The sequence below is a fragment of the Somniosus microcephalus genome, chromosome 2 (genome assembly GCF_052327205.1).
Source record: "Somniosus microcephalus isolate GS21.2 chromosome 2, FLI_Smic_1.0, whole genome shotgun sequence".
In the NCBI taxonomy this organism is placed as follows: domain Eukaryota; kingdom Metazoa; phylum Chordata; class Chondrichthyes; order Squaliformes; family Somniosidae; genus Somniosus; species Somniosus microcephalus.
In genome coordinates this window covers 278,937,130-279,081,308 of record NC_140988.1, presented here as the reverse complement: position 1 = coordinate 279,081,308, position 144,179 = coordinate 278,937,130, and the positions used below count along the sequence as shown (strand labels likewise).

The following is a 144,179-nucleotide window of genomic DNA, read 5'->3' as shown; positions in this document are numbered from 1 at the left end:
ATTTGTGACCTGATGGATACAGCAAAGGACTGCAAACTGGGAGATATTGGCAATGTCCCCAGTAGCTGCTTGAAAGGAGCCGGTGGCATAAAAGTTCAGAACCACTGTGATCTTCACTGCCACCGACAGAGACATTCTGGTCCTCAGTAGAGGCTGCAGATCTGGCTGCAGCAGGTGGCAGAGCTCAGTGACCACCTCCTTGCTGAAGCACAGCCTTCGCAAACACTTCTCCTCAGACAAATGAATGTAGGAGAATTGTTCCTGGAATACCCTGGGAGGGTAAGGTCTCCTGTGCAGAGGTCTGCTGGCCCTCCTCCGTCTGGCCATGATTGCCACTATCTCTCTGCGTCTCTGTTGCCTCCGATTCTGCAGGCGCAGGATGACGCCCCGAATCAGTGCAGCCCCCAAAGTCTCTTGGCAATCGAAGTAATGAAGGTCAAATCCAAAAGTACCTGCAAAGTGATGCTCAGTAGCCAAAACTACTTCACACATTGACTCTATGCAGAAGTCCCTCTATCTCTCCCTCAGAAACTCTCTCTCTGTCAGAATGAGTGGTGCAAAAATGTCTACCACAGAAAACGCCAGGAAGAGGCCACCTTTAAATAGCGGCCCCCCCAGCCCCTCACCGACTGGGAAACGTTCCAGTCTCCCTGTTGTTGCTTGTGCCATGCGGAAAGGAGGGGGGTGCCACTCAGTATCCAGTCCGGGGTGCCACCAAGGCGTTGCACTCTCGACTGACGTCACGATTTGCTGGCGCAGGAGATCGGGGTGCTAAACTATTGCCCCGCCGCAAAAACTCTAGTCAATTTCACGAGCGGCGCAAACATCGGCGCGCCCGGGCGCTAGTTGCTTTGAGCCCCATTAGCACCCTCGTAGGGCACTAATGGGAGGCGCAAGCCAACCAAATTTTTCCCCCTTCATTTTTATTAAAATATTTAAATTTCACACTGCAAAAAGTTAAAATTAGTTTTTCAGGCCCATAATACGCTGTTAAAACCTTAGTTACACCTAACCCCTTTGGGCCTGACTTTTAGTTGGGAATTTAACAGCGTAATTACTGCAGAAGAGCCGAAGTTTTGTGAGTTCCCCTGACCTGAATGATTACACTGATTGCCGGCTCTGTGGGGGGGGGGAGTGGGGGCCGGGGGGGGAGGGTGGTGGGCACAGCGTAGTCTGTGTCAGAGCAGTGAATGACAGGCCGCAACTTCAGCACTTCCACGGCCAAATCCTGAAGTTGAGGTCAGTTTCAAAGGCGGAATGACAGCAAATGCTGCCAGTTCGCCATCATCTGGACTGCAAATTCCAGGCCAATGTTAACTTCCACTCAGCACTTTAGATTGTGGAGTCTTTGATTGACAGAAGCTGGATTGGTTACAGTAGAGTTCAGTGCTATAAGTATACAAATTGCCTGTTCCACACACTTCCCTTGGCCAAAAGAGTAAGCTGGAGGGCTACCTGCAGGCCTCTTGCAGTACTGCTGTATAGTTGATAGCATGAAGTGTTTTAGAGTGCCTATCCTAATATTTCCAAAGCCCTGTTGAAATGATACTTGGCTTCCGCTCAGTTCCTCCATCAACAATACTGCTGTCATTGAGAAACACACATTTTTAGGTCAGGATATCTACTTGTATAAATATTTCTATAATTTGACTAGAAATCTGATTTGAAAAAAAAAGCAGATTAGCAGTTTTCTCTCTATATCATTTTTTTATTTAATTTATTATGGGCAGTGCTTATTTTATTCATTCTCAGGATGTGGGCATCACTGGCAAAGCCAACATTTATTGCCCATCCCTAGTTGCCCCAGAGAAGGCCTTCTTTAACCACTGATAGTGGTTTGATACAACTGAGTGGCTTGCTCAACCTTTCAGAGGGCAGCTAAAAGTTAATCACATTGGTGTGGGACTGGAGTCACATATAGGCCAGACTGGGGAAAGACAGCAGACTTCCTTCCCGAAAAGACATAGTAAACCGTTTGGGTTTTTATGACTATCTGACAGCTTCATGGTCAATTTTAATGATAGCTTTTTATTTCCAGATTTTTAAAACTGAAATCAAATCATCAAACTGCCATCTTGAGATGTGAACTCACATTCTCTGGATTATTAGTCTAGGTCTCTTGGATTACTAGTCTAGGTCTCTTGGATTACTAGACCACTATAGTAACATAACCACGACATTTACTGCATCCATAACCACAGAAACAACATCCATTTATATAGCGTCTTTAACATAGGAAAACATTCCAAGGCACTTTAGAAAAGCAGAATCAGACATCGAGCCAAAGAAGCAGATATTCAGAGGAGTGATTAAAAGCTTGGTCAAAGAGGTGGGTTTTAAGGAGTGTATTAAGAGGAGGAGGAGAGAGGTGGAGGGGGAGAGTGATGGAAGGAGGGAATTACAGAGTTTCTGACCCAAAGGGCTAAAGAGCAGCTTTAAATATCTGTCTGGGCCTTGGAATTATGGCTTTTGAAGTTAGAAGCTTACTGCCAATTAGATCAGTCAGGTGTCATCTTCCTCCTCAATACCTGTTTTCTTCTTAGAATCAGAGTCATAGCTTCATAGAATCATAACGGCACAGAAGGAGGCCATTCGGCCCATCGAGTCTGTGTTGGCTCTCTGTAGACCAATCCAGTCAGTCCCATTCCTACACTCTATCCCTGTAGCCCTGCAAGTTTATTTCCCTCAAGTGCCTATCCAGTCTCCCCTTGAAAACATTGAGTGTCTCCGCTTCCACCACTTCCGTCGGCAGTGAGTTCCAGGTCCTCACAACTCGCTGCATAAAAAGGATTTCCCTCACATCCCCCCTGTATCTCTTGCCCAAAATCTTAAATCTGTGTCCCCTAGTCCTTGTACCATTAACTAGTGGGAGCAGCCATTCCCCGTCTAGCCTATCCGAACCCGTCATAATCTTGTACACCTCTATCAAATCACCCCTCAACCTCCTTTGCTCGAATGAAAACAAATCCAGCTTCTCCAATCTGTCCTTGTAGCTAAGATCCCCCATTCCTGGAACCATTCTGGTAAATCTCCTCTGCACCCTCTCAAGGGCCTTCACATCCTTCCTAAAGTGTGGTGACCAGAACTGGACGCAATACTCCAGTTGTGGCCTAACCAGGGTTTTATAAAGGTTCAGCATAACTTCTCTACTTTTGTACTCAATACCTTTATTTATGAAGCCCAAGATCCCATATGCTTTCCTAACCACTCTCTCAATATGTCCTGCCACCTTCAGGGACCTATGCACATTAACTCCCAGGTCTCTCTGTCCCTGCACACTCTTTAAAACTGTGCCATTAAGTGTATATTGCCTCTCCCTGTTCCTTCTGCCAAAATGCATCACCTCACACTTCTCTGTATTAAATTCCATCTGTCACTTGTTTGCCCATTCTGCTAGCCTTTCTATGTCCTGTTGCAGTTGATTGGTATCATCCTTACTGTTTGCCATACCCCCAAGTTTGGTGTCATCGGCAAATTTAGAAACTCTACTCTGTATTCCAATATCCAAGTCATTTATATATATCAAAAAAAGCAGTGGCCCTAGCACTGACCCTTGGGGAACACCACTGTCTACCATCTTCCAGTCTGAAAAAGAGCCATTTACCACAACTCGCTGTTTTCTGTCCTCATACCCAAGTTTTCTCCCACAGGCACTTGGTCGACCTGGCCACCTCATTTTCCAGCACCAGATCCAGCAATGCCCCCTTTCTAGTTGGGCCAAGAATATACTGGTCAAGGAAATTCTCCTGAATACATTTCAGAAATTCCTCCCCCTCCTTTACCCTAGCGATTTTGTTAACCAATCGATATTTGGGTATTTAAAGTCCACCACTCTATAGCTCTTGCATATCTCTGCGATTTCCCTGCAGATTTGCTCCTCTACCTCCCTCTCACTATTTGGAGGCCTATAGAGTACCCCCAATAGCGTGATCATACCCTTTTTGCTCCTCAGCTCTAACCAAATGGATTCTGTCCTTGTCCCCTCAAGAACATCCTCCCTTTCCAACACTACAATGTCTTCCTTAATCAGCACTGCCACCCCACCTCCCTTTTTTCCTTCCCTATCTTTTCTGAGCACCTTGTACCCTTGAATGTTAAGTGCCCAGTCCTCACCGTTTTTAAGCCACATTTCCGTTATTGCCACAACATCATATTGCCACATGGCTAATTGTGCTTGTAGCTCACCAACCTTATTCACCACACTTTTTGCATTTACGTGCATGCATTCTAAACCCATTTTTGAATTTTTCGTAGTCTTTCTTAGCCTGCTCCTATCTAATATGGTACTGCTTCCGCCTCTAGTACTACCTGCTTCTCTAGTACTATCCAACACACTCACTCTTCAGTTTGGCTAAATAATTCTGCAGTATTTCCCATCCCTAATATTTCATACTTCTTACATTTGTCCACCCCAGTCCAACTCCGGCATCTCCACACCATGGCTAATATTTTACATCTTTGATGTGCATCCATCGGTTTGCAGCCCCTTGGATTTAGCATGGACATAGTTATCAGCCAGTAGAGCAGGGTTACTTAGCTCCCCACATTCTCAACAGGCATAACCAAAAGGAAACTTTCAATCAACTGCCCTGTGGGAAAAAACAATCTTCACCCTGGCATAGTGGGGAGGTCAAGAATCATCCTGGGAGGCTTATAACCTTCATCTTTTACTTTGTAAGTATTTTGTACTCTAACTCCATTCCTTTTTTGATGCTAACTCTTGATCAGGTAGTTTTCTAATATTAGGGATATTTCTAATATTTAAGGGTGCATTTTTAGCTGGGATTCATGATCAGCCATGACATTGACTGCCTTTAACCGTTTAAGATTTACATGAGGATTATATCAGCATGGAAGAAGCACAGCACATACCCATTTTCTCACCTCCCAAATCGAGTTTGTTTTTTGTATTTTTTTCTTAAGTCAACTAACCCCAATTGGTAGCACTTTTGCCTCTGAGTCAGAAAGTTGTGGGTTCCAGCATTGCCAGAGATGCTGCTCCCTGAATAAGATGTTAAATTGAGAGGACCATCGGGGTCTTGAAAGGGCACTTTCGCTGCCTGGACCAGCTTGGGAGGGACACTGTAGTATGCACCAAATTGTATTAATTAAAGCCTGCTGTTGTGTATTTTTGCTCGTGGGATCGCGTCAGTAGCTGTTGTGTGACAAGTGTAATGATATCAGCAAATAGTGATGATATTTGCCTGTTTGTTTATTTATGCCTGACCAGCAGAGGGCATGTGAGAGAGAGAGTTTAGTTTTAGTTTCATTTTAGATGGATCTCTAACATGGTGTCTCCTGTAATGCTGTTAACTGAGTTGAACAGACTTTAGATTAAAAGACATTCTCCTTCATGAATGTGTCATCATTGAACCCACATACAAATCAATACATGGTGTCAGAAGTGATTGAAAGAGATGAAGAGGAAAAATCTGAAGTTAAATCAGCTCTCCACATATTAGCAAGCCAAAAGAGAACATCGTTACTTACCTTTGAAGAATAGCTAACGAAGTGAAAAAATGGAAGGTTTACACCCACCGGCGAAGCTTCAGTTGACAGGTAATGTGGCTGAAAATTGGAGGAGGTTCAAACAACATTTGGAGTTGTATTTAGCGGCAATCGGAGCTGACAAGAAAAGTGATAAAATGAAAGCGTTGTTGAGGCTGCCGCGGAACACGAATGGAGGCCGAACCGATCTGAGGAACACATGGCTTTTATTACATTCTCTTGAGAGATGGCTGCCTCAGCTCCTCTCTCTGCTAAACCCGAAAGCAGAATGAGGGCGACGCCCGTGCTTTTGAGTACACACTGAGGGCGACGCCCGCTCCTTTGTCATGCCTTAAAGGCAGCATGCTTCTTAAAGGCAAGGTGCCCGATTTATTGTCCACGGACGGAAAAGTGGATTGCGCCCGTTTATGTGGCGATCCGCCACACAGCTCCCCCCAGAATCCGCTTAGGAGGTGTGGACGAGACGGTGCGGCGGTCTGATGGGCCGGCCGGAGCGGCTCTTGTCGGACGCTGGTGGACGTGGAACGGCCGGGCGTGGAGCAGCCGGGTTTACTGGCTTGAGGGCAGGTCGGCCGTGTGGCGGTGGACGAGCTACTGGGACCTGCTCACTGGGCTCCGAGTGTGCTGGCTTGAGTCGGTCAATCGACACTTTTTCAGTCCTGTCGCCCACTTGTAGGTCGAAAAATTTGTCCCCAGCCTGTAGCACTTTGTAGGGCCCATCGTACGGGGGTTGAAGGGGTCCGCGGTGGGCATCGTGCCGGATGAAAATGAACCGTGCCTGGTGCAGGCTTAGCGGGACGTGTGAGGTGGATTCGCCGTGCCGGGCAATGGGCACCAGGGCGAACTGTAGCGCCGGTGAGGCGAAGTCGTGGCGTTGCTGGTCGGCTGACCAGGGTGTCGTGGCAGTGGGCAGGAACTCGCTGGGTACGCGCAGCGGCTAGCCGTACACGAGCTCTGCTGCCGATGCGTGGAGGTCTTCTTTAACCGCGGAGCGCAGGCCGAGGAGGACCCACGGGAGTCGGTCGGTCCAGGCGCCGTCCTGGAGGCTGGCTCGAAGAGATGCCTTCAAGGATCTGTGGAACCGCTCACACAGTCCATTGGCTTGGGCGTGGTACGCTGTGGTGCAGTGGTCACCCCGAGATTGCGTGCAATGGCAGTCCAGAGTTCAGAGGTAAATTGCGGACCTCTGTCCGACGTCATGTCGGAGGGGACGCCAAACCGTGCGATCCAGGTGCTGACGAAGGCTCTGGCGATGTCGGCGGTGGTGGTAGAGGTCAGTGGAATTGCCTCGGGCCAGCGCGTGGTGCGGTCGACGATCGTCAGCAAGTGCGTGTGGCCTTGCGACGGCGGCAGGGGCCCGACGATGTCCACGTGGATGTGGTCGAATCTACATGAAGGGACGGTGAACTCCTCGAGGGGTGCTTTCTTGTGTTGCTGCACCTTGGCCCGTTGGCAGGCTAGGCAGGAGTTGGCCCAAGTATGCACATCCTTGCGAAGGCCACACCAGACAAAGCGGTTGGCTACCAATTTGATGGATGCGCGGGCGCCGGGGTGGGAGAGGTTGTGGAGAATCTCGAATACCCGGTGGCGCCAGGACGCTGGGACGACGGGCCGAGGTTGAGATAGGGATATGTCACACTTGACCGTGACTGCGGTCGGGCTGCAGGCGACGTCGGCCAGGCGTAGCCCTGGTAGGTTGGTAGGTGCGGAGAGCAGATCAGGGTCCGTGAGCTGGTCTGCTGCGAGTTGAGCGTAGTCGACTGCCAGGTGTGCGGCGTGGATGGCGGGGCGGGAGAGGCAGTCGGCTACCACGTTGTCTCGGCCGGAGACGTGTTGGATGTCCGTGGTGAACTCGGACACTGCCGCGAGCTGGCGCTGCTGCCTGGCGGACCAGGGGTCGGTTGTCTTTGCCATTGCGAATGTCAGGGGTTTGTGGTCGACAAACGCAGTGAAGCGGTGGCCCTACAGCCAAAACCGAAAATGACGGACCACCAGGTACAGCGCGAGTAGCTCGCGGTCGAAGGTGCTGTACTTGACCTCCGGGGGGCGTAGTTGGCGGCTGAAGAAGGCAAGTGGTTGCCAGGCGCCGTCGACCCACTGCTCGTACACGGCGCCGACCGCGTGGTCGGAGGCGTCTGTGGTGAGCGCTACTCTGGCATTGGGCCGTGGGTGCTCGAGCAGGGTGGCGTCGGCAAGCGCGGTCTTGGTGGAGTTGAAGGCAGCTGATACGTCTGCCGTCCATTCGACCGCCATCTTGCCGCTCCTGCCCCGGAGGGCTTCATACAGGGGCCTCATGAGGGACGCCGCTTTGGGGATGAAGCGGTTGTAGAAATTCACCATCCCGAGGAACTTCTGGAGTCCTTTGATGGTGGTGGGGCGGGGAAATTGCTGGACGGCCTGCACCTTGGTGGGCAGGGGAATGGCCCCAGCATGGGTGATGTGGTGGCTGAGGAAGTCGATCTTGTCCAGGCCGAACTGGCACTTGGCTGGGCTGAGGATGAGCCTGTGGTCGCTGAGGCGCCCGAACAGGATGCGAAGGTGTTCGAGGTGTTCCTGCTTGGAGGAACTGGCTACCAGGATGTCGTCCAGGTAGACGAACAGGAACTTCAGGTCCCGAAGGACCGAGTCCATGAGCCGTTGGAATGCCTGGGCCGCATTTTTGAGGCCGAAGGGCATCCGCAGGAACTCGAAAAGCCCGAAGGGGGTGATTACGGCCGTCTTGGGGACGTCCGCGGGGTGGACGGGGACTTGGTGGTAGCCGCGCACCAGGTCGACTTTGGAAAAGACTGAGCGGCCGGCCAGTCTAGCCGAGAAGTCCTGAATGTGCGGCACGGGGTACCGATCAGGGGTGGTGGCATCGTTGAGGCGGCGGTAATCCCCGCAGGGGCGCCAACCACCGCCTGGTTTGGGGGCGATGTGGAGTGGGGAGGCCCAGGGACTGTTGGAGCGGCGGATGATGCCGAGCTGTTCCATAGTGGCAAACTCGGTCCGCGCGATCTCCAGTTTGGCCGGGTCCAGCCTGCGGGCGTGGGCGTACACTGGGGGGCCTGTGGTGGGGATGAAGTGTTCCACCCCGTGTTTGGCGACCTCTGCGGAGAAGGTCGGGTTGGTGAGGGCCGGGAATTCGGCCAGGAGTGCCGAGTAGTCATCCGTGGCCCGGGCGTGGCACTGTGACGCCATGTCGGCGGGTTGACGGGGGGCCATGGCGCCCAGGATGGGGGACATGGTGTTCATGTCCACGAGGCGGTGTCGAGGGATGTCTACCAGTAGGCCGTGGGTGCACAGGAAGTCTGCACCGATGAGAGGGGAGAATACCTTGGCAGTGATGAACTCCCATCGGTAGCGGCGACCAGCGAGGTCGAGGGTGACTGTGCGGGTGCCGTACGTCCGGATGTCCGAGCCGTTAGCGGCAGCCAGAGCCTGTCCTCGTTCGCCCTTTTGGATGTCGAGGGCGGAGGCCGGGATGATGCTGTGCTGAGCTCCAGTGTCGCACAGGAACCGGCGGCCGGTTTTGTCATCCGTGACGTACAGCAGGGAGCCCGCGTGGCCCACGGCCATCGCGGGGGCTGGTACGGGGGCGGACTTGAAGGAGCAGGGAGGTGTGCACCGTTGTGCCCTGGCGCCGAACCGTGCGTGGTAGTAACAGTAGCCCGGGTTTGTGGGGCGCGAAGGCCCCGTGGGCCCCGTGGCTGGGCCTTGTGGCCACATGGTGGCCAGTGAGGGGCGCGCCCAGGCTGTGGCTGCCAGGTCCGGAGCGACGTCGCGGCTGGAGTGAGCGGACAGCAGCTTGTCGGCCTCGTCGGCCAGGGCTTCTAGGTCCGTGAGGCCGGGCGCCACGATCGCTGGGCGGATGCTGGGAGGTAGCTGGCGGATGAACAGTGATGTAAGAAAAAGGAGACTTACCATCAAGTAACTTTAAAGTAAGCTTTAAGTAACTTAGAAACACACTATATACACAAGAGAGGTCTTTACCATGCCTCTGGTAGAAGCCTCTTACAATACTGAACAGACCAGTATTTATACCAGTCCAACAGGAAGTGACATATGACAGGAAGTGAGGTATGTACACAGTTCATAGTTCACAGGAAGTGATGACATAACTTCCCGGAAGTTATCATTTTTATCACATTCTTCCCTCCTGCAGGATTAGGAGGCTGTGGTCTACCTTTTGGTCCGCAGCCACCGAACAAGGAAGAGTCGCACCCGTTTGGATTCCCGTCGTAGAGGGTCGCTGGTCTGCTTACATGCGGTTGGCCATTGGTCAGAGTCTGTGTGGCCTGGATTGCCCTGTGAAGGGTCGGGGAGATCATGGCTTCGAGTACGAGCCCCAATAGGTTCAAAGTCGGAGTGCCTCTGTTCAGAGGGAGGTGCAGAGCTGGCCTGTGGCGGATCAGTACTTTCATGCGCGTTACTGGGAGGGTCGCAACCTTGAGCACGGGGTTCTACCGGCACCAAGCTAGTTGGTGTCCGATCAGGATCCTGGAGAGGGGTACCCGATAGGTCCCAAGAGTTTCCTGGTGAAATGCCATCACCCGATGTCCCACTAGGTCCTGGTGGGCAGGGAGCCAGATCCCGTAATGATACGGTAGATTCTCGGCCGTCGGAATATCGTATGTTTGCATAGGTGGGGTTGGCATCGGTTAGTTCGACCTCGTCTACAAGAGGGTCATTTTTAGACGTCCGAACGTATCTTCGGAGTAATACAGGTCCAGGAGTAGTTAGCCATGACGGGAGTGATGTCCCATGAGATGAGCGACGCTGGAATCCAAAGAACCGCTCATGAGGTGTAGTATTTGTGGCTGTAGAAAGCAGGGACCGTATAGAGTGCAATGCATCCGGAAGCACTGTTTCCCATTGCTGGTCTGGTAGGCCCCGAGATCTTAAAGCGAGACGTACGCAATTCCAGATGATACCGTTATACCTCTCTACCTGCCCATTTCCGATGGGATGGTATGGTGTTGTTTTGCTTGTAGCAATTCCCCATTCTGAGAGGTAGTCCTTGAGTTCCCTTGACATAAAGGATGGACCCCGGTCTGAGTGAATATAAGCCGGCATGCCACAGAGAGAAAATACCTGCTCAAGGCAGCAGATTACTGTGGACGCCAGCATATTGGAGCAGGGGAAGGCAAACGGAAAACGTGAATATTCGTCGATCATGGTGAGCAAATATGTGTTCCGAGTTGAAGAGGGCACTGGGCCCTTAAAATCGATGCTAAGTCGTTGCATCGGTTGGGTTGCATGTATGAGTATACCATCTGAGGGGCGGAAGAACTGAGGTTTTAATTCCGCACAAAGCCGGCATTCTGAGCATATTTTCTTTACATCTCCAGTGGAAAAAGGGAGATTCCGTGATCGTACGAAATGTAACATGCGCGTAACGCCAGGATGACACAAACCATTGTGGACATCCATGAGAGTGGAGGATGACATAGTGGAGCAGAATGCCCGTGTGAGGGTGTCCGGGGCCACATTCTCCTTGCCAGGCCGATAGAGAATGGTATAACCAAAAGAGGCCAGTTCCATCCTCCAAAGTTGTATTTTATTATTCTTAATTTTGGTTCGTTTTCGATTATCGAGCATGAAGGCGACTGATCGTTGGTCCGTGATCAATGTAAAGTGCTGGCGAGCTAGAAAATGGTTCCACTTCCGTACTGCCTCTATGATGGCTGTGGCTTCTTTCTCAACCGGAGGATAATGTAGCTCGGCACCTTGTAAGGTCCTGGACATAAATGCTACAGGACGACCTTCCTGATTCAGAGTAGCCGAGATCGCCACCTCCGAGGCATCACATTCAACCATGAAAGGGAGATTCTCATCAATGGAGTGAAGAGCTGCTTTCTCCAACTGTTTTTTGAGAAGGTTAAAGGCTGCAACAGCCGCTGTTCCCAGTGGAAATGATCTAGCATGCAGCAAGGGTTGGATTTTGTCCGAAAAATGAGGAATCCATTTAGCGTAGTATGCAAACAGACCGAGAGCCCGACGTAAAGAAGCCGGATTCTTAGGTGACGGGAGCTCTTGGAGCGGGCGAAGTCTTTCTGGGTCTGGCTTAATGATACCATTGCCTACGCAGTAGCCAAGGATGTTGATGGTCGGTTGCGACTCAACAGATTTGGATTCATTCAGGGTCAAATTACGGCGATGGAGGGCATCCCGAAATTTTTGGAGGTTGGAGTCGTGTTCCTGTTGATCGTGACCTGCAATGGTAATGTTATCAAGATAGGGAAAAGTGTCCCTTAGGTTTTCCTGCTTAACCAGGCCATCCATTGCCCGTTGAAAGACAGCCACTCCATTAGTAACCCCGAATGGGAGGCGACGAAATTGGTACAGCCGTCCATTAGCCTCAAAGGCTGTGTACTGCTTATCTGAGACCTTCAAGGGTAACTGATGATAGGCACTTTTTAAATCGTAAGTTGAGAACACTTTGTATTCGGCCAGTTTATTAACCATATCATCAATGCGTGGCAATGGGTAGGCATCCAAGTCGGTATATTGATTGATGGTTTGCGAATAATCGATGCATAGTCGCTGTTTGTGAGGTTTTAGAGGGTTCTTGACAATGACGACTTGAGCCCGCCAGGGCGACGAACATGGTTCAATGATATCCTCTGCTAGAAGTCGAGAGATTTCAGCCGTAATAAAAGATTGGTCTTCCTGATTAAAGCGCCGCGATTTCGTTATTATCGGTTGGCATTGAGGTGGAATACTGGCAAATAATGAGGGTTCATCAAGTGAAGCTGCTGATAATGCACAAAATGGTAATTTAGACGGTATATTAGAAATAGTCAGTCCGGGTTTGGATCCACCAAACTCAATGGTGAGTTTCTTATGCTGTTTTTGGAAGTCCAGCCCTAAGAGGAGATCACTACATAAGTCCTTGAGCACCGAAAGTCGGGTGGAGGGATACATACGACCATGAAGTGTCATATCAACAACACAAAAGCCGGAGATTCTGGTATTAAGTGATGACTGGGCCATCGCAATTGCCTGGTCCGATGGGAAGACATGTAGTTTCAATTTCGCAACAATCTGTTCCTTAATGAAACTATCAGTACTTCCTGAGTCAATTAAGGCATCTAAGGTATGCCCTTTAATTGAAATTTTTGTGGCTGCATGAGACAGGTTCTGTGGGCAAGCAGCTGTAATTGGTGTCGTTGCACAGAGAGTGGCTAAAACTCTCGGTGTGCTTCTTCGGGAGAGAGCTCGAGAGGAAGCTTGATAGGTCCTAGCTGGAGCATCTTGATAGGCCCTAATTGGGGCAGTTCGGTAGGCCTTAGCTGGATTGGCCCTCGTAGAGGCCCTTGATAGGCAAACTTTAGCAAAGTGTCCTTTTTTCCCGCAATAACTGCAGATTGCATTGCGAGCAGGGCAGGTTTTCCTAGGGTGAAAAGCATCTCCACAAAAGAAGCATTCCTTCCTAGATTGCCAAGAGGCTGCTAAAGTGGGGTCATCCTCCTCTTCTTCATCAGAATTATCAGAATTAGATTCCCCCATGATAGGGTTCACCTGAGACCGCTTGAATTGTCTGGTTGCAGCTACAGCAGCAGATCGAGATCTGGGCAGCTGATAGAGGTCTGCATTTCTCTTTGCCAAATCCAGTGAACAAGCTAGGTCAAAAGCTTTTTGTCGCTCAAGTGTTTTACTTTCTAGTAGACGCTGGCGTATAAATGGAGAGGCAATCCTGCAGATGAAAGCATCACGAATCATTTCTTGGCGGTACAGCTCAGCTGAGGCTGCCTGAAAGTTACAATCTACGCTGAGCCTGCGAAGTTCTTGCAGGAATTCGTCAATTGATTCCCCTGGCCCTTGTCGGGCTGTGGCCAGTAGATGTCTAGCATAGACCTCATTTGGGGTCTTCGCATACAGTTTCTTAAGTGCCCGAATCACCTCTTCGTAATTATCCCAGTCATCAACATATTCGAACACTTTTGGGGTCACATAATTGACAAGTATCTTCAATTTAGCAGGAGCATCCGCTTTACATTCATCCAGAAAATTCTCAAAAGTACGATACCAATGCTTCCATACCCTGCCAGCTGCTGGTGTATTCGGGTCCAAGTCCAGACGAATAGGTCTAAGGATTTTCTCCATGATGGATGGTTCCCTGGATCCTTAACTTCCGAGTTAGTCTGAAGGTCTAGTATTTGTCAGTGTAAATATTTAAGTTACTTAAATTGATGTAAGAAAAAGGAGACTTACCATCAAGTAACTTTAAAGTAAGCTTTAAGTAACTTATAAACACACTATATACACAAGAGAGGTCTTTACCATGCCTCTGGTAGAAGCCTCTTACAATACTGAACAGACCAGTATTTATACCAGTCCAACAGGAAGTGACATATGACAGGAAGTGAGGTATGTACACAGTTCATAGTTCATAGTTCATAGTTCACAGGAAGTGATGACATAACTTCCCGGAAGTTATCATTTTTATCACAAACAGCGTGTGGAAGAGAGACCCGGGTGGGCTCTCGTCGGTGAGTGAGAGCATGTGGGAGAGGAGGTCTGACGGTGAGGCATCACCGAGGCCTGGAAGGTCGAGGAGGCGGCAGTTTCGCTGGTATGTCGAGGTCGTAAATTTTTTAAGGAGCGCGGCCTTAAGATGTGCATGCTTGCCCTCCTCTGGTGAGTTCTGCAGCGCTATCGAGACCTTCGTGACTGTGGAGCTACCGAGTGATGCGACGAGGTAGTCATACTTCGTCCCATCTGTGGTGATGTGTCGCAGCCGGAATCGGGACTCAGCTTGGAGGAACCAGGCTTCGGGCTGGTTTTCCCAAAACTCCGGCAGTTTCACGGAAACTGCGTTCGTGTCCGCCATTGCAGTGCTCGGAATACGTTCTGAGCGTCGGGGTCACCAATGTTGAGGCTGCCGCGGAACACGAATGGAGGCCGAACCGATCTGAGGAACACATGGCTTTTATTACATTCTCTTGAGAGATGGCTGCCTCAGCTCCTCTCTCTGCTAAACCCGAAAACAGAATGAGGGCGACGCCCGTGCTTTTGAGTACACACTGAGGGCGACGCCTGCTCCTTTGTCATGCCTTAAAGGCAGCATGCTTCTTAAAGGCAAGGTGCCCGATTTATTGTCCACGGACGGAAAAGTGGATTGCGCCCGTTTAGGTGGCGATCCGCCACACAGTCAGTGTTCTTACATGTCGTGGGTGATGAAGCGCTGGAGGTGTATAATAACTCCACATTCGCTGCTGATGGAGACAAAATGAAGCTAGATAAAATAATGGAACAGTTTGAGGCCTACTGCATACCTAAACGTAACGTGACGTTTGAGAGGCACAGATTTTTCACATGTGTACAGAAAACAGGAGAGACTATTGATCAGTATGTGACTGAACTGAGAAACCGAAGCAAAACATGTGAATTTGGGGGACTGACAGACTCGCTGATAAAAGACAGACTGGTGTGTGGTATTCCAGATAATGGTCTAAGGGAAAGACTGCTAAGAGAGCAAAATCTAGACCTGGGAAAAGCCATAGCACTGTGTAGGGCTACAGAGACTGTGAAGTTGCAGGCAAAGGAGCTGTTCAGTGACAGTAGCTGCAACGTGGATGCAGTGAGAATGAACGGACACAAACCGTTTAACAAAAAGAGCGCCAATGTGAAAAAAGAGGCGTGGCCAGCGAACAAAAATGAAAGGGGCAATCGAAAGTCATGTAGTCGATGCGGTACACAGCATCCACCAAAAAAGTGTCCAGCACATGGTAAAACATGCAATAGTTGCAACAAAAACAACCATTATGCCCGTTGCTGTAAGAACCAAGCGCAACAAAGCAAGGTCCATACAGTAGATGAAAGCGAGATAGAGGAGTTCTATGTGGATGTTGTGTCTGAAAACAAAAAAGAAAAAAGAGACTGGATGTTGACACTAAAAGTGAATGACATACACATTCCATTTAAATTGGATACTGGAGCACAAGTTAATGTGATATCAGAGACTGATTTTAAGAAAATTAGACCCAGGCCAAAGATACATGGAATAAAAGTGAAAGTGACAGGATACTCAGGTACTGATATACCAGTGAAAGGAAGATGCATTGTCAAAGTGACACACAAGGACAGAGAGCACACGCTAGCATTAATCGTGGTGCCAAAGGATGTGCAAGCCATACTAGGTTTAATAGCCTGTGAGAGACTGAACCTGGTAAAGAGAATCCTCATTCTGGAAAGCGAAGGAGAGACAGTCTATGATGAACTCATGAAAGAGTACAACAACCTATTTCAGGGTCTAGGCTGCCTTCCAGGAGAACACACGATCAGAGTAGATAAAAGTATGCCAACGGTCATACATCCATGCAGAAAAGTTCCGTTTGCTCTTCAAAAGCAACTGAAGGCAGAGTTGGACAGGATGGAAAGCCTGAACGTGATTCAGAAGATAGATGAGCCAACTGAGTGGGTGAGTTCCCTTGTCGTTCTGGACAAAAAGAATGGAAAGCTCAGAATTTGCCTGGATCCAAGAGATCTAAACAGAGCAATAAAGAGAGAGCACTTCAAGCTTCCCACACGTGAAGAAATCATGTCACAGTTTGCAAATGCAAAGTATTTCAGCAAGTTAGCTGCATCATCAGGATTTTGGCAGATGAAATTGGACGAAGCAAGTTCAAGACTGTGCACGTTCAACAGTCCATTTGGCAGATACAGATTCCTAAGGTTACCATTTGGCATTGCCTCAGCTCCTGAAGTGTATCACAAAACTATCCATATGATCTATGAGCACCTGGAGGGAGTTGATACATCAATGGATGACATCATAGTATGGGGAACCACGAGAACTGAGCATGACGAGAGACTGAAAAAAGTGCTCGCAACAAGGAAAACAAACCTGAAGCTGAATAGAGAGAAATGCCAGCTCGGGGTGACAGAACTGACATTCGTGGGAGATATCCTTAGCAGTGAGGGCATCAGACCAGATCCCAGAAAGGTGTCCGCCATTGAGAATATGCCAAAGCCACAATGCAAAAAGGACGTGCAGAGGTTTAATGGAATGATCAACTATATGGGTAAATTCATATCCAACCTCTCAGAAAAGATGGCGCCACTGAGAAGACTAACTGAAAAGAACATAGAATGGGAATGGAATCATGAGCATGAGAAGTCATGGAGCGATCTAAAGAAACTGCTCACAGAGGAAACAGTTCTGAGGTTTTATGACCCAGCGAGACCCATCAAGATATCATCAGATGCATCACAGAGTGGGCTCGGTGCCGTTCTTCTGCAAAAATATGACTACTGGCAACCTATTGCATATGCATCGCGCTCAATGACAGACGCGGAGACGCGATATGCTCAAATAGAAAAGGAGCTGCTCAGCATCACATACGCCTGTGAAAGATTTCACCAGTTTGTGGCAGGACAAGCAATCAGTGTAGAGACTGACCATAAGCCCTTGATTGCATTGTTCCAAAAGCCACTAAATAGCTGTCCACTTAGAATACAAAGAATGATGATCAGGCTGCAACGCTATACACTGAATGTTGCGTACACACCGGGTAAGCTGATGTATACAGCAGACACGTTGTCCAGAGCTGTTGACCCAAGTGAGCCCGCAAACACCAAAATGGATGAAAAAGTGAACGCCTACGTGGACATGATCACAAGTGCACTGCCCATAGCAGATGCAAAAATTGAGCTCATAAAGACTGAGACAAACAAAGATGAAACAATGAGACGACTGAGGAAAAGCATCTTGGATGGATGGCCCAACATGAAGCAAGACTGCTCACCTGACATGGCAGAGTACTGGAACTGCAAGGCGGAACCATCAGTGGTCGAAGACATCATCTACAAAGGAAGTAAAATAGTTATCCCAAAGAGTCTGAGAAAAGAGATGCTAAAAAGGATCCATGGAGGACATCTGGGAATTGAAAAGTGTAAGAAAAGAGCAAGAGAGGTGATGTACTGGCCACAAATCAACCAAGATGTGACAAATGAGGTGTCATACTGCACAATGTGCCTGAAATATCGAGCAAGCAATCCGGTAGAACCACTAAAGCCACACCCAGCACCAGACAGACCTTACCAGAAGGTAGGCGCTGACCTATTTGTATGTCAAGGGAAGGACTATCTTGTAGTCACAGACTATTACTCCCTGTATCCAGAGGTTTGTAGACTGTACACCACCACTGCAGATGCTCTGATAACATGTATGAAAGCCATATTCTCCAGACATGGCGTGGCAAGCGAGGTCTTCACAGACAACGGACCCCAGTTTTACAATGCAAGTTTCCAACAGTTTGCCAAAGAGTGGGACTTTGTCCACACAACGTCAAGTCCTCACTTTCCACAGTCCAATGAACTAGTGGAAAAATCGGTCCAGACAGTGAAAAGACTGATGTACAAGGCAAAAGACAGTGGAACAGACTTCTACCAGAGCATGCTTGTACACCGCACAACGCCGCTCGAGTGTGGTATGTCACCAGCCCAACTCCTTATGGGACATCTGCTAAGGTCAAACCTACCCATCCCGGAGAACCTCCTGAAAACAAAAGAGGGGGAGAAAGTGAGGAAGTTCAAAGAACAACAGAAAGAAAAGCAAAAGTACTACTATGACAGAGGAACACAAAACCTACCTGAACTCCACACTGGTGACCAAGTAAGGTTCAAAGACAAAACAAACATATGGACTCAGAAGGAAACTGTCCTGAGTGAAGTTCAACCAAGATCATACACCATTCAGACAGATGAGGGTGCTGTTCTGAGAAGAAATCATCGGGATCTTCTCATGGGACCATCCACAGCAAGTCAAAAGACTGATACTGTTGAACAACCTGATCACACAGCAGGTCAAAAGACTGATACTGTTGAACAACCTGATCACACAGCTGAGAAACCATCATCTGAGGCAACAACTCAGATTCAAGGACAATCAATCAGAAAATCCTCAAGGCACGTGAAGCCTCCTGAGAGACTCATTGAGCAAGTTTAAGGACTCTTGTTATAGAAGGAAGTAATGTTATCTTATTCTTTCTTCAAGTTCTAGGTATTTACATATTTCATGCGAACACACAAAACGAGGTTAAAAAACCTTGATCATGATAATGATAATGTAAGTTCATTAAGTGTTACAGTTAAAATGCAGAGTAATACAAAGAAAACATGTTGTTAGATAAAAGTAAAATACTTTTGTTTTAAGAAAGGGAGATGTAATGATATCAGCAAATAGTGATGATATTTGCCTGTTTGATTATTTATGCCTGACCAGCAGAGGGCATGTGAGAGAGAGAGTTTAGTTTTAGTTTCGTTTTAGATGGATCTCTAACATCGTGTCTCCTGTAATGCTGTTAACTGAGTTGAACAGACTTTAGATTAAAAGACATTCTCTTTCATGAATGTATCATCATTGAACCCACATACAAATCAATACAACAAGTTCCAAGAACCAGGAGGCCACCCGTGAGCAGGCAAAGAGGGGAAACCAAGGGCAGGGAAGAGGGGAAACTGAGGAACTCCCCCTGCCCCCCATTTTAGAACCCCCTTCCATTTCACAGCCCCCCCCATCATTTCTCCAATCATCTGCTGTTGCTTCAGCGGAAGGTCAGTGAAAACCACAGAGAATATCTGTTTCTCTGGGTTTCCACCAAAGAGAAGCTGGCCAATCGGGAGAACCTCTGCGGAAATTCTACATTTCGGAAATTCTAATCATGATCGAGGGCCTTGAAACACCAGAAGTTCAGCTGATAAAACTGCTGCATTCAAACTTTGTTACTGCCACAGCCTTTAGATATCAATAATAATCTGCTCACACATTGACTTGTAAATGAAAAGCAAATTAGCTTCTTGAAGACTGCATCAGTTTCAGCATATCTTTCAGCTTGACATTTCTTTTCAGCTTTGTAATAGCTTTTTCTCTTGAAAAAGAGTTTTCAGCCTTGGCATGGAGTGATCAATTACTCGGTCTGACACTTGATTAACATCTCTTCCTGTAACAACGTGACAACCTTCAAATTAAGTCAGTAAGACATTCTGGTTAGGACACAAAGGAGAGAAAACATAGGGCCCAAACTTGCTGGAATGGGGCATCTCGCGGTGTGTGGAGTTAGACTTCTTCCAGGACCCTTCAGCTCAAAATTTTGCGGCGTAACTTGCTGGAAGTGCAAGCTGATTACGGTGTGGTCAGGGCAACAGGGCACCTGGGACCTTCGTGAATGGCGGGAACAACAATCCATCTCCTTAACCAATGAGATTTAAGATTGAGAAAGAAACAGAGAAATGGCAGAGAAGGAGGATGAATTACAGTCAAATCAGGTACAGAAATAGAAATAAAGAGATGGAAATAAGAAAGAGAGAATAAAGAGAAAAAGGGAAAATTAAGAAAAAAAGATTAAATTTGACATTTTAAAAATCTCTAACAACAGGTTAGTACATGCAGGACATGTTGTTACGATGGGCAGCGTATGGTTGCCAAAGCAGGTGCTTTAGGGAGAACTGGTGGATGGGAGAAGAAAGCAGGGTGGGCAACAAAGGCACACTGAAGGTTCGCAACATGGTCGCTGACTCTTGGGAAACCCTGATCACCAGCAAACTGCAATGACAAGTTGAAGTGAGAGAAGGAGTGAAGGGCTTAAACTACAATGTCATGCCAGTATGGCGGCAAGACATGAGAAACGGACGGATCGGCAACATCAGAGGATTCAACAGGGGAATCTTCCCAGGAACATAGTTATGTGAGTCTTATGGTAGACAATGTTTGTCATATATTGGTCTGTATAGTCATCAACGCACTCATCTACCAAGAACTAAGGCTCTCTTCATTGTTGGATCTGTCATACTCGACTATGAGGGACACATTACTACTAATTTCCAATGAGCTCATTTACCTCCATAAATGAGATGTGATCACAATTTAATCCATTATCCAGAAATAAACCTCATCTCCACCACATTACACAGATGATAAAAATCCTGTGTAATTTTGTATGTGATAAATGAACACAAAGGCTCCTTTGGGTTCATTGGGAACAAGAAAATAGCACATTATAGCACTTTAATGGCAACACATGCCCCCTCATTTCACAGTACAAGCTGCTTCTGTTGGAATAAGCGTAATACTTTAAAGTGATTAATTGACACAGAGCCATCACAAAAAAATGGCTGCATTTATTTGCACTGCAAGTGAGTTGGATCAGATTTCTGATTGGACCCCTTGGAGGATAAGACACACCCAACAGTTTGGCTGGAATGTGCAATTTGATTCTGTCTGCTGTATACTCTGCAATGTGTAATTTGATCCAGTCTTGTCAGGCAGCCTACAGAAAGTGGAGCTGAAGTTAACTTTGTGAAGATCCTCTTTATCTGTAATTGTAATTATAGTTGTCCTTGGCTGGTAAAATAAAAGACTTTGGGGGAGAAATTGAGTATGGGGCACTAAATTCGCCGGGGAACCAATTTTAGAAAAAGTAGCCTCCCGGCGCCAGAAATTGAGTGGTTGTGCCCCAAGAGGGAAGTGGGGCGCTACTGGAAGCACCCCGCATCCCTCTTGGGGCGCTGCGAGTGAATATCGCCCCTTCCTCCCCTTCTTAAAGGGGTGGGGCCTTGCGCAGCATGACCCGGGGCACAGCTGGGCCCGCGGGGATCGGGAGTGCCGGCAAAAGAGCCCGGCACTCAAGAGAAGTGCCGGGCACTTGGAGTGCAGCTGGCACTCTGCGGGGGGTGGGGGGGGCGTTCAGGAGGCTGGGGACAGGAGCGCAGGCAGGTACTGGCAGGCGGCCAGCAATAAAAATGGCTGCCCCGCACCTCACCCTTAAATTGCGCCTCCCTGGCCGCAAGTAGGCCCCCCTGACCCCGTCGGACATAGCATCCGGCGGTAAGTCGGGGACGCTCCCGAAGATCGCGACCAGGGCGCGAGCGAGACGCTGCACAATCGTCGGCATAGCAGCACCGCGGGGTGCTACCGGTTAGCGCCACCACTAACCTCCGGCTGAATTTCACAGGAGGCGTGGGCGGTGCCGCGCCCAGGCGCTAGTTGCTTTACGCCCCAAGCAACCTAATGTTTCCCCCTTTGTACACTAATTAGTGGGTTAGTTACTTCTTTGGAGTTTTATGGGTTTTTTTCCTTCTGGAAAAGATAAAAATTCTTTAATTCAGACTGAAGGGAGCAAGGTCAAGGCTACAACTTTAAGAAACGCTTATTAAAGTAGGAAATGGAAAACAAGAAGTGCAGATACTCAATGGCCTCTGGATCTCAGTTGGTGCTACAATAACAGGAAGCTAGTATGGATTTGCCAGTCAATAAAGCAATGGGTGCATGTGTATGGGGTGGGTGTGTGTATCCAACCTTCTGACACATCAGCAAGTTACACTGGGGAGAGGCCGTTCATCTGCTCCGTTTGTGGAAAGGGATTCTCTAATTCATCCGGTTTGAAGAACATGTTCAATGTCCAACAGACCATTTTCCCATCTGGATCACATTCTCATTCCCATCTCCCCTTAGACCTGGATCACGTTCTTCCCCCATCCCCATTGTGCTCTTGGTGCTCTTTACCCTCCCACCGAGTTCCTGACCTTCTCCCCCCACCAATAGCTCTTGAGTTTCTCTCCCCCCCAGTTACTGACCTTCTCTCCTCCCGAGCTCCTGACCTTCACCCCCCTCCGATCCCGTCCTCTCCCCCCTCCGATCCCCATCCTTCCCCCCTCCGATCCCTGTCCTCTCCCACTCCAAACCCGTCCTCTCCCCCCTCCGATCCCGTCCTCTCCCCCCTCCGATCCCCCATCCTCTCCCCCTCCGATCCCGTCCTCTCCCCCCTCCGATCCCCCATCCTCTCCCTCTCCGATCCCTGTCCTCTCCCACTCCAATCCCGTCCTCTCCCCCCTCCGATCCCGTCCTCTCCCCCTCCAATCTCTGTCCTCTCCCCCCTCCGATCCCCATCTTCTCCCCCTCCGATCCCTGTCCTCTCCCCCTCCGATCCCGTCCTCTCCCACTCCGATCCCCATCCTCTCCCCCTCCGATCCCCATCCTCTCCTCCCTCTGATCCCGTCCTCTCCCACTCCGATCCCCATCCTCTCCCCCTCCGATCCCCATCCTCTCCTCCCTCTGATCCCGTCCTCTCCCCTCCGATCCCCATCCTCTCCCCCTCCAATCCCGTCCTCTCCCCCTCTGATCCCCATCCTCTCCCCCTCCAATCCCCATCCTCTCCTCCCTCTGATCCCGTCCTCTCCCCTCCGAGCCCCATCTTCTCCCCCTCTGATCCCGTCCTCTCCCCTCCGAGCCCCATCCTCTCCCCCTCTGATCCCATCCTCTCCCCCTCCGATCCCCCGTCCTCTCCTCCCTCTGATCCCGTCCTCTCCCCCTCCGATCCCCTCTCCTCTCCCCCTCCGATCCTGTCCTCTCCCCATCCGATCCCGTCCTCTCCTCCCTCTGATCCCATCCTCTCCCCCTCCGATCCCGTCCTCTCCCCCTCCGATCCCATCCTCTCCTCCCTCCGATCCCACCCTCTCCACCTCCGATCCCATCCTCTCCCCCTCCGATCCCATCCTCTCCCCCTCCGATCCCATCCTCTCCTCCCTCCGATCCCATCCTCTCCCCCTCCGATCCCGTCCTCTCCCCCTCCGATCCCACCCTCTCCCCCTCCAATCCCATCCTCTCCTCCCTCCGATCCCATCCTCTCCTCCCTCCGATCCCATCCTCTCCCCCTCCGATCCCGTCCTCTCCCCCTCCGATCCCGTCCTCTCCCCCTCCGATCCCGTCCTCTCCCCCTCCGATCCCCTCTCCCTCCGATCCCCTCTCCTCCTCCGATCCCATCCTCTCCCCCTCCGATCCCCTCTCCCTCCGATCCCCTCTCCTCCTCCGATCCCATCCTCTCCCCCTCCGATCCCCTCCCCCTCCGATCCCCATCCTCGCCCCCTCTGATCCCATCCTCTCCCCCTCCGATCCCATACTCTCCCCCTCCGATCCCCCGTCCTCTCCTCCCTCCGATCCCGTCCTCTCCCCCTCTGATCCCCTCTCCTCTCCCCCTCCGATCCCGTCCTCTTCCCCTCCGATCCCGTCCTCTCCCCCTCCGATCCCGTCCTCTCCCCCTCCGATCCCACCCTCTCCCCCTCCGATCCCATCCTCTCCTCCCTCCGATCCCATCCTCTCCTCCCTCCGATCCCATCCTCTCCCCCTCCGATCCCATCCTCTCCCCCTCCGATCCCATCCTCTCCCCCTCCGATCCCATCCTCTCCCCCTCCGATCCCATCCTCTCCCCCTCTGATCCCATCCTCTCCCCCTCCGATCCCACCCTCTCCCCCTCCGATCCCACCCTCTCCCCCTCCGATCCCATCCTCTCCCCCTCCGATCCCATCCTCTCCTCCCTCCGATCCCACCCTCTCCCCCTCCGATCCCATCCTCTCCCCCTCCGATCCCATCCTCTCCCCCTCCGATCCCATCCTCTCCCCCTCCGATCCCATCCTCTCCCCCTCCGATCCCCCATCCTCTCCCCCTCTGATCCCATCCTCTCCCCCTCCGATCCCATCCTCTCCCCCTCCGATCCCATCCTCTCCCCCTCCGATCCCATACTCTCCCCCTCCGATCCCATCCTCTCCCCCTCCGATCCCATCCTCTCCCCCTCCGATCCCCCATCCTCTCCCCCTCTGATCCCATCCTCTCCCCCTCCGATCCCATCCTCTCCCCCTCCGATCCCATCCTCTCCCCCTCCGATCCCATACTCTCCCCCTCCGATCCCGTCCTCTCCCCCTCCGATCCCGTCCTCTCCCCCTCCGATCCCATCCTCTCCTCCCTCCGATCCCATCCTCTCCCCCTCTGATCCCGTCCTCTCCCCCTCCAATCCCATCCTCTCCTCCTCCGATCCCCGTCCTCTCCTCCTCCGATCCCCTAACCTCTCCCCCTCCGATCCCGTCCTCTCCCCCTCCGATCCCCTCTCCCTCCGATCCCCTCTCCTCCTCCGATCCCATCCTCTCCCCCTCCGATCCCCTCTCCCTCCGATCCCCCGTCCTCTCCCCCTCCGATCCCCCGTCCTCTCCCTCCGATCCCCATCCTCTCCCCCCCGATCCCCTATCCTGTCCCCCCTCTGATCCCCTCTGCTCTCCCCCTCCGGTCCCCTGTCCTCTCCCCCCCGATCCCCCGTCCTCTCTCCCTCCGATCCCCCGTCCTCTCCCTCCGATCCCCCATCCTCTCCCCCCCGATCCCCTATCCTGTCCCCCTCCGATCCCCTGTCCTGTCCCCCTTCTGATCCCCCGTCCACTCCCCCTCCGATCCCCTCTGCTCTCCCCCCTCCGATCCCCTCTGCTCTCCCCACTCCAATCTCCTAATTATCTCCACAGGGAGGAAACATGGTTCAGGTCACAGGTCACAGCCCTGCGGCTAGGCGCATGCGCGGTTGGAATATCGGGTGCACGTGCACAGCCGCAATGTTGGGTCTGACTTCGCGGCTCTGGTGGGGGTGGAACGGTGTCTAGGCTCCATCCCCGTAGAGGTGGGCATGCGCAGGAGAATGCAGAAGACCTTGCAAATAATCATTCCACAAAAAAACAGTAAACAGGATGCAGAACCACATGATAGATTATCAACCATTGATTGGCTGGCTTTGGAAATACACACATTTACTCTGTATGAGCTGCAAAGTGAGTGTTGATAAAGCTTGTTATTTGGTATAATGATCTTGTAACGCACTGATCTGCTGTAGCTACAAGTTAATATTGCTTTGAGCTAGAGAAGGAGAAAGTCATCCTGTGTGACAGAACTAACAGCAAATCAGCGCACAGCCACGGCCTCTCACATCTGGCTCACCCAATCACCAGCAGGAGCAATCACTGCTCCATTATCATTGTTGTCTTGTCACTTCTGTCAGGCAGTTCATAACAGCTTCTTAATTTCCCAAAAGGAACCTCCTCAAGATATCCCAAATGCTTATCAGTATCAGGCTTGGCATGGCCTGCAGGTCTGTGCTTCCTGATAACTGTACATATCGTCAGCTCGATTCACGCACTTGAAACATCCTCCACTATCTCACTGATGAAACCCTGCTGCCTCAATTTGATGATGATTTTCCTGATTGAGGAGTTTCCTTCTTGGCATTAGAACTAACAAAAGATGGTAACTTGTCTGTCTGTACAGGCGGACCAGCAGTGTGAGTTTAGAATGAAGAATAGGGTGTTAGGGGGCTCCATCATTATTAGAAGACTCCACTGTGAATAGTTAGACATTGCCTGCTCTCTCAGGATCAATTAAAAAATGCCTGGTGATCTTGTCTGACTGCCTGGCTACCACAGCACGGTTTATAAAGAGCTCTGTGAGGTTGGGCAATAGTGGAATATTTCTCCTTCAGGGGACCTGAGCTCAGCTAAAACAAACAAAGAGATGACCATTGGGGAATTGAGATTATGCAAGCAGTGGTGAAATTGGGGAAAAGTTGGATAAAGCAGAGCTGCAAACTCTTGACAAAGCAATAAACTCTGACCTAGAAATTGGATAAGACCTGAAAACAGGTGCGGTCAGCACAAAGCGCTATGTGCCCACGCCCATCAAAGTGGTGCAGGCAGCATGCAAAATTCATGCTGCCTGCTCATTATAATGATTGTAGCGCAGATCTCAGCACTAAACACGCTACTGATTGGCTTAGCGCTGAACAGGGGGCCCAATATCAGGTGCAGCCTAATGGCTGGTAAAGCTTGGCTTAGGCTCTCTGCACTACTTAAAGGGGAGGGGCTTTGTTGTAGAAGCACCTCATTGTCATTGTGGAGAAAGCCATGGCCCAACAACCAAGCGAGAGAGGGCAAGGAGATATACTAATGCGGCACTGGAGACCTTGGTCCTGGGTGTTCAAAAATGCCGTCAGGTCCTCTACCCGCAGGGGGGCAAGAGGTCGTCAAGACAGAACAAGCAGAAGGCTGTGGGAGAAGATTGCTCAAGCCATCAGTGTGAAAAGTGTTGTCCCCAGGAACTGGATCCAGTGCCGCAAAAAGTTTAGTGACCTCACACGAGTGGTCAAGGTGAGTGAATACATCATCAAATGTCATATCCCACCATCTGCACCATTAGCCTCACACATTGTTCAATGCACCACACCCCCATCACTCACCTACCAACAATTTCTAGCAATCACCACTCATACCTCACAATAATAGAATCATAGAAGTTTATGGCACAAAAGGAGGCCATTTGGCCCATCATTGCTTCATCTCACCCTCACACACTTACCACTGCTGCAAAATTCATACCCATATCTCATACCTTGCACACACTGCCAGCTATTCAACCATGGCAGGCACATCATCCACACACTGTACCACATTCACTGACACACTTCCCTTTCTTCTGCAGGCAAAGGTCACTCATAACCAGCACGAGCAGCAGGAGATGGGTGGAGGGGAAGCTCCAGCGGAGCTGGAGGATGCAGTGCTGGAGATCACTGGAGGGGGTGTCACAGAGTCTGTGGTGAGCGGGGAAGTTGAAAGCATTGCTGCTGATGATGATATGCTCATGCCTAATCCTTCTTCTCACATCCCACTTCCCCCCCAATCCCACAATCTCTTCTAACTTACAAGCTGCTGATGCTTTATGCATGGATATCTGCTTCCCCACCCACCCCACCTCCACCCCCCTCACCACAACCTGATCTTTGCGCCTTTCTCCTTTTAGATACCCAAGAACTCCAACCTGGCTAGCCAGTCCCTGAAGTGATGGAAAAGAACAGTGAAGGAAAAGACACAGCATCACTGCATCTAATGCTGCACTGTGCAGACTTTAGAGGGTAGTATAGAGGCAGGATCTGCATCTGGTGAGTCACCAGGCACAAATGGGCTGGGGGAAAGGGTAGCTTGGGTGCCAAGGAGGCGAGTTCACACACGAGTTCTGCTGCACACGACTCAGATGATGACCTGCATGGGGCGGCCTTCAGAAGAAGGGTGATGGGCATGCACACAGAAATGCCAGGTGCAATGGCAAGCCTACCAGGGAGCCTCTTGTCAGTGTCAAGGAGCATGGAGGGGTCTGGCTCCAACATTGCACGGGGCTTTGCGCAGAGCTTGGAGCCCGTGATTTCCAGGATAGAAATGATGGGCAACTCCATCAGAGACATTGTGGACACAGTCATGCTGCTGCATGTGATGGGAATGTCGCATCTTCCATTGCAACACAGGCAGAACGTCTCAGTGCTGCAGTGCAAGCTCAGACTGCTGCCATCATGGCTGGGCTTACAAGTGTGGAAAAGGGCTTGCAGGGTCTTACAGCAGTCCAGCCATCTGCCCTCCAACAGGTGGCTAGGAATGCTGAGGCGCCGCCCCGTGGGAGTGGCAGTGGCTCCGTGGAGCAAGAACCTGCTGTCCTCTCTCAGGATGACAGCATTCCTACTCCCACCACTGCCATTCTGCCAGTGCCCTTGCTGCTGCCTGTCATCCAGCCAGCCCAGACTGCTGCCGCCCATGCCGAGGTGGTGCAGTCTATAGCTGGGCCTTCTCGGCCAGAGCTGCTCGAGGTTATCCTGCAAGGCCATCTGCAGTGTCCCCCACTGAAAGTCAGCAGCCTTCCACCAGCTATGCGACAGCCACTGGGGGAATACTTCATAGGAGCACTAGAGCAGGAAAAGCAACACAAAAATCAGACACTAAGGGAATGCACAAGGGTGATTAGTTGACTTTGTTATTTTGATTTGGATTTGATAAATTTACAAATTATTTTTGGAATGTTTGTTTTGTGGTGTCTCTTATTTCAGCTTTTTTAGCCAGGAGGACGCTATGATGTTCCTTGACAGAGGGATGCTAAGAGGGGGAAGTGATGAGCAATAGGGATCTGGGGTTTCATTCATTGCAGCGCTATGGGGATATCGTAAATGGAGGAAGCCGCAGGCCCCACCACCAGCTGGCAAATTGTAAGGGGTGGCATTAAGCTGCTCGATCTCCCTGTCATACTCGAGTGCGACGGGGACTGCAAGTAGAGCCTGCATGACTTTTTAAAAATGAGTTCCTGGGATGTGCGCATCACTGGCAAGGCCAGCATTTATTGCCCATCCCTAATTGCCCTTGAGAAGGTGGTGGTTAGCCGCCTTCTTGAACCATTGCAGTCCGTGTGGTGAAGGTACTCCCACAGTGCTGTTAGGTAGGGAGTTCCAGGATTTTGACCCAATGCGATGAAGGATCGGCGATATATTTCCAAGTCAGGATGGCGTGTGTCTTGGAGGGGAACTTGCCGGTGATGGTGTTCCCGTGCACCTGCTGCCCTTGTCCTTCTAGGTGATAGAGGTCGCAGGTTTGGGAGGTGCTGCTGAAAAAGCCTTGGCGAGTTGCTGCAGTGCATCGTGTAGATGGTACACACTGCAGCCATGGTACGCCAGTGGTGGAGGGAGTGAATGTTTATGGTGGTGGATGAGGTGCCAATCAAGTGGGTTACTTTGTCCTGGATGGTGTCGAGCTTCTTGAGTGTTGTTGGAGCTGCACTCATCCAGGCAAGTGGAGATTATTCCATCACCCTCCTAACTTCTGCCTTGTAGATGGTGGTAAGGCTTTGGGGAAGCAGGAGGTGAGACACTCACCTAGCCTCTGACCTGCTTTTGTAGTGACAGTATTTATGTGGCTGGTCCAGTTAAGTTTCTGGTCAATGGTAACTTCCAGGATGTTAATGGTGGGGGATTCAGTGATGGTAATGCCTGTAATTCTGGAATGGTACACTAGGTGGTGCTGTATGTATATAAGAGTGGGCTACCCACGATGCACTAGGCTACCCACAAGGCAGCAGTCAAGATGGAGGCCTCTACAGCTACTGTACCTAGTCCACATGTGCTCAATAAAGTATCTAGCAAAAGCTAGCTGTTCTTAATAATAACGACCAGTTATTAATGAACATAACATGGTACCAGGATTGGTAAGATCTGCTGAATATTGTGCAACGCGACATGGAGAATTTGAAGCCACCAGAGCATTTGAAACTCACAGGAAATGTCGACTACAATTGGCAGACTTTTAAACAACAATTCAAACTCTACATTGCTGCCATCGGGTACGGTACGAAGCCAGACGCAAGGAAAATAGCGTTGCTGCTCACGGTTGCAGGCCCACAGGTGATAGAGGTATTTAATACATTTGTATTTAATCCAGAGGAGAACAGAGAAAAATTAGACGATGTGCTAAAGAAGTTTGATACACATTGTTCTCCCAAAAGAATGAAACCTATGAGAGGTACATCTTCCGTTCTCGGACACAGCAGCAAAATGAGACTTTTGATAGCTTTTTGACTGATCTGAAACTGAAAGTACAGACATGTAATTTCTCTGAGCTGAAAGCATCCATGATTCGTGACCAGATTGTGTTTGGTATTCATGATAAAAAAGTCAGGGAACGTCTGTTGAGAGAAACCGAACTAACATTGGAAATTGCTGTGAAAATATGCCAAGCTAGCGAGCTAGCTCAAAAGCATGCCAAGACTTTCAGTGAAATCAATGATGACGCGATTGCAGTAAGTGCTGCTGTCGGTGCTGTGTCCTACAAGGGGAAGAAACATGGGCAGAACAGAAGTGAAAAGCAATCGGAGGAAGGAATTTTTAATTGTAAATGCTGTGGTTACAAACACCAGTTAAAACAATGTCCAGCATTTGGAAAAATGTGCACAAAATGTCATGGAAAGAATCACTTTGCCAAACAATGCCTTTCAAAAGTAAAAACAAAGAAAGGGCAACAAGTCCAAGTCAATGTGATTGAGGACACTGATTTAAGTGAGACATGTTTTGTAGGAATGGTGTCATGTGACAATATCAAAAAGGATACAGAAAATGTGCAGCCCTCAGGAATTAACAATGCTGAACATAAAGTTAATGCAGTAAAAGAGGACAAATGGATGATCCCACTGCAGGTAAATGGAGCATTAGTTACCTTGAAACTAGACACTGGGGCAAAAGCAAACTTAAGCAGTATGAGTGACATTAACAATATGAAAGAAAAGCCCAAAATACAGAAAAAGTCAGTACTACTGAAGGACTATAATGGACAGAAAATAGATAGCTTAGGTGTATGCAGACTTAAAGTGACAGTCAAAGACAAAGTGCATCATCTCATGTTTTCTGTTGTGGCTGAAGGACTTGATTCACTACTGGGTGACAAAGCTTGTGAGGACTTAGAACTGGTCAAGAGAGTCTACCGTATAAACTGTGCCATAAGCAGACCAGATGACTCGGTGGATTCTGTAGTGAAAAATTTCCAGGATGGGTTCAAAGGATTTGGAGTTCTACCATTCACTTACAAGATCCAGCTAAAGGAGGATGCTCAGCCAGTGGTACATGCTCCACGAAGAGTTCCAGCACCCCTGCTTGACCGGCTCAAGAATGAACTGGACAGAATGACCACACTAGGAGTCATCAGGAAAGTCGAAGAGCCAACAGACTGGGTTAACTCCATGGTATGTGTAAAGAAAAAGAACAATGATCTAAGAATATGCATGGATCCGAAGGACTTAAATGCAAACATAAAACGTGAACACTACCAGATTCCCAAGCAAGAAGAAATCACCAGTGAAATGTCAGGTGCCAGATACTTTACAAAGCTCGATGCCTCACAAGGATTTTGGCAACTAAAACTGGATGAAGAGAGCACCAAATACTGTACCTTCAACACACCATTTGGCAGGTATTGTTTCCTCAGAATGCCTTTCGGGATAATATCTGCATCTGAAATCTTTCATAGAGCGATGGAACACATAATTGAAGGTCTGGAAGGAGTTCGGGTCTATGTTGATGACATCATCATCTGGGGCTCCACACTGAAAGAACACAATGAGAGACTGACTAAAGTGCTACAGAGCATACGCCGGAATGGACTGAAGCTCAACAAAGCCAAGTGTCAGTTTGGCGTCCAGGAAGTCACTTTCCTAAGAGATAATCTATCTGGTAAAGGAATAGAGCCAGATATGGAAAAAGTAAATGCCATACTCAAAATGCCCCGACCCACTGACAAAAAAGGAGTGCTACGCATCATGGGGATGATAAACTTCATTGGAAAGTTCATTCCTAACTTGTCAGCCAAGACAGCCTGTCTGCGAGACCTGCTACGTAAAACAAATGAGTTCGCATGGACAGAAAGACATGAACAAGAGTGGATCAACCTCAAAACAGTGCTGACAACCACACCTGTACACACCTTCTTTGACCCAACAAAAAGAATCAAAGTGTCAACGGATGCATCAAAAGATGGCCTAGGTGCGGTCTTGCTACAAGCAGAGGGTGAAGATTGGAAGCCTGTTGCCTATGCCTCCAGGTCTATGACTGATACTGAGTGTCGATACGCCCAGATTGAAAAGGAATGTCTAGGCTTGGTAGTTGGACCAGAAAAGTTTCATGGCTACATATATGGACTTCCCACCTTCACAGTTGAGGCAGACCACAGCCCACTGGTTGCCATCATAAAAAAGAACCTGAATGAGATGTCTCCAAGGATTCAACGACTCATGATGAAGCTGCAAAGATATGACTTTGAACTGATCTACACACCAGGCAAATACATAGGCCTAGAAATTCAGTTGGTTGCGCCAGCCGGTAGCGCCTTAGGAGGAGTAGATGTCGGGTGCTAGGCGGCTAGCGGCCGGGCGCAGTGCGAACTGCGCCTCTCCCCAACTTCACTAGAGATTTAGCGGCGGCGCAAAGTCTTTGCGCGCGCTCAGCTGCACGCGCAGATCATGACATCATTTCCTCGTGCAACGCCCTTTGTGCACCCCCAACCAGAAATTCAGTCACGACGCCCCATTGTGCGCCCGGCGCCCCTAGCGACTGGTAGAGTGGAACGGTGCTCAGTCGATGCGGGGCGCAGGGGGCGCAAATTAAAGGGCACTCCTCCTGCACTAGAAAAGGCTGCCATTTCGCAGCACTCCTTCTTCAGAGATGGATCTTTGCAGAGAGACCAAGGTAGAGAGCTTTCTGCTTTGGCTCAACACTCGGACAGGTACTTGTGGCTTCAGGCCACAGCTTTCCACTTGTCTTTGCCTCATTGACATATCATTCTTTGCTAACATATTATGGGGGCTGCAATGGGTGCAAACGCAGGCTTTCTCCATTGCATCCAAAGGGCTCACAGACGCCGTGAGAGAGTGGCAGCCCTGGCTAGACAGAGAGGGGACAACAGGCATCGGGAAAGGAGGCCTTACCCACCCAGGGTATACCGCCAGCATTTCTCCTATCTCAACATGTCTGACGAGCAGTGTGTTCGGAGGCTGCAATTCCGAAGGGAGGTGGTCACAGAAATCTGCCACCTGCTTGGCGGTGATCTGCAGCCACAGCTGAGGAGCAGGACATCTCTGTCGGTGGCAGTGAAGGTGACGGTGGCTCTCAACTTCTATGCCACCGGCTCCTTCCAATCCGCGACTGGGGACATTTCCAACATCTCCCAGTTCGCCGTGCATTGCTGCATCCGCCAGGTGACCAATGCCCTTTTCAAAAGGAGACGTCAGTTCATCTCCTTCTCCATGGCCTTTGCCAAGCAGCAACAGCTTGCAATGGGCTTTGCAGCATTTGCGGGCTTCCCCATGGTGCAGGGCGCCGTTGACTGCACGCATGTGGCTTTGCGGGCACCTCTGGAGAATGCCGAGGATTACCGCAGCCGGAAGGGCTACCATTCGCTCAACGTCCAGCTGGTGTGTGACCACAGGCAGCTCATCCTAGCTGTCAATGCCCGCTTTCCAGGCAGCAGCCACGATGCCTTCATCCTGCGACAGACTTCTGTGGCAGACATGTTCCAGGCCCAGCCTCACCCATGAGGATGGCTTATCGGGGACAAAGGCTATCCTTTGTGTACCTGGCTGATGATCCCGCTCCGTGCGCCCAGCACCCCTGCTGAAGAGGGATACAACCAAAGCCATCATGTGACCAGGAACATCATCGAACAAACAATCGGCATCCTGAAGCAATGGTTCCGCTGTCTGGATCGTTCCCGTGGAGCCCTACAATATTCGCCGGAGCGAGTCTCCCATTTCGTGGTCGTTTGCTGCATGCTGCACAACCTGGCTATCCGCAGGACTCAGCCACTGCCACCAGAGATTGGAGGACCACCTGAGGAGGAGGAGGAGGAGGAGGACCAGCACAGGAGGGAGGCAGAAAGTGCAAGGGCCGCCCGTCGCCGGCTTATTGAACGTCGCTTCTAGGCCCCCTCTCAGGGAATGGCTTGTGCCAATGTCAGCAGATGAATGTAGCCGCTCCACAAGCCCTCAGTCGAGCAGGGCAACCAGGACTTGACAAAAAAACCATGCACACTGCAATTTAAGAACAATAATTTATTGCAAACCTCTGCCCTTCCCACATTACAACCTCATGTGGAGAAGCCCCCCCAAAAACACAAAACTACCAGTCTCGGCCTTACAAAAAGAAAGAAAGACACCAGTCTCGGCCTTACAAAAACCCAACTACACCAATCTCGGCCTTAAAAAAATCACCAGGCATTTGTGCAGAGCTTCTACTTTTTGCCCTGCGAGGGCGATGCCTTTCGCATCCTTGCCTGGCCCCTGCCCGCCCTGCAGCTCCTCCTCAATGGGAGCCCAGTGGCTGCAGCAAGGCTGGGGGAAGGCTGCTGAGGGTCAGATGGCGAGACAGCAGATGCCTTTGAGGGTCGGCCTGCACCAGCTCTGGCCTTGGAGGGGCCGGCTGCTGACTGCTCCAACTCTGCCTGGGCGGCAGCAGTCTGTCCAGCGGCTCGTGGCAGCTGCAATGGCGGAGTGGCAGTGTCGGCTGGAGGAATGGTGCCAACCTGGCAGATCGCAGGTGCTCGCTGGTCGCCTGAGACATTGGCACTCGCACGGGCCAGCACTGCAGCATGCGCAGCAAACAGCTGAAGAACAGACTGCTGGGCTGCTGCTGCGCGGCGGGTGCCCTGGCGATGCCTGGCTGATCCAGCGAGGGTGGCAGCAGTTAGTGTCCGTGTGGCCCTGGTCTGTGTCCGCATGACAACAGCCAGTGAATGGACGGCATGACTGAGCACTTGGCTCGAAGCCGCCTGTGCTGCCGCAAAGTCCTGTAGACTCCTGGCCTGTGCTGCTCCAAATTGCTGCACACTCCTTGACAAAGACTCAATGGAGTCAGGCATCCTTGCCACTGCAGCCATGAGCTCATTGTGCCTGCGCTCAGCCTGGACGGCCATTTCCTCCAGGAGCTGCACCTCCTCTGCGCTGACCGTCGCAGGACTGGAGGCCGCACTCACCTCTGGGGAGAAGTCCGCCGAGCTTCCCCACCCCTCCCGCGTTGCTGCAGGCCGCTGGGCCCCGGAGCTTCACTCTCCTCCGACCCTTCCCCCCGGCTCCCCTCCAGGGAAGACGTGTCCCCTTCCTCACCATGGGCTGGTGCGGCTGAGGGTGGCACTGATGGGCCGGCTTCCTCTTCCTCCTCCTCGGAATCGGAAGCGCTGACAGTGGCAGCTTGAGGGCCCGCCTCCTCACCTGGCGATTCACCATCTGAAAGCAGGAAGGCACAAGAGTAGCTTTAGAGTGAGGACAGGGTGGCAGCGAGGGAGCCATGAGTGCTGCCATGCACTGCATTGGTCGGACAGTGGCAAAGGATGCTGATCTGAGGCGCAAGTGTAGCGAGAGAGGTCAAAAAGGTGATGCCCTTACCATTGGTGCCCAGAACAGGGTCGGCATCTCCAGTGGCGACGGGGCCAATCAGCCGGCCTGCCATAATGCGCTCCACATGCTGGTCGAGGTCGGAGAGCTCTTTGACGTCAGGACAGCCTCCCCCGGTGTCAGTTCGTTTCCGCCGGTTGTGCGCCACCTTGGCCTGCAAGAGAAAGGACAGCCTCTAAGTACAGTGTGAAGCCCTGATCTTGTCTGCACTGCCTCCCATGGTTGAATAGCTTGTACAGTGTGAAGCCCTGATCTTGTCTGCAATGCCTCCCATGGTCGAATAGCTTGTAGAGTGTGTAGCCCTGATCTTGTCTGCACTGCCTCCCATGGTCGAATAGCTTGTACAGTGTGTAGCCCTGACCTTGTCTGCAATGCATCCCATGGTCGAATAGCTTGTACAGTGTGTAAAGTGCTGAATGTGCAAGTGATTTTCATGACAGTCCCATAGCTGCTGGATGAGGGCTGGCCATTAGGGCTTTCAGGTCCCTTTGCCCATAAAGTGAGGTGCACATGCAGGGATGAGGAGGACACTGGAAAGGGTACTCACCCTGACAACCCGAGTGAGGTCGTTGAACTTCTTCCGGCATTGCACAGGAGTCCTGGCAACCACGCTGTTGGAAGACACCCTGTTTGGGACCTCCCTCCAGGCTTTCCGGTAGGCGCTGGGCAGCGGCCTCTTGCCACCTTCTGGGAACAGAACATGGCGCCTGCGCTCCACTCCGCCAACCAGCAGCCTCAGGTCACCGTCGCTGAAGCGCTGCGCTCTCTCCCTGGTCTTCTCCATAGCCCTGGGCGTTGTGCAGGTGAAGCTGAAGTGGTCAGGCCTAGGTTGAGGGCTGCAGTGTGCAGGGCGTGGCAGGCAAACAAATCCACCCTCCCCCTTTTAGAGCTGACTGGCGCCAGAGTGTCTGCCGTCAATCAACAACTCGCCGCACCGGCGCAGCGCCCGGCCTTGGGGGTATCGCTCAGCACCGCCGGCTTAGCGCCTAAAGATTGTCGTGCATCGCCTGTTTTAGCGCAGCAGCAACCTCTTGGGGCGATGCGACTGAATATCGGCGAAGGTGGCGCGACTTTGCGCTGGGCGCAAACTTTAGCGTCCGCCCGACTTTACCGCCCCAACAGTGGCTATACTGAATTTCTAGGCCATAGTGTTAGCAGATGCACTACCCCGAGCACCCACAATGAGTCATGTGAGCTCTACTGAAGAAGACGTGGATGTTCATGTGAGTATGGTCACTGCTGCGCTGCCCGTGTCAGACACAAAATCAAAGCAAATAGCAGAAGAAACAGTAAAAGATACAGTACTCCAAACAGTAATAGAGAACATTCATCATGGTTAGCCAAAAGGTTCCTGTCCAAAATATTTTCACATAAGGTCAGAATTGAGTGTCGCAAGTGGACTATTACTAAAACAGAACAGAATAGTCATTCCACAGGCTCTACGTCAAGACATGCTCAAAAGGATTTATGAGGGACACCTCGGAATTGAAAAATGCAAAAGGAGAGCAAGAGACACTGTTTAATAACAACAGAAAATGCTGGAAATACTCAGCAGGCCAGGCAGCATCTGTGGAGAGAGAAACAGAGTTAACGTTTCAGGTCTGGGACCCTTCATCAGAACTGGAAAAAGCTGGAGATGTAACAGATATTAAGCAGGTGCAGAGACAGGGAGGGGGGGTTTAGGAGGGGAGGAAGAAATAGAAAGAACATCCTGTACTTTTGTAAGAGGCAGGAAAGATAAAATGTTGCAAATGGGAATGGCAAAAATCATTCTGCATGAAAAATGGGGGCAGGGATAATTATCTGAAATTGTTGAACTCAACATAAGAACATAAGAACATAAGAAATAGAAGCAGGAGTAGGCCAATCGGCCCCTCGAGCCTGCTCCGCCATTCAATAAGATCATGGCTGATCTGATACTAACCGCCAATCCACTATCACAGAACCATCTCCTGAATCTAACAGAATTAGACACACGAAATAGGAGCAGGATCAGGCTACACGGCCCCTGGGCCCGCTCCGCTACCCACAGGGCCATGACTGATCCGAACCTAGACTCATGTCCAAATTCCTGCCCGCTCCCCGTAACCCTTAATTCCCTTTACTTCTAGGAAACTGTCTATTTCTGTTTTAAATTTATGTAATGATGTAGCTTCTACAGCTTTTTGGGGCAGCATATTCCATGGACCTACCACCCTCTGAGTGAAGTAGTTCCTCCTCATCTCAGTTTTGAAAGAGCAGCCCCTTATTCTAAGACTATGCCCCCAGTTCTAGTTTCACCCATCATCGGGAACATCTTCCCCGCATCGACCCGATCCAACCCCTTCACAATCTTATATGTTTCAATAAGATCGCCTCTCATTCTTCTGAACTCCAATGAGTAGAGTCCCAATCTACTCAACCTCTCCTCATATGACCATCCCCTCATCCCCGGGATTAACCGAGTGAACCTTCTTTGTACTGACTCGAGAGCAAGTATGTCCTTTCTTAAGTATGGACACCAAAACTGTACGCAGTATTCCAGGTGCGGTCTCACCAATACCTTGTACAACTGAAGCAATACCTCCCTATTTTTATATTCTATCCCCCTAGCAATGAAAGCCAACATTCCATTGGCCTTCTTAATCACTTGCTGCACGTGCATACTAACCTTTTGAGTTTCGTGCACCAGGACCCCCAGATCCCTTTGTACTTCAGTACTTTCCAGTTTCTTGCCATTAAGATAATAACTTGCTCTATGATTTTTCCTGCCAAAGTGCATAACCTCACACTTTCCAGTACTTTATTCCATCTGCCAAATCTCTGCCCACTTACTTAGCCTGTCTATGTCCCCTTGCAGGTTTTTTATGTCCTCATCACTCACTACTTTCCCTCCCATCTTAGTATCATCTGCAAACTTTGATATGTTACACTCGGTCCCCTCCTGCAAATCGTTAATATAGATTGTAAAGAGTTGGGGACCCAGCACTGACCCCTGCGGAACACCACTAGTTACTGATTGCCAGTCTGAGAATGAACCATTTATCCCAACTCTCTGCCTTCTGTTAGATAGCCAATCCTCTATCCATGCCAGAATATTACCCCCAATCCCGTGATTTTTTATCTTAAGCAATAACCTTTTGTGTGGCACCTTGTCAAATGCCTTTTGGAAATCTAAATACACTACGTCCACTGGTTCCCCTTTGTCCACCCTATATGTTACTTCCTCAAAGAACTCCAGCAAATTTGTCAAACATGACTTCCCCTTCATAAAACCATGCTGACTTTGTCCTATTAAATTATGATTATCCAAATGTCCTGTTACTGTCCCCTTAATAATGGACTCCAAAATTTTACCTACCACAGATGTTAGGCTAACTGGTCTATAGTTTCCAGCCTTCTGTCTACTGCCCTTTTTAAATAAGGGTGTTACATTAGCAGTTTTCCAGTCTGCCGGGACCTTTGCCGAGTCCAGGGAGTTTTGGAAAATTATTACCAATGCATCCACAATCCCTACCGCCACTTCCCTCAAGACCCTAGGATGTAAGCCATCAGGTCCAGGTGATTTATTCGCCTTGAGTCCCATTATTTTACCGAGTACCACTTCCTTAGTGATTTTAATCATGTTTAGCTCCTCCCCCCCCTTTAGCCCCCTGTTTGTCCAGTGTTGGGATATTCTTAGTGTCCAATGTTGAGTCCGGCAGGCAGCAAAGTGCCCAATCGAAAGATGAGGTGCTGTTCCTCGAGCTTACGTTGAGCTTCATTGGAACAATGTAACAGCCCGAGGACAGAGAGATCAGAGTGGGAGTGAAGCGGTGAATTAAAGTGACAGGCGACCGGAAGCTCAGGGTCACCCGTACGGACTGAACGGAGGTGTTCCGCAAAGCGGTCGCCCAATCTGCATTTGGTCTCCCCAATGTAGAGGAGACCGCATCGTGAGCAGCGAATACAGTATATTAAATTGCAAGAAGTACAAGTAAATCGCTGTTTCACCTGGAAGGGGTGTTTGGGGCCCTGGACAGTGGGAAGAGAGGAGGTAAAAGGGTATGTGTTGCATCTCCTGCGCTTGCACGGGAAAGTGCCAGGTGAAGGAGCAGGGCTGTTGGGGGTGATTGAGGAGTGGACCAGGGTGTCGCGGAGGGAGCGGTCCCTTCGGAATGCTGAAAGGGGAGGTGAGGGGAAGATGTTTTTGGTGGTGGGATCACGTTGGAGGTGGCGGAAATGGCGGAGGATGATCCGTTGAATGTGGAGGCTGGTTGGGTGAAAGGTGAGGACAAGGGGAACCCTATCGTGGTTCTGGGAGGGCGAGGCAGGGGTGAGAGCAGAAGTGCGGAAAATAGAACGGACACGGTCAAGGGCCGTGTCAACCACGGTAGAGAGGAATCCTCGGTTGAGGAAAAAGGAAGACATGTCAGAAGCACTAGTATGGAAGGTGGCATCGTCAGAACAGACGCGGCGGAGACGGAGAAACTGGGAGAATGGAATAGAGTCCTTACAGGAAGCAGGGTGGAAGTGTAGTCCAGGTAACTGTGGGAGTCGGTGGGCTTGTAGTGGATGTTTGTTGAAAGCCGATCGCCAGAAATGGAGACAGAGAAGTCAAGGAAGGGAAGGGAAGAGTCGGAGATGGACCATGTGAAGGTGAGGGCAGGGTGGAAATTGGAAGTAAAGTGAATGAACTTATCCAGTTCAGGGCGAGAGCAGGAAATGGCACCAATACAGTCATCGATGTACCGGAAAAAGAGGTGAGGGAGGGGACCTGAGTAGGACTGGAACAAAGAATGTTCCACATGTCCCATGAACAGGCAGGCATAGCTAGGGCCCATGCGGGTTCCCATAGCAACACCTTTAATTTGGAGGAAGTGAGTGGAGTCAAAGGAGAAGTTGTTCCAGTCCTACTCAGGTCCCCTCCCTCGCCTCTTTTTCTGGTAAATCGATGACAGTATTGGTGCCGTTTCCTGCTCTCGCCCTGAACTGAATAAATTCATTCACTTTACTTCCAATTTCCACCCTGCCCTCACCTTCACATGGTCCATCTCCGACTCTTCCCTTCCCTTCCTTGACTTCTCCGTCTCCATTTCTGGCGATCGGCTTTCAACAAACATCCACTACAAGCCCACCGACTCCCACAGCTACCTGGACTACACTTCTTCCCACCCCGCTTCCTGTAAGGACTCTATTCCATTCTCCCAGTTCCTCCGTCTCCGCCGTGTCTGTTCTGACGATGCCACCTTCCATACTAGTGCTTCCGACATGTCTTCCTTTTTCCTCAACCGAGGATTCCCCTCTACCGTGGTTGACACGGCCCTTGACCGTGTCCGTTCTATTTCCCGCACTTCTGCTCTCACCCCTGCCCCTCCCTCCCAGAACCACAATAGGGTTCCCCTTGTCCTCACCTTTCACCCCACCAGCCTCCACATTCAATGGATCATCCTCCGCCATTTCCGCCACCTCCAACGTGATCCCACCACCAAACACATCTTCCCCTCACCTCCCCTTTCAGCATTCCGAAGGGACCGCTCCCTCCGCGACACCCTGGTCCACTCCTCAATCACCCCCAACAGCCCTGCTCCTTCACCTGGCACCTTCCTGTGCAAGCGCAGGAGATGCAACACATGCCCTTTTACCTCCTCCCTTCCCACTGTCCAGGGCCCCAAACACCCCTTCCAGGTGAAACAGCGATTTACTTGTACTTCTTGCAATTTAATATACTGTATTCGCTGCTCACGATGCGGTCTCCTCTACATTGGGGAGACCAAACGCAGATTGGGCGACCGCTTTGCGGAACACCTTCGTTCAGTCCGTACGGGTGACCCTGAGCTTCCGGTCGCCTGTCACTTTAATTCACCGCTTCACTCCCACTCTGATCTCTCTGTCCTCGGGCTATTGTACTGTTCCAATGAAGCTCAACGTAAGCTCGAGGAACAGCACCTCATCTTTTGATTGGGCACTTTGCAGCCTACCGGACTCAACATTGAGTTCAACAATTTCAGGTAATTATCCCTGCCCCCATTTTTCATGCAGTATGATTTTTGCCATTCCCATCTGCAACATTTTATCTTTCCTGCCTCTTACAAAAGTACAGGATGTTCTTTCTATTTCTTCCTCCCCTCCTAAACACCCCCTCCCTGTCTCTGCACCTGCTTAATATCTGTTACATCTCCAGCTTTTTCCAGTTCTGATGAAGGGCCCCAGACCTGAAACGTTAACTCTGTTTCTCTCTCCACGGATGCTGCCTGGCCTGCTGAGTATTTCCAGCATTTTCTGTTGTTATTTCAGATTTCCAGCATCGCCCGTGGCAGCCGCAACTAAGACTCTGGCAACAGAGTCTTACATGACTTTGCGCCGGCGCATTAAAGGCCCCGCGGCGGCCGGCCGCTTTCCCGCCAGCCGCCTGGCCGCAGCTCCCTCCCCGGACTTCCCCACCCCCCCCCGGAACAGAAGCAAGCCCGGCACTTGTCCGAGGTGCCGGGCTCATTTTTAAAAAGATTTTCGCGGGCCGCGGCCGGGTGCAGGCAGCTCCTCCTTAAGGGAAGGAGGAGGCCTGCACTTCCCGAACCTGCCGCACCGCAGCGGGCGCCGCAGCGCCGGAATAGCGCCGAAATTCAGTGCGTTGCGCCAGTTTTCAGGCGCAAACAGCTCTCAGCAGCGCCGGCAGCCGTTTGGGCGCAGAACTATTGAATTTTGGGCCCGACCAGCGCGACTTAGCTCCGGCACTAACTTCCGGCGCTAAAGCCCTGGCTGCGCCAAAACTCAATTTCTAGGCCACTGTTTATTGGCCTGGCATAAATAAGGACATTGAGAACATGATAGGCAAATGTGAGACATGTCAGAAACACCAAAACAAACAAACAAAGGAACCAATGATAGTAGCTGACTTACCAACAGCACCATGGCGAAAGGTTGGTATGGACCTCTTTCATTTAAATGGTAAAGAATAGCTAATAGTGATTGACCACTATTCTAACTATCCTGAGATGGCGCTGCTCTCAAGCACCACAGCAAGCAGTGTCATAATGCATGTGAAATCCATCTTCGCCAGACATGGAATTCCCAGGATTGCCATTAGCGACAATGGTCCATGCTTCAACTGTAAGGAGTGGCAACAGTTTGCAGCACATTATGACTTTCAGCACATCACATCCAGTCCTTTGAATGCTCAGTCAAATGGTAAGGCAGAGAAAGGTGTTCAAGTTCTCAAGCAGCTACTGAAGAAAGCGACAGAAAGCAAGTCTGATCCTTATCTTGCCCTGCTAAGCTACCGAGCCTCACCTCTAGACTCTGGTTCTTCACCTGCTGAACTCCTAATGGGTCACAAGTTGCATACCATGCTGCCCTGCTGTGCAAAAGAAAAGCAGAGTAAGGAACTGAGACAGAGACTTCAACTGTTCAAAGCTGAAACTGAAATCATACTATGACAAGTCATGCAAAACTCTGAAACCATTGACAAGGGATGATGTTGTCAGGATTGAGGATCCAGATGCATGGAACAGGAAAGCTACAGTTCTTGAGGAAGTAGGACCAAGGTCATACACTGTTAGAACTGAGGAAGGACAGATTCTGAGGAGGAACCGCCGTTCCCTCCTAAAAACACAAGAGACTATCGAAGAGCAAATCGATGACAATGCCGCAACTGAATCTTGTCACTCACCACCAGAACAATCTAACACAAATACACATACAGGCTCTCATGAAAACACATCAGACTTACCTGTGCTGAGAAGATCCACATGTGAAGTAAAAAAGCCTGATAGACTTAATCTTTGAGTACAAAGAAAACTACATTGAAAATGTATTGACTGTTGAAGATGTTTGTGTTGTCATTGACTGATATTGATTGATACTGATTTTGTTTAACCTCAAAGAAAGGGGGATGTAATGATCAGTAACCTGTCATTCTGGAATGGTACACTAGGTGGTGCTGTATGTATATAAGAGTGGGCTACCCACGATGCACTAGGCTACCCACAAGGCAGCAGTCAAGATGGAGGCCTCTACAGATACTGTACCTAGTCCACATGTGCTCAATAAAGTGTCTAGCAAAAGCTAGCTGTTCTTAATAAAAACGACTAGTTATTAATGAACATAACAATGCCGTTGAATGTCAAGGGGCAGTGGTTGGACTTTCACTTGTTGGAGATAGTCATTGCCTGGCACTTGTGTAGCGCGAATGTTACTTGCCACTTTTCAGCCCAAGCCTGAATGTCGTCCAGGTCTGGGAGCAAGTGGGGTGAGTAGAACCCTTGAAATCAGAAGCAAGGTCTTATCCACTTGCAGCACCAGTTCCTGTCACCTCACCAACTTTAAACAACTCTAGAAAACTCCAAACAGTTGTGCAAACTTACACAGAGCTAGTAGAAATGAAAAAGCAAGTCAGCTGCAAGATGTTGATGAGCCCTTTAAATAGCTCTGGTGCGGGTGGGGGGCGGCGGTTAGGGGTGGGGTCCTTCCTGCTGCTGAAAGCTTGTTCAGCTGGTCGTGTTTAAGAGAGGGCATTAAATGGAGCGGCGACATCCAAAATGGCAGATTGTCTGTCAAATCAGCGTTGCACACTCATTGACATCATGCTCTGCCTCATTTCCATTTCTGCAGCGAGCGCAAGCAATGGCAGCGCTGCCGACCTGGCCAAAATGGCAGCCCCTGCAGGACCTGCTGGAAGCGGCTAGAAGCGAGGCAGCTGCCATTTTTACTTCCAAACTGGTCTTAACGGCGCTAAGGGCTTCAATAGTTTGGCCTGTATATTTAGGAAAATTAGTCGATGGCTGGCGTTCATTCAGAAATTGTCGGCTAAAATTTCAGGGGCTTAATGCCACCCCTTACAATTCGCCAGTTGATGGTGGGGCCCGCGGCATCCTCCACTTTTGACATCCCCGTAGCGCTGCCAGTAAGTATTAGCGCCCTGCAAAATAAAGGCAGAGTGAAGTTGTCAGTCGGCGTGCAACGCTGAATTAACGTCACCACAGCCAACTTCGATCCTAGTGCTGAGTTCAGCGCTGGGTCATAACCACGCCAGGGAAACCCAGCGTGTAAACAGACTGACAGAGGTGCTGTCAGCTACGCTTACTGGGACACATACATCTTTCAGGTAAGTTTGCATTTAAACTTTTGGACTTGGTTTTTTGATTTTATTGAAGTAATGGCTTGCTGCAATAATTGTTAAAAGTTTTTTAAGTGTGTAGGGAGTGTTGCTGGATGCTTGCAAGGCTTCGGATGGTAAAGGAAGGTCTCTGAGAAGACAGAAAATGTTGCAAATAATCAGCAGGTCAGGCAACATCCGTGGAGAGAGAAACAGAGTCCATGTCTAAGGTCAAGATGCTGCCTGATCTGCTGAGTATTTCCAACATTTTATGCTGTCATTTCAGATTTACAGTATCTGCTCCTAGAGGGAAGGGAAAGATACAGAAGATGAAGAAGCAGAAGAGGGAAGCAGAAGGAAGGATACATCTTAGACAGCCCCTTTCTGGCTGGGATATCTGGGATGGAATCATCCGCCTGCGGTCTTAGTGACCACAATCCCAATTCCCCTTTCAACATTAGTTCCACACCTTACCTTCCCTCTGTTACTGACCATCACAGTGTCCTCTTGGCCACAATGCTGAAATAAAAGTCACCACAAAGCAAACTTTCCAATCCAACTTTATACATCTATCCATCCAATATGAAATCAAGAAATCAACTCATCACCCTTGTGCATTCTCTTAGTGATTGTCTTGTGTGTGCCTTTGCCTATCCTACTGATGTCACACAGTGCTATCCCAGTGGCTGCAGCATGGCTGGTGGAAGGCTGCTGACTTTAGGTGGGGGACACTGCAAATGGCCTTGCTGGTCGACCTTGAGGAGCTGCTGACTGGGAGTGTCAAATCAATCTTCTTCTTCTTCACTCTCCTCTCCCTCTACTTGGTCAACCATTGGCTGGGCAGGCTGCATTTCCTGGGTGTGTGAAATGAGGAAGGCACAAGGGTGGAGTTGTGGTGAGGGGAGGGTGGGAAAGCAAGAGGTGCATGCTATTATGTTCATTAATAGCTAAACATTCTTATTATGAACACAGCTAGCTTCTAGCTAGTTATTTATTCAGTACACGTTCTCTAGGTACAGTATCTGTAGAGATTCAGCATGTGTGCTCCTGTGTGCAGGCTGCTATCTTGACTACTGCCTTGTGGGTAGCCTAGTGCCTCATGGGTAATGTAGTCTTAATATACATACAGCTGGGTAGTGTAGTCTTATATACATACAGCTATATACAGCTCTACACAGCTCTACGGCTCCACCTAGTGTCCACTATAGAATGACATGTTATTGATCATTACATCCCCCTTTCTTTGAGGTTTAACAAAATCAATATCAATCAACTTTCAAGAAAAACAATAAAGATAATATCAGTAACACATTTGTTAGTGCTCTATAAACATAAACATTTTCAAAACAGTCAACGCATTTTCAAAGCTTTACATTGTACTCAAAGATTAAGTCTATCAGGCTTTTTTACTTCACGTGTGGATCTTCTCAACACGGGTAAGTCTGATGTGTCTTCATGAGATTGTTCTGGCGGTGAATGACAAGATGCAGTTGCGGCATTGTCATCAATCTGCTCTTGAATAGTCTCTTGTGTTTTTAGGAGGGAACGGCGGCTCCTCCTGAGAATCTGTCCCTCCTCAGTTCTAACAGTGTATGACCTTGGTCCTACTTCCTCAAGAACTGTAGCTTTCCTGTTCCATGCATCTGGATCCTCAATCCTGACAACATCATCCCTTGTCAATGGTTTTAGAGTTTTGGATGACTTGTCATAGTATGATTTCTGTTTCAGCTTCAACAGTTGAAGTCTCTGTCTCAGTTCCTCACTTTGCTGTTCTTTTGCACAGCAGGGTAGCATGGTGCGCAACTTGCGAGCCATTAGTAGTTCAGCAGGTGAAGAACCACAGTCTAAAGGTAAGGCTCGGTAGCTCAGCAGGGCGAGATAAGGATCAGACTTGCTTTCTGTCGCTTTCTTCAGTAGCTGCTTGAGAACTTGAACACCTTTCTCTGCCTTACCATTTGACTGAGCATACAAAGGACTGGATATGATGTGCTGAAAGTCATACTGTGCTGCAAACTGTTGCCACTCCTTACAGTTGAAGCACGGACCATTGTCGCTAACGGCAATCCTGGGAATTCCATGTCTGGCGAAGATGGATTTCACATGCATTATGACACTGCTTGCTGATGTGCTTGAGAGCAGCACCATCTCAGGATAGTTAGAATAGTAGTCAATCACTATTAGATATTCTTTACCATTTAAATGAAAGAGGTCCATACCAACCTTTTGCCACGGTGCTGTTGGTAAGTCAGCTACTATCATTGGTTCCTTTGTTTGTTTGTTTTGGTGTTTCTGACATGTCTCACATTTGCCTATCATGTTCTCAATGTCCTTATTTATGCCAGGCCAATAAACAGTGTCTCTTGCTCTCCTTTTGCATTTTTCAAGTCCGAGGTGTCCCTCATGAATCCTTTTGAGCATGTCTTGACGTAGAGCCTGTGGAATGACTATTCTGTTCTGTTTTAGTAGTAGTCCGCTTGCGACACTCAATTCTGACCTTATGTGAAAGTATTTTGGACAGGATCCTTTTGGCCAACCATGATGAATGTTCTCTATTACTGTTTGTAACACTGTATCTTTTACTGTTTCTTCTGCTATTTGCTTTGATTTTGTGTCTGACACGGGCAGCGCAGCAGTGACCATACTCACATGAACATCCACGTCTTCTTAAGTAGAGCTCACATGACTCATTGTGGGTGCTCGGGATAGTGCATCTGCTAACACTATGTATTTGCCTGGTGTGTAGATCAGTTCAAAGTCATATCTTTGCAGCTTCATCATGAGTCATTGAATCCTTGGAGACATCTCATTCAGATTTTTTTTTATGATGGCAACCAGTGGGCTGTGGTCTGTCTCAACTGTGAAGGTGGGAAGTCCATATATGTAGCCATAGAACTTTTCTAATCCAACTACCAAGCCTAGACATTCCTTTTCAATCTGGGCGTATCGACACTCAGTATCAGTCATAGACCTGGAGGCATAGGCAACAGGCTTCCAATCTTCACCCTCTGCTTGTAGCAAGACCGCACCTAGGCCATCCTTTGATGCATCCGTTGACACTTTGATTCTCTTTGTTGGGTCAAAGAAGGTGAGTACAGGTGTGGTTGTCAGCACTGTTTTGAGATTCATCCACTCTTGTTCATGTCTTTCTGTCCATGCGAACTCATTTGTTTTATGTAGCAGGTCTCGCAGACAGGTTGTCTTGGCTGACAAGTTAGTAATGAACTTTCCAATGAAGTTGATCATCCCCATGATGCGAAGCATTCCTTTTTTATCAGTGGGTCGGGGCATTTTGAGTATGGCGTTTACTTTTTCCATATCTGGCTCTATTCCTTTACCAGATAGAATATCTCCTAGGAAAGTGACTTCCTGGACGCCAAACTGACACTTGGCTTTGTTGAGCTTCAGTCCATTCCGGCGTATGCTCTGTAGCACTTTAGTCAGTCTCTCATTGTGTTCTTTCAGTGTGGAGCCCCAGATGATGATGTCATCAACATAGACCCGAACTCCTTCCAGACCTTCAATTATGTGTTCCATCGCTCTATGAAAGATTTCAGATGCAGATATTATCCCGAAAGGCATTCTGAGGAAACAATACCTGCCAAATGGTGTGTTGAAGGTACAGTATTTGGTGCTCTCTTCATCCAGTTTTAGTTGCCAAAATGCTTGTGAGACATCGAGCTTTGTAAAGTATCTGGCACCTGACATTTCACTGGTGATTTCTTCTCGCTTGGGAATCTGGTAGTGTTCATGTTTTATGTTTGCATTTAAGTCCTTCGGATCCATGCATATTCTTAGATCATTGTTCTTTTTCTTTACACATACCATGGAGTTATCCCAGTCTGTTGGCTCTTCGACTTTCCTGATGACTCCTAGTGTGGTCATTCTGTCCAGTTCATTCTTGAGCCAGCCACGCAGGGGTGCTGGAACTCTTCGTGGAGCATGTACCACTGGCTGAGCATCCTCCTTTAGCTGGATCTTGTAAGTGATTGGTAGAACTCCAAATCCTTTGAACACATCCTGGAAATTATTCACTACAGAATCCATCGAGTCATCTGGTCTGCTTATGGCACAGTTTATACGGTAGACTCTCTTGACCAGTTCTAAGTCCTCACAAGCTTTGTCACCCAGTAGTGGATCAAGTCTTTCCGCCACAACAGAAAACATGATGATGCACTTTGTCTTTGACTGTCACTTTAAGTCTGCATACACCTAAGCTATCTATTTTCTGTCCATTATAGTCCTTCAGTAGTACTGACTTTTTCTGTATTTTGGGCTTTTCTTTCATATTGTTAATGTCACTCATGCTGATTAAGTTTGCTTTTGCCCCAGTGTCTAGTTTCAAGGTAACTAATGCTCCATTTACCTGCAGTGGGATCATCCATTTGTCCTCTTTTACTGCATTAACTTTATGTTCAGCATTGTCCATTTCTGAGGGCTGCACATTTTCTGTATCCTTTTTGATATTGTCACATGACAGCATTCCTACAAAAAATGTCTCACTTAAATCAGTGTCCTCAATCACATTAACTCGTTGCCCTTTCTTTGTTTTTACTTTTGAAAAGCATTGTTTGGCAAAGTGATTCTTTCCATTACACTTTGTGCACATTTTTCCAAACGCTGAGCATTGTCTTAACTGGTGTTTGTAACCACAGCGTTTACAATTAAAAATTTCATCCTCCGATTGCTTTTCATTTCTGTTCTGCCACACAGCACTGACAGCAGCACTTACTGCAATCACATCTTCATTGATTTCACTGAAAGTCTTCGCATGCTTTTGAGCTAGCTCGCTAGCTTTGCATATTTTCACAGCAATTTCCAATGTTAGTTCGGTTTCTCTCAACAGACGTTCCCTGACTTTTTTATCATGAATACCAAACACAATCTGGTCACGAATCATGGATGCTTTCAGCTCAGAGAAATTACATGTCTGTGCTTTCAGTTTCAGATCAGTCAAAAAGCTATCAAAAGTCTCATTTTGCTGCTGTGTCCGAGAACGGAAGATGTATCTTTCATAAGTCTCATTCTTTTTGGAAGAGCAATGTGCATCAAATTTCTTTAGCACATCTTCTAATTTTTCTCTGTTCTCCTCTGGATTAAATACAAATGTATTAAATACCTCTATCGCCTGTGGGCCTGCAACCGTAAGCAGCAACGCTATCTTTCTTGCGTCTGGCTTCATACCGAATCCGATGGCTGCAATGTAGAGTTCGAATTGTTGTTTAAAAGTCTTCCAATTGTAGTCGATATTTCCTGTGAGTTTCAAAAGCTCTGGTGGCTTCAAATTCTCCATGTCGCTTTTCACAATTTTCAGCAGATCTTCACCAATCCTGGTACCATATTATGTTCATTAATAACTAGACATTCTTATTATGAACACAGCTAGCTTCTAGCTAGTTATTTATTCAATACACATTCTCTAGGTACAGTATCTGTAGAGATTCAGCATGTGTGCTCCTGTGTGCAGGCTGCCATCTTGACTACTGCCTTGTGGGTAGCCTAGTGCCTCATGGGTAATGTAGTCTTAATATACATACAGCTGGGTAGTGTAGTCTTATATACATACAGCTATATACAGCTCTACACAGCTCTACGGCTCCACCTAGTGCCCACTATAGAATGACATGTTATTGATCATTACACATGCTAGAAGGAGGATAACGTACGAGGATACCCGCATCTTGTAACCTTTCAGCCTCGCCACTGGCCAATGGCTCAGCCATGCCCCTGCCAAGAATGGCCTGCACTGTCTCCTCCAAGGGGGTGAGGTGAGGCTAGGAATGGGAGATGTGACTCACGATTGGGGCAGATTGAGTGATTAATGGGGGAGTCATGCATTGAGCAGTGTGTGAATCTAGTGATGCTGTTGATAGGAGATGGCTTTTGATGATGCATTCACTGACCTTGACCAGTGGTCTGAGGTCACGAAGCTTCTTTGGGCACTGGAGCCATTTGGTGGGGGCATCACTGCTGGCAGTGATGGCCTCGGTGATGTGGTTCCACATCATTCTTTCTGGAGGCTCTCCTGGCCCCTGTGGGCAGAGGACCTCTCTTGCAGTGTTGACACCCCGCACAAAGCTGGAGTGCTGCATGTGAGACCCTGGGTGCCCCTTCCCTGGCTTACTGAGCCATTTGTGTTAGTGCTGAAGCACTTTAACCATTTTCTGTGGTTCGGAAGGGAATTCAGCTTTAAGTGCTGAAGAATCCCATTTGGGACTTCTTTTTACTGTTAAAATTTCTATTGAAAGGCAGTAAGGGCTGAAAGCTACATTTTTTCACTGCATTGTAATTTTTATTAGTTCTGAATGCATTGCCCACAATGTGATGCGAACGCCATAGCTTCGCTCCCACAGGCTGTAAGAAGCTGCATTGCCGACTGTGGACGTGAACTTCAGATCGGAGGCTTCCATTTAAGCCACCAGGAGGGCGTTCTACAGTAAGTTAGCGCTGCGCTCCACATTGACAACCCCCAGCGTGAATTTTTGACCAGTAGTGCTGCGGCCATTTTCAGCGACCATTAACTCGAGTTGCCAGTGACACCGGAAATTCTCTTGGCATACATTTTTCCCATTGTAATTCGTGAGGAACAGTAAAAGCCTGGAATTCAGGCTCGAGCTAAATGCAATGGCCCAGAAATTCGGGTCTCCACGGGTGAGTACGCACGGGGTACACACCCGTAGGCCCAATGGAAGTGCCGGTGTCGTGCATGCACTGCGCATGCACGGGAAACCGGCACTTCCATTCCCCTGAAAGAAGGGGTTGAGAGGTGGAGCGCGTGTGCATCAAACTTACGTTTTTTTTCCAGGTTTTTCCAGGAGGGTAAGTCTCCAGCAGTTACACTTTAAAAAAGCAGGCACAAAACCTGCTTTTAACAAGGTAAGTGATGAGTTAATTAAAATTAAAACATTTTTTCCACAGGTTTATTATTTTTAAATACTTTAAAGAAAGGTAAGTTTATTTTTAGCCCCGTTAGAAAATGTAATTCATTTTTTCAAAAATTTAAATTATTGTTTAAAATAGTTATTTCATGTAATGTATAGTTATTTATAGTGATGTTTTTAAAAAATTTATTTGAAGTTTTAGTGATGTTTTGGGGCTTATAGTATTTATAGGTTTGACAGCTCTTCCTGTCAAACTTATGAATGAAGCATTCCCTGCTACCATTGGCTCTCCATGGCCCACGTGATCCCAGGGGACGCATCAAACTAACTGCACCCCTGGGATATGCAAGCACTGTGCGCCGCCGGCAGCTGAAGGAGGCCCAGGATCGGAATCCCACGCGGGCCCACAGCTCAACGGCCGGTGCGCAAGGTAAGTGCAGGTCGGGGGCTTGCACCCGCGGGAAGCCCACGACCCAAATTTCTGGGCCATTATTCTTTTTTTACAGAAAATTTCAAGGCCTTACCTTAGCTTTGTGAAGCTAAGTGCATTCTTTTCATTGCGCCTGCTTTGCAACTCTGCACGGGTGCAATGAAGGCTAATTTTGGGGGCCAATGCACTGTGTTCGGAGGAAACCTGAAAGGGATCTGACCCAATATTGGGTTGGGCCATTTTTCAGATGTCTGGGGTGTCCGCCTAAAATAGGCATTAGGTCGCTTGGATATGCTAATGCAAGGCCTAATGCCTGTTTTAGGATCCCACAGGGAAATTGGGCTGGCCTTAGCAGAGCAGACATTGGGTCTGCCCTGCTCAGGTTTCCCTGATCTCACCCAAATAGTGCTAATGAGGCCGGAGTCCAAATTTCAGGCCGGCCTCGGGCCTCCTGGTTGGGGCCCATTTCAGATCCGAAAACGGGCTTGAGGGAATTTACAATCCATGGTGTTTCCCTCACCCCTAAAAATGCAACCTGCATAAAATGCACAACCCTACATACTGTTTGCTTTTTGGCTGAAACCAGGTATTAAAAAGCGATTTGATGCCATCTTGTGGCTAGAAATTGCACAGCTCCAACATGCTGCTGAACCCATAATAACCAAAGATTGCGAAACAAGAAAAATTAAGCCCGAAAGTGAATGCAAAGGGCTCATCAGACCAATACACTTTACTCATCAAATTCAGGTTAAAAAACACAAAAAGCCACAGACATATATATATGCTTTAAAAACTATTAATTCATTTATTCCTGTATTATTTCAGTGATCTGTAAGTTAAACTGGTACATTGGGTTAAACAAGCTTTTCAACAATTGAAACAAAACAACAGTAGTCTAAGAGTAAACAACAGTGCTCCTCACATAGGCACTGAACAATGGAATGAGGGCACCTAGTAAGGACAAGAGACACTAACTGGGGGGAGGGAGGAGGGAGAGGACCAAATACACAATTGACAGGACAGGTCTTTTAGAAGGAGACATTTGAGGGGAAAAAATTGTCAACAACTATTTAAATATACAAAATAAGTCAGTCACGTTATAATAGTAGGAAGACAGCAAAGGCTACTGGTTACACTGCCTATTTCCAGAGGATGCAATAGAAATAAAAAGGCTTGCGTTATGACCGTAACCCGTGAAGGCAAATTGTCTTTACATGTGTCTAACAATAGCTCCAAAAGTGCGTGATGACTTAATCAGTCACGACAGTGGGGGTTGGAACTGTGAGCTGCATTTCACACATTTCTTTTGCACATGGTCCCCCCTTCAGTCAAAAGCTTTAAATAAATTGTCCTGGAGGGTAGTTCACTGTTCCAGAACAAAATTAATAGAATACAAAATAATGTTACGGCTGAGGCTTATATTTGTATTTGTAAATAACTTGACAAATCTAGAACAGTAGGAGGTGTTATAAAAAAAAATACCCCAAACTATTATCTACAATGTATTTTTAAGCTCTTTGTACTAAACAAACAAAAGCCACACATGGTAGGCTCCTCAAATTGCAGACTAAGAAGAAAAACTTACAAGGCATACAATTAGAGCCTGCATATAATGTAAAGTCAACAACAGCAGCATGATTAAATGACTACGTTTTGTTGGAGTAAACATGATAGTTTAAACTCATTGTGAGTATTTTTGACTTTGGGCGATAGTGTAAAACGGGCGATATCGGATCTACCGCCCTTTATACAGTCAATGGAAATGGAAATTGGGAGAGAAGTATAACGGGCGGTTGATCCAATATCACCCGTTTTACACTATCGCCCACGTTCTCTGCATTAATGAGTTACTGCTAGTGTCCCATTTCTATTGGCGCCTTCATCCTACATGTGTCCACACACACACTTTTCAGCTGAGTCGCTGGTGTGCATTGAGGAGTACGAACCCTTGCTGACTCTTCCTCTGCTTAACCCAAGTGCACCCTCCCCACCACCATCTCTGGTAAAATCAGCACAGATCAGGGATTGAGCCTGGAGCCTTCCCAGTCTATATCATTCATTCCACTTTACCAACTATCCCATCAGGGGAGTCTGTTAGCGACATACTAACCTAGGTATTACAGCTGTTTTTTGGTCTGAAGACACTGAAGTGCTAATGTCAGCATTACTTCCCTGTTGAGGTCTCTCCATGCCTTTCACCATTCTCTGGGTGAGTGAACAGGCAAGTGGTCTCCTGCTGATCCTAAGCCACTCTTGAGCCAGACACTAGGATTTGCAAGAATATGCAACATCAGTTCTGATGAAAGGTCGTCGACCTGCAAAATTAACCCTACCTTCCGCTCTCCACAGATGCTGCCTAACCGGCTGAGAGCTTCCAGCATTTTGTCTATTTATTCCATATCAATCACCAGCTCATAAACTCCTGAGGAGAGAGGTTCCCCACAAGCCTCATGGTATTTTTGAAACTAATTTACACTGGGAGAGATTTTGAAAATAAAATGGTTGCAATTGAAAGTTTATTTTAGTGCAAGTATAGTTGTTATGATTTTCATACTATTGTGAATTTCCTTGGACTTTCTGCCTCTGCACCACGGTAGCTTTGCCAGAAATACGATGGAAACCCCATTAATGCACATAAACTGTGTGTTCACCGCATTTCTGGTGAAGTTACAGCAGTGGAGTGGGAACTGTTCTGAGGAAATTCCAGGCCTATGTCTTTTCGAAGTCTTTGCGAGTCTATCTTGCTGTTTGTCAATTTGTGTCATCAGCAGATTTGAAAATGTTACTTCTTATGCCCAAGTCCAAATCATCTATATATTTTGATTATCAATGAAATAGAGGGTCAAGGACTGCCATTAGTTAAATTTCAGAATTGGTTTACTCAGGGAAACATTGATCCCTGATTAATTAAATTCCAGTTTATTGCATTGTCAAAAAGGTAGTTACTGGAAGAAACAACATCATTCCATTCAATCAAATTCAATTAACGTCCCTGAAATTGCTCTGGCATAACTCTGGCAGGAGACTGGCAGAACCCACAGGGAAACAGTGTAAATGGCCATTTTTAGTTGGAGTAACAGCAGGAGATCTGTAGAACCACATTGGAATTTCAAGGCTTACGTCTTTAATATCTGAACATTGGAGTAACTGCACGCACACACACAGACACACACACATTTGTAGTTCTTTATGTAAAGTTAAAAAGCAACTGTTTAAATATGTGCAAATAATTTGATAATAATCATTCTTAGTCCCATAAGATTTTAAATGCAGTTAAGGCAGATTTCTAAATCCCGTACCCATTTACCAACCACCGCTGGTTTGGTGAATGCGGGTGAGTAAAAGAGGTAAAAGGGCTTCTCCCAAGATTTGTACTTAACAATGGTGTTGATGCAACATTATTATTAAGACAATAGTTTTATTTAAAATATTAATTTCTGTCAGCAACAATCCTTCAAAAAATAAAATGGTTGAATCATGTTGATGAAGCAGCCAGTCTTCACCAATTACTCTTCAAATAAATCACATAAATGGGCTCTGCAGTCGCCTCATATGCAAGATAAAGGCACAGTCCAAACATTGATTGGACTGAATTTTGTTGCTATATCTATATTTTGGGCACAAGAAGAAATAAAACTCACCTGTTTTTTTTTGGTCACTGCAGCTGATAGAAGCTTGGTGCTTCATTCGGTAACATTACGAGCAGCACAGACAATAATTCTGGGAATTGTTATTGGGGCCCAGTAGAAAAGTTCAAACAACTTTAGTGTTCACTCTGTTCCCATGGAGCAACTTCTTTTTTTTTTTGACTTGTTAAATTAATGTCACTTGAATACTAGGGTTAAATCACCTCCAAAGTTGCATTAGTGTGGACACCAGACAAAAAATTAATTTGCAATCTCAAGATTTTTGATGACAGGCCCTCCAGGCTCTTTTGAACAACTATCAACAGCTATTTTAAGAAGCAGGTTACTATTATTTCTAGCCTGGAATAGTTACAATACATACTTGGGGTTTTCCAGCATTTGTTTTACCATTTATTCTCATACACTGCACTATTGCGGTGCAAAAAGCAATTATTTGACTTACATGATCAGACCTAACAAGTTTATACAAGCTCTTTCTGCAACACTAGGTTATTTTCTTATCCAAAGAACATAAAGCAAAATTGAAGTTCTTATTACTTGCAATACACAGTACTGCTACTCGCCATTGCAAAGAGTTTTCAATTGAAATGGTCTAAGTCCTGGGCCTCAAATTTGTATTCTGTCTGTACAAATTAATTACAGTGCAATGTATTGCCCATCCTGGATATGAGAATAGTTTGTTCCATTTCCTTCAGGTCAATTTGAATGTTTAACAGGCCAACCACAAAAGATCGCAACTTCAACAGTTCGCATTTGGGTTTTTTCAAAGCTGTAACTGATTTTGATAAGTTGATTCTTAGTGGGTACAGTAGCCTAGTAATTATTAGAGAGTATGATAGCCTTGTAGTTATTAGAGGGTATGGTAGCCTAGAGGTTATTATAGTGTATGATAGCCTAGTAGTTATTAGTGGGTACAGTACCTAGTTATTAGAGTGTACAATAGCCTAGTAGTTATTAGAGGGTACAGTACCTAGTAGTTATTAAAGGGTATAGTACCTAGTAATTATTAGAGGGTACGATAGCCTAGCAGTTTTTAGAGGAGCCTGGTGGTTATGGTAGTGGATTATGAACCCAGAGGTTGTGAGTTCTAATCCCACCATGCCAAATTATGAAACTGAATTCAACAAATCTGATCATTTGTGGGCAAGCACCAGGAAATGACAGCAGAAGCTGCCGAAGTGACGTAAGTACACAACTGGTTCACTAATGTCTCTCAGGGAAGGGAATCTGCCACCCCTACCCAGTCTGGCCTATGTTGTTGACTCTTATTGTCCTCAGGGCAACAAGAGCTCGGCAATAAATACTGCCTTGCCAGTATTGCCCACATCCCAAGAACTCAAAATAGAGGGAGCCTGGCCACTAAATTCCAATGCGACTGCTGATGGCTCGGCATTTATAGGGGCAGAATGGCCCCAAAGATCAAAGCAACATCAATAACTACAGTACAAGGCTCTGGTTGCTGAGCTCCATAGTAGGTTGACAAAAGGGAGACAGTCTTTTCATTGGGCAGAATCAACCTTTCTGGCCTGAACAAGTAGGGTCAAATTATGGCTTAAAATGACATGAAGCATTAAGTAATTAGAGAAGAACAGGAATGTACCTGAAGGAACATCAGATGCTGCTTTGATAGCGATTGTTAAAACCCAAATGATTCTACCTAGGCAGGGTTCAAATGGCCATCTGATTTCACTGAAGGGTAGGGCCTCTTCTGGTACTGATCCTAGACTGGTACAAACTGAGTGCAACTTGCAAACCTTTTCCCTTCACTTACGGCCTTCAGCAGATTGCTATTCCAAATGTTGGTGGGCCTCCATTTCTGGGCACCCCAGTTGTGGAATGTTGGCAGGAGATTTGAAACGAGCTCACCCAGTATGGCGACAGACCCACATTCAGTCACTCAAGTGCAGTATAGTGGACCATTACTGAGTGTTGGCCCTCAAGCACCACACTTCTTGTTGGCATTGTGGCCGTAACAAAACAATAGTGAATTACACTACTGTACCTAGTGTTGCTGTGAACTGCAATAATGCTACTTTGCACACTTCTACTTACATAGTCCCTGATACTTTGCTTGCAATTGACTTCCATCCAAGTCCTGATAGTTTTATTGACAATTCTACTAGACATTGGGTGGTTTCAAATTAAATGATGCAATGGCCGTGTGTACAGAGGATTAATAAGAACCTCACCAGGATGGATAATAGGAGGATTAACCTTGGGTTGGAATTCTAATTCTAATACACACGAAGAGCAAGCATTAGTTACAGATATTGCTCATTTCATCTAATAATGATTCAAGTTTTCTTGAGCCATGTTAGTGCGTAGCAAAATAAAGGAGCTCCAACAGGACTTTGCTTGGTTTCGCATTTCCTGCAAAAAAGAAAAAAAAATGTATAAATCGTTTCTAATTCAAAAGCTTTATTCATCCACCCAGAATGCAGCAGACCTAAACTACATCCTTTCATTACATACATACAAAATGTCAGCAGATTAATCGCAATTAAGGACCTCAGCTGGATACTGATAACATCTTACCTGACTTGCTGATTTCATGGGCCTGCACCACCTTATGCTGTGTTTGTACTGCACCAGCCAGTCAGTGCTGAGGGCATGTTAACAGCAATGTGAATAGGGAGCCGTGAATGAATGGTAGGCAGAGTTCTGCGCCATGCACCGCAGTACACACCTGGAGTGCTACTTACCAGCCTCTCTGCTGGTGAAAATTTTGGTAAGTGGGAAAATGAATGGTGGTAAGCTGACTGTTTTAAGAGTGGAATGAAGACCAGCTGCACCTGCATCACATCCAGTATGGAGTTCAAGTGAAATAGTAGCTTGGAGATAATCAGCTTAGAAATTGGATCGCAATGCTCCCATTTTAAAGGCATAAAACAGACACCGAAGGCTCCAATATGGCAGACGGCGTGCGCTGCTCATTTCGTACTGGAAGTGTGCTGCCCGCCATATTGGTTAACTCTCCTTCCTAGGCGTCCAGGGCACACGCCTGAAACAGGTGTTAGGTCTTTTGCATATGGATATTCAATTACACATGACCGCAGCATGCGTTCTGCACACTACAGTCAGTTTCTTCAGCCGCTTAGCAGCCAAACCTTAAAGCGTCCTTAAAGGGGCCGCTGGAGGCTGCCACTGGAAAGGTAAGTTTGAAATGTTTTACTTAGTTTATTGTGGACCCGGGAGGAGCACTGCTGCTCCTCCCGGCTCGACATTAAATCCGTGGGCCACTGCTGGCCAACACTTGCACCCTCCCAATTTTCTCCCACCCCCTGCCCTCACTCCCCTCACGACCTTTGACGGTGTCTGAGCCGGCAGATCATGCTGTGCCCACCGGGACCAATGATCTGCTTCTGGGGCCTCGACTGGTGCCTGCAGCTCACCCATAATAAGTAAATGAGGCCGGCAGAACTATTTGCTGAGGTCGTGTCTCCAGCCTCATTAGGCGCTTGCTGCATGCACTAGGCCGATCTTTCTTGCAGTAATACATCACTTTTTGTAGCTGGCATCTCATCTATTAGTGATGGCAACTGATGCCAAATGTGGAGATATGTTTACTTGCGGATAATTGCTAAAGTCAACATTGGAGTGAGAATGCAGTTTTCTTTGGGAATCAATTTTGAAAACAAACCATCATCACTCAAGGGGTTCAAAATCCAGACCTTCCAAATCCAAATGTAAATCATGTCACTATATGAATAGAAAAAAGATTGGATTTTAGACCCAGACTGATGGTACAGGCTGGACAGCTGTCCTATCAGACCTGTAAGTAACTGGAATGCATTCAGCAATCCCTCATTAACCACATTGAATTGGCCGCACTCCTAATTTAGTCCATCGATAGTTTAATTTTAAAAAAATCATTGGTGGCTCCAGCTATAGATAATAATGGATATAAAGGTCATCAGGCACTCGTTTATAGCTCAGGTCCTTTTGTGTGCCTGAAGTGTAGAATGTTCTGATAGGACATACAAAATGGCAGCACTGAGACACTCAATTAGCTTTGACTGTGGCCTTGGCATTTCATTTCAACTGAATTTGTCTGCATTCTGATTATTTTTCAAAATAAAGCTACTGACACAAGTCAGGCAGTGTTCCTGAGAATGACCGCCCAAGGCTGGGGTTTGCTTGGTATGGATCTGATTTCAGGAAGAAAATTGCATTGTTTTGTGATGATTCATGTTCGAAAGTATTTAGCCCTAAACTGGTAATCATATTAGAAATCATTATTTACCTCTAATACTCAGATAGAACTAAAATAATGGTGAATCGCAAATTAAAAATGAATACTGCCACAGGAAACCTAAATGTATCATCATTGATACATTCACAAAACAAAGTCTCCACAATTGTTAAAATAACAGAAGCAATATATCTGTTTAAATAAACTGAATGCTTATTAACTGGTACATTAATCTACATACTGTAATAGTAGAAAATAGTGCATAATAACTTATGACACACAAACGGAACACAAGAGGGCAGGAACAGGAGATTGACTGGAAGAAAATTTTGCAATAGAGGGCAAGATTGTAGGTGCAAAGACTGAGTCAGAATGCAATGAGTGATGCACCCAAGATTGCAAAGCTAACCATTTTTTTGCTTCATTGGCTAATATGCTACTTTAGGACCATATGTGGGTGTGAGGTCATCATCCTGCTTGGGGGCCAAGCATATTTTCATGTCTTTTCATCCCACCCATCATTAGTTAATGAGAGAACGCATTTGAATAAGGGAATGTATTATGCAGTTACATTTATTCCGTACAGGAGTTCTTCATGCCTATATGTATATTCACAAAAAGTATCCTCTTGTTTCCTCTACCTCAGGTCCTAAGCAAAATAGTCCAGTTTATTTTTTATGTGAAGTTTGCTACAGTTTTGGTCGGATCAAGGAGGTGCTTCACTGAATTTAGTTCTAATTTCATCACCGTCAGTCTCAAGCACTGCACAGTTATGCAAGCCTAGAAATTCCACAGGACTCTCCCGGTCTCCCACCATAAGTTTGGCAGGAGACTGGCAGAGTCCTCACAGAATTTTAGGGCCATAATCTACATTAAGCTATTCACTCACTTGCACCGAAGCAGGTTAAACCTTTCTGTGCCGGGTTCCATTTTCAGTGGAATCGAGCAGCTCTTCTGCAGTCCTACAGAAGTATTGATAGTTACATTAGAACAGAAACCATTTCAAATCAAACTTTGTAACCGAATTATAACAAAAAAATTACTTACAGTTTCTCTGGAATTATTTCGCCTTCCGTGTCAATAGCCATTTGTCAGAATGTTTACATGGGAAAGAAAACAGTAAAATGGAATTACATAAAGCCACTGTCCTTGAACAATAATCCAATAAAACAATATAAAGCAAAGCTACATTCAAGGAAGAAGATTGTAACAAAGATTGGTGTACTCCCTGATAAAATAGACCAAAATGTATTCTGAACAGCATTGATAGTGTTGGAGGGGAGAGAAAAGGCTGACTTGCAATTCCTGTTTTATTTCTCACTGATGAATAGGATTTGTGCATGGAGTCTGGTGAGGAGAGATGCAGGAAAGTCAGATATAGAGATCACACCACCTGCCTCAACCCATCTGCTGCAGAAATCCTCATCCATGCCTTTGTCACCTCCAGACTTGACTATTCAAATTCTCTGCTGGCCGGCCTCCCATCATTTTCACCCTTGTTAAACATCATCTCACCCAAAACTCTGCTGCCCATTTTCTATCCTGCACCAAGTTCTTTCGTCACTGACCTACATTTTGGCTCATGGTCTGCAAGTGCCTCAAATTGAAAATGGTCATCCTCGTGTTTAGATTCCTTTATGGCCTCATCCCCTCCCTATCTCTGTACCCTCCTCCAGCCCTACAACTCTACCTTCCCCAAAATTCTCCCTTCTTCTGAGCCTGCCCTCTTGTGCATTCGCCCTCCCTTCACCCCACCATTGGCCATGATACCTTCAGCTACCCAGGCCTCATACTCTGGAATTCCTTCACTAAACCCGTCCACCTTTCCCTCTCCTCCTTTAAAACCCATCTCTTTCCTCCAAACAGTTCCTTTTTGGGCTTAGCATCCTTTTTTTTTGATTACGCCTCTGTGAAGCTCCTTGAGATACACAAACGCAAATTGTTGCTGACAAAGGCTTGGATAAGGATTTTAGTGGCAGTGGGGTGAGGCCAGGGGGGAATAAATAATGTTTTGTAAAAGTAAGTAGGCAGTCTTGCTGATGTACTGGACTTGACATGTAGAAAGGAACCTTGCAAACTACGTCAAATGAAGAACCCTAAATCACTCAAATTAAACTTTATCAGATTTAGACACAAATGTTTAAATTTAGCCCCATGTTCACCAATTAATATTTCTGAAGCACTGGCCTGCTTTTCAAGGTACTGTAGATGCCATGGAAAGTGAAAAATATCATGGCTGGAATTTTTACCGTGGAGTCAGGTTGGTTGCATACAGGCTGCCTAGTGGGTCAGGAACGTGATGTTCTGCTCAGATCATTCTTCAGGGCGGCTTTAACTTAATGGCCTCACTTAAAGCAGGCATGCGCATTTCCTGGCCCAATTAAATGGAGCGGGTCTGATGACGTCAACGATGACGCGTATCTAGCGCCGATATTTAAAGCAGCCTTGCACTGAACTTATTTGAGGGTTGCTAGAGGAGTGTAGAAGTTGAAATACTGTTCTAAACTATCAATGATGGATAGTCACAGGCAGAGGGCTGCACCACGATTTTCTGACGCATCCCTGCATACACTGGTGGAGACAGTGAGAGCACGCAGGGAGGTCCTGTTCCCTGCAGATAGGTGCAGCAGACCTCCAAAAGACACCAAAAGAGCCTGGCTGGAGGTAGCAGAGGACATCAGTTGCAGGGATGAAGTCAAGAGGACCTAGATCCAGTGCAGGAAATGATTCAATGATCTCATGAGGTCAGGAAAGGCGAGTCCAATGCCACACGCACCTTCATCCTGATGTGCCTGTCACCACATCACCATCACAATGCCTTCCTAAGCATACTCCTGCACATCATTCCTCACACCAACATACCCTGCATGTCCACCCATCCCTCTCTCTCTCTATGTACATACTCACATCCCCATCTGACTAACCACCCCTCACACTCACTCTCATCCTAATGCAATCATAGCAAGTAACACCACAAAAGGAGGCCATTTGGCATTCTCACCCCACTCCCTCATAGTCACCCTCTACAGATGTAACCCATCCATTCATTACACTCATTCCATCACTCTCACTCAAACTTCTCTTCTTTCCCTCCTTGCAGGAGAAAAGAGCCCAGAACATGCAGGAGAAGCTGAGAACCGGAGGTGGCCCTTCAGTATTCTCCCAACTAACACCAGCAGAGGAGGGGGCCCTGGAGATATCAGGAGTTGCAGAGCTGCTGGTGGTGGGAGATGGAAAGAGGGGGATATCCCAGCAACCTGGTGACAGAATCACATCTCATACAGCCACATGGCACACAGCAGTCACTCATATGGTCGTCGTCGTCGTACGTGTCTTCACACTGTTCCCTTTGGGGAACTGTATGAAGTGGTGGAAGGATTTCTGGCTGTGATTAACGCTCCTTCCGTGACCGTAACCATCTTCGTACCAGCCATTAGGGTGGTTAGTCCTATGGCGGGAGGGTTTTACGGGCTCCCACAACCCATACGAGGGGGGGGCCACCCACACCCACGGACGCAAGTATCCCGCTGGATGTCAACCCAGAATTTAGAGCTGGAGCTCCGACTCCACTTGCCGGGACTGTCTGGAGCGGGGTTCGAAATCCTACGCCTTCTGGCCCAGTGGCGAGGGTGCTACCGCTACGCCAAAGGCCCACTCCACTCATATGGTGACTGATGTCAGCAGCCAGTGAAATGCCATCATGTACACAATGGTAATGTTACCCATTCTTATAATAACACTTCTAATTCATCTCTTCACTCGCACACAGGTCCATCAAGTGCTCCCCTCCTCAGATGAACCTCCAGCCTCTGAGGGTGCAGCATCAGCAGACCCAAGTGCACCCAGCCCCAGCGCAGTTACGCACATCTCGGTGGGTCCTTTGCACTATAGAGTAGTGTTGTCACCTGGTGTCTCACAATTCACAAGTGAGCAAGAGCAGGTAGTGTTGACAGGGACAGCAGTGGAGGCTCCTCGCCGGAGGGTGCAGGACGCTCCAAGCTCTGCTGAGCTGCATGTGTAGTGTCCGAGTATAAATAATAGACGGACTGCAGGAGAACAATAATAACAGGTATTTACTAAACAGAGGGTAACTTAAGACTGACGTACAGAAGCCTGCTATGGCTTTATATACAGGGGTGGTCACTGCCAGTACTGCAGTATAGAATCAGTTCTTCTCTTAAAGGTACATACACAACAATTCCTCCCCTTTTAGATAAACAGTACATAACATTCATTTAACAACTAAATAATAACTAATTACAATTACAATTTTCTCTGTACTATATACATCAACTGAAATAATCATTTATAAGTTCAGTCTTTGAGGAGGCTTCCTGATCCTGACTGGATAGCGCCTTTCTCGAGTATCCTGTTCTTGCAACGGAGTTGATTCTGGCTCATTGTCATTGGTTGGTTCGTCAGCTTCCAATACCACTGCTTCTGAGGTAGACGCAATCTGTACTTTGGGTTGATTACCAGGTGCACCTGCTCGTGGTATGGGTTTGGCTTGTTCCTGTGACTCATGAATCTGGTCAGCATGGCGTCTCATGATGCTCTCTCCAATGTCCACTGTGTACATTAGTGGTCCCTGCTGTGTGCATATCATTCCTGGCTGCCATTTTTCTGTTCGGTAGTCGCGGGCCAAGACTGGTTGCCCTATCTTGAAGCTCCTGGTTGGCTTCTCATTTATGTGCTGGAATTGCTTATCCTCAACATCTCATCTTATGTTTGGTTTGAGCAAATCCAGGCGACATCTTAGCCTTCGGTTGAAGAACATTATGGCTGGAGCTTGGTTGGTGACTGCATGTGTCGCATTCCGGTAAGCAAACAAGAAATTATCCACCTTGTGTTGTAGTGGTATGTCGTCATTATGCATTGCCTTTATGGCCTTTTTAAAGGTCTGAACAAACCTCTCAGCCAATCCATTTGTGGCTGGATGATATGGGGCAGATGTGTAATGCTTCACCCCATTATTCCTCAGAAACCTCCGGAAATCCTCTGACACAAACTGTGGCCCATTGTCGGAGCAAATCTGTTCTGGCAAGCCATTCCTGGCGAAGATGGTCCGTAGGACTACAATAGTTTTCTCCGTGGTGGTGGAGGACATTTTGATGGCCTCTGGCCATTTCGAATGGGCGTCCACAGCGATTAGGAACATTGAGTCCATAAATGGACCAGCAAAATCAATGTGTACCCATTGCCATGGAGATGAGGGCCACTCCCATGGATGTAGCAGGGCCTGTGGTGGAGCGTTTTGGACCTTCTGGCATCCTGTGCATCTCTTGGTCATATCCTCGATTTCTTGATCGATTCCCGGCCACCACACAAACGCCCTGGCTAGGCTCTTCATTTTTACCTCTCCCAGATGACCCTCATGAAGCTCATTGAGCACTCTATCTCTTAGCTTGGGTGGAATTACCACTCGGGATCCACACATCAAGGTCCCCCGGCACACTGACAGCTGTTCTCTCCTTGGCGAGAATGCTGGCAACAGTGAGTCTCCATGTGCTGGCCATCCCTTCACCGTCAAATCATAGACCCGAGAGAGTGTCGGGTCATTTCGGGTTTCGTTCTCTATACTTGCGTTTGTAACAGGTAGACATTCGACTATGGTCGCATGGAATATCTCAACAGGGTCCACTGCAGGTGCTTCCTCTACCGTAGGCAAAGGTAGGCACGACAGCCCATCAGCGTTTCCATGCTGTTTCGTACCCTTGTACTCTATGTCGTATTGATGTGCCCCAGAAAAAGTGACCATCTTTGTAGCCGTTGCGCCGTCATCACTGGAACGCCCTTCTTTGGGTTAAAAATGGAGACCAGGGGCTGATGATCAGTCAGTAGGGTGAATTTCTGCCCGTGCAGATAGTGATTGAACTTCTTCACCCCCCACACCAGGCTGAGGGCCTCCCTGTCAATTTGGGTGTAGTTACGCTCGGCTGAGATTAACGAGCGCGACGCAAAGGCTATTGGCCTCTTTGAACCGTCAAGGAATTTGTGTGACAGCACCGCTCCGATGCCATAGGGAGACGCATCACATGCTAACCGAATCGGTAGTGTTGGATTGTAGTGGGCCAATACTTCTTTTGAAGTGATTAGGCATTTACATTTCTGAAAGGCACGCTTACACTCATCACTCCATTTCCATGTTACTCCAGTTTGCAGTAGGGCGTTCAGTGGGTGCAGAATTGTAGCTAAATTCGGCAAGAACTTATGGTAGTAGTTCACCAACCCGAGGAACGACCTCAGTTGCGACACATGTTCCGGTGCTGGAGCCTTGACTACAGCCTCAATCTTGTCCGGCGACTTATGCAACCCTTCCTCATCAATCATGTGGCCACAATACGAGATTTGTCTCCTGAAGAACTCGCATTTGGGGCGGTTGGCTCGTAGCCCATATTCCTGTAATCTCGTGAGCACCTGCTCCAGGTTGGCAAGGTGTTCACTGTCATTTTCGCCCGTAACCAGGATGTCGTCCAAATAACACTGGGACCCCGGGATCCCTTGCAGGACTTGTTCCATTGCCCTCTGCCAAATAGCCGGGGCTGATGCTACCCCGAATTCCAGTCGATTGTACTGGTAAAGGCCTTTGTGAGTGTTAATCGTGAGGTATTTCCTAGATGCTTCTTCCACCTCCATTTGTAGATACGCTTGGGCCAGATCAATCTTTGTAAAGCATTTCCCTCCAGATAGTGAGACGAAAATATCTTCTATCCGTGGAAGTGGATATTGTACTGTGTGCAGGACTGGGTTCACAGTTACCTTGAAGTCCCCACAGATGCGAACCTTTTTCGGTTCCCCAGGCGTGCTGCTCAATGATTTCTTCATTACAGGAATGATGGGTGTGGCCCACTCGCTCCAGTCCACCTTGGACAGCACACCCGAATGCTCCAGACTCTCCAGCTCTGCTTCAATGGCTGGGCGGATCACGTAAGGTACCGGTCTGGCCTTAAAAAAATTTGGGTTTGCGTTATCTTCGATTTTTATCGTTGCCGTTACTCCTTTTAGAGACCCAAGTCCTTGTTGGAACACCTCTTTCGCGTCAGTTAGAATCTTTGACAGTCGTCCAGGTGTGACGTCATCATCCTTTTTATCAGTCACAGTTAGCGCCTGAATGGAATGCCAATCCAATTGTATTTTTCGGATCCATTCACGTCCCAATAATGGTGGTCCTCCATCTGGTAGTATATATAGATACAATTTCTGTGTTTCCTTGCCGTTGTATTCAACTGGCACCCTTATTTTTCCTCTGGGGTAGACTTTTTGCCCCGTGTATGTCTTCAATACAATGGACGTGTCCTTCAAGGGTATGTGTGAGAATAGCCGCTCATAGTCTCGTCGATTCATGACAGTTAGGGCTGATCCTGTGTCCAATTCCATCTTTACTGGGGACCCTGCTATCATGAGGGTGACACAAATGGTTCGGTGATCCTCCTTTGCAATCCCGTTGTGTAACTTTAGACAACTTAGTCTCCTGCTCCCGGAGTCATTATCACTCTCCTGATCTTCCGAACTACTGTCTGTCAATTTCTTTACTTTCTTGTACTTTTCCTTAGTAGTTCTTGTAGTGTTGGTTTTCTTTCCCGACCTGCAGACTCTTGCTATGTGTCCCATTTTCCCACATTGCCTGCATACTTTGTCCTTAAACCAGCAGTCCTTCTGATCATGGGTTGTTCTGCCGCAGCAACAGCACTTTTCTGCTCCATACGCCATTTCGTTAGCGCTGTATTCTTGTGGTTTCTGTTGTATTTCTGCAGCTCCCCGTGCTGCTGCTTCGTAGGATACTGCCACGCTGAAAGCCTGTTCTAGCATCAGGTCCTTTTCCGAAAGTAGTCGTTTCTGGGTTCCTTCACTCTGGAGCCCGCAGACAAACTTATCCCGTAAGGTGTCTGCCAGTCCTGCTCCGAACTGGCAGTGCTTCGATAACTTGCGTAGTTCCGTAAGATAGTCAGCATTGCTCTTATCTTTGTGCTGGTTTCTTTTATGGAACTTGAATCTTTCTGCTATTAGCAGCGGTGTAGGGTTTAGGTGTTCCTGTAAGATATTAACAATCTCTTCAAAACTTTTCTCCATTGGTTTAGCTGGGGTAATTAAATTCCGCAATAGGCCGTACGTTCTCGCGCCCATCAAATTTAATAATACCGATGCCTTCTTTCCATCGGCCACCTCATTAGCCTTGCAGTACACTTCAATTCTTTCCACATACGTGGTCCAGTCTTCTACCTCGTTGTCGAAAGCAGTGATACTGCCACTTTTCAGCATCTTGGGTGATTAAAAATGGCGCCTCCCGCGCTTTTTCTTCTTCACCAATGGATTAAAATGGCGCCTCCCACGCTTTTCCTTCTTCCCCAATGGAATAAAATGGCGCCTCCTGCGCTTTTCCTTCTTCCCCTTGCTACCACGCTGCTCCTAGCGTTCTGCAGGGTAATGGCGGTGACCAGCGGCTTCGGCGCGTCTCACTTTTCCTTCCCCTTGTTTTATTTTCGCTACGCTGCCCTGTTCTTGAGCACCGACCGTGCCCTGTGCGCTCCACCCTCTCTCTCTCTCTTTTCCTCCCGACGACGCTGCACGGCCCCTTTTGCAGAGCCGCTCGATCGAGCTCGAGCCCGCCGCAGTCCGGAAGGGTCAGCGCACTACCTGCTACTAGCATGATTTGCTGGAACACCTTGACTGGGGAGCCAAGCCCAGCTCTCCACAGCCTCTACTGCAACTCTCCGAACTCCGATGGATCCTTGGGCGGTTGCCGGCGGTCGACGCCTGTTGTTCTGACTTCGACCTCCAAGAAGCTTCTTCTCAGGGAAAGATCCCCGTGAGGTGATGCAGTACTGCAGGTGAGTTCGAACCTGTTCGTCGCCAATGTAGTGTCCGAGTATAAATAATACACGGACTGCAGGAGAACAATAATAACAGGTATTTACTAAACAGAGGGTAACTTAAGACTGACGTACAGAAGCCTGCTATGGCTTTATATACAGGGGTGGTCACTGCCGGTACTGCAGTATAGAATCAGTTCTTCTCTTAAAGGTACATACACAACAGCATGCAGACGCTGAGCCTTGGGGGTGAGGAAATCTACATGATATAAGGGGTTAATTTCGGGTGCTTGCTGGGTAAAAGTTTTCAGACTTGACACCGGTCAAGAGTCGATGTGTAACTAGAGCTATTGCACGTACTTGGATTACAGGCAAGAACAGATGTCTGCCCACCTAATGAGAATGTAGAAGTGAAACAATGGGTTCCGTTTGAAGTACCCAGTGACCTGACAACTTGCGACCGTAAGCAAACCTAGCCTCCCGATACATGATTAAGATTAAAGAGGACCTCCGGTTACATGATTCATGTCCTGTTATAGATTAACGGTTGACTTATGTGTCCAGGATCCTTCTATCAATATGTCATAAGACCTGATGATTAATCTAAAATGTATCCTGATTGAGGAACAAAGGAATGTCAATTAAACTTGTTTGTTACACTGTATAAATATGGAACGCTTACGCTGTATCATTGGAATAGTAGCCTCACCCCTTGAGTGGAGGTACTGATTCCCCTTGCAAGTGAAATAAAAGGCCTGTCCGTCTGACGAATCCAAGAGTGTATTGAGTCATTACCCAGAGCTAAGAAGTAAGGCACTTCAACAATTTGGAGGTTCCACCGAGATGGCTTGCTGTACCAATTGGTGAGTTAACAGACGCCGAGTACGTTGCTCGGTTAGGAAAAATCCCATCGGCCGAAGGTGGTGTTTTGCCACATTTTTGGGACTTTCCCTGCCAGAAGCATAGCTGCGCATAGTCTGTTTATTCCATTGGACAGTACTGCCATCGGGTAATTGACTCACAAGGTTCGGAGGTTAAACTACCGTTGTGACTGCTTCCCTTTCCGAAACGGAACAGAGGATCAGCCATGAGGCGCTGACGCCCCGCGAACAGGATCGTGCAGAAAAGGACGGTAGGAAGCGCTGAAATAAAGGTACCAGAGAGAGAAGGTTAAGTCACGAATTTGATTAACTAAGGAGCTAGCGATTTACTGGAAATTGAACTAGCAAGGTTCCAGCTTGCTAAGAGAGAAGGTTAAGTCACGAATTTGATTTAACTAAGGAGCTAGCGATTTACTGGAAATTGAACTAGCAAGGTTCCAGCTTGCTAAGAGAGAAGGTTAAGTCACGAATTTGATTTAACTAAGGAGCTAGCGATTTATTGGAAATTGAACTAGCAAGGTTCCAGCTTGAAGTTAGTTGGGACAAATTGAAGGCCCTTTTTGCTAAAGATTTGGCTAAAGGGAGTAGGGTAGAAGGAGAGAGAGTGGGTGAAGTTAGTTGGGACAAATTGAAGGCCCTTTTTGCTAAAGATTTGGCTAAAGGGAGTAGGGTAGAAGGAGAGAGAGTGGGTGAAGTTAGTTGGGACAAATTGAAGGCCCTTTTTGCTAAAGATTTGGCTAAAGGGAGTAGGGTAGAGGGAAGAAGAGTGGGCGATTGTCTGAAACACAGTGTCAATGTTTAATGTTTATGAGAGTGAGTATTTAACTACTTGTTATTATCAATCAACTTTGTCCAGTAAGGCTGCATAGGTTGGGGATTTAGTAACACTTTGGTTGTTGTTTAACAAGTGTATTGTTTATTGTCATATGTATTAATGTTTAGTCATGTCTGATCTGTAGAGGCGTCCCACGCAGATCATAGAATGTTACGGAATTGTTGTATGTTTTAACACTAAAATATTTAAGCTGCTACAATGGGTTCTAGTAACAGTAAACTGCCTGAGAAAGGCACGTCAGCAGCCTTTATGTTAAAGAACTGTGGTCAATCATCCATTGATCACCTACCAAATTGGTCCAAATGGACTGTAAATAAGACTAGACCCTTTCCCTCAGATGGTTCATTTAACATAGAAAGAATTACTTGCCTCGAGGAATGTTTAACGGACAAGAGAGAAATAGAGAACAGCCAGATAAAAAGACTGCCTCTATGTTTGTTGAGTCAAAAAAAAAAAAAAAATTACCCCGAAGAAATACCTTTCTCCTCTATTATGGTAGGATAACAAGGTAACTATAGAAGGATGAATAGAGGGGAATATAGAGGAAGACGTGGTAGAGTAAGAGGGTATGGACGATCTGGTAATTGTTACAATTGCGGACAACCCGGACATTGGGTAAACCAATGCCCTGCGAAAAATCGTCAGAACCAAACCTCCAATAATGGACCTCCGTTAGAGAATAAAGGTCCTAATTTCACTGTCCATAACCCTTTTTCGGACTAGTCAGGAGGTTACCCTACAAACGGACAGGGATTTAGGAGAAATAGAGATCAGAATTACTGACTGACACCAGCAGCCCCAAGCGCCACAGACCACCAAATGCCCGTTGTTTCTTTAAATTCACGCAGCGAACCTGAAATTAAAATGCAAATAGCTGGGAGACCTATGTCATTTTAGTAGATACAGGAGCAACCTTTTCGGTGTTAGGGAAAGGATATTCTGAAGGAATGCCTATTAATGGGAAAAAGACCCCGATAGCTGAATTGGCTGGAATACTACAACACTTGAATCAATCAACTCCCCTCACAGTAAAAGTAGAAGAATTTGAGGAAGAACACTCCTTTCTGTTATCAGGAGATGTCTCTATGAATTTATGTGGAAGAGACTTGCTGTGCAAAATGAATGCTACAATCATTTGCTCCCCATCAGGAGTAACGGTAGAAATCCCAGTAGATAACGTGGCTATGCCAAGAGGCTGAAACGCTTTTGAAACAAGTAAATGATATTTTGTGGGCAAAACACCCAAATGAGGTAGGAAAGATGTATACTGCACAGCCCTATAAAGTTACAATTAATCCAGCTGCACCATTACCCAAAAGGTCACAGTATCCATTGTCAGAGAAAGCAAAAAAAAAGGAATTGAGCCAGTGATGGAATCATTGTTAAAACAGGGAATTAACGCCGGATAGAATAAAGGTCGTTTGCAACACGCCGTTGCCAAAGACTAAAAGAGAAATGAAGCATTTTTTAGGAATGACTGGCTATTGTAGACAATGGATATTGAACTATTCAGAAATAACCAGACCACTATTGGACATGAGCATGCCATCACTTCCGGAAGAATTAAATTGGATACCTGAGTCACACGACGCCTTTCGTCAACTGAAACAAGCCATGGTTTCAGCCCCCGCGTTGGGACTGCCAGACTATGCTAAACCCTTTAATCTATTTGTCCACCAAAAATCTGGCTTTGCCCAATCAGTCTTGACACAGTTACATGGGGATAAGCAACGACCGGTAGCTTTCTTTAGTATTCAGTTGGATCCAGTGGCAAGAGGATTACACAACACCTTACCTCTGCCAGAGCCACTAAATACGAAGTTGAATTGTCGTCAAATCCGAGACTGATAATCAGAAGATGCACCACTCTAAACCCAGCTACATTATTGCCGACAGAGGAAGATGGAGACCCACATTCATGTGAAGAAGTTATGCAATTAGTTTCGAAACCTCGCGTCGATCTATCTGATGTTCCCCTATCCAACCCAGACTTGATTTTCTATGTTGATGGTTCAGCCCTCAGGGATTCTGAGGGACGCCCGAAATCAGCATATGCAGTAGTTACCCAGCATGAGACGGTAGAAGCTTTTCAGCTCCCTAATTCTTTTTCTGCTCAACAGGCAGAATTGTTCGCTTTAACCAGAGCATGTATATTGGCCACAGACCAGTTTGTTAATATCTATACCGACTCCAGGTATGCCTTTGGAGTGGCTCACGATTATGGACAAATTTGGAAGATTCGCGGTTACCTGACTTCGTCGGGAACCCAGATTAAAAAATGCACGAGGTTCAAAACCTTTTATTAGCCATCCAGAGACCTAAGCAGATTGCCATTGTTAAGTGCCAAGCGCACACGGGGCATTTGGACGAGGTTGAGCTTGGAAACGCTGCTGCAGATAGCGCTGCTAAGTCAGTAGCTATATCAAGTACTGAACGACAAGTTTCAGCCTTCCCTGTTAGGGAAAAGCCAGAGATACCGCAGCCCCCGTCTTTAGATGATGTGCTGACCCATCAAGATAGGGCCAGTTCTGATGAAGTAAAGGAATGGGTTGTTAATCATTGTTTTAAAAACACTGACGGCTTATGGGTCCATCATGACGGCCGCATGGTGGCACCCAAATCATTACTATCACCAATTGCCCGATGTGTTCATAAATTCACCCATGCGGGCAAAGGGGGGATGGCGGACTATATCCTTAAGACCTGGTATGCACCAGGAATCTCAAAATTGGCAAAACAAATTTGTGAAAATTGTATTATCTGCCAGACCATGAATGCAGGAAAAAAGTAAAGAAGGTACAGCCCGCATCCCATCCAAACCCCATGGGTCCTTTTGTACACTTGCAAATGGATTTTATTGAACTACCTGTATGTATGAGCTTTAAATATGTATTAGTTATTGTTGATATGTTTTCAAGATGGTTTGAAGCGTTTCCTTGTAGAAAGAATGACGCCACCACTGTTGCTAAATGTTTATTGAAGGACATTGTACCTCGCTTTGGGATACCAGCAAAACTGTCAAGTGACAATGGGTCCCATTTTACAGGGACAGTGATTAAGGAACTATGCAAAGCCTTACAGATTAACCAACACCTCCATTGCAGTTATCATCCACAGTCGGCTGGACTAGTGGAAAGATATAACGGGATGCTGAAAAATAAGCTTGCAAAACTGTGTAAAGAAACTGGACTTAAATGGGTTGATTTGTTACCCATAGCTTTAATGACAATGCGGTCTGCTACCAACAAAACTACAGGATTGTCGCCTCACGAGATCGTCATGGGAAGACCACAAAGATTGCCCTTTTCGGCACCTTTAACAGCTAAACAAATGGACATTCATAAAATGGAGGAAGATATGTTGAGTTATTGCATTGCACTAACCAAATGCATTTCTAGCTTCCATCAACAGGTGAAGGAAGCCCAGGTCGACCCCACTGAAGGAAAGTGCCACACTTTCGAGCTAGGAGATAACGTCTACATAAAAATCTTTAAGCGAAAGAATAGCCTTCAACCCAGATTTGAGAGACCCTTCCAGGTACTCCTGACCACAAACACCGCTGTAAAAGTAAAGGAGCGACCAACATGGATACACGCGTCCCATTGTAAGAAGGCATCAGTTGAAGACGATACACTGTCAAGATGAACTGGATTTGGACTCTAATAAGACTGTTCCTTTTGTTAACGATAATTGAAACTGCCATATTGATTTACCCAGATCCCCTGAAGGGCAAACCATGCATAGAAGAATGTGTACTTTTAAACAGTGATTTCTTTTATATTATATGCTATATAATGAGACTATGAAGGTTCAGCTTCAGGATCACACTATGCAGGTACCCCCGTATCAACCCCTGAGTCTTAGGATTAGGCAGAATAAGATAGGAGAAGAAGATAGTGGACAGAAGCTTGATAAGCTATGGGTTACATGCCCTGATACTGTGTCACCAAGTGAAAGAATTGCGAATGAAGGAGTTATCTGTAGTGGTAATCCAAAGGGAGGACTGGCCCTGACGGCCAGGCCAATGTTTTGTAACAATCCAATTACACAGCCCTTTATTTCAACATTAGCCACTCAGAAAAGAAAACTTAATAGGACAGATAAGAAACAGAGAAGAAGAGGAAGAAGGCTGTTAAACAAGCATGGCTATACATGAGTTATTTGTATGCCAAAAGACAGAACTTTACTAAATGCTGGATATGCAGTCACATCCCTATACATGCAGAGGGTGGAATACCCCTACGGCCCATTCCCTTTGGAATGGAGGAGATGGTAGTATGGTTATTACAATCTAATACTACCTGGAACAATGAGGATGCCCCTGGTACAGTGTCCCAAAATAGTTTGAATCCAGAACAACTAGAAGATGAGTGGAAGGGAGCAGGATATAACCTAACGAAATTCGAAGGATGGTTTCATCCCCAATATGATAATCAAAGGAATCCAGAGAGTCTATTAGTGACGTCAATGGGAACCATAAATAATACAAAAGGAGAAGTCTGTCTGGTAAACAATGGAGAAGGATTGATGGTTGGATGGAGTGAATGCAAATGTAACTACACTTTGACTAAAACTACTACTAAACCACCGGGTGCAGTCGAATGGCCCTATTGGGGACGGTGGAACCTGTCCACAGTACAAAATTTGACTAGTAGAAAAACCTGGGAAGGAGAACAAGGAATAGGAATGATGCACCAGATATGGAACAAATTTGAAGCCTATAATAACACCTATTTCATCTGTGGGCATAGAGCATACCCTTGGTTACCACAAAATTGGACTGAGTCATGTTACTTGGGATATGTAGTGCCCTATATACATCATATTTCATCTTTGGATAGCCACCCTGGGACACGAGTAAAACGAGCCATTACAGAAACTGAAAGGTTCTTTGCTATAGCATTTCCCTGGTATGGAACAGGGAAGTTAGCAAGAGAATCTATAAACATGGCAGCAGTGTTGGAACAAATAGCCAATGATACTGCTGATGCTCTTAGTGATGTAAACGCAGAAATGGTGGCTTTGCGCACTGTTGCTTTACAAAACCGCATGGCTCTGGACTATTTGTTGGCAAAAGAAGGCGGCACATGTGCAATCATAAAAACCGAATGTTGCACCTATATTCCAGATAGTTCAGAAAATATCACCAATTTGGTAAACCACATAAAGGAGGCTGTAAAGAAACTACACCAACCTGAACAATGGTCCATTTGGGATTGGATTTCAGGATGGGGAGGAGCATTAGGAAAACAAATTTTGGAAGTCTTAATTGCAATTGTGATGATTATAATTTTAATTAGTTTATTGATTGGTTGTTTAAAATTATTGTGTACAAAAGTCCTTTCCTCATTAACATCAACTCCTCCAGTACCAATGATGTCTGAATATGAGGATATTAAGGGTGAGACCTTTGATGTAGAATGTCTTAAACTTAGCGAAATAGATTGTCCTTAGAAAGGACAAAAGGGGGGAATGAGGAAATCTACATGATATAAGGGGTTAATTTCGGGTGCTTGCTGGGTAAGTTTTCAGACTTGACACCGGTCAAGAGTCGATGTGTAACTAGAGCTATTGCACGTACTTGGATTACAGCCAAGAACAGATGTCTGCCTACCTAATGAGAATGTAGAAGTGAAACAATGGGTTCCGTTTGAAGTACCCAGTGACCTGACAACTTGCGACCGTAAGCAAACCTAGCCTCCCGATACATGATTAAGATTAAAGAGGACCTCCGGTTACACGATTCATGTCCTGTTATAGATTAACGGTTGACTTATGTGTCCAGGATCCTTCTGTCAATATGTCATAAGACCTGATGATTAATCTAAAATGTATCCTGATTGAGGAACAAAGGAATGTCAATTAAACTTGTTTGTTACACTGTATAAATATGGAACGCTTACGCTGTATCATTGGAATAGTAGCCTCACCCCTTGAGTGGAGGTACTGATTCCCCTTGCAAGTGAAATAAAAGGCCTGTCCGTCTGACAAATCCAAGAGTGTATTGAGTCATTACCCAGAGCTAAGAAGTAAGGCACTTCAACAGGGGCCATCAAGAAAGAGGGTGATCTTGGAGGAGCAGCAACAATTGCGCGAGGCTCTGGCAACTTTTGCAGCCGCGATGTGTGCAACTGTACAGAGAATGGAGGAGTCCATCTCCAACATGAGCACCACCATCTGGCAGGTGATGCCGACGATGTGCTGTTCCATGGAAAGGATGACCACCTGCATGGAGCTGCAAATGCGGCAGTCACAAGAACACATGCTAGCTGTGGACAACAGATGGCAGATGCTCAAAAAGCTCATCTCTAGGAGGGATATAAATATACACTTTTTGCATTCATCACCCCACTGATGTGCAGCAAGGTGCTTTCCAGTTCTGTGCTAGCAGGGAAGTGCGGGTGGCCCATGAGAGGGATGATGCTGAGAGGGGACACGTAAGTGGGGGCTCTTCTCAAAGCACTCCCACTTCTCCCCCATTGCCTCCCCCTCAGTCAGAGCCCCACATGCTTCCTCGGATTGCAATGGCTGAGTCTGCCCCTGCACAGTTGCAAGAGGAGCAGACTTTGGCGAGGCCATCACAGGCTTCAAAACCCAGAGGACATCCGCAAAAGTGTCTAAGCAGTCGCAGCAGGGAAGAGAGCAGCCTGCCTCTACCTCTGCTGAAGCCACAGGGGTAGCACCTCATAGAAGCACTCGGAAAAGAAAAAAGACACAAAAGTAGATGCACACGGGTATGCACATGGGTGTATGAAAAAATGTTAGTGTTAAGTTTCAGTTCTTTTGATGACACAGATAAATGTATTTCTTTGCATCACTTTCTGGTCTTGTCCATTTTTTCCTGTTAACTTGGAAGTGGCTTTGTCACTTGGAGTGAATGGTGAGACATTACTTAACCTCGAGCACTGGGGGTTTGGGTGAGAGAAATGGCTTGGTTATTGTATGGATGCTTTATGGTGTTGTTGGGGAGGGGAACTTAGCATGTGGCAGCCATATGACTGCATTGGAGCAAGTTAAGTAAATCTGGCCATGAAGAAGTCATCCTGGGCCTCCCGAGCAGCAATGTGCGCCGCTGCTGGTACCATCTCCACCTCAGGTTCCTCCTCCTGCTCCTCCTCATCTACCACCTGCTCCTCCTCCTCTGAAGAGGCTGTGCGCTCTGCGCCTTGCTCCTCCTGTAGCTCCAATCCTTGCTGCTGCACTATGTTGTGCACCGAGCAGAAAATAACCTGAAGCACATCTTCAGCATGCCTACTGCTTGCTCTATGACACATCTGGTGGACATATGGCGCTCATTATAATGCTACTCAGCCTCAGTAATTGGCATCCTCGAGAGTATCATGAGCCACGTCTTCAGATGATAGCCCTTGTCTCCAAGCAGCCAGCCAGTAAGTCTGTTTGAAGATGCGAAGAGCTGAGGGAGGGTGGATTGGCGCAGCACAAAAGAGTCATGCCAGCTGCCAGGGAATCTAGCTCACACATGCATAATCATCATTTTATGGTTGCAGACGGGCTGCACGTTGAGGGAGTGGAAGCTCTTGTGGTTCACAAACACTCCTGGGTGATGTGGGGTTACCGTGACGGCCACATGTGTGCAGTCGATGACGCCTTGCACCTGTGGGAAGTCAGCCAGAGCTGCAAAGCCGAGCACCCTCTCAGTAACACTGACCTCATTAGTGGCAAAGTTGTTATAATTGGTGACTTGTGAAACATGGCATCGGTCATCTGTGGGGGGCTGACTGTGAGATCCTGCAAATGTCTGCTGCAGATCCCTGGAAGGAGCCTGAGGCGAAGAAGTTGAGGGCAGTGGTGACTTTGACAGTCACTGGTAAGGAGTGTCCAGCGGGACTTTTTTTTTGAAGGAATGATGATATACTTCCAAGTCAGGATGGTGTGTAACTTGGAGGGGAAATTGGAGGTGATGGTGTTCCCATGTGCCTGCTGCCCTTGTCCTTCTAGGTGGTAGAGGTCGCAGGTTTGGAAGGTGCTGCCGAAGAAGCCTTGATGAGTTACTGCAGTGCATCTTGTAGACGGTACACACTGCAGCCATGGTGCGCCGGTGGTGGAGGGAGTGAATGTTTAAGGTGATAGATGAGGTGCCAATCAAGCGGGCTGCTTTGTCTTGGATTGTGTCGAGCTTCTTGAGTGCTTTTAGAGCTGCACTCATCAAGGTAAGTGGAGAGTATTCCATCACACTCCTGGCTTGTGCTTTGTAGGTGGTGGAAAAGCTTTGGGGAGTCAGGAGGTGAGACACTCACCATAGAATACCCAGCCTACTCTTGTTACCACAGTATTTATGTGGCTGGTCCAGTTAAGTTTCTGGTCAAGGGCGACCAGATATTGTTAGTGGCGGATTCGACGATAGTAATGCCGTTGAATGTCATGGAGCAGTGGATAGACGCTCGCTTGTTGGAGATAGTCATTGCCTGGCACTTGTGTGGAGCGAATGTTACCTGCCAGTTATCAGCCCAAGCCTGAATGTCATCCAGGTCTTGCTGCATCCGGGCATAGACTGCTTCATTATCTGAGGAGTTATGAATGACACTGAAAACTGTGCAGTCATCAGCAAACATCCCCACTTCTGACCTTATGATGGAGGGAAGGTCATTGATGAAGCAGCTGAAGATGGTTGGGCCTAGGACATGGCCCTGAGGAACTCCTGCAGCGATGTCCTGGAGCTGAGATGATTGACCTCCAACCACCACAACCATCTTCCTTTGTGCTAGGTATGACTCCAGCCAGTGGAGAGTTTTCCCCCCAGATTCCCATTGACTTCAGTTTTACTAGGGTTCCTTGATGCTACACTCGGTCAAATGTTGCCTTGATGTCAAGGGCAGTCACTCTCTCCTCACCTCTGGAATTCAGCTCTTTTGTGTATGTTTGGACCAAGGCTGTAATGAGGTCGGGAGCCAAGTGGTCCTGGTGCAACCCAAACTGGGCATCAGTGAGCAGGTTATTGGTGAGTAAGTGCTGCTTGATAGCACTGTCAACGACACCTCTGGGCAGTAGGTCTTGTTCCAGCAAGCTACAAATATCTGCAACAACCTGGCGCGATAGCCTGAGCCTTCTGAAGCACTGCTGCTCAGTCATGTTGAGGAAGCTCATCCTCTGCCTGTATACCCTGTGTTGGGGGTATCTCCTCTGGTGCGCTGCAACCCTGTGGTGCCCTCTCTCTCCTGTGGAGCATCAGATCATTGAGAAGGCTGCTGTTGTGGTTGCTGCTGCTGCTGGTGTTGGTGGTGGGGCTCATCTTGGCCCGATTCTGAGGACCAAGGTGAGACAGTATAAGCGTCATCCATGCTGATGTAGTAGATGGCAGGTAAGGTGGAGATCAGAGGGGCAATTCCTCAATGTTGTGATAGTGAGTAGCAATGTGGTGAGAGTGGCTTCCGAGGTTTCAGAAATGACCTGCAAACTGCAGACACCTAAATCTGTGGACAAAATGGAGTCAACAAGAGTCTTTCCATGAGGCAAATAATGAGGTGTAATGTTGGAGTATTTATATGCTTTTCCCAGCTCTCAATGATTGCACTCAGCAATGGTCACTGACCTTCTGCCTTCCATTCACAGGCGAGCTACATGAGCTGCGTGAATCCCGTACTCCTGAAGTTAAAGTCAAAAGCTGGTTTTAAAAACCCTCTTCAGGGTCTGTCACCAAGCAGTTAATGACTTGAATGAGGTCTGCCGATCGGGTCCGTGTCGCGCCTTCAAAGCCGCCCGAGTTAAATGCCCGAGGCGGCGGGATGACGGCTGGTTCCCGACGTGCTCGCCACTTCCTGGATTTTTACTGCCAACCCGCCCCCACAAACCTGCAGGCTCAGCAATGGGAAAATTCCAACATGTCTCCAGCACAAGAGATAAGTTTCTGTATTATTCTTAAATTGTTGGGAGTGTGCCCGTGACTTCACGATATGCAATCCCGGCAGGCAGAAGAGGCTCCATGCTAGAAACACATGTTCATAATATTAAACCTTTAGGGGAGAAATTCAGTATCGTCCCATTTGGGCCGCGATTATCGGCCGGGCGCAAAGTTTAACGCCTGGCGCTAATTATCGCCTCCGACTGCAAACTTAGCTTTTATCGCCCCTGGAGGTGATTGGAGCGCTAAATCAGGCACTGCACACCTGTCTTAAGGCGCAAAGGCCGAGGAGCGAGGCGCTAACTCAGGGCGCTGGTGAAGCTCATGTGATGTCAGTCAGCAATGGAACACAGACCCTCTGGCGCCAGCCAGTTCTTAAAGGGGAGGGTCGATCTTGCTCTCCATCCACATCCTGCTCATTGCAGCCTTGAATCTAAGCCTGGAGAGACCTGTACATCAAATCTGTTGGAAAGAACAATGGAGAGGCCCAGGGAAAGAGCTCAGAGTGCAGCCCCCATATTCTGTTCTAAATCGATGCAAGGAAGATCAAAAGACAAAAAACCTGCAAAGTGCTGCTCAGTACCCAAAACTCAACACAGCTTTGAATATTTCCTGCAGTCTCTCTCTCTCACTCAGAATGCGTGGTGAAACAATTTCGCCGACAAAAAATGACAGGAAGCGGTTGCCTTTAAATAGCGCTCCCTCAGTCCCTTCCTGACTGCAAAACATTCCCCTCAACCTGTCGTTGCTAGCGGCAGGCGGTAAGACAGGGGGCGCAACTCAATATCCGGTCCGGGGCGCTACCGGGGCATTGCATACTCGACTGACGTCACGATCTGTGAGCGCAGGAGTTCGTGGCGGTAGTGTTTAGTGCCGCCACAAAATGTCTAGTCAATTTCGTGAGCGGCGCAAACATTGCCGCGCATGGGCGCTAGTTGCCTTGCGCCCCATTATCGCCCTCTTAACGCGCTAACGGGAGACGCAAACCAACTGAATTTTCCCCCATAGTGTTCCTAGTGGGCTGTTCGAAATGTGTGCCCAATCTATTCCATTCTTGGTGCGGGGGCGGGGGGGGAGCGGGGGGGGGGGTGGGGGGTGGTGGGGGAGCGGGGCAGAGGGGAAGTGCTGAAGAAATCCCATACTGAGCATCAACTGACTCAAATGTCCAGAGTTGTTAAAAAAGCAGTTGTGCTGAAAAAACAGTCACAATACAAGATTGCAAATTTTAGTTGTGAAGTGTATTATTGGAAATTATAGCTACAAAAATTGATTTTGTTGCATCTTTGAGTAAAAGCTAAAATGCAAAAATGGCTGAATTCTTACCAGCAGGATCTTCCTTCTGCTTCATCTTTCTCTCACAAGCAAGAATGAAGATAACTAAAACTAGCACCTCGGCAACAATACAAAGAAAAGGTATGATAGCAGCGACGAGGCTGTTAACCTTCAGGTGGATCCGCAGTCCACTGAACCCCACTTCGTAGACAGCATCACAGTGGTAGTAAGTAGTGTTATCCATTATCAGGCTTTTTATTAAAAGTGATGATTTGCTGCCATTACTACGGATGTAAAATTGGTCTTCTGTTTCATTACTCAGGGTCTAGATGGTTAGAAAGAGAAAGAAAAGTAAACCTTTTTAGCACTTTCACAATGGGTAGGCATTTAAGGGAAGATGTTCTTCCTTGGCACTCTTGGAACACACTGCCATAAACACCAGTACAATCATTTCCTGGTAGAAACATAGAAACATCGAAAAATAGGAGCAGGAGTAGGCCATTCGGCCCTTCAAGCCTGCTCCGCCATTCATTATGATCATGGCTGATCCTTAATCTCAATACCATATTCCCACACTCTCCCCATACCCCTTGATGCCTTTTGTGTCTGGAAATCTATCTAGCTCCTTCTTAAATATATTCAGTGATTTGGCCTCCACAGCCTTCTGTGGTAGAGAATTCCACAGGTTCACCACCCTCTGAGTGAAGAAATTTTTCCTCATCTCAGTTCTAAATGTCCTACCCATATCCTGAGACTGTGACCCCTCGTTCTAGGCCCCCCAGCCAGGGGAAACATCCTCCCTGCATCCAGTCTGTCTGGCCCTGTCAGAAATTTATACATTTCAATGAGATCCCCTCTCATTCTTCTAAACTCCAGTGAATACAGGCCTAGTCGACTCAATCTCTCCTCATACGACAGTCCTGCCATCCCAGGAATCAGTCTGGTGAACCTTCACTGCACTCCTTCTATGGCAACTAGATGCAGGAAGGATGTTCCCGATGGCGGGGGAGTCCAGAACCAGGGGTCACAGTCTAAAGATAAGGGGTAGGCCATTTAGGACAGAGATGAGGAGGAATTTCTTCACCCAGAGAGTGGTGAACCTGTATAATTCTCTACCACAGAAGGCAGTTGAGGCCAATTCATTAAATATATTCAAGAAGGAGTTAGATGTATTTTTTAAGGCTAAAGGGATCAAGGGATATGGGGAGAAGGCAGGGACAGGGTACTGAGTTTGGATGATCAGCCATGATCTCATTGAATGGCGGAGCAGGCTCGAGGGGCCGAATGGCCTACTCCTGCTCCTATCTTCTATGTTTCTATGTATCCTTTCTTAGGTAAGGAGACCAAAACTGCACACAGTACTCTAGGTGTGGTCTCACCAAGGCCCTGTATAACTGTGGTAAGACATCCTTGCTCCTGTACTCAAATCCTCTTGCAATGAAGGCCAACATACCATTTGCCTTCCTAACTGCTTGCTGCACCTACATGTTTGCCTTCAGTGACTGGTGTAAAAGAACACCCAGGTCCCTCTGTGCATCAACATTTCCCAATCTATCACCATTTAAATAATACTCTGCCTTTCTGTTTTTCCTGCCGAAGTGGATAACTTCACATTTGGATGTGGGGAGGATGTTCCCGATGATGGGTGAAACTAGAACTAGGGGGCATAGTCTTAGAATAAGGGGCTGCTCTTTCAAAACTGAGAGGAGGAGGAACTACTTCACTCAGAGGGTGGTAGGTCCATGGAATATGCTGCCCCAAAAAGCTGTAGAAGCTACATCATTACATAAATTTAAAACAGAAATAGACAGTTTCCTCGAAGTAAAGGGAATTAAGGGTTACGGGGAGCGGGCAGGAATTTGGACATGAGTCTAGGTTCGGATCGGTCATGGCCCTGTGGGTAGCGGAGCGGGCCCAGGGGCCGTGTAGCCTGATCCTGCTCCTATTTCGTGTGTCTAATTCTGTTAGATTCAGGAGATGGTTCTGTGATAGTAGATTGCCGGTTAGGATCAGATCAGCCATGATCTTATTGAATGGCGGAGCAGGCTCGAGGGGCCGATTGGCCTACTCCTGCTCCTATTTCTTATGTTCTTATGTTCTTATGTTTATCCACGTTATACTGCATCTGCCATGTATTTGCCCACTCACTAAACTTGTCTAAATTGCCTTGTAGCCTCTTTGCATTCTCCTCACAACTAACAATCCCACCTAATTTCGTGTCATCAGCAAACTTGGAAATATTACATTTGGTTCCCTCATCCAAATCATTGATATATATTGTGAATAGCTGGGGCCCAAGCACTGATCCCTGCGGTACCCCACCAGTCACTGCCTGCCACCCCGAAAAAGACCCATTTATTCCTACTATCTGTTTCCTGTCTGTTAACCAATTTTCAATCCATGCCAGTATATTACCCCCAATCCCATGTGCTTTAATTTTGCACACTAACCTCTTATGTGGGACTTTATCAAAGGCCTTCTGAAAATCCAAATGCACCACATCCACTGGTTCTCCCTTATCTATTCTACCAGTTACATCCTCAAAAAACTCCAGTAGGTTTGTCAAACACGATTTCCCTTTCATAAATCCATGTTGACTTTGGTCACAGCGAGTCAATTGTTACAACAAATTAACTACTCACAGCACTACGACTGACCTTTTACCACTCTACACTGAGGGAGGGGGGAGGGGAATAAACTTGTGAAACTGGTGTGAAATATTTTGCCAGTAATTTCTCCTGATCTCCCACCACAACTTCCATGGATGATTGGTGGAATCCCCCAGAGAAATGGCCATTTACACTGGTTCACTGCAGTTTCTGCCAGTCTTCCACTGAAGTTATGGTGGGAGGTCGAGGAGCCCCCACAAAATTTCTACACCTTTATGTTTGACCTCTCTGTGTGCTCTCTGTTAAATGAGTGTGAAAAAGTCTTGGGCTTTATTTCAAACAAACTCTTTGTACCAAAGGTGCCACTTTCTCACTCACTGTTCTCCTCTACCCTTTGTGACCATTCCCGCAGTCCCCACATCCTCCAAACATTTTCCCAGCTGCAGCTGCGAGGCTCATTTGGTCCGTAATGTCTAGATTCACACTTCAGTAATTTTATTTCCCTCAGTCTTCTGCCTTCCTCTCTTGAAGACACTGCCTCACACTGAGGTATGATTCCATAGTTGCCAGCAGATCTTCATGTACGATTTTAGACAGCAACACAGCCAATCTTGGAAGGGGAGGGTGAACAGCCAGTTGTCATGGTGCATATAGGTACCAACGATATAGGTAAAAAGCGGGATGAGGTCCTAAAAGCTGAATATAGGGAGTTAGGAGGTAAATTAAAAAATAGGACCTCAAAGGTAGTAATCTCAGGATTGCTACCAGTGCCACGTGCTAGTCAGAGTAGAAATAGAAGGATATTTCAGATGAATACGTGGCTAGAGGAATGGTGCAAGGGGGAGGGATTCAAATTTCTGGGACATTGAAACCGGTTCTGGGGGAGGTGGGACCAGTTCAAACCGGACGGTTTGCACCTGGGCAGGGCTGGGACCGATGTCCTAGGGGGAGTGTTTGCTAGTGCTCTGGGGGAGGGTTTAAACTAAAATGGCAGGGGGTTGGGAACCTGAGCAGGGGGACAGAGGAAAGGGAAACAAGGATAAAAGCAAAAGATAGGACGGAGAAAAACAAAAGTGGCAGTCAGAGAAATCACGGTTTAAATCAAACATGGCTACAGTGAATAATAATTCTAATAAGTCTAAGGGCTAGAAATTCAGTAAGGCCCCGCCAGCTTTGCGGCCAGTTACCGCCCAAAGAGGGCTTCTGCGCCAATAGAGGAGTTTGCGCTGATATTCAGCGCAGCGGTAATGGCGGCGGTAGCCGTTAGCGCTGCGCCGGCACCGATGACGTCATTGGTGTGCGCAGTGCCCCGGTTCCGCCCCGATACCGGCCCGACCCCCATATTTAGTTGCGGCCGCCTCTTCCGCAGCGGCCGCAAACAACGTTCTGCAACCGTGGCCGTCCTGCAGCCTTAGTGGCGCTGGTTAAGGCGGAGGTGCGGCCAGCCGCTTTTTCGGCGGCCGCCTGCCCGCGCCTCCTTCCCCGGCCTCCTCCACCCCCCCCCCCCCGCGGCATTGCCGGCTGCTTTCCGCGAGCCCGGCACGTCTCCGTGGTGCCGGGCTGATTTGCCGGCACTATCAAGCGGCGATCTCCCCGTTGCAGGCACCTCCCCCTTAAGAGAAGGAGGAGGCCTGCAGTACCGCAGCCTGCCGCTCCGCAGCGGGTGGCGTAGCGGCACCTACAGCGCTGAAATTCAGTTTCAGCGCCCCAAGCGGGGGCGGGCACACCCTGTAATAGCGCCCGGTTCCGACTTGGGGCGCAGAAACTGAATTTCTGATGGTCGCAACTGGCTCCGCGCGCAGCGCTAACTTCTGGGCGCAAGCGAGCTGGCGGGGCCTTACTGAATTTCTAGGCCTAAGAGTGTTAAAAAAACAAGCCTGAAGGCTTTGGCCTAGAAATTGAGTTTGCACTGCGCCAGGGCTTTAGCGCCGGAAGTTAGCGCCGGCGCTAAAGCCCTTTGCGCGCGCCAAAAATTCAGTAGCGCCGCGCCCAAACGGCTGCCGGCGCTACTGAAGGGTTTTAGCACCTGAAAACTGGCGCAACGCGCCGCATTGCGGCGCTATTCCGGCGCTGCGGCGCCCGCTGCGGTGCGGCAGGCTCGGGAAGTGCAGGCCTCCTCCTTCCGTTAAGGAGGAGCTGCCTGCACCCGGCCGCGGCCCGCGCAAATCTCATCAAAAATGAGCCCGGCACCTCGGACAAGTGCCGGGCTTGCATCTGTTCCGGGGGGGCGGGAGGAGAAGTCTGGGGAGGGAGCTGCGGGCAGGCGGCCGGCGGGAAAGCGGCCGGCCGCCGCGCCTCCTTAAAGCGCCGGCGCAGACTCCGGCAACACTCGTTTGCCGGAGTCTTAGTTGCGGCTGACACTGGCGAGGCGGCCGCAACTGAATTTCGGCTTGGGGCCGGGTTACCACGGCAACCGGGACGCTGCGCACACCGATGACGTCATCGGTGCCGGCGCAGCGCTACCGGTCTACCGCCGCGGAAGGGCGCCAGGCAATTTAGGAACCGGCGCCAATTGCAGCGCTAGGCCCTCTAGCGCCGCAAAATCGGTGCTAAGGGCACTGAATTTCTAGGCCTTTGTGTCTTAATGCGAGGAACATTCGTAATAAGGTGGATGAATTAGCTGCGCAAATAGAGGTAAGCGAATATGATTTGATTGGGATTAGGGAAACATGGCTCCAGGGTGGCCAAGGTTGGGAACTCAACATCCAGGGGTATTCAATATTCAGGAAAGATAGGCTAAAAGGAAAGGGAGGTGGGGTAGCATTGCTGGTTAAAGAAGGAATTAACACAATTGTAAGGAAGGATATTAACTCTGATGACGTGGAATCTGTATGGGTAGAACTGAAAAATACCAAGGGGCAGAAACGTTAGTGGGAGTGGTATATAGACCTCCAAACAGTAATGCAGAGGTTGGGGATGGCATTAAAAGGGAAATTAGAGAAGCATGCAATAAGGGCATAGTAGTCATCATGGGTGACTTTAATCGACATATAGATTGGGCTAACCAAATTAGTAACAATACTGTGGAGGAGGAATTCCTGTAGTGTATACGGTATGGTTTCCGGGACCAATATGTCGAGGAACCAACTAGAGATCAGGCCATCTTAGACTGGGTATTATGTAACGAGAAAGGATTAATCAGCAATCTTGTTGTACGAGGCCCCTTGGGTCAGAGCGATCATAATATAATCAAATTCTTCATTAAGATGGAGAATGAAGTAGTCGACTCAGAGACTAGGGTTCTAAATTTAAATAAAGGAAACTACGATGGTCTGAGGCGCGAGTTGGCTAGGATTGATTGGGGAATGTCACTCAAAGGGTTGACGGTGGATAGGCAATGGCAAACATTCAAAGACCGCATGGATGAACTACAGAATTTGTTCATCCCATTTTGGCATAAAAATAAAACAAAAAAGGTGACTCAACCGTGGCTAACAAGGGAAATTAGGGATAGCATAAGATCCAAGGAGAGGATATATAAATTGGCCAGAAAAAGCAGTAAACCTGAGGATTGGGAGCAGTTTAGGATTCAACAAAGGAGGACAAAGGGATTAATTAAGAAAGGGAAAATAGAATATGAGAGTAAGCTTGCAGGGAACATAAAAACTGACTGTAAAAGCTTTTATAGATATGTGAAGAGAAAAAGATTTGTGAAGTCAAGCGTAGGTCCCTTGCAGTCAGAATCAGGGGAATTTATAATGGGGAACAAAGAAATGGATGACCAATTAAGTACATATTTTGGTTCTGTCTTCACAAAGAAGGACACAAGTAACCTCCCAGAGATGTCGGGGAACATAGGGTCTGATGAAAGGGAGGAACTGAAAGAAATCAGTATTTGTAGGGAAATGGTGTTAGGGAAATTGATGGGATTGAAGGCCGATAAATCCCCAGGGCCTGATAATCTACATCCTATGGTACTTAAGGACGTGGCCCTAGAAATAGTAGATGCATTGCTGATCATCTTCCAACATTCGATGGAATCTGGAACAGTACCCATGGATTGGAGGGTAGCTAATGTTACCCCACTATTCAAAAAAGGTGGTAGAGAGAAAACGGGGAATTACAGACCGGTAAGCCTGACATCGGTAGTGGGGAAAATGCTAGAGTCCATTATAAAAGATGTAATAGCAGAGCACTTGGAAAACAGTGACAGGATCGGACAAAGTCAACATGGATTTACAAAAGGTAAATCGTGCTTGACTAATCTACTGCAAGTTTTTGAGGATGTAACTGGTAAAGTAGATAAGGGAGAACCAGTGGATGTGGTGTATTTGGACTTTCAGAAGGCTTTCGATAAGGTCCCGCATCAGAGATTAGCGTGTAAAGTTAAGGCACATGGGGTTGGGGGCAAGGTACTGACTTGGATAGAGAACTGGTTGGCAGACAGAAAACAAAGAGTTGGAATCAACGGGTCTTTTTCCGAGTGGCAGGCAGTGACTAGTGGGGTACCGCAGGGATCGGTCCTTGGACCCCAGTTATTCACAATATATATTAATGATCTAGACAAGGGAACTAGATGTAATATCTCCAAATTTGCAGACGACACAAAGCTGGGTGGGCGTGTGTGCTGTGAGGAGGATGCCGAGAAACTCCAGGATGATTTGGACAGGTTGGGTGATTGGGCAAAAGCATGGCAGATGTAATATAACATGGATAAATGTGAGGTTATCCACTTTGGTGGCAAAAACAGGAAGGCAGGTTATTATCTGAATGACAATAGATTGGGAGAAGGGGAAGTGAAACGAGACCTGGGTGTCCTTGTGCACCAGGCGCTGAAGGTAAGCATGCAGGCGCAGCAGGCGGTTAAGAAGGCAAATGGCATGTTGACCTTCGTAGCGAGAGGGTTTGAGTACAGGAACAAGGATGTCTTGCTGCAGTTATACAGGGCCTTGGTGAGACCACATCTTGAGTATTGTGTGCAGTTTTGGTCGCCTTATCTGAGGAAGGATGTTCTTGCCATGGAGGGAGTTCAGCGAAGATTCAGCAGGCTGATACCTGGGATGGCAGGAATGACGTATGAGGAGAGATTGGGTCGATTGGGCTGTTACTCGCTGGAGTTTAGAAGAATGAGAGGGGATCTCATTGAAACTTATAAAATTCTGACAGGACTGGACAGACTAGATGCAGGAAGGATGTTCCTGATGGCCGGGGAGTCCAGAACCAGGAGTCACAGTCTAAGGATAAGGGGTAGGCCATTTAGGACAGAAATGAGGAGGAATTTCTTCACCCAGAGAGTGGTGCACCTGTGGAATTCTCTACCACAGAAGGCAGTAGAGGCCAATACATTAAATATATTCAAGAAGGAGTTGGATATATTTCTTAAGGCTAAAGGGATCAAGGGGTATGGGGAGAAAGCAGGGACCAGGTACTGAATTTGGATGATCAGCCATGATCGCATTGAATGGCGGTGCAGGCTTGAGGGGCCGAATGGCCTACTCCTGCTCCTATCTTCTATGTTTCTATGTAAGCCCAATCCTGCCCTCACCTAATCTCGACACAGGTACACTTTGTAGCAAGGTTACTGGATGGCAGGCAGAAGCAGCACTCCACCTCTTCACAAAAGAGGACTATTCCTAGAATTTTTCATTCAAAACAGCACTACTTCCTAGTGAAAAAATACTTCACCGAAACAGAAATTAAAATTGAATTTTTTTTTGGTCTGAATGGACTACAGTCAAGACTGCTGCTAATAACAAGAACAAAAATGATGAGGGTGCAGTTCAGAATAAGATAACCTGTAACACAATTTTTATTTTTGTTTGGTAAAGCTATCAAGGGATATTAAACAAAGGCTGGGCTCAGCATGCTCCTTTGTTTCAGGGCCTATAAAAACAGGCTTTGAAGTGCGATTTTGCACTGAGTGCAGTTTAAACAGAGTGCTGCGAGTTGGGTGAGTCAGGGAGTTAGGTGCAGAGTGGAAGAAGGAGCTCCCTTGCTTCGCTTTGTTTTTCCTATCTTTTCACCCTGTAGGAATTGGTTCTTACTTTACACCAAGGAAAGAGTCCGAGAGTGGGAGTAGTCAAACAACAACAACTGCGAAACCGCTAATGTGACGTCACAACCAGGGAAGGAGCTGATTGGTAAGTAGGACCTGGTATTTCTACAGTCCGGTCATTAAAGTAAAAGTAACATCTCTAGTTTAGAGTAAGTAGGGACACTTTTGGTGTTTAAAGGGAAGTAAGGTCCCTAGTGTATTTAATATTCGTTAATTTAAAGGAAGTATGTGGGAAGTCAGGGACACTTTTGGTGTCCAGGGCGAACATATATGCAGGAAGTGTCTCCAGCTGCAGCTACTCGAAATCCGCATTTTGGAGCTGGAGCTGCGGCTGGAGTCACTGTGGAGCATCCGCGAAGCTGAGATCTTCGTGGATAGCACGTTTAATGAGGTGGGCACACTGCAGGTAAAGAGTGACCGCCAGACAGAGTAAAAGAACTAGGAAGGTAGTGCAGGAGTCCCCTGGGTCCATCTCCTTCGCTAACAGATTTTCCGTTTTGGATACTGATGGGGGAGATGGTTTCTCAGGGGAATGCAGCAAGATCTAAGTCCATGGCACTACGAGTGGCTCAGCTGCACAGGAGTGGAGGAAAAAAAGTGGGAGAGCAATAGTGATAGGGGATTCTATCGTAAGGGGAACAGATAGACATTTCTGTGGCTGCAGACGTGACTCCAGGATGGTATGTTGCCTCCCTGGTGCCAGGGTAAAGGATGTCACTGAACGGCTGCAGGGCATTCTGAAGGGGGAGGGTGAACTGTCAGAGGTTGTGGTTCACACACCAACGACATGGGTAGAAAGAGGGATGAGGTCCTGCAACAAGAATTTAGGGAGCTAGGTAGCAGATTAAAAAGCAGGACCTCAAAGATTGTAATCACTGGATTACTCCCGATGCCATGTGCTAGTGAGTATTGGAATAGGAAGATAGAGCAGATGAATGCGTGGCTAAAGAGTTGGTGCAGGAGGGAGGGCTTTATTTTCCTGGATCACTGGGTCTGCTTCTGGGGAAGATGGGACCTGTACAAGTCGGACGGGTTGCACCTGAACCGGAACTGTACCAACATCCTTGCGGGGAGGTTTGCTAGTACTGTTAGGGGGGGTTTAAATTAACTTGGCAGGGTGTGGGATACAGAGTGGAACTATAGTAGGGGGTGATGCACAGCCAAATATAGAGGAAAAAACAAGTCAGCCTGGAAGGCAGAGCAAATATGTAATGGCACAAGGGAGTATGGCAAGGCTGGATGGCATTTATTTTAATGCAAGGAGTCTTGTGAGTAAGGCAGATGAATTGAAGGTGTTGATGAGCACATGGGAGTATGATATTGCTGCTATCACAGAGACATGGTTGAGGGAGGGGCAGGACTGGCAGCTCAATATTCCGTGGTATAGAATCTTCAGGCGAGTCAGAGGGGAGTGTAAAAGAGGAGGGGATGTCGCAATATTAATCAAGGAGTCAATTACTGCTGTAAGGAAGGACAATATCTTAGCAGGTTCCTCTAATGAAGCCATATGGGTAGAACTTATAAACAAAAAGGGGGCAAGCACTTTGCTGGGAGTGTACTATAGGCCCCCAAACAGTCAGGGGGAGTTGAGGAACAGATATGTAGGCAAATCTCAGAGAATTGTAGAAATAATAGGGTAATAATAGTAGGGGATTTCAACTTCCCCTGGGATAGTCAGAGTGTGAAAGGCTTAGAGGGTGCAGAATTCTTAAATTGCATCCAGGAGAGCTTTTTGAGCCAGCATGTAGAAAGTCATACAAGAGAGGGGGCGGTACTGGACCTAATTCTAGGGAATGTAGCCGGGCAAGTGGTAGAAGTGTCAGTAGGAGAGCATTTTGGTGACAGTGACCATAATTCTGTGAGACTAAAGGTAGTCATGGAAAAGGACAAAGATGGACCGGAAATAAAGGTTCTAAATTGGGGGAAGGTCGATTTTAATATGATAAGGCAGGATCTGGCCAAAGTGGACTGGGATCAGCTACCTGTAGAAAAATCTACATCAGAGCAGTGGGAGTCTTTCAGAAAGGAAATAGAGAGAGTACAACGCCAACATGTTCCCGTAAAAGTCAAGGGTGGGACCAACAAGCCCAGGGAACCCTGGATGTCAAGGGATATACAAGAATGGATTAGGAAAAAAAGGGAGGCTTTTGGCAGATACAAAGGACTAAAAACAGTGGAAACCCTAGAGGAGTATAGAAAGTGCAGGGGGGTACTTAAAAAAGAAATTAGGAGAGTGAAGAGGGGGCATGAAAAAACATTGGCGGGCAAAATAAAGGAAAATCCCAAGGTGTTTTATAAGTATGTTAAGGACAAGAGGATAACCAGGGAAAGAGTAGGGCCCATTAGGGATCAAAGTGGCAATCTGTGTGTAGAGCCGGAAGATGTAGGAGAGGTTTTAAATGAACATTTTGCATCTGTGTTCACTATGGAGAAGGACGATGTAGGCATAGAAATCAGGCAGGGGGATTTTGACATACTTGAACAAATTAGTATTGAGAGGGAGGAGGTACTAACGGTTGTACCCAGCTTAAAAGTGGATAAATCCCCAGGCCCAGACGAAATGTGAGGCAAGGGTGGAGATTGCAGGGGCTCTGACACAAATTTTCAGAACCTCTCTGGCCACAGGGGAGGTGCCAGAGAGCTGGAGAACAGCTAACGTAGTACCATTATTCAAGAAGGGTAGTAGGGATAAACCAGGGAATTACAGGCCAGTGAGCCTATCATTATTGGAAAAAATTCTGAGGGACAGAATTAGTCTCCACATGGAGAGGCAAGGAGTAATCAAGGATAGTCAGCATGGCTTTGTCAGGGGGAGATCATGTCTAACCAGTATGTTTGAATTTTTCGAGGGGGTGACTAGGTGTGTGGATGAGGATAGTGCAGTTGATGTAGTCTACATGGACTTCAGTAAGGCTTTTGACAAAGTCCCACATAGGAGACTGGTCAAGAAGGTAAGAGCCCATGGGATCCAGGGTAATTTGGCACATTGGGTCCAAAATTGGCTTACTGGCAGGAGGCAGAGGGTGATGGTCGAAGGTTGTTTTTGTGACTGGAAGCCTGTGTCCAGTGGTGTACTGCAGGGATCGGTGCTGGGTCCTTTGCTGTTTGTAGTGTACATTAATGATTTAGATATGAATGTTGGAGGTATGATCAGTAAGTTCGCAGGCGACACGAAAATTGGTGGAGTGGTAAATAGCGAGGAGGGAAGCCTCAGGCTACAGGATGATATAGATGGATTGGTTAGATGGGCAGAACAGTGGCAAATGGAATTTAACCCTGAAAAGTGTGAGGTGATGCATTTTGGGAGGACTAACAAGGCAAGGGAATACACAATGAATGGCAGGACCCTAGGAAGGACAGAGGATCAGAGGGATCTTGGTGTGCATGTACATAGATCCCTGAAGACAGCAGGACAGGTAGATAAGGTGGTTAAAAAGGCATATGGGATACTTGCCTTCATTAGCCGAGGCATAGAATATAAGAGCAGGAAGGTTATGATGGAGCTGTACAAAACGCTAGTTAGGCCACAGCTGGAATATTGTGTGCAGTTCTGGTTGCCACACTATAGGAAGGATGTGATTGCATTGGAGAGGGTGCAGAGGAGATTCACCAGGATGTTACCTGGGCTGGAGCACTTCAGCTATGAAGAGAGACTGGACAGGCTGGGGTTGTTTTCCTTAGAGCAGAGAAGGCTGAGGGGGGACCTGATTGAGGTGTACAAAATTATGAGAGGCATAGATAGGGTAGATAGAGGAGAACTTTTCCCCTTGGTGGGGGGGGGGTCAATAACCAGGGGGTATAGTTTCAAGGTAAGGGGCAGGAGGTTTAGAAGGGGTTTGAGGAAAAACTTTTTCACCCAGAGGGTGGTTGGAATCTGGAACTCACTGCCTGAAAGGGTGGTAGAGGCAGGAACCTTCACAACATTCAAGAAGCATTTAGATGAGCACTTGAAACACCATAGCATACAAGGCTATGGACCAAGTGCTGGAAAATGGGATTAGGATTGAGAGGGCTTGATGGCCGGTGCGGACACGATGGGCCAAAGGGCCTCTTTCTGTGCTGTATAACTCTATGACTATGACTCTAAAGGCGGGCAAATGGAGTTGATGTATTGATCAGCCATGATCTAATTGAATGTTGGAGCTGGGTCGAGGGGCTGAATGGCCTACTCCTGTTCCTTTGTAACAGATTCAGGAATCAAATCCTTTCACTTTATGGCAACTCCTAACTGCTGATTTTAAAATATTTATCTATTTACATTGTTAATGAGAAAGAGATAAAAATTAGATTTGTATGGAAATAAATGATTAAAATATAGCATTTTATCAGTAACCCAGGCAGCTGTATGATGATGCCGATTAAGGAAACAGCCCCATTTCCCACAAATGAGAGAGACTACTGAATACCAAAACCGGTTCAATGGTTCCACTCCTACAATTCTACATTTTAAAAAGCCCCAAAAACATTGTTATCCAACATGATATAATAGTTATTCAATAGAAATAAGTTACTCAAAAATCTTATTTTGTACATCAGAAATTCAATAACATTAAACATATGGTTCAAAGTGAAATTAGCTACATTTTTTCCGATATATTATGGACATTTCACAAATTCATAATGGAATCTAACAAGATACTGCCCACATTAAGTAGTCTTACTCGATTATTTTACACACCAAGAGTTTTCTTCATAGTTTAAATGCAGTCTGCCAACCCGTGTATCAGATCAGCTGGTCTCTTTATATTAAGAATCAGTTAAGTTATTCCTTACCACCTTGCTGCCCTTGACCTCCTTTGACCAAATCCAGTAGAGGGGAATATATTGGCCACTGTTGCAGGTCAAATTAACATGATCACCATCTGAACGTGTTTCTTTTTCATTTTTGGTCCAAATAGGAGGAACTGAGGATAAACAGACAAACCAGTCGGCAGATTACTGTAGGTCCTGGAATCTAGCAATGCACACAGTTACTTGTTCTTGTAGATGTTTCACCTATCTGTCCACTGAGTAAATGTAGATTTCTGTAACTGAACCTTTGCCTTGAGCTCTTACCTTAGTGGCCAATGCGGTAGTGCCTTAGGTAAGCTGGCTAGAAAATTACCCAATAAGTACAGCTTTCTTTTTTTTAAATCTTGTGCATCCTGTGGATCGGTGGTTTGAGAAACTAATCCTGGCAGAAAGCTTTATATCCAGATTAGCTTTGGCACCTATATGAGAATACTGGCTATTTCGCACCAAGTGCTGGCAGTGTCGTCTTTGACTTCTGTGTATTTACTGCTCCACATGTGAGCTAAAACAGGAGTGAGTGCAGAGTAGGCAAACCATTAAGCATATTCAGATGGGATTGGATTGTTTAAGCTTGCTCTGTTTGTTAAAATAGATTAACCTGCATCGGAGGAAATAAATCGGAACTGAGTCTAGTCTTTACCTGTCAAGCTGGCTTAGGCTCTGCCATTTCAGTTCTCCTCAGAATGCCTGAAAATCTTTTCCTAATACACCAATTATTCTTTAATACTCATATTCTTATTGTTGTACCAGCAGATCTACTATTACACTCCTCACAGTAAATAGAAGGATACAGGTATATTGTTTTATAATGATGAGTGTTATAGCAAGTAATGCGCACTGAGGTAAATGTTTATAACTTGATTACTTTTTCCTAACAGGCATAAAAGGGACTGCCTTGAGGAATGCTATCTACTGCTAAGCTGGAGTTGCGTTTAACTTGGCCTATCCTTTTAAGGCTACATGTGGGGAAGTGTTCTGAAGAGGGACGTCTTAAAGTCAATTAGAGGGTAGTTGTTGTTGGTGACGGAGTTTGTAGGTTAGTGGTTGCTTATAAATTCCCAGCTTCTCAAAGTCAGAAGAAGCCAGCAGTAAGTAACTAGCTTGCTTTCTCTTTTTTAATATATTTTTTGAGATTGTTCAATTGTAGTTTGTTGCTGTTTAAGAATATTATTTTTGAGCCAGTCAGCTGCAGCGTGACACACACTTTGCTTGTGTGACTGTAACATTATGGGACTTCTACCTATATGACCTGGAAGGGATTTTGGTTTAATTTATATTATGTTATTGATATAAAGTCAGATTGAGCTTACAATGGGTTAACCCCAGAGATATACAAGCCATTTAGAGTGTTGTTTAGGTTGGGGCCCAGGTAGAATACCAGATGGGCCAACCATCATAAACTGTTTTCGTTTGCAATTTGCACCAGCATTGAGAGAATGGGAAGTCATTGAGAAAATTTCAGAGCAGCTTGAATCATAATGCTAGAGTGCTGCTAGCCTTGAACTGTGGGCAATATGAATATGTAGTCATCTGTCACCCAAGGGCAATATTTCATCACAATAGCCCCAAAATGTGACCAGTGTATGTTTGATGGATTACCACGTGAATATGCATTTGTAATGCAACATGTTACAAACAAGTTAAATGGTTAATTGCTACGCATTTCCAAAATAAATTTACTTTAGCTCAGAGTGTCCAACCTGCAGCATCAGGGCCACATGGAGTTCCTGAGCACTGGCAACTCAGTCCTGAAGCTCAGGCAACGCAGTTTTATTGCGCTTAGCCTTACCTGCTGATTTGTACTGCAAATTCTGTGGGTCCAAAGGTTTCAAAAGGCTTATTTTTAACACAGTTGCCTCATTGGTGTATTAATATTAAATGAGAACACTAAGATCTGTTAGTGTTTGCAACTTGTGATTAATGCAAATTAATCAGAACATGAATTTAAACTTTATACATGGCTCCTAAAGTGCCATGTTACACATCTATATGGCCCAGGAAGCCATAAGCTTGGACACCCCGCCTAGGCTATGAGAGTGAGTATTTGTAAATATTGGGAACCTTTCTGATACTGTAGATATTAAACTCACTTTGTACTTCAAACATGCCTTCCGATTTTGGGTTTGTGTCAAAGACACAAGAATAGTTCCCAGCATCACTGCCATTCTGAAAATCAAACCTGCAATCACAAACCATGATAATTACTAATGTTAAAGCCTCCCATCATTTATTTGATGTTATGCATAGGACATTTGCCCCATTTTTAACATCTTAATAGATAAGTACATGAGGGAGAAAGGTATAGAAGGATATGTTGATAGGATGAGATTAGTTAAATAGCTTGGGAGGAGGCTTATTTGGAGCATAAATACTGGCACAGGCTGAATGGCCTGTTTCTGAGCTATAAATTCTATGTAATTCTATGTTAATGGCCTGAATTTTCTCAAGGGATGCCGGGTTTCCCGCAGGCCTTGCCGACTTTAAGGCAGGGTCTGATTTGAATGTGAGGCCTCGGATTCCCGCCCGCAGCCAGGCAGATTGAGAGGCTGGCTGGCTTATGGCGGGTAGGCCTCAGATGCAAGGTGTGGAGGGGGGGGGTCGAGGATCATTGTGGGGGTTTGGGGTCAGCATGGTCGGGGGTCGGGAGTCAAGGATCGGGAAAATCGAGATCGGGAGGGGGTTGGAGGATTGGCAGGGTCGGGGATCAGTAAGAGTCGGGGTCGGCGAGGAGGAGGTCGGCAGGGGACCGTGGATCGGGAGGGGGTTGGAGGATCGGTAGGGGGTCGTGGATCGGGAGGGGTTTGGAGGATTGGTAGAGTGTCGGGGATTGTGGTGGGTGGTCGGGGGTTGGCATGGTCGGGATTGGGGGGTTGGTGGGGGGACATTGTCGGAGATCGGAAGGGGGGGTCGGCCGGGGATTGGAGTTCGGTGGGGGGAGTTAGGGATAGGCAAGGGCTAGGTTGGGGATCGGGGGGGGGGTCGTGGGGTCAGTGATCAGCAGAGGGGGAGAGACGATCAGGGCCAGCCACTGGAGTACTGTAGCCAGTTTCAACATCATCGATGGGGTGGGTTGGGGGGGGGAGGCCTCATGATGGGGATCGGAGGTCTGGGGAGGCAATCAGAGGCCTCATGGTGGGGTCTCCGGTCACGCGGGGTGTGTTAGTAAGGGTCCCTGGATCCAGGAGGTAGGTATAAAGCCACTTACCTCCTGGATGCAGCAGTCCCGCCTTGATTTAACTGTCGGGTTGCACGAATTGTGTGAAACCCGTCCACATGCAGTTAAATTCAAAATGGAGGTTAAAAAGGAGGCTGCCAGCCTCATTACAATATTTAAATTAAGGTACCGCCCCCTGGGAGCAGGTTGGTTGCCTGCCCCCGTGCCGTTAAAACCGGAAGTGGGCGGGTTGGAGGCGGCATCAGATCGGTAATCCAATTTTAACAACTGCCCCCACGCTCCAAACCCACCCGTTTTTTTTAGGGGAAATTTCCGGCCAGTATGTTTATAGATAATGGCACTACTTACCAAAGGATATCCAATACAGATGTGACGGTTATATGCATTCATATCTAAAAAGGTCTCACCAATGGCATAACTACATCTTTGTTTTTCTGCACCAATTGAATACAGTTTGTTTTTAAAACCTTGAATTCCCAAACTGTACATTAATTCTCCTTTGTTTCACTCCATTAAGCATGGAATCTGCAGCCTAAATATATAGATTGATGCTGAATCTTTTCAAAACTATTAATTCTAAAGAGCAAAACATACAAATGAGTCTGAAATTAGCAAAAGTGCAACTTGCACAACTGCCGTCAAACACAATCACTGTTGGCCCAATCATTTCAATACTAGGGAATTGCAATTTAAATAAAGAAAGCTATTTGAAACCACTTCTTAAACATTTAGTCAGACCATTTTTGAAGAGGATGCCAGTGTTAGCTATAAGAGAGAAAAAATAATAAATATGATGTGAAAACGATGCTTGCGATAGGTGCCTCCTTGTGGATCAACTAAGGAAAAATACTATAAGAAAATGGATTGCACCATGGGCAGGTGAAAGCATGGATGTAAAGAGGAAATATTTTACCACATTGTGAGAAGCTAAAGCAGTTTTCACACCCTGTGACATTTTTCAGGTTTTCAAGGTTCTGTCACCAAATTTAAATTTGATTGCTCTTATACAGTGCCTTTACACCTTTACAGTAGCTTATTCTGCTTACTATTCTATAGTTGTTTGAAGTTTAAACAACTTTTCTTAAATCACTTTCAAAATATTCAATTATCATTGTGGTCTTTTGTCCGATGTCAATGACTTGTGGAGTTTGAGGGTCCTCAGCATTTATAAAACAAGTTTGGAGGAGATACTACCTATAGTTTTATGAATTTTGCTGATGACACCATGCTGTGTGGCCATTCATTGAGTGTAAATTGAGTACAAATTGATAGCAAGGTCAATCCAGAATATTACTTTGAAGGAAATTGTGAGTGTAAGACAAGGGGACACAGCTTGAAACCAGTAAAAGATCAATTTTGGACTGATTGCAGGAAATTCTTCTTCATACCAAGAATGATCAAGTTGTGGAATGTGCTCCTGGATAGAGATGTGAAACCTCCTTGGAATCTGGAATCATTTAAATAACAAAAGGACAGCGGCGGGGTGGGAATCGATTATAGGAGAGTGTTTCTGGATGGATGAATTAAGATGGACTGAATGGGAAAAGGCAAACCTGAAATAAAACTGCCAGTTCACCGTCATCAGGGCTGCAAATTCCGGGCCAATATGATTTTTTTAACGCATTAAATAAATCTGTCGTAGTTTCAGCCACAGACAAGTGGTAGCAAGGAGATTAGAGTTAGCTGAGATATGTAGTGCAGCACAAAGTAATATATTCAAGAAGGAGTTAGATATATTTCTTAAGGCTAAAGGGATCAAGGGATATGGGGAGAAAGCAGGGACAGGGTACTGAATTTGGATGATCAGCCATGATCTCATTAAATGGCGGAACAGGCTCGAGGGGCTGAATGGCCTACTCCTGCTCCTATCTTCTATGTTTCTATTCTGCAGGTGCAGATATCATTATTTAGCTTATTAAAGGTTTGCTAACATGATAATAAACGGCTCCCTTAAATCTTACTCCAATGGTTAGGATTTTCATCACAGTATTTCAGCTTGTGTTTCTTTTCAGCACTTTTGGCTTATAATGTTCTGCAAGTTCTTGAATACGTCCAATCTGACAGCAATGCTGCTATAGCTTCCTTGTCATTTCAGAAACTTTTAGTGGGATGCTATAAAGTAGACTTGAGGGCAGAAATTACTGTCGTGATATTATTATATGAACACTTAACATGCACTTACTAAATTCCTCACATGGCAATTTTAACAGAGGTGTTACCCATTTAAAATAAACAGTTTAATGTCTTTGTTAAACCAGAGGATTGGGTTGGGGCGCCAAAGTGGCGCAAAAGTTGGCGGAGCGCAGGATTTAGCGCAGCGATCGGAGTGATACCGATCGCCAGATATTCAGTTTCATTGCCCCTCGAGGGACACGGGGCGAGGCTCGAGGCGCTCCGCATCCCTCTTAGGGCGCTGAAACTGATTATCGCAGCGCAACGTGCCGCAGCGCCACACGCTGCGGCACGGCACGCTGCGGTACTGCAGGCCTTCCTCCCACTGTTAAGGGGGAGGTGCCTGCAACAGCGCGAGCCCCGATCGCGAGTGCCGGCAAATGAGCCCGGCACCAAGGAGAAGTGCCGGGCTCTCGGGAAACAGCCGGCAATGCCGCGGGGGGGGGGGGGGCGGTTAGGAGGCCGGGGACGGAGGTGCTGGCAGGCGGCCGCCGGAAAAGCGGCCGCCCCGCACCTCCACCTTAACTTGCGCCGCTGCCGGCACAGTAAGGCCCCGTGAACCGGGCACGGGTAGCGAGCGGCGCAACTGCGGCGTTCGCTACCAAATATCGCGAACGGGGCACGAATGGGGCACTGCGCACACCGATGACATTATCGGTGGCGGCGCAGCGCAAATGCCTAACGCCACCATTCGCGCCCCTACTGAATATCGCCGGAGACGCAGCCAGTGGCGCTACAGCCACTGACTGCCTCTTTAGGCGCTAACAGGTGGCGCTACTCACCCAATTTCTCCCCCACAGTGTTTGTACAGTAACATCATTGATAGTAGTTCCTACCCTCTGAACTTGAATGAGAATTTTCACTTTGTTCAAAATATTTGCTTGTTTTTCCTACACTTGCCTACTTACTCATATTTTTGAGATAAATAACCAGCTTTCTGGTCAAAATCAATGTCCCTTTTATCAATCTCAGTGCCACCTTTTTCCCAAGTGCCAGTTATCGGAGGTTTTTGTGCAACTGGAAGAGTCAAATTGCAGGACAGCACGATCTTTGTAGCCTTCGTTATGTTCACCACCATTAATGTTGGTCTAGAAGATCCTGAAACAATTTTGAACAAATGCAATAAAAAATTAATTTCAATTTTTAAATCTGAATTTCTCCTCAGGATCCTCCTGAATTTAATCAAAAAAATTTGCATTCTATAGTAGATTTCTATAAACTGAAAAATGTAAATAGCTTCATACAACATAGACATTAAAGTCGATACAAAGCTGACTTCTTCCTGAAGTTAGCAGTAATGAATATCTGGATGAGCCCAGAAAAGAATGGCAATTTTATTAATTATTATTTGCTCAATTTTATTAGAAGCTATCATGATATATTGAAGAAGGCAAACCAGTGAGCTATTTGGTGGAAATTGCTGCTTTTCCTGTGTTTTTCGCCCAGGGAATGCTTATTCTTCAAGCACAAAGCAGAGGAATAAGAGGCAGATATCTATGGCCCCAGGGTTTCCACTCCCTTTACATTGTGGACTAATAGCAACCATTTGAGTGATGCAAGAGGGGCCTCTCACCTTATTTTCCTCTATCAGCTGGAGTACCCATTTTGAAAGGCACTTAGAAGAAGTGCGTCTTGGCTCTGTACCCAGTAACTCCCCAGTCAGAGAATTAGCGAGGGAAAGACAGCACACTGACAGAGGCACTCAAAGGATAGTTACCTTTCTTCAGGGCTAGCAGGGCAATCTTTGGCGCTTAAGGCTTTGGTTGCTGGTTTTGTACAGCAGCCAGAAGGCCCCAATGCCGACGGCCACTAACATTGCTCCACTCCTCTTTGGCCTGCGGCAATGGCTAATTGTCCTCTCCCCCTTTCAGACACTAGGCCTTGTTATGCTCTTAATCTGCAGCAGTGCAGTATCTAGACCGTGTAAATAACCTGGAAATCCAGGAAAGTTCGGGTTACTGTAGTTGGAGCACACTTTGATTGGCTCCAGGCTGCCTCGGCACGGTTAATCAATCCTTTAAGCTTTAAATCATCAGTACACAAAAGAATCCGATGGTTTTAATGTAAGAAATGCACCTTTTCAGATAAGGCCGAATAAATATTTAGGCAAATGCGGTCTCAGAAAATGAGAAATTCAGGTCAGCCCAGTCCAAGTCTATAGTTTAGAAATTTAGGGCCATGGTACCCAAGTCCAAATGATGATTATTTTTAACTCAGAATTTATTTATTTTCACCCATACCGGCTAAGTTGGGTGGGTTATCAAACAAATGCACACATCACACAACAGGAAACACACAGGCAGATTCCTACAGCCAGCAGCAGTGAGCGTAAATTCAGAATGAGATCTATGCATTTGTTTGATTTTCAAGGATACTGAGAGCCATGAAGACCACACCTTTAACATTAATCTAAAGAGATTTTGTTGAATCAATAACCAAGGGGGGAAATTCCTATAGTCTCTAATTTTACTCCCCAATTTATACTCACATTTACTTTTTTGTTAAAATTTAAAAAGACAGGAATTTTAACCTCAGTTCTTTTGTGGTTCCAAAAGTTATCGCACACATGTACACAATTTTTCACATAGTTCCTTGTAGGTCTGTCAGTCCTGTCAAGTTGAACCACAGTCAATTATATCAATCAATATGCACCATAATCCGGGGATGGGGGATCTTAGCTACAAGGACAGGTTGGAGAAGCTGGATTTGTTTTCATTAGAGCAAAGGAGATTGAGGGGTGATTTGATAGAGGTGTACAAGATTATGACGGGTTTGAATAGGTTAGACGGGGAAAGGCTGTTCCCACTAGTTGATGGTACAAGGACTAGGGGACACAGATTTATGGTTTTGGGCAAGAGATACAGGGATGATGTGAGGAAAAACTTTTTTACGCAGCGAGTGGTGAGGACCTGGAACTCGCTGCCAACGGAAGTGGTGGAAGCAGACACTCAATGTTTTCAAGGGGAGACTGGATAGGCACTTGAGGGAAATAAACTTGCAGGGCTACGGTGATAGAGCAGGGGAATGGGACTGACTGGCTCTACAGAGGGCCGGCACGGACTCGATGGGCAGAATGGGCTCCTTCTGTGCTGTTATGACACCATGGGCAGGATTTTCATTGGGCCGTGGAGGCGGGATTGGAGGTGTGTGGGGGGTTAAAATCCTGAAATCGGGGGTCCCGACCCCACCCCGCACCCAACCCGCCTCCATGCCAGTTTCAAAGGAGGCGGGTACCCACCCCGCACTGGGACCCGCCTCTCCGAGGCGGGAAGGGGATTAGTGCCAATTAACTGCCTGTTAACAGGTAGTTAACAGGCAGTTTTTAGCCTAATCCCTATTTTTAATGTTGAAGTGTGGGATTCCCGATGGCTCCAAACAACGCCAAGTTAGAGTAAGCGGACCGTCGGGATGAAGGGCTTGGAGGGGTTGAGATGTCCGGTGTTCAGGTGAGTGATGGGTGTATGAGTGCAAAGGTAAGTGTGTTTGGTGTGTGTAAAGTGTTTATAAAGAAGTTTTACATACCTTTACTTACCTTTACAGCCTTCCTTCCTTCAGGTCTCGGGAGTCCCTCATCTCATCGGCACAAAAAGCAGAATGGCTGCGAGCTGTCAAAAATTGCAGCATTCAGCTTTCTGTTCCGGGGAGATCTCTAAATCAGCCTGAGAGGAAGGAATTAACTTAGAATACAGATTGTCAGTGTTTGACAGCTTCAAACAGCTGTGAAACGCTGATATTTCATCTGTCAAAAGGTCTTGGCCTAGAAATTCGGTTGTGGGTCCGCCAGGGCTTTAGCGCCCGAAATTTTGCGCCGGCGTTAATGCCGCTGCGCCCGACGAAAATTCGGTTGCCCCGGGCCCAGACGGCGGCGGGCGCTAATGGAGGGTTTTTGCGCCTCACTATGGGCGTTCAGTGCAGTTTTGAGGCGCTAATCCCCCGCTGCGGCACCCGAGGCGGTGGGGCAGGCTGGGGTACTGCAGGCCTCCTCCTTCTGTTAAGGAGGAGCTGCCTGCAGCCGACCGCTGGCCGGTCGATTCGCCCGACAAATGAGCCCGGCACCTCGGGGAAGAGCCGGGCTCGCGGGCCACACACATCAGTGCCGCGGGGGGGTGGTGGAGGAGTCCGGGGAGGGAGGTGCGGGCAGGCGGCCGCCGGGAAAGCGGCCGGCCGCCGCTCCACCTTTATGCGCCGGCGCAAAGGTGTGTAACATCCCTTTCAACAATCGTTGGTTGCGGCTGCCACGGGCGAGGCGGCCGCAACTGAATTTGGGCTTGGGGCCGGGTTACCACGGCAACTGGGACGCTGCGCACACCGATGACGTCATCGGTGCTGGCGCAGCGCTACCGGCTAACGCCGATGGTAGGGCCCAACGCAATTTCGTTACCAGCTATAATTCCGGCGCAAGACCCTCTAACGCCTCTAATTGGGCGCTAACCCCACCGAATTTCTAGGCCCTTGACAGATGAAATATCAATCTGTGACGTCACCTGTTGCCGGGTGGCCCTTTATTGGCCTGCTGAGCCCGCTGGGTGGGCTCAACAAGGTCAATCAAGTCTAAATCCGTGGATTGGCTAGAACTCGATGGAGGCGGCACTACAACCCCGAAAGTTGTAGTCCCACCTGCTACCTGACTCCTCAATGAAAATCCAGCCCTATGACTCTATGACTAATCAAATGGAGATTCTGGGTGGGCTGAAATTGGTACGCATTGTGCCCATTTTCCAGGCGTAAAATGGGCACAAAGCATAGCAATTTAGCAGTGGGACAACCTGTGCAAAAATGGGCCCAGATGAATTTTTGCCCCATTAATTTTTTCTGCAAGTCAAATTTTTCTGGTAACATATTATGAGCCATCATCACTATGAAAATTACTTGAAGGATTGAATGTGGAAATGTGATGGATAAAGAGGTAAAAAGAACGAAGAGAAAACTACAAAGGCAATATTTATGAAAGGTGTTACAGTTCAGGTGCTTTTGCACCATTTTCTCATTCAAATGGTTTGACGACAGTTGCTTTATCTCTTATGATGATTTGAATTCTATGTCCTTTTGCTCCCTGTCTCCGCAAAGTGCAGTGACCCAAGGATTAACAGTTAAGGTCTGATACTGGATTAAGAGCAGTCTTGTGCTATGCTCCAACATATATTTCAGACAGATGATAAAATATTACAGATAGATCAGAGATTTCACCAGTTAAAAAACTAATCAAATTGATTGACAATATCAGCTAGTTATAAAATATAGACTAATGCTAGAGTACAAGGTAACTATGATTTATAACAAGCAGCTCATTAGAGCTCCCAAATCTCCAGCAGTTCGTGCACAGAACTAAAGCAAAGTCCTTAATACTGCGCAGTGAATGATGCTAGTAGAAGAATGCCATCTTGATCCACATCCCTTAAGTATGGAGGTTCACCTGCAATGTGTAAAGCAACTTTAGTTTAAACATTCTTCAGAATCCAAAAAGAATCACAGACTCTGAAAACAGACCCTGCTTTACGCACTTAGGCCCCCAAATTCCAGAGGCCAGATGTTTCGCCCACTGAGATGCTGGAATTTGAGGCGGAACCCAGTTCTGCTGCGATTCCACCCATGGAAGAAGCGCCATACATTCTTAACAAGTGGGAGCAGACAAGTGTCTGTCTTCCCCTCCCCCCACAATTTTTGGGGAAGTTTCCAGGCTACCCCAGGAATTCTATCCATCACACTCTTCTAAGGCCTCAACAGAACTCTTATCGGCTGAGAGCCGCCATGAGTACTGTTGTGGTCCTTGGAAAGGACCCAAAAATTAGCAGGACTAAATAATTGATCCCAAATGCGCTTGCTTACCTTAGTATTCGTGGCCTTGAAGAAAACAGGTGACTAAATCTTTGGCCCAGGAAGGGCCTCTGGTTCCTTCTAACGGAATGTCTGTTGGCTACTCCAATTTCCACTGGTGTATTAATGCAAGGGCTACTGAAGTGCCCTAATGATTATGTCTCTTGGAATTTGGGATATGGTGGCATCATTCTGTGTTGTCACACTTAAGCCATACTCCAGCACACTTCCAACAGCAGACCAGTGACATTAGAATTTTGGGGCCTTAATTTCTTTGAAGAGCAAAACCAAATAAATTTTAAATATACCACCAAACAAAGATATAATGAAGCAACTCTTTGCATCTTTAGGATAGTGAATGGGCACTTCCATGTGTAACGATTACTCAGTTCAAATACATACCACATCAAAAATTCATTTGAATCTGATGTTACACCATAATAAAATCCATACAAATAAAACTGGATTATAAATGGAAGACTAAGGGAGCTGGAGTATCACCTTTGAGGTTGTAGGAAGGAATGATCTAGTGTAAGAGACAGTGCAATTAGTCTTGTTTTCTACACAGTGAGAATACCAGAAAGAGGAAGATTATGTAGGATAACAAATATGAAGCTTAGGAATAATAAAAGCGGCTGTTAGTCTTTGATGAATTAGAGACAAGAAAGGTTTTGATATAGAGAGACAAAGGTTGGAGACCAGATATGAGAAGGATTGCCCATCAAATAACAAGCATTTTTTTGCATCATGTCCATGAGTCTGAGAAGTTGCTAGAAAAGTCTTCCCAGTATAACAAGAGAAAAGCAAGCATCTTACAGACAACTTTAGTAATGAATGAGGAGAAGTGCAAGTTCCATTTGAGAACAGAGGAGATAAGCCAAGAACATCAATAGGTAAAGAAGGAGTAAAGGTGGAGCCATCAAGGTTAGGTAATAGAAGCTGTTCTTTGGATTTTAAGACATAGCTTTAAAAAAGCTTTAAAAAATTGAAGGGTACAGAAGAGATCAAGACATATAGATTGAACAATTAGATGTAAAGCTTCAGATGGAAGAATCATAGCTGGGAAACATCATAGGGTCATGAAAGACTCCAGCCATTCTAATATTTGATGCTGACCCAGGATTCCTGGCAGGTAGGCTGCTAAGTATCTTCAGAAGTCTGGCTAGCAGCTTTAAATGGATAAACAAAACTACCTGGCTAGAGATAACTAGCAGGTCATTAAGCTAACCTACTTGGCTATCTCTCCAAAGTCCACAATAAAGCATATGCATTTATCACAGGATAATATATTATCCATTCCACGTTCACTGACAGCTAGCACCTCTGTCTGTCACCTCAGTATGGATTGTAGACTGTGGTTCCCTCATAGAAATGTTAAGCTTAATTCTAATTTCAGGAAGTCTTTAGGAAGCGAAATATCAACCCCTGAATATGATGGTTGACAAATATCTTGTTTTTTCTGGGATTTTTCTAACTACAACACATACGTCCGTCTGGTGACAGCTGCTCCTTTTGCTGGTTTGCTGTGATTTTCTGCTCAACAAGTAAAGGCATTCGGCTGTCAGAGGGGATGGTCTCTGATGGCCATGGTATATTCAGCACCTTTGGCTCACTGTCATCTACAATCACAATGGTGGGATCCATAGCTTGTGGTTTAGGCACTCCATAGCGTCCAGTATCACCTATATGAATTAAGAGTTACAAGTATCAGCCAACTCTTGTAAACTGGCCAGTCAGTTTAACATCGGTGGTGGGGAAGCTTTTAGAAACAATGTTCCGGGAGCAAATTAACAGCCACTTCAACAAGCTTGGACTAATAAAGGAGAGCCAGTTTGGATTTGTGAAGGGAAAATCATGTTTGACTAACTTGATTGAGTTTTTTGATAAGGTAACAGAGAGGGTGGATGAGGGCAGTGCAGTTGATGTTGTGCATATGGACTTTCAAAAGGTGTTTGATAAAGTACCACATAATAGGCTTGTTAGCAAAATTGAAGCACGTGGGATAAAATGGGCAGGGTAGCAGCATGGATACAAAATTGGCTAAGGGATAGAAAATAGAGAGTTGTGGTGAATAGATGTTTTTTGGTCCGGAGGGACGTATACAGTGGCATTCCCTAAGGTTCAGTACTAGGACCACTACTGTTTTTGATATACATTAATGACTAGGACTTGGGGGTGCAGGGCACAATTGCAAAATTTGCAGATGACACAAAACTTTGAAGTGTAGTAAACAGTAAGGAAGATAGTAATAGACTTCAAGAGGGCATAGACAGGCAGGTGGAATGGGCAGACATGTGGCAGATGAAATTCAAAACAGAAAAGTGTGAGGTGATACATTTTGATAGGAAGAATGAGGACATGCAATATGGTACAATTTTAAAGGGGGTGCAAGAACAGAGAGACCTGGGGGTGTTTGTGCACAAATCTTTGAAGTTGGCAGGACAGGTTAACAAAGCAGTTAATAAAGCATATGGGATTCTGGGCTTTATAAATAGAGGCAGAGAGTACAAAATCCAGGAAATTATGCTAAACCTGCATAAAACTAGTTCGGCCCCAGCTGGATTCTTGTGTCCAAATCTGGGCACCACACTTTAGGAAGGATGTGAAGACTTTGGAGAGGGTACAGAAGAGATTTACTAGAATGGTTCCAGGGATGAGGGATTACAGTTATGTAGAGAGACTGGAGAAGCTGTGGTTGTTCTCCTTAGAGCAGAGAAGGCTAAGAGGAGATTTGATAGAGGTGTTCAAAATTATGATGGGTTTAGATAGAGTAAATAAAGAAAAACTGTTTCCAATGACTGAAGGGTCGATAATGAGAGGGTACAGATTTAAGGTGCTTGGCAAGAGAACCAGAGGGTACATGAGGAAAAATATTTTTATGCATGAGTAGTTAGGATTTGGAATGCATTGCTCAATAGGGCAGGGGATACAGATTCAATAGTAGCCTTCAAAAGAGAATTGGATAAATACTTGAAGTTGAAAAAAATGGAGGAATATGGGGAAAGAGCTGGGGAGTGGGACTAAGTGGATTGCTCTTCAAAAGAGCCGGCGCAGACTCAACGGGCTGAATGGCCTCTTTCTGTGCAGTACTACTCTTTGATTCAATGAACCAGTTGTACCAAGAGACTTAGGCCTAGAAATTGGGTTGGGGCGCCAAAGTGGCGCAAAAGTCGCCTGAGCGCAGGATTTAGCGCAGCGTTCGAGGCTTCAGCGATCATCAGATATTCAGTTTCATTGCCCCTCGAGGGAGATGGGGCGAGGCTCGAGGCGCTCCGCGTCCCTCTTGAGGCGCTGAAACTGAATATCGCAGCGCAACGTGCTGCAGCGCCACACGCTGCGGCACAGCACGCTGCGGTACTGCAGGCCTTCCTCCCACTGTTAAGGGGGAGGTGCCTGCAACAGCGCGATCCCCGCTAGCGAGTGCCGGCAAACGAGCCCAGCACCAAGGAGAAGTGCCGGGCTCTCGGGAAACAGCCGGCAATGCCGCGGGGGGGGTGTTAAGAGGCCGGGGACGGAGGTGCTGGCAGGCGGCCGCCAAAAAAGGCGGCCGCCCCGCACCTCCACCTTAACTTGCGCCGCTGCCGGCGCAGTAAGGCCCCATGAACCGGGCACGGGTAGCGAACGGTGCAACTGCGCCGTTCGCTACCAAATATCGCGAACAGGGCGCGAATGGGGTGCTGCGCACACCGATGACATCATCGGTGGCGGCGCAGCGCAAAAGGCTAACGCCACCATTATCGCCCCAACTCAATATCGCGGGAGGCGCAGCCAGTGGCGCTACAGCCACTGCCTACCTCTTTAGGCGCTAACAAGTGGTGCTACTCACCCAATTTCTCCCCCTTAGTACCAAATTTTATCAGTCATATGGAATACCTCACCCTCATGTTTAAATCTGAATTGTGTTCCTTTCTTCTTGATGGTACACAGTGTTGCCATCTATAGCTACAGCTAACTGCTGATTTTCTGCTTGAAAATTGTATGAATATGATTTTTTTAAATTACATAGCATGAAATCCTTACCTAAAATATGCTATGGAATTTTAAAATTTTCACTCAGCATCCCATTCAATACCATAAAATATTCTAGGATCCCAGAGGGTATTTTTTTAAAGTATTCCTGATGGGGTTTTCAATATCTACGTTCAGCTGAAGGATCTCATGTTTAAAGTAATGACCATCCATTTATTTATTGTAAAGCACAATATTACACTGAAGCAAAACATGCTTGCACAATAAATATTATTAGGCTTAAATGAAAGAAATGCCATGTTGGAATTACCTGATAGATGAATCGTCTCCATCACTGGTAAATCGTTTCCATCGTCCATGGACATTTTTGGATCTGCGGTTGCATAATGAGAATGACCTGGAAATTTAAAATGTTAGTGAACCTTAGTAAAGCCACTTCACGGTATTGTAATTTCTGAAGCAGTTGTTAAAACAAAATTGACTCATGCAATTACTTTAAACTATTTTTTATTTACTTTTTCTATATAATTCGCAATCTATTAGATCTCTCTCTTAGCCATTTCCTCTCAAGGCTAAAAAGACAAAGTTTCTCCACTCTTTCCTCAAACTCAGACCTATGGCACTAGGGATCAACCTTGTGGGTCTTCTCTCCTCTGTGTCTCGGTGACCAAAGCTGGACACATCACCTAAGGTGTAGTCCTGGCCTCTTCTTACTTATATTCCATTAGTTTAGCTACATTGTCCAACATTCTGTTGGCTTTCTTGATTACTGCTCTGCATTGGTCAGACATGTTGAATGTTGAGCCCTGCCCATTCCTCACTCACCTGTCCTCCCAGCCAGCTCCTGCAACCTAGATTTGCACCCACACCCAATGCTTCAGATAGGCACTTACCTGGGGCAACTGTAAATGTGAAATGATTCACTAACTGTGAGATACTGTAAATATGAATAAGTCATTCTTTGTGAGCACCCTGTTAATACAAAATAGATTGTTACCTGTCAGACTGTGTGAGCAATGTATACAGAGTTGGAGACATAGGCCGGGAAATTCCTCGGAGCTGTTCGCGCTCCGCTGACATTACTTTTCTGGCAGTGTAGTGGAAACCCCATTAACACGCATAAACAGGGTTTCTGCCGTACTTTCAGCAAAGTAATGCTGGCAAAGCAAGAACAGCTCCAAGGAAATTCCTGGCCATAGAAAAAGGCAAAGACACTGGGGTAATTCTTGACATTGTGGGATAGGGTAAAACGGGTGATAGCGAGTCGGCAGCACGATTTACATCTCTCCCAATTTAATTTCCATTGTGGGACAAAGAGTGAATGGGAACCATAGAGAAGAGAGAGGAGACAAAGGAAGGAATTACATAAAAGGGTGAGAAAAGGCTGCCAACATTTACAGTTAGCCTGAAGCGCTGGGTGTGGGTGCCAATCTGGCTGCATAAACTGGTTAAAGGGCCAGGGAGGTGAGTGAGGAATAGGCAGAACTCAACATCCAACATGTCCAATTAATGCAGATCAGTAATCAAGAAAACCAACTGATTGTTGAACAATGTATCCAATTCAGTAGAATATAAGTCAGAGGAGGTCGAATATAAAGATGTCAACTAGCGAAACTGTAAGAGCCTTACACAGTGATACAAAAAGAGAGGGTGGGAAGAAAGACAGAGATAAAAAAGAATTAGAATACAAAACAGGAGAGACAGTTCCATCACGAGAGATCATTTTTAATTTTTTTATAGATGCAATATTAGAGCTGAACTAATATTTACAAAAGATACTTATTAAAAAATATAAATTGGTTATGAGCTAACATGTTTCTGGTTGATTCTTACCAGTGTGATATCAATGACCACATCCTCTCCTCAACTCAAAACAGTACTCACAGGCCAGTGGGAAAATAATACATTAACTACAAATGTATCCTGTATAAAGTAACTTAGTTCTAAGTCAAGGTTGGGTAAGTGATTGCTGAGGCTGAAGGGAGAAGTATTTTGCACCGAAAGCACTTCACCCTCAAGTTTCAGCCTCTTTCAATTAAAAATTAACAAATAGATCAGATGTCATGCTTTAGCATCTGCTGCAACTCCAGCTTGTGCTGGAACACAACATGGTGAACTTGTATCGTTTCTAGAGCAGCCTTTCCCAGTAACTAAGCCTACCCGGAAACTTGTTAGTGTAGCAAGAAAGAAAGACTTGCATTTATATAGCTTTTCACAACCACCGGACATCCCAAAGCACTTTACAAAGAGGAACAAAGGGGCCTTGGAGTGCATGTCCACAGATCCCTGAAGGTAGCAGGCCAGATAGATAAGGTGGTTAAGAAGGCATATGGAACGCTGGCCTTTATTAGCTGTGGCATAGAATACAAGAGCAGGGAGGTTATGCTTCAACTGTATAAAACACTAGTTAGGCCTCAGCTAGTGAACTGCGTGCAGTTCTGGTCACCACATTACAGGAAAGATGTGATTGCATTAGAGAGGGTACAGAGGAGATTTATAAGGATGTTGCTGGGAGTAGAGAATCTTAGCTATGAGGAAAGACTGGATAGGCTGGGTCTGTTTTCCTTGGAACAGAGGAGGCTGAGGGGAGACCTTATTGAGGTGTATAAAATTATGAGGGGACTAGATAAAGTGGATAGAACGGACCTATTTCCCTTAGCAGAAGGGTCAAAAACCAGGGGACACAGATTTAAAGTAATTGGGGGAAGATTTGAGGGGAAATTTCTTCACCCAGAGGGTTGTGGGGGTCTGGAACTCACTGCCTGAAAGGGTGGTAGAGGCAGAAACCCTAACCACATTTAAAAAGTACTTGGGTGTGCCCTTGGGATACTGTAACCTGCAGGGCTACGGACCAAGAGCTGGGAAGTGGGATTAGGCTGGATAGCTCTTTGTTGGCCGGCGCGGACACAATGGGCCGAAATGGCCTCCTTCCGTGCTGTAACTTTCTATGATTCTATGATTCTACAGCCAGTGAAGTACTTTTGAAATGTAATCATTGTTGTAATGTAGGAAACATGGCAGCCAATTTGCACACAGCACTGTGATAATGACCAGATAATCTGTTGTTTTGCTTGAGGGATAAATATTGGCCAGGACACCAGGGATAACTCCCCCACTCTTCTTCGAAATAATGCCATGGGATATTTTACGTCCACCTGAGAAAGCAAACAGGGCCTCAGTTTAACGTCTCATCCGAAAGACGGCACCTCCGATAGTGCAGCACTCCCTCAGCACTGCACTAGAGTGTCAGCCTAGATTTTTGTGTTCAAGTCTCTGGAGTGGGACTTGAACCCACAACCTTCTGACCCAGAGGCAAAAGTGCTACCAACGGAGCCACGGCTGACACTGATATTAGCAATGCCAACAGCCTTTCTCAAAAACAAACCCAACCAAATGTCCCCAAAAGGAATTTTGACTAGAATTACAAAATGTGCACACCTCACGAAGGCCCTGCCTAGGCCCTAAGCTCTGGAATTCCCTGCCTAAACCTGTCCGCCTCAATACTTCTCTTTCCTCATTTAAAACGCTCCTTAAAACCTACCTCTTTGACCAAACTTTTGGTCACCTGCCCTAATTTATCCTTATGTGGATCGGTGTCAAATTTTTTGTCTTAAAATACTCCTGTCCAGCGCCTTGGGACATTTTACTACGTTAAAGGCACTATATAAATACAAGTTGTTGTTGTTGTGCAAAGCCATGGCAGAGCGTCATCAAAGGGAGATTGCCCGCAGATTTTCCAATGCAGCTCTTGAGGCACTGGTCATGGCCGTGGAGAGGAGGCAAGAATTAGGTTTTGTAATTCTCTTCCCGCAGACTGGCAGGAAGCCCTCGCCATGCACCTCTTGAAGGCCCTTGCAGGAGATAGCCGCCCATGTCACGGCCAGCACTGTGGTACCAAGGTCAGCCATCCAGTGCCGAAAGACGTTTAATGACCTCACACGGCAGGTCAAGGTGAGTGAAAGCTTCAGCAAATGCCATTTCCCACCATCTGCACCACAAGCCTCACACACTAGCACCACACCTCCAGCACTCAACTGCCAACAACCTCTACCTAAGAGCACTCACATCTCACACTCACAGCTTCACTTCACTCTCACAACCTTACCACTGCTGCAATACTCACATCCGCATCTCACACCTTGCACACACTGACAGCTATTCAACTATGTCAGGCACATCATCCAAACACATTGCACCACACTCACTCACACACTTCTCTTTCTCTTGCAGGCCAAGGTAGGCATAACCGGACGGAGCAGCGGCAGACAGGCAGAGGCAGGCTGACATCCACGACCTCAGTCCAGCTAGAGGAGAGAGTGGGCAGCAGGTCAACAGGCATGGCAACCAGAGAGGTTGAACCCCTTGGGGACAACAATAGTATGTTCATTCCTAAACCTTCTTCTCACATCTCACTTCCCCTCATCCCACAATCTCCTCTCACTTTCAAGCTGCTGATGCTGTGTGCATTCATATCTTGCTTCCCCCCACCCTCCCCTCGCCATAACCTGACTCTTGTGTCTTTCTGCTTTCAGATAATCAATAACAAGCACCAGGCCAGCCTGACCCTGAGGCAATGTATGATAGCGAGGGGGGAGAAGAAGAAGAAGACACAGCATCACTGCATCTGTCACTCGCAGACACCAGGTCAGAAATTGGCACTGTGCATACTTTAGAGGCTAGTGTAGAAGCAGGATCTGCACAGGCTGAGGCACCGGGCATGAGTGGGCTGCAGTAAAGCCAGGGGAAAAGGGTAATCTGATGAGGCGTTCAGGGACAGCCCATCAAGCGGTCAAGGCAGTGGAACCATTGCTTAAGTAGTCCGGTGCTCTGCTCGATAATGTTCCTGATAGAAGCATGGCTCTCATTATATGAGTGCTGGGCACGACTGTTGGGATTGTGGCCCGTAGTCACAGGCCAGGTGGAGAGCAGATAGCCATTGTCTCCGAGCAGCCATCTTTGAGGTTGCTGTGGTGGCTGAAAGATTGGTGGCACACTGGACTGACACAAGATGAAGGCATCCTGACTGCTGCCAGGATAGTGGGTATTGACCATCAGGAAGTGCTGGGTGTGGTTGCACACCAATTGCACATTAAGTGAGTGGTAGCCTTTGCAGTTATGTAAGATCTCAAGATTGTTATACAGCACATCAAAGCCATGTGTGTGCAGTCGATGTGCCCAGCACCATGGGGAAGCCCGCTATCCTGGCAAAACCACATGTGCGCGTGTCCTGCTTCTCTCTGTTCAGAAAGAAGACGTGGTCCCTTCTCCTGGTGTCAGCCTCAGTGACCTCCCGGATGCAGCAATGGATGGTTAACCGTGAGATGTAAGCTATGTCTCCTGCTGCAGACTAGAAGAATCTGCTTGCGAAGAAACTGAGTGACCTTGACTGCCACTGGGAGATCTGTGTTCACCCTGATCTCAAGCTGCAGGTCTGGTTGTAGGAGGTGAAAGAGTTCTGTGATCACCTCCTTGGACAGCCTCCTAATACACTGCTCCTTGCTTAAATGGATATAAGAGAAGTGCTCTCTGAAGAATCGAGGTGGGTGAGTCCTCTTGATGAGTGTCCTCCTGGCCCTCCTCCTCCTCTCTCGGATCGCGCAACTTCTCCCCTTCTTCACTGCCTCCGCTCCCTCTCCCAAAAATATTCATGTGCAAGGGGGACTGCTCATAGAGCCCCCATGACTGTGAGCAATTATTGTGAGCAGAAGCCTTAAATAAGAATGAAGGCGTTCTCCATTTGCAACAACACTCCCTGTTACCTTAGAACCTTGAAAGAAGTTAATAAAGCTGCTAGAATTGCAGAAAGCTGCACAGAGCCAGTCAATCTGCAGAATCATGTCAGGTGCAAGTTGTTGCTGATGATCCCTTTAAATACTGCTGCTGGAGCCTCCTTCCTGCTTATCAATGCTTGCTCAGCTCGTCGCACTGAAGGCATGCCGGTAAGTTGAGCAGTGAACTCCAAACTCACAGACTGAGCATCAAGTGAGCGTTGCACACTCACTGACGTCATCATCTGCATCATCGCCATAATTTTAATGATTGCTGATATCGGCAGTGCAGCCGGTCATCCAAAAATGGAGGCCGCCATGGGACCCGCCGGCAGCTGGTGAAAGAGCGGCAGCTGCCATTTTTTCTCCCAAATCTGGAGGTAATGGGTGGCGATAAGCCCCTCCCAATTTCTAGGCCACAATACCAGAGCATGGCCCAAGACTAGGCACTGCATGTCACCCCTCCCCTCCCCCTGCTTTCATTACCAAACACTGCAGAGATGGTATAAAACACATCGTGTCATTTTACAGTAACAGCTATATACTCAAACATGTATAAATATCACTTTACATTACCACGGAATGATATTCAGTGAAACTCAATTAAACCATGTAAGGCCTAATTCTTTTTCTAAGATTTTATGATTTAACGACAGTTACCATGTACAATCCTACATATAAATTAAAATGGCAAATATATTCTGTTTACATAAATAGGATATATATGTATAAACACACAAACATTTCTTATTGGTATTTATTTTATCTGAGGTGCATATATTTTCCGCCTCCCGATAAGTCTTACAAAACAGTTTATACACATCCCCCACAGCCTCTTCCGTGTTTTGTGTGAATGTCTGTGTTCAGCAGCAGGCGAGAGGCTGCAATAAGATGCTTAAGTACCTTCAGAGGAGGAGAGGGCAACTGAAGGATACAAGGAGATCCGAACGCAGCATCTGCGCAGCGCAGCCATTGCCACCCACTCACAGTGAATGAAATCGCACTAAATCACCCGCTTCACATGATTCCACCGCATACTAACGTTTTCCCCAACACACACAAGGCTCCGCGGTACCAGAGCGCCCATGGTCCTGCGACTATTCACACACCTCCCAGTGACTCCAGTTTCATTCATTTCGAACGAAGACCCAGTTCAAAAAAGCGACTGAATATAAAACGGCTCTGGAGCGTTTACCTGATTCGACCTGGTCCCGAAAAGAGACGATCAGGAAGAACACTGATAGAGTCTGTTTAACCAGCGGCCCAGTCATCTCGATGCAAGTGATGCTGTCGCGGTGATGTCCTTCCCTCTGGGGATCTCCTCTCGCTGTCCCTGCGACCTCTTCCCCTCTATTAATGGTATTTCTCTATCTCCGGTCTCTCTCTCTCTCTCCTCTCCGTCTTCTCTTTCTCCTCCAGATCCTCCTGAAGGTTAAAGCGTGCGCATCGAGCGATCCACGGTGCAAATTTAAGTCCTCAGGAGGGAAACCTTCTCTCAAACAACAACACTGAAACGTTACTGACACTGAAATGACTTGTCGGTCTACAGGAGTTATTCGGCGACAGTGCAATTTCGAACTTGCATGTTACCGGATTGAGTATAAAGCAATGTTACACTTTCCCGAATTTCCTGAACATACTCTGTTTCAACAAGTGTCCCATCCAATCAGATTCTTATTGCTAATTGACACACCATATCCTTCGTTTTAATAAATATACGTATTTTGTGAATTAAGTAACAAGTTTATTCATGGCAATGCAGCAAGATCTGCAAATCTAAGAATCTTGCAATTGGTTTAAACAATGATGCTGACAGAACTGCATTTATCGGATTTTACTCCTCCTGGGTGAACCACAAAGAACATCGGAAAAGGAGGGGGCCATTCAGCTCCTCCAGCCTGCTCCACTGTTGGGTTAGGTCATGGATGGTCTGTACCTCAACTCCATTTACCCACCTCAGCTCAATGTCCTTTGATACCCTTGGAGCTAACAAAGATCTGCCCTCTCAGTGTTGAAAGCTTCAATTGTCCCAGCATCCACAGCCTTTTGGGGGAGAGAGTTCCAAATTTCTAAGACACGGGAAAAATTCAGTATCGCCCCATTTGGGGCGCGAGTACTGGCGGTGCGCAAAGTTTAGCGCCAGGCGCGATTGATCGCTACCTCGTGCGATACTGGGTTGTAACGCCCCTGAAGGTGATTGCGGCGCTAAATCAGGCGCTGCACGGTAGTCTTAAGGTGCTAACCCGGCGGCGCAACGCAATTTCCCCGCGGGCGGGCGCAGCGCAGGTGCTGTCAATAATCGATTGGACCTAGACACACTGGCGCCGGTCAGCCCTTAAAGGGACGGATCGATTCTCATCTGCAGCCACATTCTGCGCCTTGTAGGCCTCAAACTCGACGGCAACTTACCTGTGGCAGCCAAAACTTCAAGGACATGGAGAGGGTCAGGGAGAGAGCGCAGCGCTTCAGCAAGGGGGCATTGGATGCTCTGGTTGGGGCGGTGGAGCGCCGGCGAAGTGTGCTGTACCCGGAGAATGGCAGGAGGCCTAATCAGACCGAATACCGCAGAGCTTGGAGGGAGGTTTCCCAAAGAGTCACCTCCAGCAGCATGGTGCCCAGGACTCCTGTGCAATGCAGGAAGAAGTTCAACGACCTCACTTGGGTCGTTAGGGTGAGTGCCTTTTTCAGATTTATCTTCATCCCTCCATTTGCACCTCACTTTATGGCCAGAGGGCGCGCAGAGCCCCAATGGTCAGCTGTCATCCAGCACCCATGGCCCTTTCTGGAAACACACACGCACATTCAGCTCAGTGCATAATGTAAGGGCTATTCAACCATGGGAGGCATGTGATGTCAGCTCAGGGCAGCATGTTTCATCACACCCCGTCCTTTCTCTTGCAGGCCAAGCTGGCGAGTAACCGCAGGCAACAGCTTCGTACCGGAGGAGGCCGGCCTCACCTGCAGACCCTTACTGACCTGGAGGAGTGAGTCCACCAGATCGTTGCAAGCCAAATGAGTGGTCCCGTCGCCTCTGGAGCTGCCGACCCCATTGTGCACAGCGATGGTAAGGTCATCACCTTTTTGAACTCTCTCCTTCCACTTGTTCCCCCCACCAGCATGCTTTTTCACTCTGGACCCAAGTCAGAGCATTGCAGCACACATGCATCCCTTGCTGCCACCCTGTCCTTTCGCTAAAGCCACTCTTCAACCTCCCTGCTTTCAGATGCTGCATCACCAGCTCGGGAGCCGGGCCCTCAAGCTGCCACTGCGACTGACTCGGGAGGCGACAGGCAGGAGGAAGCCGGACCATCCAAACCACCCTCAGGCAAGCCAGCCCATCTGCAGACTGGGGAGACTACTTCCCTGTAGGGGAGCAGGGGGGAATGCTCTGAGGAGGATCCAGCTCTAGGAACCAGCGGCCTGCAGCAACGCGAGGGGGGTAGGGAAGCTCGGTGGCCGTCTCCCCAGAGGGCGAGTCGGGCCCCGAGTGCTGCTGCACAGAGCACAGAAGAGGTGCGTGCCCTCGCAGAAATGAGCGCCCAGGCTGGGCTCAGGCACACTGAGCTCATGGCTGCAGTGGCAAGGATGCCTGAATCCATCGCGACACTGGCAAGGAGTGTCCAAGACTTCGGCGCAGCACTGGCAAGGAGTGCGCAGGACTTCGGGACAGCACTGGCAAGGAGTGCGCAGGACTTCGGGACAGCACTGGAAAGGATTGTCCAGGGCTTCACCGAAGCACTGGCACCTGCCACGCAAGTGCTGAGTGCTGCCATGCAGTCACTCGCTGGTCTCATGCAGACGCAGATTGAGGCCACGCGAGCACTGACTGCTGCCACCCTCGCTGGATCGGGCAGGATTACCCGGGGCCCTTGCAGCACCACAGCAGGCCAGCAATCTGTGGACCAGCCGATTGCTGCACATGCTGCGGTGCTGCCCCATCAGAGTGCCAGTGTGTCGGCCGACCAGGGAGCTGCTGTCCGCTCTCAGGATGACAGCATTCCTGATGCCACCACTGGCACGTCTCCACTGCAGCTGCCACCACCTGTAGGACAGACTGCTTCCACCCATGCAGAGTTGGAGCGGTCAGCAGCCAGGCCCTCCAAGCCCAGAGCTCGTCCAGGCCGTCCCTCAGGGGCATCTGTGCTTTCGGACAGTCAGCAGGCCTCCCCCAGCCTTGCTGCAGCCACTGGGGTCCCATTACGGAGGAGCTGCAGGGAGGGAAGGGGCCAATCTCGCAAGCGAAGCAGATCACCATCGAGGGGGAGAAAGTAGAAGGTGCTGCTCTTACCTGTTATTTGTAGAATTCAAGGCCGAGGATGCTGGTCTGAATGTTAGTGATGTTTTGGACAGTCTCCCGGGTGTGCGAGTCACTTATGTGGCAGTCTGTTTGTTTAGTTTTTTGTTGCCATTGCTTTGTCATGTGGGAAGGAAGCACATTTTGTTAAATAAACAAATTTCTTTATTTACAATGGCCATGTCTGCTCTTTACATACATTTTGCCCTTCACAGGCTTTGGGGTATCAGAACGGTTCCATTCCTGTTCTTGGAATGGCAGCAAGCATTCCCTGAGAGTGGCCTAGAAGCGACTTCTGATAAGCCTCTGATGGACGGCCCTTCCAGTTTCTGCCTCCCTCCCGTCTTGGTCCTCCTCCTCCTCCTCCTCCTCCTCCTCCTCCTCTGCTGGTGCTTCAATGTCTGGTGGCATTGGCTGGGTACTCAGGATGGCGAGGTTATGTAGCATGCAACACACAACCACGAAGTGGGAGACTCGCTCAGGTGAGTACTGAAGCGCACCTCCGGAATGGTCCAGACAACGGAACCATTGCTTCAGCACGCCGATTGTGTGCTCAATAATGTTCCTGGTCGCTTGATGGCTCACATTGTAGCGTTCTCCAGCAGGGGTGCTGGGCGAATGGAGTGGGATCATCAGCCATGGGCATAGAGCATAGCCCTTGTCCCCGAGAAGCCAGCCTCCTGGGTGAGCCGGGGCCGCGAAAAGGTCTGCCGCAGAGGTCTGGCACAAGATGAAGGCGTCGTGGCTGCTGCCTGGAAACTGGGCATTCACAGCGAGGATCAGCTGTTGGTGGTCACAGACCAGCTGTACATTCAATGAATGGAACCCCTTGCGGTTGCGGAACTCCTCCGCATTCTCTTGCGGCACCCGCAAAGCCACATGCGTGCAGTCAATGGTGCCCTGCACCATGGGGAAGTCCGCTATTCTTGCGAAGCCCTCTGCGCGCTCCCTCTGCTTGTCCGGGGTCATTGGGAAGGAGATGTATTGCCGCCTCCTTTTAAAGAGGGCATCAGTCACTTGACGGATGCAGCAATGCACCGCGAACTGCAAGATGTTGGCTATGTCCCCAGTTGCGGCCTGAAAGGAGCCGCTTGCATAGAAGTTAAGGGCAACAGTGATCTTCACAGCCACCGACAGAGATGTCCTGCACCTTAGCTGAGGCTGCAGATCTGGCTGAAGCAGGTGGCACAGCTCAGTCACCACCTCCCCACTAAAGCGCAGCCTTCGGAAACACTGCTCCTCCGACATGTTCAAATATGAAAATTGCTGTCGGAAAACCCTGGCAGCGTAAGGTCTCGTGTGGCGACATCTGTTGGCCCTCCTCCGTCTAGCCATGCCTGTCCCTCTATCCCTGTGTCTCTGTGCTCTGTCAAGATGGTTCAGAAGCAGGACGTTCCCATCCAATGCAGCCCCCATATTAAGTGCGCACAGAAGGTTTTGCCATTTCAGATGCTCACCAACAACAAGGTAATGGTCAGAAGGCTGAAGTTCTTCTGCCAGCGCTGGCTCAATGTTGAAATGGCTCTCCGTCTGCAGCTGAGCAACTCTCTGTATCTCTCTAAGAAGTTGTGGTCCAAAAATGGCTGCCGTTTTTAAACCACACCAGTCCCCTTTAAAGAATGCCCCCCCAGCCCGACAGCGACTGGGAAACGTTCCAGGTAAGCGGTCCTTATTAGTGCCAGGCGGAACGGAGGGGGGCGCCACTGAATTTGCGGTCCGGGGCGCCCCAAAGGCGTTGCACACTGAAATGACGTCATGATCTGCGTGCGCCGGCGAGCGGGCGCTACGGTTTAGCGCCATCACAAAATGTCCGCTCAATATGGGGAGAGGCGCAGGGTTCGCTGCGCCCGGGCGCTAGTTGGTTAGCGCCCCACTTGTCGGCCTCTTTAGGTGCTAACGGGTGGCGCAAACAACTGAATTTTCCCCCCTTTGTGTGAAAAAGTGCATCCTGATTTTGCTCATGAATGGCCTAGCTCTAATTTTCCCCTTGTTTTTTTTTGTAAGTTTGGTGCGAAATGGGCAGACCCCTGGAGAAACAGTGTAGATAGCTAAAAACAGCCATTAATGCCATTTCTCTGGTGATTCCATTACCTTCCACTGGAAACTCCAGGAGAAAATATTTAACATATTTTATATGATCATATATAACCATGATTATTTCTGCTCCATTCATCTTTCAGAGGTGGATGTTACCAGCATTTTATAAATAATCACTTTTCCTATGAATTCTGATGTAAATTTAACCACAATGGTAGCAGATGTTATATAACACAAATGCCAGATTAAAATTAAAATTGAGAAATCTGTGTGAAGTTTCCAGGCCCTAGAATCAACCAGAGAGCAGGCTATCTTGGATCTGGTACTGTGTAATGAGACAGAATTAATAAATGATCTGATAGTAAAGGATCCTCTAGGTAAGAGTGATCATAACATGGTTGAATTTCAAATTCAGTTGGAGGGTGAGAAAGTTGTATCTCAAACCAGTGTCCTGATCTTAAAGGAAATTACAATGGTATGAGGGCAGAACTGGCTAAAGTGGACTGGAAAAATAAATTAAAAAGGTAAGACAGTTGAAAGGCAGTGGCGGACATTTAAGGAGATATTTCATAACTCTCAACAGAAATATATTCCAGTGAAAAAGTAAGGCCTAGAAATTCAGTATAGCCACTTTTGGGGCGGAAAAGTCGGGCGGCCGCTAAAGTTTGCGCCCGGCGCAAAGTCGAGGTCACTTCGCCGATATTCAGTAGCTTCGCCCTAAGAGTTTGCTCGAGCGCTAAAACTGGCGTTCCACAACTATCTTTAGGCGCAAAGCCGGCGGTGCTGAGCTAAGCCGCCGAGGCCGGGCGCAGCGCAGGTGCGGTCATTTCTTGATTGACAGCAGACACCCTGGCGCTGGCCAGCTCTTAAAGGGGGAAGGGTCGAGTTCGTCTGCTGCCACGCCCTGGACACTGCAGCCCTCCAGCTAGGCCTAAACACTGCTGCTGAACAGAAATAGCGCCGGGAAAGATGCAGAAGGCCCGTGAACGAGCGCAGCGCTTCTCTGGCCATGATTTGAAGCTGCTGGTTGGGGCTTTGGAGAGGAGATGCAAACACCTGTTCCCGGACAGTGGGAAGAAGCCTGCGACCAGCGTCTACAGGAAAGCCTGGAGGGAGGTCGCCATCAGGGTGACAGCCAACAGCGAGGTCCCCAGGAACTCTGTCCAATGCAGAAAAAAGTTCAATGACCTCACCAGGATTGTCAGGGTGAGTACCCTTTCCAGTGTCCTCCTCATCCTTGCATCTGCACCTCACATTATGGGCAAAGGGACCTGAAAGCCCTAATGGCCAGCCCTCATCCAGCAGCTATGGGACTGGCATGAACATCAATTGCACATTCTGCACTTTCCACACTGGCCAAGCTATTTGACCATGGGAGGCAGTGCACACCAGATCAGGGCTACACACTGTACTTAGAGGCCATCCTTTCTCTTGCAGGCCAAGCTGGCCCACAATCAGAAGAGCCGGACTGAGACCGGGGGAGGCGGTCCCCGGATCCAGCAGCTCACTGACCTGGAAGAGCGCGTGGGTCACCTCATGGGAGCCCGGGTGATTGGGCCCGTTGCCAGTGGAGATGCCGACCCTGTTCTGGGCACCAATGGTAAGGACATCACCTTTTGGACCTCTCTCATCCCACTTGCGCATCAGATCTACATCCTTTGCCACTGTCCGACCAATGCGCTGAATGCCACCACTCATGCCTCCCTCGCTGATGCCCTCTCCTCAATCTAAAGCTACTCTTGTCCCTTCCTGCTTTCAGATGGTGAGAAGGAGGTCCCTGAAGCTGCCAGTGACAGCCCCTCAGAAGAGGAGGAGGAGGAGGAGGAGGAAGAGGGAGAGGAAGGCGGCCCATCAGGGGAACCCTCACCCGCGCCAGGGGATGCCAATGTAGGGGACACGTCTTCCCTGGAGGAGAGCGTGGGGGAAGTGTCGGAGGGGAGTGTCGCTCCTGGGACCAGTGGCGTGCAGCAACGCAGGGGGTGTGCGGTTGCTCAGCGGCCTTCTTCCCAGAGGGGTGTAGTTGCTGGGCCCAGTGGCATCCAGCATCGCGGGAAGGGTCGGCCAGCTTGGTGGCCTTCTCCCCAGGGGGAGAGTCCGGCCTCCAGTCCGGCGACGGTCAACTCCGAGGAGCTGCGCCTCCTCGATCAAATGTCCGTGGACTCGGAGCGCCGGCACACCGAGCTCATGGGGGTTGTGGCACGGATGCCTGAGGCCATCGAGTCCCTGGCTCATAGTGTGGCCGAGTTCGGGGCCTCACAGGCCAGGAGTTTGGAGGTATTCGGGGCAGCACAGGATGCGAGTCGTGCCAAATTCGTGGCAGCACAGGCAGCGAGTTGGGTGGAATTCGGGGCAGCTCACGCAGCGAGTGGGCAGGTGATCAGTGGTGCCGTGCAGTTACTGGCTGGTCTGATGCAATCACAGACCAGGGCAGCATGGGCACTCACTGCTGCCACACTCGCTGCGTCAGCCAGGCATCGCCAGGACACCCGCCGCGCTGTAGCAGCACAGCGGTCTGTCGTTTGGCACATTGCAGCGCATGCTGCAGTGTGGGCCCGGGCGAGTGCCAGTGTGTCACTTGACCAGCGGCCGCCTGCCATACGCCAGCTTGCCCCCATTCCTCCAGCCTCCACTGTCACTCCCCCAGTGGAGCTGCCACGAGATGCTGGTCCGACTGATGCTGGCCAGCCACAGCTGCAGCATTCACCAGCCGGCCCCTCGAGGCCCAGACCTCGTCTAGGCCAACCCCCAAGGGCATCTGCCGTGACGACATGTGCCCCTCAGGAGCCTTCCCCCAGCCTTGCAGCAGCCACTGGGCATGGTTTGAGGAGGAGCAGCAGGGCGGCCAGGGGCCGCCAAAGGCTGGACAAGGAATCGCCCTCGCGGGCCACAAAGTAGAGGGTGTGGACAAATGTTTGTTTATATTGCGATGGTTGTTTTGTTTCTGGGGATGGTTGTTTTGTTAAGGCCGAGGATGAAGGCCATTTTTGTTTAAATGTTTTGTTATTCCTCCCCAGGTTGTGGGAGTGAGTCATGTGTGTGACTGTTTTTTGGGGGGTGTTGTCTGTTTTTGGGTTTCATGTGGGAAGGGCCCTGAGTTTGTTCAATAAAGCATTTTATTTATTCATATTGTCCATGTTTGATCTTTGAAGTGTTTGTTGCCTTAAGCGGCTGAGGGCTTGCGGAGCGGCTGCATTCATGTTCTTTCATTGGCACAAGCCATTCCCTGACAGGGGGCCTAGAAGTGACGTTCAATAAGCCGCCGACGGGCGGCCCTTGGACCTTGTGCCTCCCTCCTGGCCTGGTACTCCTCCTCCTCCTCCTCCTCCTCCTCCTCCTCCTCATGCTCCTCCTGCTCCTCCTCCTGAGGTGGTGCTCCAGCGTGAGGTGGCAGTGCCTGAGTCCTGCGGATAGCCAGGTTGTGCAGCATGCAGCAAACGACCACGAACTGGGAGACTCGCTCCGGCGAATACTGCAGAGATCCGCCGGAACGATCCAGGCAGCGGAACCGTTGCTTGAGGACGCCAATTGTTTGTTCTATGATGTTCCTAGTCGCTTGATGGCTCTCGTTGTATGCCTCTTCAGCAGGGGTCCTGGGCGCGCGGAGCGGGGTCATGAGCCAGGTACACAAAGGATAGCCTTTGTCCCCGATAAGCCATCCTCTTGGGTGATGTAAGGATTATGGGGGCTTCTTTTAAACTGGTTTAAAGCAATTTTCCTGGTCTTGCAGCCTTTGCCTGCACATCAGACCAATTCCAATAAAACCAATTTTAAAACAGCGGTTTCTAATCGCTACCCCTCCTTTAGTTCTGAGTGGAGGAACTTATAATTAATGATATTAAAATGGAACACGTGGTTTGGATGAGAGAAAATTATCAAGCTTTATTAACTAAAAGAAACTATAATCACAATATCAAACTATCCCACACGAACACAGTAAAATTGTAAAACTATATATCAAGGGGGTACACACGACAAAAACGAGGGATACAATGGCTACAATGTATTTAAACAATCTTAGCGATTCCCTTTAATCACCATCCCCCCCTTAACTCCTGCTAGGTTGCCTTGTTGAGAGTCAGAAAACCTTTGCTCACATGGTCCAGCGAAGAGAGAGAGAGAGAGAGAGAGAGAGAGCTCACCTATGTCCCAGGAAGTCAAGAGCCAAGAGCCAAGAGAGCGAGCTGGCTGCTCAGCCTTTTTTTATACCTGGTGAGCCCCTCACATCCTGCCTTACAAGGGCTGTGTGCAAAATTAACCCCAAAGCTGTGATAGGCTAACTCAAAGTGGTTAGATTGAGTTAATGTGATTTTCAGAGCTCCCTTTGCTGAAACAAAAGGGAGATACATCTGCTCTATAGTCCAGTACTGGGTGATTGGAAACCCATTCAAGATACAAAGAGTCTCTTCTGCAGTTTAGGTGTATCCACTCGATATACAAACAAATGCTAATAGCATTCAATTGCTTTGTAAACAAAGCATTGTCCTTTGTCTTCATTGAACCTTACTTCCAGACACAGAAAGCTGCATTCCAAACCTCTTTTGTCATTCGGCCATGTGGTGTGACAGCCATTTTATCCCTGGAAATTTAAAAAGCACATTGCCCAGGGATACTTTAAACAAAAAACATGAATCTTCAGAACTGTAAATTATTGCGAATTCTTACAGTGAGGCTGTGCCTGAAAGATGTCAGGCACAGTAGTCTGTCGCAGGATAAAGGCATCGTGGCTGCTGCCTGGAAAGCGGGCATTGACAGCTGGGATGCGCTGCCTGTGGTCACACACCAGCTGTACGTTGAGGGAATGGTAGCCCTTCCGGTTGCGGTAATCCTCGGGATGGTCCAGAGGCGCCCGCAAAGCCACATGCGTGCAGTCAATGGCGCCCTGCACCATGGGGAAGTCCGCGATTCTTGCAAATCCCACTGCACGCTGCTGCTGCCTCTCCAGGGTCATGGGGAAGGAGATGAATTGGCGTCTCCTTCTGAAAAGGGCATTGGTGACCTGGTGGATGCAGCAATGGACGGCGAACTGGGATATGTTAGCAATGTCCCCAGCAGCTGATTGGAAGGAACCAGTGGCATGGAAGTTCAGAGCCACCGTCACCTTCACTTCCACCGACAGAGACGTCCTGCAACTCAGCTGTGGACGCAGATCTCTGTGAAGCAGATGGCAGATCTCTGCAACCACCTCCCTTCTGAATCGCAGCCTCCTAACACATTGCGCGCCAGTCATGTTGAGATACGAGACCGGCTGGCGGTATTGCCTGAGTGGGTAAGGCCCACGTTGCCGACGCCTGTTGCCCCCTCTGCGTCTAGCCAGGGCTGCCCCTCTAACACAGCGTCTGCGAGCCCTTCCGACATAATCCTGAAACTCAGCATTGGCACCCCATGCAGCCCCCATAATATGCTGGCAAACAATGAGATATCAGTGAAGGCGAATTGCAAAGCTCTGGCCTGAAGCCAAAAATACCTGTCCTAGTGTTGGCCCAAAGCAGTAAGCTCCCTTCCTTGGTTTTTTTCAAAAAATCCGTTGCACAAGAGTGATTGCTGCAAAATGCCTGCCCTTTATAGTGCAGGGTAAGTGCCCTTTAATTTGCGCTCCCCGCGGCCCGCTTCGGCTGTGCACCGTTCCACTCCACAGTCGTTAGGGCCGCCCGGCGCACAATGGGCCGGCGCGACTGAAGTTCCGGTTTGGGGCGCACAAAGGGCGTTGCACGAGGAAATGACGTCAGAATCTGCGCGCACAGCAGGGCGCGCGCAAAGACTTTGCGCCGGCGCTAAATGTCTACTGAAGTTGGGGCGAGGCGCAGATCGTGCTGCGCCCGGGCACTAAGCGCCTAGCGCTCGAGATCTACTCCTCCTAAGGCGCTAACGGCTGGCGCACGCAACTGAATTTCTAGGCCTAAGATTTTAATAGAAGGGAGCACTATTTGTGGCTAACTAAGGAAGTAAAGGATGGTATCAAATTGAAAACGAAGGCATACAATGTTGCCAAGATTGGTGGGATGCCAGAGGATTGGGACATATTTAAAAACCAGCAAAGGATGACTAAAAAAGTAATAAAGAGAGAGAAGATGAATTATGAGCGTAAACTGGCAAGAAACATTAAAACAGATATGAGCTTCTACAGGCATATAAAAAGGAAGAGAGTAGCTAAAGTAAACGTTGGTCCCTTAGATGAGAATGGGGATTTAATAGTGGGGAACGGGGAAATGGCAGAGACTCTGAACAAATATTTTGTATCTGTCTTCACAGTAGGAAACACTAACAACATCCCAATAATGGATAATCAAGGAGCCACAGGGAGGGGGAACTAAAGACAATCACTATCACTAAGGAAAAAGTACTTGGTAAAAAAATGGGACTAAAAGATGACAAGTCCCCTGGACCAGATGGCTTGCATCCCAGGGTCTTAAAAGAAGTGGCTACAGAGATAGTGGGTGCATTGGTTGCAATATACCAAAATTCCCTGGACTCTGGAGAGGTCCCAGCGGATTGGAAAACCGCAAATGTAACACCCCTATTTAAAAAAGGAGGGAGACAGAAAGCAGGAAACTATAGACCAGTTAGCCTAACATCTGTCATTGGGAAAATACTGGAGTCCTTCATTAAGGAAGCAATAGCAGGGCACTTGGAAAACCATAATGCAGTCAAGCAGAGTCAGCATGGTTTTATGAAAGGGAAATCATGTTTTACAAATTTGCTGGAATTCTTTGAGGATGTAACAAGCAGGGTAGATAAAGGTGAGCCAGTGGATGTGGTGTATTTGGATTTCCAGAAGGCATTCAATAAGGTGCCACATAAAAGGTTACTGCATAAGATAAGAGCTCACGGAGTTGGGGGTAATATATTAGCATGGATAGAGAATTGGCTAACTAACAGAAAGCAGAGAGTCGGGATAATTGGGTCATTTTCCGATTGGTAAACGGTAACTAGTGGGGGTGCCACAGGGATCGGTGCTGGGGCCTCAACTATTTATAATCTACATTAATGACTTGGATGAAGGGACCGAGTGTAATGTAGCCAAGTTTGCGGATGATACAAAGATGGGTTGGAAAGCAAGTTGTGCAGAGGATTCAAAGAATCTGCAAAGGGATATAGACAGGCTAAGTGAGTGGGCAAACCTTTGGCAGATGGAGTATAATGTGGGAAAGTGCAAGATTATCCACTTTGGCAGGAAAAATAAAAAAGCAATTTATTATTTAAATGGAGAGTGATTACAAAATGTTACAGTTCAGAGGGACCTGGGAGTCCTTGTGCATGAAACACAAAAAGTTAGCATGCAGGTACAGCAAGTAATCAAAAAGGCAAATGGAATAGAAACATAGAGATAGGAACAGGAGTAGGCCATTCGGCCCTTCGAGCCTGCTCCGCCATTCAATGAGATCATGGCTGATCTTCGTCTGAGATCTTAGCTGATCTTACCAGTTCAGTACCCCGTCCCCGCCTTTTCTCCATAACCCTTAATCCCCTTAGCCTTCAGAAATATATCCAATTCTCTCTTGAAAATATTTATTGAATTAGCCTTCACAGCCCTCTGTGGCAGGGAATTCCACAGGCTCACCACTCTTTGAGTGAAGAAATTCTTCCTCATCTCTGTTTTAAATGATTTGCCCGCTATTTTTAGACTGTGGCCCCTGGTTCTGTGCTCCCCTGCCATTGGAAACATTCTCTCTGAATTCAGCCTGTCCAGGCCTGCCATAATTTTATATGTTTCGATGAGATCCCCTCTCAATCTTCTAAACTCCAGTGAGTACAAGCCCAAACTATTCAATCTCTCCTCGTAGGTCATTCCCGCCATTCCAGGTATCAGCCTGGTGAATCGCCGCTGCACTCTTTCCATGGCAAGAACATCCTTCCGCAGATGGGGCGACCAAAACTGTACACAATACTCCAGATGCGGTCTCACCAGCACCTTGTACAGCTGTAGTAAGGTATCCCTATTCCTATACTCGAACCCCCTTGATATGAAGGCCAACATACCATTTGCCTTCTTAATCGCCTGTTGCACCTGCATGCTCTCCTTCAGTGACTGGTGCACAAGAACACCCAGGTCCCTCTGCACTTCCCCATCTCCCAATCTATTGCCATTTAGATAATAATCTACCCTCCTGTTTTTACCCCCAAAGTGGATAACCTCGCATTTATCCACATTATAGTGCATCTGCCACGTATCCGCCCATTCCCCCAACCTGTCCAAATCGCACTGTAGCCTCCTGACATCCTCATTGTTGGCCTTTATTGCAAGGGGGTTGGAGTATAAAAGCAGGGACATCCTGCTACAACTGTACATGGTATTAGTGGGACCACACCTTGAATACTGCGTACCGTTTTGGTCTCCTCATTTAAGGAAGGATATACTTGCATTGGAGGCAGTTCAGAAACGATTCACTAGGTTAATTCCAGAGATGAGGGGGTCGACTTATGAAGAAAGGTTGAGTAGGTTGGGCCTATACTCATTGGAATTTAGAAGAATGAGAGGTGATCTTATTGAAACATAAAAGATACTGAGGGGGCTCGACAAGGTAAATGCAGAGAGGATGTTTCCCCTTGTGGGGAAATCTAGAACTCGAGGGCATAGTTTCAGAATAAAGGGTCACCCTTTTAGAACTGAGATGAGGAGGAATTTCTTCTCTCAGAGGGTCGTAAATCTGTGGAATTCTCTGCCCCAGAGAGCCGTGGAGGCTGGGTTATTAAATACATTTAAGGTGGAGATAGACAGATTTTTGCAAGATAAGGGAGTAAAGGGTTATGGGGAGTGGGCAGGGAAGTGGCTTTGAGCCCAAGATCAGCCATGATCTTATTGAATGGTGGAGCAGGCTCAAGGGGCCAAGTGGCCTATTCCTGCTCCTGTTTCTTATGTTCTTATGTAGGCCCATAGAACAGGAGTCAGACACTATAAAGAATGAAGAGATTATGAGAGGAGATGAAGTAAATCAGGAAGTAGTGATAAAGTGATACCGAGCTTGGGATTTAAAAGCCTGAAGATTGTAAGAGGTAGGGAAGATTTAGAAAAACATTACACAGTTTTGAGATTGAGTTCAACTAGGAGTCAATGAGATGAGCCTTGAGGGTAAATTTTATGAATTTGCACTCCAAACTTGGAATTAATGGCTGGAAAATCTCATGACGTCTACTGACCCCCCCTGCCTGAATTCTGTGTTTGCACTCCTGGCACAGAAAGCTCCATACCAGTAATGCAGATTTATGAAGTTTACCCTCTGATTTCAATTCTCTTAGAATGTGTGAGATAGTATATTTGTAGCTTAGGAGAAACAAGGGGACAGTGGCCATCTTTGGCACTGAGGGGAATTCTTCAATTAGAGCCAATCTGCAGCAAACGTGGCACGAGCTGGCCAACAGAATTAGTACTGTCTCAAGTGTGCATAGGTCATGGGATCAAATGCAAAAACAAAAACATTCTCAAGACTGAGGAGGAATGCCAAGACTTGAATAAAGGCAGATCGTCTTTGACTAATCTAATTGAATTTTTTGATGAAGTAACAGAGAAGGTTGATGAAGGGAATGCAGTGGATGTTGTCTATATGGATTTTAAGAAAGCGTTTGACAAAGTACCACATAAAAGGCTGATTAACAAAATTGAGGCTCATGGAATAGGTGGCAGCTTGGATAAGGAATTGGCTTAAGGACAGAAAACAGCGAGTTGTGGTAAATGTTTGTTTTTCAGACTGGAGGATGGTAGATAGTGGTGTTCCCCAAGGGTCAGTGCTAGGACCACTGCTTTTTTTCATATATATATAAATGACTTGGATATTAGAATGTAGAGTAAAATTTCAAAATTTGCTGATGATACCAAATTTGGAGGTGTGGCAAACAGTGAGGATGATACCAATCGACTGCAACAGGACATAAAAAGGCTAGCAGAATGGGCAGACAAGTGGCAGATGGAATTTAATACAGAGAAGTGTGAGGTGATGCATTTTGGCAGAAGGGATAGGGAGAGGCAATATAGACTTAATGGCACAGTTCTAAAGGGTGTGCAGGGACAGAGGGACCTGGGGGTTCATGTGCATGGATCTTTGAAGGTGGCAGGACATATTGAGGGAGTAGTTAGCAAATCATATGGGATCTTGGGCTTCATAAATAGAGGTATTGAGTACAAAAGCAGGGAAGTTATGCTGAACCTTTATAAAGCTCTGGTTAGGCCACAACTAAAGTATTGCATCCAGTTCTGGTCACCAAACTTTAGGAAGGATGTGAAGGCCCTTGAGAGAGGAGATTTACCAGAATGGTTCTGGGGATGGGGGATCTTAGCTACAAGGTTAGGTTGGAGAAGCTGGGGTTGTTCTCCATGGAGCAAAGGAGGTTGAGGGGAGATTTGATAGAGGTGTACAAGATTATGACGGGTGTGGATAAGGTGGACAGAGAAAGGCTGTTCCCATTAGCTGACAGTACAAAGACTAAGGGACACAGATTTAAGGTTTTGGGCAAGAGATACAGGGAGGAAGAATTGTTTTACGCAGCGAGTGGTAATGACCTGGAACTTGCTGCCGATGAGGGTGGTGGAAGCGGAGACGATCAATGATTTCAAAAGGAAATTGGATAGGCACTTGAGGGAAATAAACTTGCAGGGCTACAGGGATAGAGCGGGGAATGGGACTGACTGGATTGCTCTACAGAGAGCTAGCATAGACTCGATGGTTCAAATAGCCTCCTTCTGTGCCGTAATAATTCTGTCACTCTGTGACTGTCTGCTGGATAATGGTGAAAACCTTTTGCAGCTTGGCATGTGCTTTGCTGGAATAGGGGCATAGTAAGCAAAGACAGGGCTGAATGTGTGAGTGCTTGGCACAGGTCAACAGTAAATGTAGACCAGGTTGATAGGCAACAATTTATGGCAAGCATACTTTGGCCATCAACCTGGTAAATGTTACTGTTGGCTAGTCTTAACTTGGCAGCTTCCTTAAAGTGTGTTGCTTTCTGTGGCATCTGCTCCTAGGTACTGCAGGTCATATATACAGAGTTAATAATAGTTATCACCTCCTGCCAGGCATGCAGCTGTTGCCATGGACTGCCAAACAGAACAACCCTCCTTGTACCCATCATATGCAGCAGCATCTCCACATCACCAGCCATCAAACAGGGGGCAGCTGCTGCACTGGTCCTTTGCTTCCTGTCACTACATTTGTGTTGGAATCCATTGTATTTTCCTAGCCATTTGTTGCATAGGCTGAATAATAATTTCTGAGTCAATGTGGCCTTTGGAAAGACCTTCAGAAATAATTTCACCTCCACATGCAGCCATTTACCTTTAAGTGGCTGCGTCAATTTAATTCAGGTAGCAGCTCTTTAAGAGCTGATGATGTACACTATTCCCTGAGCCCTCCAGACTGTGGGGCCAATCCAGGCCAAGAGTACATCTTGCTTATTATGTACGTTATGACCAACTGAAACATGGTGATGGGTTTCTATGTGTTTCAGACACCTAACTGGGAGATTTGATACGGTTCTTCTTTCCCGATTTGAGCAAGCAAAAAGCTCTGAGCACTCCAGCTCCTCTGTTTCAGTGCCAGGACTAGAATATAACATACGAACATATGAATTACTAGCAGGAGTAGGCCACTCGGCCCCTCGAGCCTGCTCCGCCATTCAATAAGATCAGGGCTGATCCGATTACTCCACATTCACGCCTACCCGATAACCTTTCACCCTCTTGCTTATCAAGAATCTATCTACCTCTGTCTTAAAAATATTCAAAGACTCTGCTTCCACCGCCCTCTGAGGAAGAGAGTTCCAAAGACTCACGACCCTCTGAGAAAAAACTTCTCCTCGTCTCTGTCTTAAATGGGCGACCCCTTATTTTTAAACAGAGACCCCTAGTTCTAGATTCTCGCACAAGAGGAAACATCCTCTCCACATCCACCCTGCCAAGACCCCTCAGGATCTTAGATGTTTCAATCAAGCCACCTCTTACTCTTCTAAGCTCCCATACTGTTTTTCTTGGGTGTAAAAAGATGGTTTAATAGTGCTTTGGTACTGTCATAAGCATTCTGTCCTTTAATAGTAATGCAAACAAGGTACAGTCCCAGTGCATCATATGTAATGCCAGGGAAAATGCAAATTAGCTGGCTGTATGTTATCCAGCAAGGTCAACTGTTTCAGGCCTCGGCAGGTAGAGTGCCAAGTTCTGGCAGCGATGCACAAGGGGTGTGTTATCAGCCCCTTTGAATAAATATAGTTGTGTCAGTAAGCTGTTGGTCTCTTATCACTTATCCTGCTTTCTTCTTGTGAACATTCACCTGTTGTTCCGTTTCTTGCACTGACTCCCATTCTTCTTTATTTATTGCAGATTTAGAAGTTGTCACAGAAATCAACATTGTAGTATGTTTTCCAATCTGTTTCTATATTAACGTTTTTTGGTGCTTCTGGAAGACAGTGCTTATAGTCTGAATTTATTCTTGGGCATAACATTGATTTTATTGGGTAATATGAAGATAATGCTGTTGCTGTGGAGACATGTTAATGAGTTAGGTCATTGTGCTTTCATTTTGCATGCAAGGGATGTAGTATTTTTCCTACTGATTTTTTCTGTGTTTCAGAATATGCCAACTTCTATGAGTCTGCTGCAAGTGGCTTTAATGTTATATACACAATGTAATTCAGCCTTACATATTTATTTTGTGATGCTTTTGGAGGTTGTATCTGTTGTTTGATACTAGATTTAAACTAAACAGTTCCAGTGGATGGAACCATAAACAACCACTATACAATCATTAGTTATAATATAATAAGATATCTGTCTAAATCCTGTATCTGTAAATATGAAATTAAGGGGGAGAAATTCAGTTGGTTGCGCCACCCATTAGCGCTTTAAGAGGGCGATAAGTGGGGCGCGAGGTGGCTAGCGCTCGGGCGCGGCGAGACCTGCGCCTCTTGCAAAATTGATCGGACATTTAGCGGCGGCGCAAATCCGCAACGCCCGCTCAGCTGCGCGCGCAGATCCTAACGTCATTTCATGGTGCAACGCCCTTGGGGGCGCCCTGAACCGGAAATTCAGTGGCGCCCCCCTCCTTTCCGCCTGTCGCTCCTAGCGACTGGTTGACTGGAACGGTTCCCAGTTGCTGTGGGGCTGGGGGGGCCCTATTTAAAGGGGGCTCTTCCTGGCTTCTTTGTGGTAGCCATTTTTGGACCACTCCTTCTGTGTGAGAGAGAGAGATTTGCAGAGAGACAAAGGGAGAGAGCTTTCTGCATTGAGTCAGCGCTCGCACAGGTACTTTTGGCTTCTGACCAGAACTTTGTAGTTGGTTAGCTTTTTCACTGGCATAACCTTGAGTGGCCACATACTATGGGGGCTGCAATGGGTGGGAACATTGGGCTTCTCCATTACATTGAGAGTGCTCAGAGACGCTGAGAGAGAGTGCCAATCATGGCCAGATGGAGGAGGGCCAACAGGCGTCGGCACACGAGACCTTACCGTCCTAGGGTTTTCCGCCAAAAGTTCTCATACCTCAACATGTCTGAGGAGCAGTGTTTTCAGAGGCTGCGATTCAGCAGGGAGGTGGTCACTGAGCTCTGCCACCTGCTTCAGCCAGATCTGCAGCCTCAACTGAGGAGCAGGACGTCTCTGTCAGGGGCAGTGAAGCTCACAGTGGCTCTCTACTTCTATGCCACCGGCTCCTTTCAATCCGCTACTGGGGTCATTGCCAATATCTCTCAGTTCGTGGTGCATTGCTCGGACCAGGAGAGCACCAGGGCCGAGGATAAAAGGAGGAGCGAGGTGAGGCCCGACCAGATCGGACCAGGAGAGCACCGGGGCCGAGGATAAAAGGAGGAGCGAGGCGAGGCCCGACCAGATCGGACCAGGAGAGCACCGGGGCCGAGGATAAAAGGAGGAGCGAGGCGAGGCCCGACCAGATCGGACCAGGAGAGCACCGGGGCCGAGGATAAAAGGAGGAGCGAGGCGAGGCCCGACCAGATCGGACCAGGAGAGCACCGAGGCCGAGGATAAAAGGAGGAGCGAGGCGAGGCTCGACCAGATCGGACCAGGAGAGCACCGGGGCCGAGGATAAAAGGAGGAGCGAGGCGAGGCCCGACCAGATCGGACCAGGAGAGCACCGGGGCCGAGGATAAAAGGAGGAGCGAGGCGAGGCCCGACCAGATCGGACCAGGGGAGCACCGGGGCCGGGTATAAAAAGGAGCGAGGCGAGGCCCGACCAACTCAGCAGCGGGGAGAGAGGTAAAAAGTAATCAGAGTGTGACGGCACCAGGGAGCAGGTAAGTGATTGGTTGGTGAATATTTCCCTATTTTTTAAACTTTAACTCTGTGGTTTATAGTTGCTAAGGTCTTTCTGGTGTAGCGGGGACTGTTGGTAAACCATACAAGCGCCCTAGAGTATATCTTTAACTGGTGGTATTGAATTAATTTAAATTAATTAAAGGGGTAAGTCATGCCAGGAGAGCCCAGCCCCGTATTGTGCTCCTCTTGCTCTATGTGGGAATTCAGGGACGCTGCTAGTGTCCCTGACGACCACGTGTGCCAGAAATGCATCCAGCTGCAGCTACTAGCAGACCGCATGGAGGCGCTGGAGCTGCGGATGGATGGGCTTTGGAGCATTCACGATGCTGAGAGGGTCGTGGATTACACGTTTGATGAGTTGGTCACGCCGCAGGGTAGGGCTGCACAGGCAGAAGGGAAATGGGTGACCATCAGGCAGAGCAGTAGAGGCAGGCAGGTAGTGCAGTGGACCCCTGTGGCCATCCCCCTTTCAAACAGGTATACCAATTTGGATACTGTTGAGGGGGATGACTTACCAGAGGAAGGCAGCAGCAGCCAACTTCCTGGCACCAGGGGTGCTTCTGCTGCTCAGGAAGGGAGGAAAAAGAGTGGGAGAGCAATAGTGGTAGGGGATTCTATCATAAGGGGAACAGATAGGCGTTTCTGTGGCCGTAGACGTGACTCCAGGATGGTTTGTTGCCTCCCTGGTGCCAGGGTCAAGGATGTCACTGAACGGCTGCAGGGCATTCTGAAGGGGGAGGGTGAACAGGCAGAGGTTGTGGTTCACATTGGGACCAACGACATAGGTAGGAAGAGGGATGAGGTCCTGCAGCAAGGATTTAGGGAGCTAGGTAGCAGATTAAAGAGTAGGACCTCAAAGGTTGTAATCTCTGGATTACTCCCGGTGCCACGTGCTAGTGAGTATAGGAATAGGAGGATAGAGCAGATGAATGCGTGGCTAAAGAGTTGGTGCAGGAGGGAGGGCTTTAGTTTCCTGGAGAACTGGGCCTGCTTCTGGGGAAGGTGGGACTTGTACAAGTCGGACGGGTTGCACCTGAACCAGAGCGGGACAAATATCCTTGCGGGGAGGTTTGCTAGCACTGTTCGGGGGGGTTTAAACTAAAATGGCAGGGGGTTGGGAACTTGAGCAAGGAGACAGAGGAAAGGAAAACAGGGATAAAAGCAAAAGATAGGAAGCAGAAAAACAAAAGTGGCAGTCAGAGAAATCAGCGGTTTAAATCAAACGTGGCCACAGTAAATAATAATTCTAATAGGTCTAAGAGCGTTAAAAAAACAAGCCTGAAGGCTTTGTGTCTTAATGCGAGGAGCATTTGTAATAAGGTGGATGAATTGGCTGTGCAAATAGAGGGAAACGAATATGATTTGGTTGGGATTACGGAAACATGGCTCAAGGATGGCCAAGACTGGGAACTCAACATCCAGGGGTATTCGATATTCAGGAAAGATAGGCAAAAAGGAAAGGGAGGTGGGGTAGCATTACTGGTTAAAGAAGGGATTAATACAATTGTAATGAAGGATATTAGCTCTGATGATGTGGAATCTGTATGGGTAGAATTGAGAAATACTAAGGGGAAAAAAACATTAGTGGGAGTGGTATATAGACCTCCAAACAGTAAGGCAGAGGTTGGGGATGGCATTAACAGGGAAATTAAAGAAGCGTGCAATAAGGGCACAGCAGTCATCATGGGTGACTTTAATCTACATATAGATTGGGCCAACCAAATTAGTAACAATACTGTGGAGGAGGAATTCTTGGAGTGTTTACGGGATGGCTTCCTGGACCAATATGTCAAGGAACCAACCAGAGATCAGGACATCTTAGACTGGGTATTATGTAATAAGAAAGGATTAATTAGCAATCTTGTTGTACGAGGCCCCTTGGGTCGGAGCGATCATAATATGATCGAATTCTTCATTAAGATGGAGAATGAAGTAGTTGACTCAGAGACAAGGGTCCTCAATTTAAATAAAGGAAACTACGATGGTCTGAGGAGCGAGTTGGGTAGGATTGATTGGGGAATGGCACTCAAAGGGTTGACGGTGGATAGGCAATGGCAAACATTCAAAGACCGAATGGATGAGCTACAGAATTTGTTCATCACAGTTTGGCATAAAAATAAAACAAAAAAGGTGACTCAACCGTGGCTAACAAGGGAAATTAGGGATAGCATAAGATCCAAGGAGAGGACATATAAATTGGCTAGAAAAAGCAATAATCTTGAGGATTGGGAGCAGTTTAGGAGTCAACAAAGGAGGACAAAGGGATTAATTAAGAAAGGGAAAATAGAATATGAGAGTAAGCTTGCAGGGAACATAAAAACTTACTGTAAAAGCTTTTATAGATATGTGAAGAGAAAAAGATTGGTGAAGTCAAGCGTAGGTCCCTTACAGTCAGATTCAGGGGAATTTATAATGGGAAACAAGGAAATGGCAGACCAACTAAATACATACTTTGGTTCTGGCTTCACAAAGGAGGACACAAGTAACCTCCCAGAGATGCCAGGGAACATAGGGTCTGATGAAAGGGAGGAACTGAAAGAAATCAGTATTTGTAGGGAAATGGTGTTAGGAAAATTGATGGGACTGAAGGCCGATAAATCCCCAGGGCCTGATGGTCTACATCCCAGGGTACTTAAGGAAGTGACCCTAGAGAAGTAGATGCATTGCTGGTCATCTTCCAGAACTCGATAGACTCTGGAACGGTACCCATGGATTGGAGGGTAGCTAATGTTACCCCACTATTCAAAAAAGGTTGTAGAGAAAAAGCGGGGAATTATAGACCGGTAAGCCTGACATCGGTAGCGCAGAAAATGCTAGAGTCTATTATAAAAGATGTAATAGCAGAGCACTTGGAAAGCAGTGACAGGATCGGACAAAGTCAACATGAATTTACAAAAGGTAAATCATGCTTGACTAATCAACTGGAATTTTTTGAGGATGTAACTGGTAAAATAGATAAGGGAGAACCAGTGGATCTGGTGTATTTGGACTTTCAGAAGGCTTTCGATAAGGTCCCACATAAGAGATTAGCGTGCAAAATTAAGGCACATGGGATTGGGGGCAAGGTATTGAGTTGGATAGAGAACTGGTTGGCGGATAGAAAGCAAAGAGTTGGAATAAACGGGTCATTTTCCGAGTGGCAGGCAGTGACTAGTGGGGTACCGCAAGGATCGGTCCTAGGACCCCAGCTGTTCACAATATATATTAATGATCTGGACGAGGGAATTGGATGTAATATCTCCAAATTTGCAGACGACACAAAGCTGGGTGGGAGGGTAAGCTGTGAGGAGGATGTTGTGAAACTCCAGTACGATTTGGACAGGTTGGGTGATTGGGCAGAAACATAGCAAATGCACTTTAATGTGGATAAATGTGAGGTTATCCACTTTGGTGGCAAAAACAGGAAGGCAGATTATTATTTGAATGGCAATAGATTGAGAGAAGGGGAAGTGCAAAGAGACCTGGGTGTTATTGTGCACCAGTCGCTGAAGGTAAGCATGCAGGTGCAGCAGGCGGTTAAGAAGGCAAATGGTATGTTGGCCTTCGTAGCAAGAGGGTTCGAGTGCAGGAACAAGGATGTCTTGCTACATTTGTACAGGGCCTTGGTGAGACCGCACCTTGAGTATTGTGTGCAGTTTTGGTCACCTTACCTGAGGAAGGACGTTCTTGCCATGGAGGGAGTGCAGCGAAGATTCATCAGGCTGATACCTGGGATGGCAGGAATGATGTATGAGGAGAGATTGTGCCGATTGGGCTTATATTCACTGGAGTTTAGAAGATTGAGAGGGGATCTCATCGAAACCTATAAAATTCTGCCAGGTCTGGACAGACTAGATGCAGGAAGGATGTTTCTGATGGCCGAGGAGTCCAGAACCAGGGGTCATAGTCTAAGGATAAGGGGTAAGCCATTCAGGACTGAAATGAGGAGGAATTTCTTCACCCAGAGAGTGGTGAACCTGTGGAATTCTCTGCCACAGAGGGCAGTGGAGGCCAGTTCATTAAATATATTCAAGAAAGAGTTGGATATATTTCTTGAGGCTAAAGAGATCAAGGGATATGGGGAGAAGGCAGGGACAGGGTACTGAAATTGGATGATCAATTATGATCTCATTGAATGGCGGAGCAGGCTCGAAGGGCCGAATGGCCTACTCCTGCTCCTATCTTCTATGTTTCTATGTTTCTATCTGTCAAGTCACGAATGCCCTCTTTAAAAGGAGACGTCAGTACATTTCCTTCCCCATGACCCCGGCCAAGCAGCAAGAGCGCGCAATAGGATTTGCAAGAATAGCGGGCTTCCCCATGGTCCAGGGCGCCATTGACTGTACGCATGTGGCTTTGCGGGTGCCGCAAGGGAATGCCAAGGATTACCACAACCGGAAGGGGTTCCATTTGTTGAACGTCCAGTTGGTCTGTGACCACAGACAGCTGATAGTCGCTGTCAATGCCCACTTTCCAGGCAGCAGCCACGGCGCCTTCATCCTGCTCCAGACTTCTGTGGCAGACCTTTTCGAGGCCCCGGCTCACCCAGCAGGCTGGCTTCTCGGGGACAAGGGCTATACTCTGTGCACCTGGCTGATGACCCCGCTCCATTCGCCCAGCACCCCTGCTGAAGAACGATACAATGAGCGCCATCAAGCGACCATGAACATCACTGAGCACACAATCGGCGTGCTCAAGCAACGATTCCACTGTCTGGACCATTCCGGGGGAGCCCTTCAGTACTCACCTGAGCGAGTCTCCCATTTCATTGTTGTGTGCTGCATGCTGCATAACCTGGCAATCCTCAGGACTCAGCCACTGCCACCAGACATTGGAGCACCAGCAGAGGAGGAGGAGGAGGAGGAGCATCAAGGCGGGAGGGAAGCACAAAGTGCAAGGGCCGTCCGTCAGCAGCTTATAGCAAGTCGGTTCTAGGCCCCCTCTGAGGGAATGGCTTCTGCCATTCAAAGAACATGAATGGAACCATGCCGCAACCCCTTAGCCGGTCAAGGCAACAAATTCTTCAAAGAGCAAACATACACATTCTGAATAAAGACACTTCTTTATTGAACAAACTGTGTGCCCTTCCCGCATGACAAAGTAGTTGAGAGAAACCCCAAAAAAAGCAGTCAGTCACATAACTGGCTCTCACAACCTGGAGACAATGAACAAAACAGTAACCAAAAAATGACCACGATCCTCGGCCTTCAATAAAACATTTAACAGCATTTTGCCACACCTCCTATGTTAAGTCTGTGTGTTATAGTGATAATTACTACACAGACTAAGAGAGTAAATTCAACAGGTCTTTACTGGTTGGAGGTCGGGACTATATTGAATACAATATTACTACACAGTGCTTATATACCGGTGTGGTCACCACCGGTATTACGTATACAGCAGCCAGAGAAAGTAGTACATCTCTTAAGGTGGAACAGGCTTAAGTTCTCTTAAGGTGGAACAGGTTACATACACCACAATCCTCCCTTTTTAGCTTAACAGTCATATCCCCATTTAACATAACATAATAACATATATACATATATAACTTCAGGTATAACAGTTCAAAGGTTCAGTCTCTCAGGAGGCTTTCTGATGCGGCTTGGATAACGCCTCTCAGTAGTCTCTGATTCTTGTTGTTGAGGTGCCTCCTCTATTTGGTTTCCAATGTATTGGGTGTCATCATCATCAAGTACATTCCCTGCCGAGGTAGATGCTTCAGGTTCATTAACGTCTTCCACAGTTGTCTCTGTCACAACCATGGGTTCGACCCTTGCTCTCGACTCTACCAGTTGATCCGCATGACGCCTTATCACATTTTGACCAATATCTACTGTGTACATCAGAGGTCCTTGTCTGGCCCGAATTGTTCCGGACTGCCATTTTTCATTTCCATAGCCCCTTGCCAACACTGGTTGTCCTACGTCGAAAGTTCGAGTGGTCTTGTTGTTAATATGCCGAAACTGTTTGTTTTCCACTTCCCTCCGCACATTTGGTTTTAACAAGTCCAACTTGGACCGCAACCTCCTGTTATAAAACATCATGGCAGGACTTTGGTTAGTCACTGCATGATTGGCGTTTCGATATGACATCAGGAACTTGTCGACCTTGTGTTGCAGTGGAATCTGATCATCGTTCATGGCCTTAATTGCCTTTTTGAATGTCTGGACAAATCTTTCAGCCAACCCGTTTGTCGCCGGATGATATGGGGCAGAGGTATAATGTTTTACTCCATTCTTCTTTAAGAATTGTCGGAATTCTTCCGATACAAACTGTGGTCCGTTGTCCGAACAGATCTGTTCTGGCAATCCGTTCCTTGCGAATATTGTTCTTAACACCGCAATTGTCTTTTCTGAAGTAGTGGTATTCATCTTGAAGACTACTGGCCATTTGGAATGTGCGTCCACCGCGATTAGGAACATGGAGTCCATGAATGGACCAGCAAAGTCAATGTGTACGCGTTGCCATGGGGCTGAAGGCCATTCCCATGGGTGTAGCGGTGCTATCGGAGGTGCATTTTGCACTTTTTGGCACCCAGCGCAGCTTTTCGTTAACTCCTCAATCTGTTGGTCAATACCCGGCCACCATACATAAGCCCTAGCAAGACTTTTCATTTTAACTCCCCCCAGATGACCTTCATGCAGTTCGTTTAAAACTCTTTCCCTTAACTTGGGAGGAATAATCACTCTTGTCCCGTACATCAAGGTACCATGGCAGACGGACAGCTGGTCTCGCCTTGCCGAAAATGCCGGTAACAGAGGATCACCCCGTGTTGGCCATCCTTTCACTGTCACCTCGTAGACTCTGGACAGTGTCGGGTCGTTCCTGGTTTCTCTTTCAATACTTGCATTGGTGACTGGTAAACACTCGATGATGGTCGAATGAAATAACTCAACAGGGTCAACTTTCGTCGTGTCTTCTTCTTCAGGTAGTGGCAGGCGCGACAGCCCATCAGCATTGCCATGCTGTTTCGTACCTTTGAATTCTATTTGATATTGATGTGCCCCTAGGAAAAGAGACCATCTCTGGAGACGCTGCGCTGTCATCACCGAAACACCCTTCTTAGGGTTAAAAATGGATACCAACGGTTGATGGTCTGTCAGAAGTGTGAATTTTTGGCCCTGCAGGTAATGATTAAACTTCTTCACTCCCCATACAAGGCTAAGAGCCTCCCTATCGATCTGCACATAGTTGCGCTCAGCGGAGGTCAATGATCTGGATCCAAACGCGACTGGCTTTTCCGTGCCATTTGGCAACTTGTGTGAGAGTACTGCCCCAATACCATATGGGGAAGCATCACAAGCCAACCGAATAGGCAGTGTCGGGTTGAAGTGAGCCAACACTTCCTCTGAGGTGATCAATTCTTTGCTTTTGCGAAATGCCTTCTTACAGTTTTCGCCCCATTCCCATGGTACCCCTTTCTGTAAAAGAGCGTTTAACGGGTGCAGTACCGTGGATAGATTTGGCAGAAATTTATGGTAATAGTTAATTAATCCTAGAAACGACCTCAACTGAGAGACATTCTCCGGAGCGGGAGCCTTTACAACTGCTTCAATCTTGTCAGGAGACTTATGAAGCCCCTCCCGGTCAATGACATGGCCACAGTACGAGATTCGCTTCTGGAAGAACTCACATTTCTGCCGATTTACTCTAAGTCCATACTCTTTCAGTCTGTTGAGCACCAGTTCCAAGTTTGCAAGATGTTGTTCATCACCATCACCTGTGATCAGAATATCGTCCAGGTAACATTGTGTGCCTGGAATTCCATGTAATACCTGCTCCATGGCCCTCTGCCAAATTGCTGGAGCCGATGCCACTCCAAAAACCAGCCTATTGTACTGGTACAACCCTCGATGCGTGTTGATCGTGAGGTATTGGCGTGACTCTTCCTCAACCTCCATCTGCAAGTATGCCTGCGCCAGGTCTATCTTGGTGAAAGCTTTCCCGCCAGACAATGAAGCGAAAATATCCTCAATCCGTGGAAGCGGATACTGCACCGTGTGAAGCACCGGATTAACGGTGATTTTGAAATCTCCACAGATGCGAACCTTCCCTGGATCTCCTGGCTTGTTGCTCGCAGGACGTTTCATAACAGGAACAATGGGCGTAGCCCACTCACTCCAATCTACCTTAGACAGTACACCTGAACGTTCTAGTGCTTCCAGTTCCGCTTCAACAGTAGGTCGTATTGCATAGGGTACCGGTCTGACTTTAAAAAATTTTGGTTGTGCATGTTCATCAATCTTGATGTTTGCCGTAATTCCTCTCAGTGTTCCCAGTCCCTGCTGGAACACCTCTTTAGCATCATCCAATATTCTGGACAATCGTTTAGGTTTGACATCTGTTTCCCCGGAATCTACCGTTAGTGCCTTCAAGGAGTGCCAGTCCATATTCATTTTCCTAATCCACTCCCGTCCTAGTAGTGGTGGACCTCCTT

At 47.5% G+C, this 144,179-nt stretch overlaps 1 protein-coding gene across 2 annotated transcripts; it reads right to left on the bottom strand.

The window, feature by feature from the left end:
* Positions 1 to 52,172: 52,172 nt before the first annotated feature.
* Positions 52,173 to 116,834, bottom strand: LOC147123420 (embigin-like). Of its 2 annotated transcripts, XM_085972602.1 has the most exons (10): positions 116,377 to 116,834; positions 109,724 to 109,810; positions 106,932 to 107,126; positions 100,539 to 100,728; positions 96,374 to 96,462; positions 94,266 to 94,396; positions 80,940 to 81,213; positions 60,279 to 60,300; positions 60,121 to 60,193; positions 52,173 to 57,409 (listed from the first exon to the last, which is right to left on the bottom strand). In XM_085972602.1, exons 1-9 carry the CDS (start codon positions 116,450 to 116,452, stop codon positions 60,136 to 60,138), a joined length of 1,122 nt encoding a protein of 373 aa, XP_085828728.1. In that variant the 5' UTR covers positions 116,453 to 116,834; the 3' UTR covers positions 52,173 to 57,409; positions 60,121 to 60,135. The 2 variants fall into 2 exon arrangements, with proteins under 2 accessions (XP_085828728.1, XP_085828737.1); XM_085972611.1 differs by lacking the exon at positions 106,932 to 107,126 and having other exon boundaries at positions 116,377 to 116,831.
* Between the last annotated feature and the right edge of the window lie 27,345 nt (positions 116,835 to 144,179).

What these genes read in the sequence shown, in the direction of transcription:
- LOC147123420 (XM_085972602.1), bottom strand. Translation starts at nt 116,452, where the DNA reads ATGACTGGGCCGCTGGTTAAACAGACTCTATCAGTGTTCTTCCTGATC. An exon ending in GGAGACGATTCATCTATCAG is followed by an intron (nt 107,127 to 109,723) that starts GTAATTCCAACA and finishes TAATTCATATAG; the next exon opens with GTGATACTGGACGCTATGGA. An exon ending in GCAGAAGGAAGATCCTGCTG is followed by an intron (nt 60,301 to 80,939) that starts GTAAGAATTCAG and finishes TTGACACGGAAG; the next exon opens with GCGAAATAATTCCAGAGAAA.